This window comes from Fulvia fulva, chromosome 6 (assembly GCF_020509005.1).
Source record: "Fulvia fulva chromosome 6, complete sequence".
Lineage (NCBI taxonomy): Eukaryota > Fungi > Ascomycota > Dothideomycetes > Mycosphaerellales > Mycosphaerellaceae > Fulvia > Fulvia fulva.
Genome location: NC_063017.1, coordinates 2570677 through 2705670, shown reverse-complemented (window position 1 = coordinate 2705670; position 134994 = coordinate 2570677). Strand labels below are relative to the sequence as shown.

The following is a 134994-nucleotide window of genomic DNA, read 5'->3' as shown; positions in this document are numbered from 1 at the left end:
TTCCCTTGTTAGGGGTACGCTAGTGTTATAGGCCTGCCCTAATAACTACCCTATCTGCAACCCCCCTCGCTTCCGCCTCTTGTCTATCTACTCCTCCGTCTCGCTCGCGAGGCTAAACTGCTAGAGGTATCCCTACTATAGTATCTACCGAGAGATTCGGCGAATGTTACCTTTGTCCCTAATAATTGACTTATAGTCTCTCCTTCCCGCTTAGTGCCTCCAATTTCCCCTACCTCTCGCCTACTACGGGCATCGTAGTAGCATATGTTCTAGGTTTTGCGATAGGTAGCCACACTAGCAGGCTGGGCTATAGATGTCTAGTACGCGTCTCCTGAACAGGTAGGCCCTTAATCCAATGTGTTCGGACCTGATTTGGATCGCTATGCTTGCTTCGGCCCTTATTAGGTCCCTATATAGCTAGTAATTATGTCTCTAGAAGGCTCGGAGCGCTATCGGGCCTGTTGTCTTAGGGGGCTTCCTTTTCTAGTCCTGCTCCTATAGGTAGCTCGCTATCTGTTCCGCTAGGTTTTGGGTCTTAGCCTTGCTCCCGCCGGCCTAGCGAGTCCTACGCTCCTCCTCCTTTCGTGCTAGCCATTCGGTGCTTATCTATACGGCCGTAAAGGTAGTAAGGTCATCCTCTTTTTGGCTTGTCCTATATCCTACCCCTCTCCGGTAGCGGCTTTCTATCTTATTCTTTACCTCCTAGATCGTGGTTTGTACTAGGTAACCTATCGTCTTTGCCGCGTATTGAATTCTTATTCCCCGGATGTACTAGCCGATTAGTAGTATTCCTGTCTCTATTTCTACCGTGCTTATTAACGTTGTCTTATATACGCCTAGTACCCTACGTAGGTTGCCTACCTATGTCCTGTTTAGGGGTTACTCTATCCGTTTCGGGATCGGCTTGCCTACGCCTCCTGTTCCCTAAATCTGTACCCCGTATAACATAGCTAGTCTGACGATCGCCTTATATATTACTCTTGCCTTGTCGAATGTTGCTCCCTATATAGATGCCGTAAGCCTCTTTATCGAGGCTTTATTGACTTGCGCTCGACTCTAGGCTTTCTTAATCTATACATTCTAGCTTAGCTTCGGGTCGAGCTAGATCCCTAGTACTCGTAGCTCCGCTAATAGCTTAGTCTCGTAGCCTTAGATTCTTACCGCCGCCTTTATATTATAGTATGTTCTCGCTTTACTAAAGTGTATAAGTTGGTACTTTTTAGGGGCGAACTAGGCACTATGCTTCTTTGCCTACTCCTCGCATTTCTTGTGCCTATCTTTAAGGAGGCGACAGTTCTCTTCTGTCGAGTCTAACTAGGCTAGGATGTTTATATCGTCTACGAACCCCGATACTAAAGTTTGCGAAGAGGTGAGTAGCGGGATTAGATCCGACATAAATATTAGAAACAGGATAGGGGAGAGAGTAGATCCCTAAGGTATTCCAGTCTCTACCTTTACCGGGTCGGACGTGTACCTTCCTAGGACTAGGTATGTCGTCCGTTCCTAGAGAAAGGAGTAGACGAACGACGTTACCTACTAGGGGATGCCTTTCTGCTATAGGATATGTATTAGCCTTTAGTATAAGACGTTGTCGAAGGCCCCTACGATGTTAAGGGCAAGGAAGGAATCGTATTTAGTAAGCTAGCTACGAGATAAGGTGACAAGTCTTAACCGCGCTTTCCTACTTATCTAGTACTACCGTATAGCCTCGTTTCGAGAGGTTAGCCCGGAGCAAAAGCTTCCCTCTACGCCCTCCCTCCCTATTTGCTCCTTAAGCTAATATCCACCTCTATAGGCCTAAGCCCTTTAGTGCTCTCTATTGACCGACATACGTATCCGTCCTCTCGGGCTATACAGACAGTGTTAGCCGTCGCTACTAGTATACACCACGCCCTAGGTTTTGACGCCCTTCGCGTTACCGTAGCCTATCTCTAGAAAGCGGCCGTCTATGCCTCGCAGGTTTGCTCGGGGCACACACTACGCCGGGCAGCGTACTCCTTACGTTTCCACCTACTAACTAATATGAAGTTCCTTATTACCCTGCCCTCGATCCTCCCCGATCACAGAACTAATCCGCTTGCATTATACGTCTTTTCCCCGTCCTAATAGCCGTCTTTTCCTTACTTAGGCTATCGTCTTTTCCTCGTCGTAATCTACTATATCAGACTAGGTACGTTGTGTAGCGGGACAGGCAGTGCCTTAGGTAAAACCCTCGTTCCTATACCGGGTGTTTAATAGGCCCTTATAGGCTTCGTCGCGTGTCTACCTACCCACCGCATTGCCCGCTAGTAAACACTAGATTGTTTCGTAGTCCGCTCGACGCCGTTATATAGTCCGCTTAGTTGTTGTTCTATAGTCCGCTCGTCTAATGTTCGTCGCTTAGCCCGCTCGGTTTACGGTCTCCGGAGGTGAAAATTCTATACTTATACTAGAGGTGTCCTATCGAGCGTATAGGCCACGGTTCCGCGCCCTTCTTACACGTAGAAAGAAGAGGGACTCGCTCCCGATACGAGTATACGCTCGTCGGATAGTTTTTATACCCGTTTTGCTAGTAGTCCTCTGTTCGCCGCGGCTTCGCCTACGCTACGCGCCCGTCGCGCCTACGACGCTCTAGCGTGAGAATACTTGGCTCTCTCGTAGCTAGACGAGAGGTTCGTAGCCGACACTACGTATAGGTGATTCTCGTCGTCGACCAATAATATATATATAACGGAGGGGATCGACCAAGTAGTAGAGTAGCTAATAGAAGCTATATAAAGGGTAGCCTAGGCCTATATACCTAAGAAGAGATGGTCGCTATACTAGAAGCTATACTAGACACTAGAGTATATAGCCAAAGTCAAGGAGGCAAGGAGAGTAAGAAGGAGATAGGAGCAACGACGTACCTAAGTAAACTAGGAAGCCTATAACAACGCGTACAAAGCAAAGAAGGCGTAGATTAGAAGAGACAAGACGTAGGAGTAGAGGTCAACTATAGGGATGATTATAGAACACCCGGAACAAATCTAGAGACTAGTAGAATAGGCTAGGAAACTAGACGAGGAACGAAACTCCCCGCCCTAGTTTCCCTTAATATAGGACTAAGACGGGAAAACGTAAACTACTCCGATAGGGAAAGCGAAAGCATTCGTAGACTACTTCTTCGGGACTTAGGTAGAGGCAGACCTAAGTAACATCCTAGGAACACACATTCCTCCGCTAAGGGAGGCTAACTAGTAAGTGTCTACTATAGAGATCGGAAACATTATTAAGAAACTAAAGGGTAACAAAGCCCTAGGCCTAGATAAGATCCCTAACTATTACCTAAAAGCTAGTAGTAGCCTTATCACTCTAGTACTTACGCCAATCTTTACCTAGTGTATAAAGTAGGGGTATTACCTAAAGGCCTTTAGGCAATTACTAACTTACGTCCTAAGGAAACCCCAAAAGGAAGACTATACTAAGTTGAAGTCATATAGACCAATTGCGTTGCTAAATATACTAGGGAAGCTCCTAGAGAAGGTCGTAGCTATAAGGCTTACCGGAATAGTAGAAGAACATAACCTCCTCCCGGTAACGTAAATAGGGGGGAGATAAAAGAGATCTATCCTTGTAGTAGTCGAACTGATCATAGAGCAAATCAGACATATCTAGTACTATAGCAACAATAAGGTAGCCTTACTGCTTTTACTAGACATATTAGGGGCTTTCGATAACGTGTCCTACGTAAGGCTCCTATATATCCTTAGAATGAAAAGCATCCTAGCCTAGATAGTACACTTTATATAGTTATTCCTTAAGGACAGAACAACTCAGATCCTCCTAGGGTCCTTTAAAGCCCCGTAGACCCTAATTGCGAACACGGGCATCCTATAGGGCTCTATACTCTCCCTAATTCTGTTCCTCCTCTTTATAGCCGACCTAACCCTACTCCTAGAAATAGTAAACACCTTAGTATCGGGGTTCGTAGATAATACAAATATCCTAGCGTAGTCGGGGTCTATAGAGGAAAACTACGTACTCCTAGAGGAGAGACATAGATAATACGAAAAATAGGCAAGAGAGTATAGGGTAAAATTCGTACCGGACAAGTACTAACTTATCTATTTTAGTAAGGTAAAGACAAAACACAACTTAGTAGTACTAGTAAAAATCTAGGGGTTCGAGACCTATCCTATAAGGGAACTTAGAGTCCTTAGGATATAGCTAGACCCGAAACTTAGCTAGGGACTACAAGTGAAGAAGGCGTAAGCGAGAGCGGACACTAATAGACAATAAATCGAGAGACTTACTACGTCAACCTAGAGGGCGACCTTTATAAAGGTCTAGACTATATATAAGGCTATTGTCAAGCCCGTAATGCTATATAGAGTAGTAATTTAGGCAGCGGAAAAACATATCCCGAAGAGAATTAAGGATCCCCTTAATAGAGCGTAGGTAGCCTACCTAAAGAGAGTACTAGGGGTATATAAGTCAACCCCTTATAGGACAATAGAAATGGAATTAGGTACAGCCCCTATTAGGGAGTACCTTTAGGGCATAAGGTGTCAATACGTGGAGAAGACATTAGTATACCTAGCCTAGGGAACTATCTAAGTAGCTACTCAAAGGATAAGAACCTAGTAGGAGAGGAGGAGAAGACCTAACCGGCTATATATAATCCTATAGAAGGAAGTAGACCTAAAAACATTATAGGAAATCCTAGTAGCCCTTGAACAGAGAGAAGCTCTAAGGGAGCAAGCTAATATAGGGGACAAAGGGAAAAAGAAGCAAAGCTAAGTAGAAAGGATCGTAGGTCACCTATAGGAAACGCGTTAGAACCAAAAACCGGTAAGGCTAGGAGCCCTACTAGTGGCTAGGACCTTCGGGAGGTATAACTACCTTATCTATAAAGACCTGAAGAGGGCGGAGGCAAGTATAGCTATCTAGATTCGCTCTAAGTATATTAGGCTAAGAGCATACTTGTACTAAAGAAGAGTCCTAGGATATAATTCTAAACGTTGCCCCTATAGCTACCTATCCTAAAACCCGGAGCACATAGTGCTAAACTGTACTAAGTAGGTAAAAGGGAGAAGCTAGTAGAGGTCGAAGGCAAGAGATAGGCAATACTAGGCCATTATCCAGAACAGACAAGATATAAGGAGAGTGACAAGATAGATCCTTAACGAGGACTACCTAGAGCAATCCTCCCTAGTAGTAGAAACGGAAAGGTGGATAGAGAGGAGGGAGAGAGAGAGAAGAGCCGGGGAAACAGAAGGGAGAAAGGGAATCGAGAGGAGGACATTACTAGGGTTACGGGCAAGGTAGTTATAGGGTAATAACTATAATACTAGCGTACCCTAAAGGAAGGAGAACGAAAGGACAAGATAGGAAAGAACGAGGAGGGCAAAGACGAGGTTTTTATCCGTTAATTGGGTTTCCTACCTACACAAATAGACCTAAATAGCGAGAGACCTATATAGGCTATAGGACACTAAAACAGGCGAATAAATAATCTATCTATCTATATAGTAGTAGCTATCTAGGATCTAGGAGAGGTCGATCGTGCCTTAGAGTCCCCCTCTCTTCTAGGTACCTAGGTCCTTCGGGGTATTAAGGGCAATTACGTTACTCGCTATTAAGTCGATTACTTCGTCGGCTATAGGGTACGGCTATATAAGGCTTTCCTAGGAAGGGTAGTATATATTAAAGTCTCCTACTACGATATAGTACCCTTATCTCTTAAGCGTACTATCTAGGTATCTATAGACCCTAAGGTCGCGGCTAGACCTCGACGCTAGCGGTTATATATATAAGTTATATTTCTAGGTACTACCTACGTAGAGGGAGGTAATATCGCCCCCGCCTTCTTCGTCTATATAGTATACTACCTCCTAGTCGGATTTTAGTATATCCTTACTAATATAGAAGTATATACGGGGTCTGCCGTCGCCTCGTAGGTATATCGTCTAGCCTAGTAACTTGTAGGTCGTTAGTCTCTTATAGTACGGGTTAATCTATAGCTCCTAGATTACTAGGACGTAGTAGACGTACGGGTTCGCCTCGTATAGGAAATAGTTCTATACTATATCCTTACTATAGTTGACGTTGTACTAGATAATACTAAGCGTATCGAGGCTAGTTATCGGTATCGACAATTATTTCCTCTATAGCGTCCTATATCCTACTACCTTATACGTCCTAGTCTATACCTATCGGCTATATACTAAAGGGGAGCCGGGCCTAGTTAAATTCCCTCGCCGTAGCTAGTAGAGTACGTAGCCTCCCGTACGCCCTAGGTTACGTATCCTTTATATCGTTCTCGGCCCTAGGGCGCTTATACCCGACCGCCGCTAGCTAGTTCCGGTATAGGCTAGCCTAACGGTTACCGTAGGATCTTAGGGCGACGGTTCTATTTATAATTGCCTTGTTTTTCGCTAGCTTCCGCTACGAGGGAAAGCTAATCTAGATAAGGAGTAGTCGGGGGCGGGAAGGGTTTTCACCTATTCGGGTTTCCCTTTGTATATAATAATAGATATATACCTATATAGGCCGGATAGGGTCCTAGAATAGGGGAATAACAAATCTATCTATCTATATATATATATTGTATATTTAAGTACTACCTACGTAGAGGGAGGTAATATCTCCCCCGCCTTCTTCGTCTATATAGTATACTACCTCCTAGTCGGATTCTAGTATATCCTTTATATTATTCTCGGCCCTAGGGCGCTTATACCCGACCGCCGCTAGCTAGTTCCGGTATAGACTAGCCTTACGGTCGCCGTAGAATCTTAGGGCGACGGTTCTATTTGTAATTACCTTGTTTTTTGCTAGTTTCCGCTACGGGCATTCCGCGCTATACGATAGGTAGTACCCCGGACAGTTCGCGTACCGCCTCGTAGCTAATATATAGTCCCTAGATATATAGTCTTCTATATAGTTCGAGTAGGCCTACTTATTTATATACGTATAGGTTCGGTGTCTATACTATTAGTATTTAAAGCATTAGAGGACACGAAAGGATAAGGAGTACTTTTCTACTATCTTAAGGCTATATTACTAGATTAGGCCTTGTTCTATTACTAGATCCGCCGCTTTCGCGTCTTATAGCTATATAATTAGCGCCGAGGCCTTCTTACCTTCTAGCTATTTCCTATAGAGCTAAGTCGCCTTCTGGATTGGAGAGTTAAGAGTGACCGGGTTGTCCTCTTAGAGAGCGCGTAGGTGACCCTGGTTGGTTAGGTCAAACTCCTTAGGCATGTCGTGGACTAGGATCGTGAATTGTTTCGTTAAGACCTTCGCTAATGCCGCAACCTTAGATGCCCACTATGGCTGTGCCTCTAGGTGCCTTCTAGTAGTAGTAGAGCTAGTATAGATCTATAGAGTACCGTTAGACTATTAGTTCACTACGACTACCCCTAGTTAGTTAATTCGTTAGGCGAGCTCCTTATTCGATAGCTTCGTAACTTCGGCCTAGTCTTCCTTTACTATAATACGGATCGTAACTATATCGTACGTTAGGTAGGGGCCTAGTATCGATACCGCGACCGATACCTAGCTATAGGGGTGTTAATTCCGAGTGGCCTTACTAATCGCCTAAGACGTCGTCCTTATTTCTTATTGCCCTCGGTAATACGATAGTATAAGCGCCGTACGTAGCTAAGTAATCATTACCTATAGAGACCGGTATAGGAGCTAATCGTTAGTTTCTATACTTTTTACGTCCTCTATAAGTTGCTACTAGTTGTCTTAGGGGAGCTTCGCCTCTAGAGCCGTAGGCGCCGTTAGTACCGTAGCCTAGGCTACTATTACCTAGGAGTTACCTATTGTAGCTAGGCACCTCCGCGGCGTTTAGAGCTAAAGAAATAGGGTGAAGAGAACTTCAAGCTATCTAGATTAAATAAGGTAGAACTCCCTTAATTCTAGGGGTAGTAGCCTACTTTATAGATCGTTAGAATAGCCTTAATAAGAGCTTTCGAATATGTCGTGTTTTAGGGCTACTAGTAGTAGATAATAGATTAACCTATTAAATAGGTACGAGTTACGTAGTAATATATATATATAACCGCTAGCCTCGAGGTCTAGCCGCGACCTTAGGGTCTTTAGACACCTAGATAGTACGCTTAAGAGACAAGGCTACTATATCGTAGTAGGAGACTTTAATATATACTACCCTTTCTAGGAAAGCCTTATATAGCCGTACCCTATAGCCGACGAAGTAATCGACTTAATAGCGAGTAACGCGATTACTCTTAATACCCCGAAGGACCTAGGTACCTAGAAGAGAGGGGGACTCTAAGGTACGATCGACCTCTCTTAGATCTTAGATAGCTACTACTATATAGTAACCTACTATAGGATCGAACATAAACTCGAGGCGTCGTTAGACTATATACTAGTTAGGACCTCTATTACGATATAGATATAATATATACTAGCGAGAACCCCTTAGCTAAACTAGGGAAAGGCCTACTAGGCTAATATCTAGGTATACCTCGACGACTCCGAGAGGCTAGTCTAGATCGCGTAGTAGTAATACAATAGTAAAGACGAGATAGACGAGGTAGTCTAAGGGTTAATAGACGAAATAAGAAAAGCGACCTTACTTTAGAATCCGCTTACCTAACTAACAATATAGTCTAAACTATACTAGACGCCGAAGTACACTACGGTAGTAAGAGAAGTAACGAGAGCCCGCCGGGTATAGACAAGTAGCTATAGCGAGGAGGCCTAGAACGTATATAGGGAGGCATACTAATAGAAGAAAGCTATAATACGGAGGGAGAAAGTAGTCGGCTAGAGAGCTATAGTAGAAGAAAACGCCGACAAGCTAGCGAGGATATAGAAGCTAGTAAAATAGGCCCGATAGGACCCTATATAGGGCCCCTCCTTCTCTATCCTAGCGCTATAATCGCCTAGTAGCCTAGTTAGCGACCCCGAGGCTAAGGCGCGTCTACTAGCTAGTAAGTTCTTCCCGCCCCTAGTCGAGGCTAATCTAAGCGATATAAACAGCTCTACTCCCCTAGCCCCTAGTATCGCGGTCTAATAGGAGGTGTCCGAGGGAGAAGTTGCCGCTACGCTAAGGAAGTTACCGGCGAAGAAAGCCCCGGGGCCGGATAGGATCCTAAACGAGCTACTAAAGAAGTATAGAGATTAACTAGCCCTAGTAGTTATAGCGATCTTTAACGCCTGCCTATAGACCGGATACCACCCGATAGCTTTTAAACAATCGACGACAGTGGTCCTACGTAAGCCGTAGAAGGAAGACTATACGTAGGTGAAGTCGTACCGCCTAATTGCGCTCCTTAACACTCTTAGGAAGGCGCTTAAGAAGCTAGTTATAACGAGACTCTCCGAGGCGGTAGAGGAACACTCCCTACTCCTAGACACCTAGATAGGTACGCGCCTATAGCGATCGACGCTATCCGCGATAGAACTTATCACCTCTTAGGTAAAGGCTATCTAGTATAAGAATAGGGACAAGGTAGCTTCCTTACTTAGCCTAGACATATCGGGAGCCTTCGACTACGTGTCATACCCGCGGCTACTCTATATCCTAAGGTCGAAAGGACTCCCTAAGTGGCTTATTAACTTCGTATAGTCCTACCTCTAAAACCGTAGTACGTCGATCCTAGTCGGCTAGTATAGAAGCCTATTTTAAGCAGTCTATACTAGAATCCCGTAAGGCTTAACGCTAGTACCTATTCTATTCCTCTTCTTTATAGCGACGCTACTCCTAGCCCTAGAATCCTAGAACACCGCTACGAGCGGCTTCGTAGACGACATAAACATCCTAGCGTAGTCTTCCTCGACTAAGGAGAACTATAGGCTACTAGAAGAGAAGTACAAGATCTACGAGGACTAGGCTAGGAGGCACGGGGCTTAGTTTGCCCTAGAAAAGTACAATCTAATACACTTTACGCGCCGGTCACGGTTCTATAATATATAAGCTTCTATCTAGATATAGGGGTATACGACTAACCCGGTAAATTAGCTTAGGATCCTCGGACTATAGGTAGACCCGGCGCTACGGTAGAGGAAGTACGTATAGGCAATATTACGGAAAGCTAAACAGAATATAGTATTATACTAGAGGCTCACTACGTCTATATAGGGGGCGGACTTTCGGTAGTTACGACTTCTATATACGGCTATTATACTACTAGTCCTTACCTATAGTAGCTAAGTATAGTCCTTAGGTAAGAGGGCCTACCTATCGAAGGGACTCGTCGCGCCGCTAGCGAAGATCCAAAACCAATGCCTAAGGAAGGTTACCGGGGTATATAAGTCGACACTAACGAGGATACTTAAGCACGAGACCGCTATACCGCCGATCGACCTATATATCTAGGGACTACGGACCTCCTACTTAGGTAAGTCGGCATAGTACCTAGTATAGAAGGTCATCGCTAGTATAGTCGTAAGGGCCCGCGAATTAGTACTAGCGTATAAGGGCATTCGACCCGGAAACGAGCCGAACTACCGGGTAAGAGACGAATAGCTAGCAATATAATAGGAGGGTAAGAAATCGTTTATAGAGCAACTATAGAAGGAAAGGTAGAATAACTAGGTTGTAGGGCATAGTAGACGCTATTAGCTAGCGGGACAACCTAAGGAATAGTTAGCTATAAAATCCGCGGTTAAGCAACCCCCGAAGCTTATCTACTACCGCCTTACGAGGGCATAGAGTAGTATAGTAACCTAACTACGAAGTAAACATATCGGTCTCTAGGGGTACCTATTATAGAGGAAGGTTCTAGGATATACGAATACTAGCTGCCCCTATAGCTATCGCTCCTAGAACGTACGGTACGTACTCCTCGTCTATCCGAGGTGGTCGCTAGGAAGGGGGGAGTGGATAGTAAAGGCGAGGAACCGGACGATTAGGGCACTTCTTAATAACGCTAAGGACCTACGGCGTATTACGAACTAGATACTAGAGAAGGGCTAGCTAGAACAGTACCGCCTAGTAGGAGTAGTGTAGGAAGAGAGGATACGACGTAGCGCGACGAGACCGGCTAGGAGCGGGGGCTAACAGGGTAGTAATATAGACTACGTACGTTCAGAGGGAAAGCTAATCTAGATAAGGAGTAGTCGGGGGCGGGAAGGGTTTTCACCTATTCGGGTTTCCCTTTATATATAACAATAGATATATACCTATATAGGCCGGATAGGGTCCTAGAACAGGGGAATAATAAATCTATCTATCTATCTATATACTTCCTCGAACTTCTTCTTATTTAGCTCGTTAGCTTAATATAGCGCCGCCCTATCTAGGATAGCTTAGCGGTAATTAGCCTCGAGTTTATAAAGGGCGTCGGCAATTGCCTCTAGTTAGTTCTAGACGTAGTCGTAAAACTAAGTCGCGTTAAGTAACCGTAGTTAGTCGAGTAGGAGACGGTATATCCTAGTACGACCGCGGTCGTCTATATAGTTAATAGTCAAGTCCTTATAAGTATTGTCGGTTGACCTATTCTTATCGAGGTGGTCTATAATATCGCCCTCGTAGAGCAATACTACGAGGTTAAAAGTATCTATAATTTCGTGTTAGGTATCCTCTCCTTCCTCCTCTTCTAGAAGTCTATCGAGAACCGCGCGTTCCTTATTAGCGTACTTATTAAAGGGATCTAGTAGGACGGTGTCGTCGGACTAGGTATACTAATCGGATCGCGTAAAAAGTTCTAAGTTTTAAGTTAGTCGCGTACGGCGCTTAATACGTTAAGTATTCGCGCCGCCGCCGCCGCTAGGGCTACCGGTGCCCTATAGCCTAGCTATAATATAGTAATACGCCTTCTTAGCGTCTTGATCTAGGGAGAAAGAGAGAGTACTACGCTACTTTTACGCTAGTACGAGTCGGGGATTTTAATGAGTCGTAATAGCGCGATTTCTAGAGTCTTAAGCGGCGCTAAATATAGTAGCGTCCTTAATATAAGCTATTAAAGTTTTACGAGACTATAGTACGAGAGTATAAGGGTATAGTATTAACGAAGTCGATAGCTAAAGAGAGAAGAGAGTCTAAGAACGAGGCCTATACTTAAAGGCCGAGGTGTCGGGCGTCGGCATCGGGCCGAGCTTAGTCATCCGGGTTACGTGACCCGGGGTCACGTGATCAAATTCGAATCCTTTACTTACAGAGCGGCCGTGACACTACGTTAAGAGGTTATAGGATATACGATAAATACGCCGGTATATAGAGCGTAAGGATCTTATAGTCTAGATAGTAGTCCTTAAAACCCTAGTTTAAATAGCTCTTATAGCCGTCTAAAATAAGTAACCTATAGCTATCTATAGAACGCGCCTCTATATACGCGTTAAAGTACTCTAACTACTCGAGGCTAAACACGTTATTTATCTATCTATTCTCAGAGACCGTAAGCTTCTAATTCTATAGTATATCTACCTCTTCGTACTATACTAAAATATAGACGCGCCCTTTATAGATAATAAAGGGCGGGGTCGAGTAGCTAGTAGTATAGATGCTCTAAATAACTATAACCTACTCTCTATTACTAGGCTAAGTAGTTATAGGGCGAGAGCGTCGTTCTAAGCTAGTAACGACTTTTATAGAGCTAATTACGTCTATTTAAAAGCCTATCTTATTAAAGTTATAGATATCCTCGTTATATACGCTATACTTAGTAATCGTCTCTTATATTAGCTTAAACTAGGCGCTTATAATTTCTAGATCTTCCTAGAGTATTCTTTAACAGTCCTTTACTCGGTTAAAGGCCGTTTTAAGCTCGGTAGAGCGCGAAACAAATCTCTCTACCTAGTTCTTACCTACCGGATCCGCGTCGCGTTTATCGAGTAGCTTATCCGCTATATCTACTACCTCGCTAAGAGTAGGCGTAAATCCTCGCGAATTAAAGTCGAGGATATATTAAATAATCGTCTATTCTTCGGTAAACGTAGGTTTATACTAGATAGGGCGAGTATCGACGTAAGGAGTAATTCCGTATTACCGGCTAGTTCGCGTCGAATAAGATACGTAATATACTATAGCTACTTATAGGAGACTCAAAAATTAGCCCTAACGATAGGTAGAGAGGGTAAGAGTAATTCTACCTTCTATATTAGACGATTATATATTGTGTTATTGTTACGGGTAGCCCGCGACCCCCTACTATAGCTACGTCGGCCCGGCTAAACCGTAGACCTTCCGTATCGGGTTAGCGCGGCTTGGCTTTGCTTTATAACTTCGCCGCGCCTCGCGCTCCTCTTTCGTAGCTTCGTAGAACAATAACTATCTCGTTCGGACCCTATAATACGCGCGCCCTTATAGTTTATTCTACTACCCTATCTAGATCGCGGATCTAGGTAAGGGACGCGTAACAATAGGAATAGATAGAACCGTAGAACTCGAGAACGCGTAGAGTCGTATTAGAATATAGAACACGGTAAGGCGTATAGCGCGTAGATGCCTAGAGAACGTAACGTAGCGACATTATTAGTAGGTAGTTACGCGCTCGTAGATAGTTAGGATATAGGCACCGTTACGCCTCCCCCGAACCTAGATAATATAACTTTATAAATAGCGAACGGCGGTATACTACCGCTACCTAAGCCTAAGGGTAAAAGCAAGTAGCGTATATCTCTTTTCCCCGACCTCTCCTCTTTCCCTTAGAGTTAGACATAGGACGATAACCGGCGGGTTATAGTAGACACCGGTGTCGCGCTACAACAAGAGATTAATAAAGCTTACTAGAAGGCCTTCGAGCGAGAAGAAGGTAGTAAGATTGACTTTATAGAACTGTTCGAGTTCAAGCTCGAAGAGAACCTAGGCGGCGACCTAGACGAGGTGTATCTATTACTCGACGAGGTAGAACACATTCTCGTATCCGAATACTAGAATGTCACCCTAGACAACCTTACGACCCTTACATCTTAACACCCGAAGACTACCTACGACTTCGTGCTATAAGTAGTTAATACGGCGATTACTAAGGGCAGACAACTCGATGTAATAGAGCGAGCTAACGACCTCTAGAACACCTAGTATACTACGCTATACACCGAATACGACCGTATCTATAAGATACTACGAAGTGAAAAGCTTGTTATATAGAAAATAGTAGTAGATCTTAAGAGTAAGAAGGATTACGACCTAGCTAAGTTATAAGAGCTAGAGAAGAAATATAAGGAAGCTAATAACCTATATAAGTAGTTTAGCGAGATCTACGAGAAGGAGAAGAAGAAGGCACAAGATACTAAGGTGAAGAACTAGGCCCTATAACAAGAAGTCGATGACCTAAAGGCTCGGCTTAAGGTAGGAGACACTATATAGAACGGAGGCAGGGGCCGCTTAGGCCGCCGACCCTCTCGTTCCCGCCTACGCGAGACCTTACTCGAGTAGCTATTACGTAGGTATCGCGAAGCTACGAGTAGAGGTAGCGGTAGCGGTAGTAGTAATAACGATAGAGACGACTATAACCGTAGTAACAATAGCCGAGGACGTAATAACGACCGTCCGCGACTAGGACCTAACAATAGTCGTGACTCGAGAATACGTAACACCCGTACCTAGACACTACTAGTTGACCTTCTAGAACGTCTTTTTACTATTAACCGCACCCTTACTCGCGTCATAGAGATCGGCAAGGGTGTACCTAACCCTAAGCACTTTAAGAACGATAATAACCCTAGTTTCGACAGCTAGTATAGTAGTGTTCTCCTAAAGCTAACTATAGTAACCTTCCGTACTAAGGCAGATAGTCTACGCTTCGTATATAGGTAGACGCAAGGTGATCCTTAGCGAAGTATTAAGCCGAGGATCCCTATGCCTAGACAGTAGTCCTTTAACGAGTTTAAGACTAGAGAAGAGTTATTAGATTAGATAACACGCTAATATAGTATACGTAATAAAGGAACTAAGGCTATAGTTAATATTGCTACCTATAAGTAAGAACAAGGCGAAACCTTTATAGCCTTCTATATACGCTACTCGAAGTTACGCGCCTAGATGTTATAGACCGATAAGACCGAGCTTATACTATTCCGTAACTAACTGAACCGTAAGTACTTTATTAAGACCTTCGGCGACCGCGAAGTCGACCGCCGCCTAGATAGTATATAAGACGTTATCGAGGAGTATACCGTACTAGACGGGAGCTTCTACGAGACAGATCGACTATACCCGTAGAAGGAGCGTCCCCGTAGTAATAGTAACTCGAACGGTAATAGCGGCTAGAATAACTAGAATAACGGTAACGTAGTTACTAGTACCGCTACCGGTATAGTAGGTGCCTTAGTATAGCGCCTACTATAGTACGCTAGTACTAAGAAGAAGGAGGATCTACCGACATATCTATAGAACCTACCTACGCTTAACCGTAAGTAGCGCGAAGACCTTAAGAAGTAGGGTAAGTACTACCGCTACCGTATAGGTTCTTACGTATCGACTAACCCTAAATGCCTAATATATAGGTACGATAGCGACTATCGCCTACCGCGTCTATATAATACTACGCCGAATCCGAACGCGAACCTTAGTTCTCTAGCCGCCGATCCGTAGTAGGGAAATAGTACGACCGCTACCTAAGCGTAGTAGATAGCGGTTACCCGAACTTCCTAGGACAGAAAGAGTATAAGATTAAGAGACACGGAATGTAAGAGACGGTAATAGACTATAGTAAGGAGCTTAAGATATCGGTATACGTACTAGATAAACAATAGCTAGCTATATACCCTTATATATTGTTACCCGTAATAATATAATATAGAAAGACTCGAGGCCTTATAGATTCTGCTTCTACCTCTCTCTTTCTTGACTAGAAATTCACACGTAAATACATAATACCCCTGATCCCTTTAACGTAAAGCCGACGACTAACACTAGGAGATAGAACGGCTACTATACGGTAGATTATACACGCGGCCCTTATAGACGTAGTTATCGGCGATTATTACGAGTAAATGTTATACTACGTCACCGACCTCGAATATAACATCGTCTTTAGCCTACCGTAGCTTATAGCGTACAACCTAAACATCTTCTAGGAGATAGGCGAGGTGGCATTTAGATCGGATTACTGCTTTAGTCACTATCTATAGAATAAGATATCGATAATAGTATAATCTCTAAACTATCGCGAGAAGAAGAAGTAGGCACTAGTACGGTACGGACTAGAGCCCTTCACTAGAGAAGTAGCGAGCTTTATAGTAGGAGGGGCGGAGCTGAACGTCTTATTATATAACCTAGAAGACATAGACGATAAAGAAGTAGACTACTAGGGCGTTTCTTAACGCGCGTAGGGAATGTACGCGTACCGGCCTAGGGCTAAGTGCTTCTACATTATACCTACTAGGCGTAAGAGCGACGACGGAGAGCTTAAGCTAAGTGTAATAGCTACTAATGATCTAGACTAATTCTTGAACAAGCAGTTCAATCACAACCCGAAGGAGAAGTTGCCGCCGATATACTACGATATTACGGACGCTTTCTTAGCTAAGGATTATAAAGGACTCCTACCTTACCGACTAGGCGTAGATTATAAGATTAATATTAAGCCTAATAGTCTATAAGAGCCACTATACCGCAAGCCCTACGGCCTAGCTAAGAAGGAGAACGAGGCAGTTAAGAAATGGCTAGACGAGTAAACATCTAAAGGGAAGGTACGGAAAGTAGGGCAAAAGACGAGCTAGTCTCCTATACTAGTGCTAGTAGTACGTAAGCCTAGAGGTAGGCTACGTGTTTGTATCGACTATAGAGGATTAAATGCGATCACTATTAAGAACCGGTATCCGATTCCCTTAATATAAGATACGCTTAACCGTATATACGGCAAGAAGTACTTTACGAAGCTAGACATTATAGTAGCCTTTAACAAGTTACAGATAGCTAAAGGGCACGAGTAGTTAACGGCGTTTACGATACGATACGGCATCTACGAGTGTCTAGTGCTACTATTCGGCTTGTATAACGGACTAGTATCGTTCTAATTATATATTAATAAGGTCTTATAAGAACACCTAGACGACTTTGTATCGGCCTACCTAGATAACGTACTTATCTTCAGTGACACCTTAGAGGAGCACATTGAACACGTGCGGAAGGTTCTTACTAAGCTACGCGATGTAGGACTTATAGTAGACATCGACAAAAGCGAATTCTACTAATAGAAGGTAAGGTATCTTAGGCTAATTATAACCCCTAACGGTATCGAGATAGACCCTAAGAAACTCGAATGTATTTAGATATAGGAAGCTCCTAAGAACCTAAAGGATGTCTAGGCCTTCCTTAGATTTGCCAACTTCTATAGGCGGTTCATTAAAGCATTTTCGCGTATAGCTACTCCTCTTATAAACCTGACCAAGTCGGACGGACTAAGCAATCACAAGAACAGAAGGATTTAATAGTCACTAGATTGCTAACGAGCCTTTGACAATTTGAAAGCTACGTTTAGTAAAGCCGGTATACTCGTACATTATATACTAGGTAGGGAAACGGTAGTAGAGACAGATTCTTTAGATTTTATAAACGCCGGCGTGCTTTCGTAGTATAACGAGAAGGGTGTACTACATCCTATAGCCTTCTACTCGAAGAAGTTGAGTCTATAGGAGTGCAATTATGAAATCTATAATAAGGAACTATTAGCTATTATTAAGGCTTTTAAGGAAAAGAGACCCGAGCTTGCCTACGAAGTAGATAATAAGGACTTATAGCTAGTCAAGATTTATACCGACTATAAGAACCTAGAATACTTTATAAAGACAAAGTAGCTAAATCGGCGACAAGCGCGTTAGGCTAAGTTCTTATTATAGTTCAACTTTAAGATAATATACCGTCTAGGACTTTAAGGTACAAAGCTAGACAGCCTAACGAGACGTAGCTAGGACCTTCCGTAGGGAGTGAACGACCCTCGGAACTAGTATTAGTATTAGACATTGCTACCTCCTAAGCGATTCCTTAAGATCGCCTCACTATAGGTAATAGTAGAAGATACGCCGGAAGAAGAGGAACTAGTATAGCTAGACCCTAAAGCTAAAGAGTTCATGCCTATAGAACGAGATACGCCTACTAAACAACCGGCGACGCGTAGAAGTCAACGGGAAGCCGAACTCGAGTATCGAATGTCGACGGCGTACGTAACCGATAACGAGCTTAAGACCGCGATTAAGGACCTATAGAAAGACCGCACTCCTACACTACTATAGAGAGCGAAGATTCACCTAGTACACTACAAAGTAGATAGCGACCTGCTATATATTCGAAATTAATACGACGGCTAGAGCTTATAGGTACTAAATGACTAAGCCTTATAGACTAGGATAATTAAGATAAACTATAACGCTCTAGTAGTAGGCTATCTAGGACGAGCTCGTACTTATAAACTCGTAGCACGTAAATTCTACTAGCCTAGATTAGCGAGATCCGTACGTAGATATACCGCGAATTGCCGTACCTACCGTATAACAAAATCTCTATACTCCTAGCTACTAGGATTATTATAGCCACTTCCTGTTCTAGATCGGCCTTAGAAACATATTGTAGTCGACTTCGTTATCGGACTCCTAGACAGTACTCTTAACGGCATAGTCTATAACAACATTATGACCGTTACTAATAGGCTTACTAAGGAAGTCGAGCTGATCCCTATTAGCGTAATAACAGCATAGAATACGGCAAGGCTTTTCCTTAAACATATGTTCTATCGGCGCGGGTTTCCTAACACTATTATATTAGACCGTAGTAAGTAGTAGGTTACTACCTTCTAGAAGAAACACTATAAGATGCTCCGTACAAATCGTAAGCTAAGTTCTTCGTATCACCTAGAAACTAATAGACAGTCAGAACGTACTAACTAGGCGATAGAACAGTATCTTTATATATTTACTAATAAGGCACAGGATGACTAGGTAGAATAGCTGTGCCTTGCTTAGTTCGCGATCAATAATCACCTGTCCGAGACTACTAGTATGTCGCCGTTCTACGCTACCTTAGGCTATAACCCTAAGTTTATAGAGCGAGTTGACCTAAACGCTAGAAAGGAGGGAGGACTAACTACTCTCTAGCGACTAGATACGCGATTAGTAGAAACCTTTATACGTCGAATTTACGAGCTTTATAAGCACCTTTAAGAGAATATACGAATGTTATAAGCTCTCTAAGCAGAAGTAGCAAACCGCTACCGAAGCATTCCTCTAAACTATAAGGTAGGTGATTAGGTGTATCTTAGCACTAAGAACATCCGCACGACTCGACTATCTAAGAAGCTAGATAGGAAATATACCGGCCCTTACTAGATTACGGAAGTTATACCGGCTAGACTCTCTTATCGACTGAAACTATTAGACGCTCTAGTAGGACTTAATAACTGCTTCTATACCTCACTACTATAACGAGCCGACCACCCCGATTTCCTACTACTTAAAGGGTAGCATCTGGCGCCGCTACTACCGATAACTATCGAACCTAACACTACCGAGGCTAATATAGCAGCCGATATAGTAGTAGCACCTACGTATATATACGAGGTAGGAAAGATCCTTAATATATATACCCGTAAGCGGGTAGGCAAGGTGAAGAAGGGGCACAAGCGCAAGGTAGATATATAGTATAAGGTGAAATGGGCTAGATATTAGAACGAGGAGGATAGTAAGACCTAGTAACCTATAGAGGATATACTTAAACACGCGGCCGCCGCTATTATAGACTTTTACTATAACCGGCCGGAGTTGTCTACGCCTATAGGCTTCGTAGCTCTATCTAACTAGTCCCTACTAGCTACTAAGGTGCTCGGGCTTAACACGATCAGGGTCATTCCGAAAGACACCGTTACGAATAAGTCGCCTCGAGCCTTACCTCTAATAGAATCTACTCCGTATATGTTCGATACTCGAGTAGAGCCTATAGAGCCTATAATAATACCTAACTTTAGTTATAAGGATTATACGCGAGTGCTAGCCGAAGACAGACGTAGGTCTAGGGTAAGCTAGCTAACTAGGCAATATGTTTCTCGAAGGAAGCCGGTCGAGGATAGTCTTAATAGAGCGAATGCGATGTTATCGGATAACGATAGGGTACTAGAGGATAATTAGGCGTTCGCGCAATTATAGAGCTCGATAGGCAAGTAGCCTTATAAGGTAGATAACGCTTAGAGGACTAAGGCGTGTTTTAGGAGGGGGGATACTATTACGGGTAGCCCGCGACCCCCTACTCACTATAGCTACGTCGGCCCGGCTGAACCGCAGACCTTCCGTATCGGGTTAGCGCGGCTTGGCTTTGCTTTATAACTTCGCCGCGCCTCGCGCTCCTCTTTCGTAGCTTCGTAGAACAATAACTATCTCGTTCGGACCCTATAATATACGCGCCCTTATAGTTATTAAGATATAGTATAATAATTAAGAAGTTAGCCGTACTAAGATAAAATTCCTAGCTTACTAGTATTCCTAGCTTACTAGTGCTTTATATACTAGGGTATAGTTATTAAGATCTTATAGTCTATATCTACTAGTTATAGTACTAGTGATGACGCGGATGGCCGATAGGCGCCATTTGTCCTTAGGCGCTTCGCTAGAGGCTCCGCCCGAATGTCACGTGTGTTAGATTATGTAATTCGGTGGACCTCAATAGCGGTCCGCCTGATATTAGAGGTAGGTGGTATGGACATTCTTGAAAGGTGAAGGAATTGGTATCCCACGTGCTAGACGGCTAGTCGAAATCTGGATGCAAGCGGATGGTGCTCCATTTCGTGAAGCAAAGGTGTGTCGGAGGAAGAAAGAAGCTGAGAATGTGTTTGGCCGAGTCGTTATGGCGCTATCTCCTGTCCACCAGGATCGACACTGGCTAGCGCGCTGCTTCTCCACAGCCAATCGTGTGATGATCTGCGTGGTTGTCGGGCTGTTTTGAGGCCAGCCGTTGGCGCGGTGTCGACTTCCACGAATGAGAGAGACCAGAATCAACCACGTTCCCTTGGCCTTTCGACCTCCCTCTCGAATGCCAAACATCAACTTCTCCGAGCTACAATATCTGAGAACTGGGGCAAAGGTCTCTTCATCGGATGTAGAAGCTTCCCCCAGCGTGGCCGAATTGAAGAGCGCTTCTCTCGCCACACTCCCCATTCTCAAGCATCCACACCAATCGGACGCCCTGTGCTGTTGTGCACCAGTACTTGTTCTGGCAGCATGTGTATCACCGAACTCAAGGTAAGGTAGATAATTTTCCTTGTGGTCTTCTCTGTTCATTCGAAAGCCATGGCTCTCACTTGACAGGCGCGATGGCAACCACCTCATCACAACCAGAAAGGAGCTTCGATGCATGTGATCGGTTCTTCTCCGTCACAGATCTGGTGGAGTCTCGCATGGCTCGAGGATGTGGTGTGCATGTGCTTTACTTCCCAGACGGAAAGTCGATGGAGAACGAGTCTTCCTGCGTGTTTGCTCGGGACATGTGGCTAGACGAGAGCTTCCAACGTCGAGGTCTGACGGAGGTCATGTCTCGTGTTGAAATACAAAGTACGATGGAGTAAGATGGACCGGTGGCTGGACAAGATGTGTTTGACATAACTACCATGAAATGAACGAGACCCATGGGCACATCGGAAGGAAGTGACAGTTATCAAGATGACGGCTTCAATGTGCTTCGAGAGGATTGCAGGCGTGATCATCAAAATGTTTGCGACGGCAAGCTTGTGAGTGGTCGAGAGCAGAATTCGCTAAGTTTATGGTCCAGGAGCGAGGGCTTCACTTGGTCTGAGATCAATGGCGAGAGCAGTGGAGCTGGCTAACACAGGTCATACTACCTCACTCCATAATGAAATCTATCCAGCTGTAGCATAATACCACAACAACTTCCCTCAATTTCCCAACAACTCAGGTCAAAGTATCCACTATACTGGCTAAGACAAGCCGTTCAGTATCCCGACTTCCATTCTCGCCCCCTCACGGTGCTATTCGCTTGCCTCATTTGCACCACATCAAACCACAAGCACTCCTTCTTTGCTCACGAAATTCGTAGTCTATCGCAAAAGATGTTCGTGTTCGTTGTTCGCGTTGTCGCATTTCCGTTCAGTAAGCTGGAAGCGCTTACTGGCTTTTGCCGGCAGCATCGCGGAGACCGGAGGAAGAGCCGTGCTCGAAGAAGCGGGCGAAGAGGGGCTGGAGGAGCGACCGGAAGACGATCTGGGCGCCGCTGAAGATATGTTAGCACAGCCAAGGAACATGCTAGCGATCGATCTTACCCAGTCTGTGGGAGAGCCATCCAGAGGACAAGGATGAACTTGAAGACGTAGTAGAATGGGAACCAGTAGACGGCGTTGATGGCCGACTCAAGCACAGTCAGGAAGGCGTAGACGACCCAGTACTACCACAACTGTATCAGTATGATGTTGCCGCCAACTCTTTGTCCAAATTCCAAACTTACGGTGAGCCATTGTGTGTCATCGGACTTTCCGCTGCTGAACAGGGCCTCGAGGGAGTAGTAGGCTGGGATGGCGAAACCAGCAGTGTTCACCAGGAACTCGCCGGCAATGTTAAAGAAGACGAGGAAGAAGTAGAGTGCGCCGAGTCCGAGTACGACGTAGACTTTTGGGACGCTGGTCTGCGACTCGAAGTTGTTGAGGGCTGGGTACTTAGACAGCTCCCTGGTGTCATGATCAGCATGGCGTTCCTCGCTTCTGGGGATGCGCAATATATGGGTGGACTCACTTGTCGAGCTGCGAGAGGTGGTATTGGGCCCTGCGACCGTTATTAGCATTGTCGTGCGCCTACGGTGGGCGCTAGACCCTACTTCTCTTGGACAGAGCCCTGGGCGTTTCCGGAGGACATGGCGGCGGTTGTTGAGTGTTGAAGGCTCTCGAGCAGATTTGTTGATGGTCAAGATATTTGTTTAGGGAGGACCTATTGACAGTTGGCGAGGGAGATTGTGCGAACTGGCAAGAGGATGACGTTGCGTGTTGAGAACTTGGAGAGAGCTTGCTCGGAATGAACCGCTGGTAGGGATTATTCACGTTTGAAGATCGCGGCTTTGCTACCAGCAATCGCGATGTTGTTGTTGTGATTTGGGTGAGCGAGTATGATTGCTGGAACTTCCTATGCTACTTGAGAGACAGTCATATGAGGTACATCTGGTTGCGTATGCAATCACGCGCCTCGTTCGCATGTTGAGATGATCGAGGCCGGGTACCTCCTAGTTGGTGGCATGAGTACCCGGATCGGATAATTCTTCTTATCCCGGTCGCGCCTTCCTCAGCCAAGGGCCCGTTGCCCGTCAGCTGCAACGATCAAAACACAACATCAACAAAGACGAACATCAACGTCGCAATCTCTACCGTCGCTTCTCTTCTCCCACTCCGACCGGCCCTCGCGGTGACCTTCACATCTGATCGCATGCCTCGCGATTACTGACAATCGCTCCTTCCTCGACCTGTCCGCCCGAGTCGAGTAGCGACGCCTCCGAAAAGAACCACCAACGACTGGAATCCGAGCATTCCTTAGGCTATATGTTAGAGCCTTGGACAGGTAAAGCTGCCTCTTACAGCTACACACTGTACTGGATGTTCAGTCGATCGGCTGTTTCAACAAGAATTCTCGGACTGACACCAGCCACCGCGTAGACCTCGCCGCCACCGCAGAGTAACAACCGCTTGGAGACCACAACAACAAGTAAACAACAGCCGTCCGCAGTATTGCTATACATCACGACATATGTCGGCACGCAATAGCCAGCGGCCCGAATCTCGGGCATCGACGACGAGCGCGACGTCGCATACCAATGATCTGCTGCAGCAATCACAACAAGATGCGAAAGTCGCCTATATGAACCAGAATCCCGAAGCGGCATTGCTCCACTACCAGTCGAGTATACCACCACAGCCTATAGCACACTACGATGCGGTCCCTCAGCATCACCTTGGTCACCAACATGCGCAAAGCGTTGCGTTTCCCGTGCAAGCGCAGTACGGCGTTCACGACTCGCCCTACATGCAACAAGACATGACCTTCCCGCAACACATTCGCATGCGTTCCGTACCTGTGCAAGCGTCAATGGATCTACACGATGATAAGAGGAGAAAGGGCTCGGCCCAGACTGCCACCAACGACAAGGAGCTGCGGGAAATGCTTGCTAAGAGCGAGGGACGTTCGCTTCGTGAGGTTGCACAGGAAGTCATACAGAAGGAGAGGACTCCAATGGCAGAGAAGACCAAGCAGCTCTTTGCTATGCTTTGGTAAGTTGAGCATCATACGCGTGTGACCAAGCTGGCATCTAACAGTCGATCAGGCTTCGTGCAGTCTGCAAACCAGCAAAGACTTCAGTGCCGAGGAACCGAGTCTATTCGCAATACGCAACACGTTGTGGCACCGAGAGGGTCATTCCGCTCAACCCGGCGTCGTTTGGCAAACTTGTTCGTGTTATCTTTCCTGGCATCCAAACGCGGCGACTGGGAGTAAGAGGCGAGAGCAAATATCACTATGTCGACCTTGCTTTGGAGGAGGAACCACCGAACATGCCGGCCGCATGGCAAGCAGCTGGATTTCGGCATATTGAAAACCGCCAGCGATCGCAGTCTGTTACTACTCAGCAGATCGATTTCAACAACATCCCTCGGCTACAGGCTGACACGGCGGCGTTCCCAGCAGTGGATGGCGGCTTCGAAATGCAACAAACACATTCACCCACACCGCGAGGTCCAGCCTCGAAAGGACAATCGTTCATTTACCCAACTTCTCGAGGCATGCAACGAGGAAGTGCAGAGGCTCTGAGCTACACGCATACTCTGCGATTCCCATCTAGCAACATGCCGGCGTTCTCGGAAAACGAATCTGTGAATTTGCCATCTATACATCCATACCTTCCGTCTCGGACGGATATCGACACTGCCGAAGCACTCAGTGCACTATACCGAACACATTGTACATCACTAATTGACAGCATACGATTCTGCAAGGAGAAGCAGTTCTTTCGGCTGTACACGTCTTTCCACGGCACTTTGACAGTCCCTGTACAGAAACTGTTCACACATTCTAATCTGGCGCCTTGGATAGAGCAGTGCGATCTCGTCATGTACAGGACCATGGTGCGCTTCGTCAGCCGTCTGACACTTCAAGCTGCTCCAGTCGTGGTCATTAACATCCTGTCCAAGATCTCTGCGACACTTCACGACCACATCGCGAGGACTTTCGCCAATCAGCCACCACACGTTCTGGAAGCAAAACTCCGACCTGCCACCGTCTTCGCTGGGCTCCTGCATCGTCTTATTAGGGTGAATCAGTCGGCCCATGCGGCAGCGAATCTGCTCACTATCGACCAGAACAGAGAGCAGATGTGGCAGGAATGGGTAACGATGGTCAACCCCAAGCGGGTCATGGAGGCAGAGCTACCCAACTGTGGATTCGAAGAAGTGTACAAGATCATGACGACAGAGATGCGCAGCCTACTGGAACCTTTATCGTCGCCAGCTTACAACGACGACACCTCACTTTACAGCTTCGAGGCGGACAATGGTGGGTTTGCATCGTTTCTGCAAGGCCAGACTGCACCTTCATCTCGCAATGGATCTTCGCAGGTATCGACCGAGAATGTGTTGGATCGATGGTCGACTTTCTTATCCTCACTACCTGCGCGCTTCCCCCACGCGCCAGCACGAACACTTCTCCACTGCATATCCGCAGTTGGTACGTCGGCACTCCGGGATATTACGATCATGAGTGGTCTTTCGTACGGTCATTGGTGGGTGCTCAAGATCTTCGTCGACGAGATGGCGCTTTGGTTAGCTGAGATGGGTGGCTTCCTAGAGCCTACCGTCACTGCAGCACCTGCCAATGGTAATGCCATGTACCAATCTCCCGTCCTGGAGAACGGCACTGGAAGAAGTCATAGTGGCAGCCGCATGAGCAGCATGGGTCCTGCTAACAGTGGGATTGGTGGTCATGAGGATAATACCCAGTCGATGTTCATGCCCGATGGATCGCAACAGGCTTATGTGCCGCAACAGCAGCAGCCGCACGCGCACGGCCTTCCTTTTCAGCCGGTTAGGCAGACGTCAGGCCTGAGCAAGCAGCATCAACCGGAGCCAGATATTGATGATAGCGGCATCGGTATGTCGCTGATGGATGACGACCTTACGATGTCGAAATTTGGTGTTACTGGCCCACATGTGGCCATGGACGGCATGGGAACGAATGATATGGGAATGAACCCGCTCTAATCAGCCTTCGAGGGAGTATCGGAAGGCTACGAATTATTATGCAGCATGGTGTTGGTGTCTGAACTTTTATGGCGGAGTGGCTGGTGGAGATGGTTGTGGCAGTTTGTGTGTTCATATTTGCTCGCGCTGTTAGTCGCAGCTGCGAATGTAGGGAGGTGTCGGTCGGGTATGCTTACAACGCTAGCGTTATCTGGGCGGCGGGCACACAGCGCGGAAGTTATAGCGTCGGTCTGGGTTGGATGGGTTCGTGGTTGGATACCAGTGTTTTGCATGTACTGATGCGGTAGCTGTTCTACAATACATGAAGAATCCGTGCTACTGTCTTTGGCTTTTCAAGAGTTCTGCGGCAAGCTAGCTTGTGTCCTCCTAGCACACCACGTTTACCCTCTGTCACTCAGCTGCATACTTCAATCCTGTATCCTCGTCGATGATCCAGCTCCCAGGTAATTTCGAGCTTCAACCCCACACCCCAGCGTAGCCGTAGCTCCTTGTTCAGGTAGTCGATATCCCAATCCGAGGAGACTAGGCTCATCCCGCGGATAGCCTTGCGATTTGTAGCGCCGATCGCCTGTAGCCATCTCCTTGTCAGGCTACCCCAAAGCCAGAAGCGGCTTTCTCGCAAGTCGAGGTCAATCTTCTGCTCGTAGTAGAGCGGCAGGAGCTCGTGGCGAAGTGCTTTGCATGTCCGTGTGATGGCGGGCTTTTGCGGGATTTGAACTTTGTCGTCATCATCATACACCAAGTAATCTAGATATTCGCTACAAAGAGGCTCGATGTCGTCCAAGGCGAGCTTGCCAATCTTGGCCCACAGTTCGTCGGGCAGGTCGAGTAGGCGGAATGGCTGTAGAGGTCAGTGAGGTCGCTCTACCTCCGTCCAGGAATGAACTTACCTTCACCGGCACGATCTCAGCCATCTCACAGGGGTGTGGTATATCACGCAACACAGATGCTGGTGTCGGTATGAAGGTCGAGGATTGGAAAGCTTCACAAAAAGGAAGACATGTGAAACGTTGGCGAATGTCCGTGCGTCCCGTTGCGTAGCCGAGTATCCTTGTCGCCTTCTTCGCTGCTCTGAGCTGCCATCGCGAGCTTGAAAATTTTGCTGTACAATCTTGAAACCTGGCATGCTTTATCCGCCATCTCTACTCACGAACTTTGACGGCGACATGGCGGGCACAAATGCTGGCAGCAAAACTGAACGACTAATGCAGATCATTGAAGAAGCGCGCGGTACCGTCCTCAAGGCCTCGACCATTATCCAGATTGCCTCCAAAGCGGGATCTATTGTTACGGCTGTTGAGGATGACCCTGCTATTCGGCTTACACTCCTACAGCACTCAAGCGCAGTGTATCAGCAAGCAGCTGTTCTCAGCACCATCGCAGTGCTGTACTACAGCGTGTACACCAACGAGAATCATCGGCTAGGCAGACTCCTGGAGCTGATGATTAGTTTGGTTCGAGCGATCAGAAAATTACAAGAGGGCATCGAGTCGCACCTCGAAGGACATGCAAGCAGCACAGAGATACTGTCGGGGTGCAGAGCTTCAACGGCCAGCTGCAAAACGTACATCAGCGTGTCATGCAAGAGCGCGGTGAGGACGATGGTGACACATTGGTCTGCCAAGCCGGTACAGTCTCCCAAGGGATCATGGCTCAGACTAGTCATTCTACTGAGTCGGCGACGAACGAGCAAGTACCGGTCGAGCTCTACGTGAAACAACGTGGTCGCTCACAAGGGAGGAGAGATTCACCACAGCTCAGCGGCGGGACCAGGCTTCGCAAGGAAGATTTGCGGCAGATGACATACCACAGACTCGAGGGCAGCTTTCAGCGCTTGCGGACGATCCGCGAGGCACTCTTCCGCGATGTGGTAAAGGATGGCGACGACTTGACGCAGCTCCGTTTTGATGCCATCAATGCCGTGTGGCTATCACCATCCTTTGACTGCGTTGTGGACGGCCACCGCAACTCGGCACACTACCAGAGATTGCTTGATGTTTTGATTGATGTGCCAGAACCAAGCAAGCGGCACACGTACCACTGCACACCCCTTGATCTGGCTACAGCAATGTCGAAGCTGAGCATAGACGTCGGTATGATGTTCTTAGAAGATCCAAAGCACATCATTTGGCCACTTGGTGACGATACTGGCAATGCTCATTCTGTGGTTGTGTTGTGCAACAAAGAGGGTTATCGCTGGCGATATACTGCTGTGGAACTCCTTGCCGATGGGCAGCAGAGGCGAAGACAGCCGCCCACCTTCGAACAACTGCTAAGACCGGGACTGCGCAGCGTCCAGGCAGATTTTCAAGGCCTTGTCAACCGCTCCGTCAAGGGATGGAAGTCCTTCCCGTTCCTGAAGCTCCCAGCAGAAGTACGATTGCAGATTTACGATCGTTACTTAGAGGCGGGAGATCACTGTGATCGGATTTCTACTCATGTCGTCTCGGAACTACGCATGGAAGTTCCTGCCCCCCGCGGAAGATGCGCTTTCAACTCATCTGAGCTGCTGCGGCCTGAACAGTCATGGATGGCTTGGCCAGGGGCTGCGAACATCCAAGAGGTGTTCATTACTCTGCCACAAATGCGCGGCGTCTGCATCACGATATTTCCGAGTGGGTACAGGCTGTCAAGACTTCTCCATCTTTCGGGCAGCACGAAGCGTTATCAAGTCCAGATCAAAGCGTTCGAAGAGCTCGTGAGGATTATCATCGAAGATCACACCACACCTGGTATGAGCTTGCAAGATCTCGCAGCAGTGCTTGATTTTGGTAACAGCGTTTTTCACTTCTGAATAACGACTGCAACTTTAGGTCCATACCGTCGTTGGCGAAACAGCCAGATAGTAAGATATGTTCTGGTTCAGGGGCTCCTTGATAGGAGCAGCAGAATTCGACCACACGAACATCGAGTGCATCAGAGCGAGGATGAGTTCCGTGTTCCTCAAACATCAGTCCAGATAGCCACAGTCCACATCCTCTCAATCCTTCTCGCTCATGCCAAACTCTTCCATTATCGTCGTGACCCGTGCCTGCCTCTTTTCCGCCACAAGTCCCATCAGCGCCAAACCGATGTCCTTGATCTCATTGTAGCTGTGCAGCAGCGCAATATGGTCCTTGATAGTGGCGTTGGCTCCATCCATGGCTTGCTTCGATCTCTGTTCGTCAGTCCAATCCTCTGGCATCTCAAGTCCTGATGGCATTTTGGCTTCTTTGATCAATGCTTCCCGCTGTGACTGGAAATCTGCGAGCTTTGCCTCGAGGTTGGTGCGTTTGGTACCGAGAGCGACCAGACGTGGGTTGGTAGGTTTCTCAGGCTGGGAGCAGGCAAGCTCTTGACTCGGCTCTGTATTTGGCGGTGTTTCTTTCTTAATCTCTTCGGACCTGCGTTGAGATGGAGAGCTTGGGAGTGGGATGTCTGATGATGGAGGCTCCACTCTCGCCTCCAATGTCTGCTGTTGGCTTGGTAGTTCTTGTGAAGACATTACGCCGTTTGATGAGCGCGAGCACTTGGTTTGCACGATGTTGGATCGTGGTGTGATCTATCTTGGGATGAACAGACGCGTCGACGTGAAGTGAAGTCGCGATGTTTGTGGCATCTGGTAGATCGAGAGCTCCTTCCCACGTTGCCCTCGGAAATAACTTTCCGACACGCTTACCATTAACTGTCTCAGTCGCAGGCAGGGGCCATCCGTCCATCCTCTCTCCTACTGCACCATCACCGAACATTCTCCATATCCGGATACAGGCCATACGTGGCGTTCATACTAATGTACTCTGCTTGAAGCATATCTTCGCGCCCTTACAGCATTCGTAACGATATCCGATCGATCCGGATCGATTCCTGCGATGGCGACCTTTCGAACAAGACGTCTCCTCCTCGCCGCTCTCCTCGCCATTGCAACCACAGTCTACGCTCATGGCGGCCATGACAAGATTCCCAAGGGCGAAGTCATCTCCGTAGAGCCCATCGACACCACCCTCTGGACTCACATATTGATTCAATCCGTCGCATGGGGCATCATCTTTCCCACAGGCATGGTCCTCGGCCTCGTGCGTTCGCGATGGCACGTTCCCGCTCAGATTTTGGGAGCGGCGTTAGCAGTGGTTGGATACTTCATCGGACACCTGCATAAGGGACGGCAGTTTGGCCCGAATGCGCATGCCAAGTTTGCGAACTTGCTGATGTTCATTCTGGTGGCGCAGGCTGTTTTGGGGGTGTATTTGAAGATGCATATCGAAAGAGGATTCTTGGGTACGATAAGGAAGGGCTTGGTGAAAGCACACGGCGTGTTGGGTGGGATACTGCCAGTGGCGGCTTGGGTACAGATGCTGTTTGGTGGAATTGCTGCTCAAGGATTTTGTCAGGGAGATCATGTTGGGCAGTGTGCGGCACATTTCATCATGGGAAGCGCGTTTGTGGGATATGGGATTACGTTGACCTTATTGCTGCTGAACGGACAATCCTTCCTCGCGAGGACGGGCAGAAGTCAAGAGTTTTGGGACAGCTTGGTCATCGCACTTTGGGGTTGCGTGAACACCTTCACGGAACACAGGTGGGGCACGGCTTGGGTAAGAAATGATTTGCAGCATACCAGTATGGGCATCATTTGGTGGGCAGCTGGCCTCGTTGGAATCTGGCTTTCTCGCGATAGACAAGGACGGCCGAAGAGAAACCTCATTCCTGGTATTGTGATCTTCATGACTGGCTGGGGAATGAGCGGACACCCGCAGGAACTGATGCTGAGCACCGAAGTCCACAAATTCTTTGGTTACACCCTTATGGCCGCTGGCTTAACACGTATGATCGAGATCAGCTTTGTGCTACGTGACCGAACCACCCTCGTGGGCCCTGGAGGTGGCGACGTGGACGCTGAGATCAACAGTTTCCAATACCTGCCTCCATTCCTGCTCATAGCGTCAGGGTTCATGTTCATGGGCGCGACTGAGGAGCAGATTCAGGTTCTGGCTCAGAGTGGTGTGTCACATGTGGCGTACATTCTGGTTCTGTACAGCGTTGCATTCATAATATTTCTCTGTGAGTCTACCTCCCTTAATGCTGTCGTAAAGGCTGCTGACGCGTTTCTAGTTACCCTCATGCTCCTACACCTCTACTCTGCATATGCGGAATCAAACACAGCTGGCAAGAAGCCAATCAAGCTTGACGATGAGGAGCGGCCTCACATGAATGGCCATGCGAGGATACCCAACGCAGCAGATCGCCAGGCTCAGGATGCGGAGGAGTTTGAGCTTGAAGGTCTCATGAGTGACGATGACGAGCCAGATGCGCGCAAGACGAATGGGCACCTACCGCGTACATGATGCAGAGGCTATAGAGTATACTAAGCACGTGTGTATCTCCCTGTGCTTCTCGTTTTCCCAGCCATAAGCAATACTGGCTTTCACATGGCCCTGGCAGTCTTACATGCTAGTCGCAGACTCATAAGTTAGCATCCGCGACACGATGCTGAATAGCTTATGGAGGTTGAAGGCCGCCTTACCACGAGGCTGCCACGCTCCGCGGTTAGTATGGTCCGGAAGGCGATGCGTTGCATGATCTCCAGGCTAGCACACGTGGAGGCTCTTCCCAGGAATCATGCAACAGACTTCAACGGTATGTGAATCAATGGGTTGCCGACTTTGCTCTACAGAAGCTCACATCGCCAATGGCTCCTCCAATCGCAAATGGCTGATCTCACACTCCACACCATCTAGTTCACCACGACCTCTTCCATGTCATCCTCCTATCGATCAGACGACATGACGGTCAAGGTACGCTCTTGCACCGTTGACTTGGTTGGCATCATGTTTGCGGAGGTCTTTCTGATCGCAGCTTCCTCATATGAGCTCCAAGACGGGAACGAATGCGGCACGCCAAGGCACATCTCAAAACATCGACCGAACCTCCTCCCGCCATCGACAACTTTGTACACATTACTTTCACTCAGAACGGCGTTGGTGGAGTTCTCTTTACATCACGGGGCCAGCACAATGCTCACTTCCGCCTGAACGATACCCGCGTGACAAGCGCTCAGCGTCTGGCCTACCTTCCTTGCGATTCCTTCTGTACATCTGCCCATATATCGACACAAACAAGACGACAGCATAACACAGAGACAGTATGTAGCCCTCATCGACTTCCATCAGCGCCAGTGCGAGGGTGATGACCCTGCGACCCTTTAGCTGACCACCATACTCAGACCATCCAAATTCGACAGCGTTCGCGCCGAGCACCATCATCTGTCCCGATCAGCCCTCTCTATCTGCCACGTCCACCCAACGTAGCCTACGATGACCGATTCACCACACGACGGCTTGTTTGCAGATACTACAACCGTACAGTCAAAGGCACTACAGCCCCTGGGCAAGCAGAGACGCTTCGCCTACATCTCACTGCTTACGCGCTCGACGTACTTGGCCGGCGTCGTGCTGTTGGCACACACGCTGAGGAAGCAAGGCTCCCAGTATCCTCTCATTGTTCTGTATACCCCTTCACTGACACAATCAGCTATCGACGCCCTCGAGCTCGAAGCTAAGTACTCGGACATCGAGCTCAAACCCTGCGAGCTGCTCATACCGCCAGAGCACCACGAGCTAAACGTCGCGGTCGAACGCTTCACTGATACCTGGACGAAGCTCCGCGTCTTTGAACAGTTCCAAGATGGCTATGACGCGCTCTGCTACCTCGACGCCGACATGACAATTCACAAGAACATGGATGCTATCTTCGACAATGTTGAGGAGCTCCCGCAAGGCTGGATCGCTGCCGTTCACGACTGCGTCTGCAGCCCCGACAAGATGCCATGGACTCCAGAGGATCACAACCAAGAGAACTGTCCATTGACTCCACAATACCACTCCAAGGCTTTGACGCAGCCGATGATTGTCAAGACCACAGGCCGACCGACATATCAGCTGTTCAATAGCGGCATGTTCCTATTTCGTCCTCGGAAGCAGCTATGGCAGGACATACTTCAGTTTTTCAACACCACCGATCTGCTTGGCACCTTCAAGTTTCCAGATCAAGACTTTATGACACACTTCTTTCGTGGCCGTTGGATGTCTGTCGGTTGGCAGTACAACGCTGTCAAGACCATGGCTTACCGGCACGAGAACCTATGGCGCACAGATGAGATCGTGTGCCTCCACTACATTGTCGACAAGCCATGGGCAAAGCGGATTGGTACAGACGGAGTAGCAGGCTTCAAGGGTCTGGATGGTGACACACATCGAATGTGGTGGAGGGAGTATGAATCATGGGTAAGACCACACCACGGTTATCTGCGTACCCTTGGCTGATTCATCCCGTCTGTACAGTTCGCTGATCGTCAGGGTGACGGTCAAATGGAAGTCATCACAGTCATGAGCAAGCATGTTGCCCGACGCGAGAGCGAAGTCAGTGACGATGCACGCCCAGACATGGCAACTATCGGCCAGGAGGTTCACAGCGTGATTGATGTCGTCAGTGGCAAGGAGTTCATGCTAGAGGGGGAGAGACAAGTGGACGCTGCGCTCGACGCGGTAGCCGTCTCTCCCGTAATATTCTGGTGAACGGTAATGACGGTAACATACTACGGCCATGCTTTTGGGATGCTGTATCACAAATCACAACGATGGAAGATCTCTTGGGACGGTGGAGATAGATCACACCTAGATCGTAATGTGAAAGTTTGCTTTGAGATTCAGGCTGGATTCTGTCATTCCTTGGGCACGCATACCGCTCACGAGCTGAGGAGCTGACATGAAGCTTTTATGGACATGACATTTGGTATGATTGGTGCAGACAGGTGCTAGTAATCGCCACGCCACGCCCAATGAGAGCTCGAAGCACAGAGAGCTCATTGATACATGATGCCACGACCGCACCAAGTCGATGTGTTGGACTCAGCAGAGAGTTGTGTTGGGTAGCCTTGGGCCGTTGCGAATAGAGAACCCTTATCTGCACATATAAGTCTTGCGTATCTGACTGCCACCTCCACTAACCTCGTCCCTTCAAGAAAGCATCGTGTCCGGCCAACGTCAGGTCTGGTCGAATGTCATGGCAGTCGAAGTGAGTTCCTAGCGTTAACAGGGGAGCAAAGTGGATGATGAATTAGCACCTGGTCTTGCTCATCTCCTTCTGCAGACTGCATCTCTCTCTCATGGATCGATTGCCATTGTGTTATGGGAGGCCCAAACAGCCTTGGTGTTGTGCAGAAAGACAAGTGAGGAACGTCGGAGCGAAGCGACCAGGATTGATTGATTCTGTTGCCAAGCCAGGCCGGGGCGTGTCCAGAGGACTTCCACGGTGTTACACTAACTCCCGTCCTTGTTCGCACAACCTACGTGTCGACAGAACATCTCATGGCTCATGATCACTTCGTTCGGCACAGTATGTCGCTGATACGTTCTTCAGCATTACCGCGCCCACCTGCCGAGAGACGAGCAGTCAGAAAACCTGCCCTCTGATCATCTCACCATGTCACTACAGCATGCACAGCGGCCTGACAACGAGACTCAGCCTAGCCTGACGATCCCACACTTCGGCTATGTATGGTGCGCGGCTGGGGCGATCCTGTTGCATCACACAAGGCGTCGAAGGTCAAAGCCAGTGACGGGTCAACCGTGAAAGAGATGCTGCGAATGGAAGCTACGATGATACATTGTTGCAATGCGAAGCTACGTGTGACTTCTCATACCGCCTGGCGGGTACACGATCGAGCCCGCTGTCGAAGGCAGACATCTGTGGCGCCCTGCGCTTACCCAATTTCGAGTCGACTACCTTGTCCGCCATTTGCGAGGCGACCAATTCTCCTCCATCCTCCAGCATCTCGGCACGATATATGCTATCTCGCCCGTGCTCCGCCATGTCGAGGCTTTCCAGGCTAGCGATTTGGTCGCACAGCCTCTTCATTCGCTGCTTTGTGCTCTCGCGCATCTGGTGTACCTCGACCCTGAATTGCTGCCTTTGCGAAGCCTCGGCCAGCCAGCGCTGCATTTGACACGACACAACCACGTTCTCAGGATCAGTCGGGCGAAAATCGTCCGCATGGCTGCTTCGCTTCGACATGGCTGCTCCGATCGACCAGTTGGTGGTCTTTGTGGTTGAAGCTGTCATGATCATCGTCTTTGGCACGGTCTGGGTCAGCATTCTCTGCATACCCAATGCACGGAGCTCACTCACGTTCTCATTAGTTTGATGTCCGCCGCTGGCCATGAGAATCACAAGATCCATTTCTTCTCGTACAGCAGGACGACAACAGCTAAATAGTGTCTGCCATCATGCTTCTTATAGCTCGAAATGGCAGCTTAAAAAGCTTTCCGCAAGAGGTTTGCAAACGTCTGTGCAGTTGCGGTGTCTTCACGGGTACACATCACGATTTCAATGAAGTCGTTGCATAACCTGGCCGACAAAACATCGGCTGGAATCCCGAGATGCATCACGAATCAATCGAGTTCCTGCGGCTTGTGTTCCTTATGCACAATTGGGACCCAGTTGTGATACAGCGCGCAATCACGCAAGGCAGCTGCGCTGACCACTGGAAATGGCCGCCGCACAGCGAGCAATATCATGGGCCACGCACCTCCGTATCGTCGGCAGCAGATGACAGCTGTATAACGAGCTTCACTTTTAGGGGGGGCTGCCACTGTCGTTGCGCAGGGAACGTGGCGGACCATGTTCGTGGTGCTGATGGTGAGGTACGTTTAACCTCGAACGTGCAGAATGTCCGTTGCGCGGTGGCCAGCAGGGGACTTGAAAAGCATGCGGGTTGCCGTACATTGCAGGACCACTAAGATCTGGAAAATCCGCTTGCTCATCTAAGCAGACTGACGCTTCACTCGTGGTCGCCATCAGGCACCCATACATCGCGTGCCTTTTCCTGCCTTTGAGTAACCCACGAAGCCACGAACGGCTACCACAGCATGCAAGAGATTGTGATTCCACTCTGGCGATTATGATGGACATTCGGCTTTGATCAACCAATAATCTCATCCGTTGCCTGAGCCCGCCATCCTGGATTGGCTTACATGACAAGCTGACTGCTTGCGCTGCCACAGCCATGCAGCGACTCACGGAGGTCTACTGTCGTACAACCATGCAGGCTTCCCGCCATGTGGCCTCCACAATGTAGAGGCGGGATTACGCATCCGCAGTAGCTGGACTGCCACTGCGCATCACCCCAGGATTGGCCCCTGCCAATGTACCGCGACTTACGAAATGCACCATTTACGCGTGATGATTATACCGCGCTGGCGCGTCACCAGCGATCTCCAGAGCTCTTCGGCGTGCATGACAGGGGGAGCTTTCGCGCTCCTTGATGTCCAGCCAACGCGAGTTTTCATCGTAAACGGCGCTGAACACAGAACCACGAACATCTGGACAATCCAGGGCAGTGAATGGATGCCCTTATGACTGCTGTGGTACTTCCGACATGTGGGAGGTTTGCAAATCGATGGCCACACGACACGACAACACGCCACATTATGCTAACGATACCACGAGGCAGTTGCTACATCGCTAAGGCCTGTGCATCCATCCACGGATCATAAATATGCCGATACACCGTGGCATACATCTTCAAGCTCAGTCGTTCCTCTGGCCTCGACAATAGGTCTTACCTATGCCGGCGAGCACTACTTTGAAAACCTTGGACTTGCTTACCTTCCCACGGGTTTCTTTCGTCCCCTATGATTACGGCGCTCTGCGGCATTCGGCTCTATGCCGCGGCGTACCACCCGCCCAGAGACTTTATACGATAGTCAGGACCCGTTTCATTACCCCCCGAAGATGATCGAGGATGACCCGGAAGAGCCTCCAGCTGGAGCGGGTGGTCGTCCAAGGTATCGCTGGACAGCATACACGACTCTTTTGCTCATCATCCTTGTGATACACACCGATATCACGTTCAATGACATACCTCATGCGTTGAGGGACGAAAACGGTGATGGTCTGGGGTATGTCCCTGGCTCAACTGCAGCACGGTCACAAGGAGATTCTAACAGATTGACAGCAAGTCCACCTGTCGAGAGTACTGGCATAACATCTTCGGGTACAAGCCGAAAGTAGCACGGCTGCAAGACCCCGAAGGACGCAGGGCTCGACGCCAGCAGCAATTGCAAGCATGTCCACAAAGTCGGCGATTGAGCACAGAGTCCCGCAATGGCGTACGTGAAACCTGGGAAAGAATTGAGGCTGAGGCGGGCTACCCACACGGCTTTATAGCATGGCTCAGAGACATGCCGACAACATTTCTGCGGACTTCTGGCCAGCTCAACGACGCTGGGCGCGACAACGAGTGTACTTCACCGGATTTCCACGATGCCGAAAGCATTTGCGGAGTACTGGCTCATTGCGATTTCACCCAGGATCACGTTGCCGTTGCCGACCAAATCGAAACGCTGCTCCAACGAGGCGCGAACATCAACGAGCGTGGCCAGCTTGGCGAGACTCCTCTTCATCATGCTGTGAGATTTGGCAACATTTCCGCAGTCACCATGCTACTCGAATATGGCGCCGACACTTCAGCTGTCACCACCACCGGAGAAAGTATCTGGGACTTCGGGAATCGTGCTTGCCAGGAGCTCTTGGCTCGTGCGAGCCAGCTGGATGAGCACGCACTGCTGCGCTGTGCTCAGTGTTGGGTTCGGATTGCTTTTGCGAGGACTACTGTTCGCTTCAATCCTACTCGTGTCTACGAGGACAAGTCGACTTTCGTGGAACGCCGACCGCACCAAGTGGTGCCGTACTTGGAGCAGACAGCCCAAGGGGCCGACCTACTGCAGCCCCGTATAGTGCCTTCGCAGATCGTTGTACAGACAATAGCGCATGGCGAGCCCTGCTGGGAGGCCAACGCAGTATCCGCAGTGTGTACAGCCTTTTTGGACGACATTATGGAGCATCACAGGCAGTAGAGCGCTCAGAGACTGTGTACCTCAATCGTTCGAAATCCCAATGAAATCCAGAAGAATGATTTATCAAGTGAAGAAATGCTTAAAGGGTATCATATAATAAACATCACTAGCACTTCCGTGTCGCTTGCCAAACTCCGAGTCCTCGCCTATCAACCACTCGCTGTAATGTCGGCCAGACTCCATCATCGCCAAAGTCGAGGTCGTCTAGACCAATATGCCTCGTGTAATTCCAGAGTAGCACAAGATCAATATCTCCGTCAGTCTTCGCCGGGCCTGAGTATGCATCCAGGAATGTCGCGCTCAACGGTGCAACAAGCAATGTCGTGGTACTTGAGGAAGCGCATTGGGCATTCTGTTTCACCTGTCCCATCATTTCTGCCCCTGGCATGCCCATCAAGTCTGTGGTCGTTACGTCGTCATTCCTGCCATCGAGCAGCCACCTTGGCGGGCTGTAGGTCTTCCACCAGAAGACTTGGGCGACACTTTCTTGCTGCGCGACCCAGACCTGCGCCGGCACGGCTCCGCCTTGGTGGTAGATGCCAAATAGAATGCCTGCAAGGACGTTGAAGAAGATCCAGACTCCTGCCCAGACGCGAAGAGCCTGCTTTGGAACCTTGATACTGGAGAGTAGGAGGGGTACGGCTGGGAGCAGGAATCGTGCTTCTTGGTGCGGAAAGCAAGATAGGGCTGCGGTCCCGATGATTGCCGACCAGAACAGGATGTTGCGGTAAGAGGAGAAGAATACCAGAGGGAAAGCTGGTCCAATGAGTTGAGGGAGGTTGGCTACGAAGTGCTGCCAGAAAGGATGAAGGCCATGTTGTGCTAGGTTGGCCTTATCCGTGTTGTAAGCGAAGTTGTTCCACGGAGTGATGACTGCAGTCCGGTGTATGTCTCTGAGGTGTGGACGGTAGCCTTGGTAGAATTCGGTGTCCATGGTCACGGCAATTGTAAGCGTCAGAAGGCCTGCAATCAGCATGACTAGCACACGTAGTGGCTTCTTGTATAGTCCTGGCAGAAGCTGCAGCAAGGGAAGCAGCAGGAAGGCAGGAAATGTGATGCGATTGAAGACACCAAGAACAGCCAAAAATGCCAACACTGCGCATGCCATCGACTGCGTATCGAGGGTGTTGTCTCGGAGCCTCCCGATCAGGACCAGTGACCATAGCACTACCAGAGTCTCAATGCTGTTGGAGAATGTATGCGTCTGGTACGCCCAAGTCACATAGGACGATGCAACCAGCATAATCGCCCATCGGCGTTCCTTGACCGAATGCACTAGTTCATGGATGGCCCAGTCACCAAGGACAAAGCTCAGCAGGAACATCAGTATGCGGAGAGTATAGAAGGCCGTTGCAGGTGGCACAGAGCCATAGTCAAATCCTTCGTAGATCCATTTCAGAACAGTCAAAGGCCAGCCGTACACGAGCCAGAATGGAAAGATGCTTCGGATGGGATAGGATGATGTGAATTCCCAAGTCTTGTAGATGGGATATCCAAACACTTCGCCTATCACACATCATCAATTGCACGCTTCAACACATCGTTGGAGACGGAGCTAACATACCAGCAATGACTTCCGGCCCTTGGAAGTGTTCGTCAGGGTGTATGTAGCTAGGACTTAGCGCGAAGTACAGCCTAACAAGCACAAGCGCCAGGTAAAGCCTGCGCCACATGGTGCTGAGACTGTGCGTGCTTCAGAAGGCGCCAACATGGGTCGGAGTCGTATGCAGTCGGACATGCGCTGAGATGGCGGAGGCACTTTTCATTGTTGTGAAAGACGAAACAAATGTCCACGAGCAAGACAGGAGAGCACGCGTCGTCGTTTGACACGCGAGATTCGGCGCTAGGCCAGCAGGGGTAGCGGGACATGATCTCAGAGGACATTCTTTGTCCTACATGTACCTCCTATGCTGTTGTCGTCGTGCTGCTGCGTCTGAAAGGAAGGCGCTACCTAGTGACTGCACTCTGCAATGTAGCTTGTCAGTAATTGCCTCCATACGTGTACAGAAGCTACTCATCATCGCCGTAGTTTCTGCTTTGCAGCACGTGACGCTGTCACACCTGACCTGTCCCTCATTGTCGTCATCTTGGCGGCTGATTGTCTGTCTGCTGCTTCCCGCACTCCCGCCACAATACAAGCCACGTTACTCATTGACGTCTATTTGGTGAATGCGCAGCAAACAGTGTATTCAGGCAGCAAGGCGAGCAGATGTTCACTTGCTCGATGGAAGGGCGTGTTGTGATTGGTCAATCTGCTTGTGCGTCGTGGTCCGAGCGTGCTGCTGCCTTTCCGACGAGCTCACTAGCTTGAAGCGGCCTTCTTCTTAAGACTGTCCCACTCTCCGACTTCCAACAACTTCATCACGCACATCCACCACCGCCCGACCACCACAACAACCTCACACACCGCCGCAAATCCTCCACACAACAATAACTAACAACACAAATTACCAACAACCACTACCGACCGACACTATGTCTACCACCGAGAACACCGACGCACAGGTGGTCAAGCTCGTCTCTTCCGACAATGTCGAGATCATGACTGGTAAGCGCGCACACCACATCTACTGAGTCGCATCACATACTAACACATCTCGCAGAGCGCAAGATCGCAGAGCGCTCCATGCTCATCAAGAACATGATCGAGGACCTTGGTGCTCCAGGCGAGGAGCCAATCCCCATCATGAACGTAAGTCGCATCACCACATGCTCACATCACATGCGCGCACATACTGACTCACTTTTCAGGTATCCGAGGCCGTCCTCCGCAAGGTGCTCGAGTGGTGCACCCACCACAAGAACGACCCCGCGCCATCCCAGGACGACGACGCCGACTCCCGAAAGAAGACGACCGACATCGAGGACTGGGACCAGAAGTTTATGCAGGTCGACCAAGAGATGCTCTTCGAGATCATCCTCGCCGCGAACTACATGGACATTAAGGCCCTCCTCGATGTCGGCTGCAAGACCGTCGCAAACATGATCAAGGGCAAGTCGCCAGAGGAGATCCGCAAGACCTTCAACATCCAGAACGACTTCACCCCAGAAGAGGAGGACCAGATCCGCCGCGAGAACGAGTGGGCTGAGGACCGTTAAGCGGCTCTTCACTTCCGTCTCTCACGGACCTGCGATACTCTCGACATCACCCCCATTGCTACGATGCATTTAGCGGTTCACAAGGATGGCTTGGCTGCAAGGCGTTTGGCGAACATGGAGGGTGGGACATGCATTATGACTGGGCTTACGAAACGAGGCATGCTCACAGCGGCGCTGGACCCCACGGCGGAACCGGCGGCTGATGAAGCAAATGCTCAGCGCAAACGGCGCATCGGCTGTATCTAGACGGCTGAAATGATTTTCCTGAATCACTTGACTCTTTCCATGTCACTATCTCTGTGCTTTCCGTCGTGATCTCCCCAAATTGTCCCGTCGTTTCACAAGCGCTTGCTCATCGATGCAGTCATATCCCGCTGACCCGCATTTCGGCTTCCGTCCTGGGGTGAGCTAACCAGCTCCGATTACTCCCTATGACACCCACCATAAAGTTTGGATCTATGCTGGTATCTCCCACACGATTTCGCAATACATCCCTGAACGCGACACGCAAGCTTGCCAGGACAACGGGCTTTTGGCAGCATCAAGATCACGATCGTCGTGTCTGGGGAAAGGCTCCTTGTGAGAAAGGTGCTTACACTGACCTCCTTGCTCTACAGAAGAGGGTACACCATGCCCAGATCCTATCAAGTAGAAAAGCCATGCACCTTTATGACATGCACCTGTATCCCCTGCTCACACTCCTGCTACCCACACATGCTCCTCACGCAAATACGCCCACATCAATGTCAATACTGAGGCACTTCACTCGAACTAAGAGCACTCCTCTTCATCGGCGGCGGTGGTGGCGGCTTCTTCGCCCTGCTAGGCGGTGGTGGAGGTGGCGCTTTCTTCGTCTGACTGCCACCATCCTGCGACATGGTGCTCCAGCTTGGAGTCCTGTGGTGCTCATCAAAAGTAGATGATCCGTAATCGCTATGGTCATCCCCAAAGACATCAGGCGCTCCATCCTGGCCTCGCAATTTCGTGATTCGTAAGTTACTTCGTGCTCCAAGGAGTTGAGACGGTTCTGTGGGTACTCGAGACAATCGTGGCATTCCTGCTGGGCTTTCGCCGCGGTTCAGGGATGTGGGACCCTCGAATCCGGGAGTGGAGGTGCTGCGTGTGTTCTGGTTTGGTCGGACGGGGAGATCGAAGCCGGGAAGTTCTTTGCGTGGTGAGCTGGCTGCTGAGGGGACCCTGGAACCAATTCTGCGAGGAGGTTCAAGAGGCTCGTCTTCTTCGATTCTGCCAAAGCGGTCGTTGATGGAGCTTGCGCGGGAGCGGGTAGTGTTGCGTCTCGGAGCACCGCCGTTCACCGGCGATGCTGTGCTAGCTCTGCTGATGCCACCGACCATGGCTTGTCTGTCAGGATGTCAGTCATGAGGTCTTGTGCAGTTCATTGATAAACTCACGCTGGCCAGTCTCGCTTCAGCTGCATCAGAACCTCTCGGCATCGATCGTAGTAGGTCAACTCCGCTTCCAGGAAGCTCGTCAAGTCCTGCACAGACTCGACCTCAGCCTCCTTGATGTCGATCATCCTTCTGTAGACGTCCTCACTACTCTCCTCGTACTTCATCTTTTGGTTCCTGAGCTCCTCCTCCATCCTGAAGTCTTCCTTCTTGCTCTTCTGCATCTTAACCGAAGCTGTGTCATAGGCCAATCTCCTGCTATCCAACTGCTTCCGTGCTCTTTGAAACTCTTTCATCTGTACTAGAGATCGTTCCAGCGATTCCAGCCAGCTGCTGGTAGCATTGGCACAGTACGTCTCCTGCATGCGGGCAATACGCTCGTTGGCTCGTCCCAAGGAAGAGAGGCACTGGCCGAACTCGGAGTCTGGTTCGAAGTCGTCCCCGTGAGCGACCATTGTTGAGCCAAAATAGCCTATGGGCAGTTGCTGTTCCTTGTCTTGGTACTTCTCGCGCTTCGCGGTGTGCTGGACGTAGATATCGGCGGACTTCTTGAGCTTCTCCATTCCTGGGCAGACTTGTAAGTAGGTGTATGTGGCTACAGCCTGCATATTGCATACCATTGTGCCGCAGATCCATCTCCATCTCTAGCGATTTGAAGTCATCCGTGGTATCCGTCTTGACCTCGCCTCCCATACGCTCCTTGCCCCATTGCTTCATGCGATCGAACTTCTTGTTGATGTTCATGTTGGCGATGTCACTCTTGCTTGCAGTGCCTGAAGAATTTGTGCTAAGTCAATAATTGGGTGATCCTCTGCGACTTGGGTTGCGGGCAGCTCGAACTCGTGGCAGGCAAAGGTCAGGATCGGATAGCCTGTTTGCGGTGTCGTCCCTGATTTGTGTCGGGTGAGTGCTGCAAGGATAAAAAGGCAGGAGCGGAGGTAGACGGAAACTCTCAGACGATCTGACGGTGAAGTGCTCTGCGAATCTGAGGCTGGCAATTCGTGTACGTTCTAGTTGGCCGTAGTCGAGGAATGGACTCGGCCGCGTCAGCAAAGAAGAGAAGGGAGAAGGAGCTGGCAGAAACGACTGTGAAGTAGCAGAAACGTCACTGGGACACGTAGTCTCAGACAGAATGGAATTGTATGGATGTTTCAACTTGGAACGAGCGTCGTTGAACTTCTGGTGGGGAGCGGCTCGAGGGTCTGCCTGCAAATTGATCTCGGTTGAATGATGGAGCGCTCTACTGGTTCGCCTCTCCCGCGCTCGTTTTCATATGCACCACCAGAGACGCCATCTAAGCCACCGTGCTTGATACGGTGGTTGCACCGATGCGTGACAGGGGCGGGAATGTGGGATAATGCAGCAGAGCACGCCGAGCAGGAAAAAGGTAAGCACCTCACGTCACAGAACATCACAGTAGGTCCAACAGAAGATGAGCAAACGTTTTGAAACGGCCTTCAGCGTTCGAAGTTCTAACGGAGTATCGCAGCCTCGCAACCCCGAAGAGCAACGTCTTGCGAATGGCATAGGCTTCTATCGAGCCTTGTAGATTGCTTTCGTCGTCGTAGAGAGCAGTCATTACTGTTGATTAGGCGTCTTGAGGTTCTCAGCTTCAGTTGGACTCAGTGTGCATCACAAATGACAAGGATACATAATGGGTCAAAGGCTCGTATTGCATACCCTACGCAACTGCTGGAAATCCCATCCTGCTCTGCGATCTTCGAGATGCTTGAAACTGCGTAGCGTGTATGGCACATGAATTCGTCTTGGCTTTCTCTCTGAGGAACCCTGCAGAACGTGTAGCTATCTGTCTTTCGTACAGACCTGCTATGGCCCATGAAGCAGCTGCCATGACCACGCTGCGAAACCCTGAAGACCCCAACAACACCGTAATGCCCAAAGATGCATTTAGTCCTTGGTCTTCTGGGTACCACGTAGCAGACCCGTTCTCCGGGCAGCGATGAGACCGGCCTTTTGACCTTGTGCGGCGTAGCGGGAGATGGTCGAGGCCTTACCAATATGCTGGTGGTTACCACCACCGTGAGGCTAGAAAATATGTTAGCGTTCTGCCCGACATTCTCTGAAAATCTTCGGCATCTTACATGGTCGACTGGGTTCATGGCAACACCACGAGTCTTTGGCCACGAGTTACGCTTGACAGCGAACTTGTGCTTGGCGCGCGACGCCTTCATGAGAGGCTTGTCGGTACGACCTCCACCAGCGACGATACCAATCATACCACGGACGGAGCTCTTGACAACCTTCTTGGCGCCAGATGGGAGCTTGACACGGGTCTTGCCCTCGTCTGGGTTGTGGCCGATGACTGTGACATAATTGCCGCTGGTACGTCCAAGAGCACCTCTGTCACCAATCTTCTCCTCCACGTTGCTGACCACAGTACCTTCTGGAACGGAGCCGAGTGGGAGGACGTTGCCGATGGTGAGCGATGCGTTCTTGCCGGCGTAGATGAACTGGCCGGTGTACATGCCCTCGTTGGCGATGAAGGTCTCGGTGTGGAGCTTGTATCGGTATGGGTCACGAAAAACGACCTTTGCGAGTGGTGCGCCACGGCCGGCATCGTGGACAATGTCCTTCACGACACCGCGGATGTAACCATGTCGCTCGGCGTAATCGTATGTCCTGAACTTGGCGGGGGTCTTGTTGAGGCCTTGAATGCGCAGTTAGTATCCCATCAATGGCTCGAGGATTTTGGTGCTTGAAGCGTACGGGTGTTGGCTGTGAAGATAGAGCCACGGCCCTTCCTCTGGTTGCGGATGACACGACCCTAATACCGTCAGTTGACTGCCCCGGATACATTCGCATCAGTGTGTGTGTGTCGCATACCATCTTGTAGGCTGGGTGGTGTTATTGACAAGCAGTCTTGAAAGATCCAACATGAAGTTCGAGAGGAGGAAATCGATCTTGGAAGGTGCGAGTCTTGGCGGGGCTGTAAACAGCTTAGCGCGCGAGTCACGTGTTGGCGCAAGTCGAACTGCTCCTCCTTGCGCAAAACTGCACCTCGTTCTTCAACAGCCTGCATAACAACATCTACCACATCGCATTTGCTGCATACCATCGGATTACATCTTAGTATGATCCTGCGATTCTTTCGATACCCCTCTTGTCGCGCTGCCAAGTCCACTGCGCCATATAGCACGGCTGGTAAGTGAAATCTCAGTATCTTCTTCAGAAAGACTCAAGATATGTATGTTACGGGTGCCGCATGGATCTGAAAGGCTGGGAAGGCTGTTTCGCAAAATGCTTCATATCTGCGAGCGGTAGTTCATGCTCAAATTCCATGCTTTCGAATTTCTGGGCCACCTCGGGCGCAAAGACGATCACTGGAATTCATGCGAAGAAACGCCCACTGCTGGCCGATACTCGACCAAGCATCAAAAGATACCTCCAACGCATTGATGGGCTCTTGCTCATGCCCCTGTGGTCACGGACACAGCATGAGAACCCGTGCAATGGGAACCATGGTGCTCAGCGACAATATTTACTCGGATGCTACCATGGAGTACGATTGTGCGCGAAGTGTAGATGAAATCGTGGCTCAGAAAGACCACAACCCTCATTAAGCGGATCGGATCTAAGTACGAACGCACCTCTGCGGTATTCAGACCTTTGGGGTCTCGGGGTTGGCGACGTCAATGCGTGGGTACTCTTCAGCCCAAAAGGTACTCCAGAGGTATTGAGGGCAGCAGAGCTGGTATCATTGACGTTCAGCGAGGCACCGTGATAGTCTTGTTCTATTGTCTAGCAGTCTTGACGCATGAGCGCACGACGGATGCTGCCAATGCCTCATGTACCGGCATTGATGGCTAGACTGCCTTGCCGGGACGACCATGGCGACGAATAAGCTTGGAAGCACTTCAAACACAGTGACGAACTCGCTCCAGGCAGTCCAGCATCGTGCAGATCATGCTGCGACGGCCAAACAGCGCACGACACATCGAAGAGCACCCAGAGCATTGATCTGGACCTCACCTCACGTCACCTGGCCTGAAACACCTCGCAGAGCTGCCTTGGCCCTTTGTACAATAGCAATTGAAATAGTGAATAGCAAAATCTAGCTTGTCTGCATTCAAATTCGCTGCCGTTGCTGCCGCTTAGTCAGTCACATAACGTCAACCGCTCGACTTCGAACTTCGTGCATGCACCGACTTCCACCTCCGGCTTGGACTTCTTCCTACCCAACAAGAATAACAACGTCGCACCAAACATGGAGTCTGATAGTGACAGCTCCCTCTCTGATGCCCCTCCTGAGAAGGAACTCCAGAAATTGGCCCCAATCTTCATCCAGGTTCGTGATCTTCGGTATCGGGCATCGAGCTGCCTCCCAGACTGTCGTGGATTGTTGGCGACATGCGCTGCACCATGCGCCTCGCTCCACCGTCCAGCACAGTCCGAGATCCTATCATTGCTTCTCGAGTACGGCTGACCTCCTCCCTTCCATAGGCCAAGAAGGCGACAAAACTAAAGGCGCCCCCGCCAGTCGCATCACCTCCTCGAACCAAGCGAGCGCCATCACCACCCCATGAAGAGGTCCTAGCAGACAATCCCGACATTGCCGTGAGTCGCCGACCCATTGGACACGAAATGGCGCGCTTGTGACGCGTCTTTGTCGCAGAGAACACGTCCGCTAACTTTTTGGCCGGGTAGTTCATAGTAATGTTCAGATCGCGTTTCCAAGAGGCTTTCCCGGGAAAGACACCACACTTTGGTCCGCAGGATATCGAAAGAGGCGTTGTGGACAGTGTGCCGAGTCCAGAGATACAGAGCTTGTTGTGTGCACTGTTGGCATTGGTACTGAACAGAAAGAAGCCGGTCGAGTAAGTGAAGCCTGCATTGGAATAGAAAGAGACGTAGTGCTGAGGAGTGGCCAGGAAGGAGACATAAGAGGCACATCACTGATACCATTGCGTACTGTAGGCGAGGGCATCATGGACGCGCGCTCGAAGAAGCAGTCCTGTCGCACAAGTCCCAATGGCCGCTCAAGTGGAATGGCCAAAATCCGCTGCATGGAGGCAAGGACTTCAACAACATGACGCCAGCTGAGAGGGTACGTGCTGCCAGCCACGGCCAGCTCTGATATGATCATGGATGTGTACTGACAGCCGCACAGCTCAACCTCCTCCGCACTCTCATCATCTGGTCGCTCGGATCCTCTGAGGTCGTGGCAGGAATCATCAAGGACAAGTACAAGCAACAACGCCACAACGACGACGAGAATCAGCCACTCTCTGTGCAGCCATGGGGACAAGACGGTGACAAGAGACGGTACTTCTTGGTGCAAGGTCTTGACGACCACAGCTTCAGGATTTACCGAGAAGGAAGCCGACACACCAGGAATGCACATTGGTACAGCATGGCCGGCACGATTGATGAGGTCAAGACGATGGCGGTGAAGCTTGAGAACAAGGAATACGACGGCTCGCAAGCTGCACGCAGGCTCGCCGGCAAGATGTACGCCGCTGTGCCCGTGTTTGAAGCAACCGAGGAGGTAAGATTGATGTCCACGTTCTCATTCATAGAACCCCTGCTGACCTTTCGCTAGAAACGCAATCGCCGCGAATATCGTCAGCAACGTCGCGCTGCCTTCACTCGCCCCGAACCTGGCTTTGGCATCTACGAAGGTCGCACTCGTGGCAAGCGGATGCGCTATACTTATGACGAGGACGACGAGAGTGCGGGCGGCGACGACTCAGATGCAACCTCCACCCGCAGATCTACTCGCCACCAGTCTGCCCGCAGCACTCCATTCGAAGCCGGGCCACAATATACAGCCAGCGGTCGCCAGATCAGACAGCCACGAACTGGAGAATACGGAGAGAGCCTCCTTAGCAAGGAAGTGATGAGTGATGAGCTCGGTCCTGACTACGACGGCGGCGAACGTGCCGGAAGCGACGAATCAGATCCTGTGCATGGTGGCCGACCTACGAGAGCAGCACGAGGTTATGCTTATGTGGTGGACAATCCACGAAAGCGGAAGCACATTGACGGGTACAACAACATCGATGCGATGAGCGACGAGGAGGACGATGCCACTGGGGACGATTGGAACTCGGATGCGAATGCCTCTGGGGACGAGAACCTGCCGGATGCTGACGACGTGGACGATGCGCCAAGCGAGGATGAAGACGAAGACGATCTGGGAGAGCGACCTTCTGGAAGTCTCATTGTCAAGCTCAAGGTACCAACGCTTGGGGACCTGGCGTCGAAACAGCAGCTGAGAGATACGCCACCCACGAGCCCACCAACACCCGTTCAAGTCAAGTCCGAGAAAGACTCAATACATTCAGAGGACACCAAGGATGGCGCAGCAAAAGTCCAGTCTCCGGATACAGTACTGAACGGTGTGATGTCTACAGATATTCCGGAGGTTGCCGCCTCCGAACACGCCACTTCCTTGACGATCGCTCAAGCAGAGCACAAGGCACTGGCTGCACCTGTCCAGTATCCTACACCCGGAATCTCTCGCGACTACACCGGCCACAACGGAGCGGATATGAATGGGAATGCCCCAGCACCCGCCACGACTGAAGTGGGAGGTGCACCAACGTATTAGCCATACGTGCTTGTTTCAGCTTAGGGCCCAGATTTGCGCAGTTGTTTTTCTACATGATCGGCTTTAGCATGGGTGGCGGCGCAAGATACCTAGGTGGAGAAGACGCTGTCAGCGTTCACTTATGCAGGCGAACACAGAACTGCGGTTCTGACAGAGGAATGGTATGATGTGGTCAGTGATAATGCTAGCATCGCTATGCTAGGATAGATGTATTCAAAAGCATGAACGGCGGCGGACGTCGGGAAGATTCCCAGTCCAAGCGGACAAGCACTTGTCAGCCAAGGCCAGGTAGGGATGCAATGGCGGCTCACCCATTGACCTTGACCCTCACACCCTTACTCTCCTTCGGAAACACCCCGATGAAGTATTCTCGATCAACCCTTTACCTCGTCAGCACAAGTCTCAACCCACACAAAACTGCATCAACTCACGTAACATCCCGAATACCCGTCCCCACCAACTCCAATCCCTCTACTCCGCCCACCACCGCCGCAACAGCCAAATACATCTCACTCCACGCCAAATTCACACCCAAACAATTCCTCGGCCCCCTCTCAAACGGCACCATATACCTCAACACCTCCTTCCCCCTCTCACCCAGAAACCTCTCCGGCCTGAAGCCATCTTCCAGCATCTTGCAGATCCAGAGACCCATATCTGGCGTGTCGAGGGTGTTACAGCTTTTGCCGAAGGAGTACCCCGAGATCACATCTACACCTCATCAGCACACAGACCCTCTCTCAACACCACAGCCGTCCAGCTCACCCAGCGTCAAAGCACTCGTAGCCGCCATAACATTCATCACCTCTCCCGTCCCCTTGATCTCCAAGAACCTATCCCTCAACTTCTCCACATGCACCTTCACCCGTCCCTCCAACTCCTGTACCTTCTTCATACTGAAGAAAGGATTCATCGCCGCGCGTCAAACCTGATGCTCCCCATGATCGAGCGTGGCGAACGCAGCGCCATCAATATTCTCCCCACTCCCACTGAACCAATACCACAACTTCGACTTGTCTCTACGCTTGACACTGCTCCCTGCAAATTCCGCATACCAGTCCGGGTCAGAGATATGAATCTCATCAGGACCGACGCGGACGATGGGACCGTACACTTCATGGAGTCGTTCCTGTTCGAAGAACCATTCCCCTTGATAGGGGTAGAGGTCGAAGTAAGTCTGGTAGAAGTATGTGATGGCTGCGGTCTTGGGACCTGGGATGTGCGATATGGGGGAGAGGTAGAGAAGGTATAGGGATTTTGCTATGAGGTATGTGAAAGAGATGAGGAGGAGAGAGAGGATCGGGTGGGAGTAACGTGGGAGGAGGAGAGAGGATGTGGAGGTTGTTTCTAGCATGGTGGTGGATGGTGGCTCCGGCGGTCGTAGGGGAGAAGAAGAGACTTGAAGGCGCCATGTTGTGTAGATAGATTCTTCGTGCTGTGAGCTTGGCGATCTGCTGTGCACTCATGCACTCATGCGGTCGTGCAACTCGTGTTGTCAGACCTAACTTCAATGTAAGCATGTTCGCTAGTGATTCTTCAGCGAGGAACGGACCCACCGCATTCAGCTGTAGGGCTCGTTCAGATTCAGCTCCTGGCACTAGCTCTCGCTTTCGCGCATTGTACGACGCGAATAGCACCGTCACGAAGATCGCGCACGGTTTGGTCGATGACGTTGTTCGTTCGCACACCAGACTAATGGCGAGAATTCCTTGTCCTGGTCACTGTTGCGACGGACGAATGCCGAGCCCAGGATGGGACTTCGTGAAACAAGGCCGTTAAGAGCGTCTACTCACCATTAATAGAGTACACATGAGAAGAGACATCCAAAGCAATCAGACTCCATAACACTCCGTAACCCAAACTCAGAACAGCAAGGGTATCTGCGCCATCATGCAAAGCAAAGCATTCTCTTCCTCGGCAGTAGCCAACCGCATTTTCTCTTATTGCCTAGCATCTTATTCATGCTCTCCCACCGCGACGCTACCATCGGTTGAGATGGAAGACTGCTGGGACAGTGGATAGGTATCATCAGCGCCGTCGTGGTGGGGTGTACCCTTCCGACTCAACTCAAGCCTGCTCAATGGACGAGCCACACCACTCTATGCTGTTGCGACTTTCTCAACACCGGCATCGACGGGCGAGGTCTCGCCGCCGCGTCCAGAGTCGTTACGGTCAGGCTCTGGCTTGGAGGTCGTCTGCTCGAGCGCCTCTGCTGTCTTTTGTGGATCTTCTCTTGCCTTCTCTGCAACAAACTTTGCAATGTCCTCCGTGGCTGCCGCGACCTTGGCCGTCTGAGCGTCCTTCTCGGCCAGCTGGGTCTCAAGCTCCTTGATCTTCTTCTCGGCCGTATTGGCTGCTTGCTCAGCTTGCTCAAGCTCGCTTTGGGTGCCCTGAAGTGCTTTGGCAGCTTCGGTGGCCTTCTCGTGTTCTGCGCGGAGCTGTGCAAGGTCCTTCTCGGTGGCATTGAGCTTGGCGGAGAGTTCCGAATTTCCGGCTTGAGCGGATTTGTGTTCGGCGTCGAGCTTCTGGAGACGCTGTTCGATGTCGTTCTTCTCCTACGATGAAATTAGTGGAAGGTCACGCAAATAGGCATTGCAAAGGCATACCTGCTGTGCAACACGGAGAGCTTCCTCTGCCTTGGCGGTCTTGCTCTGCTCTTGCTCGTGCTGCTTCTTCAATTCGTCCAGCTGCGAGCCAGACTGTGCTTGGCCGCGCTTCAGGTTCTCGCCTTCTTGTTCAACCACCTTGAGCTTGGCAGAAGCTTCGGCGGCAAAACTCCTCAATTGCTCCAGCTCAGTTTCGTGCTCCGCCTTCAGCTTCTTCTCAGCGGCCGCTGACTCGGTACCTCGCTTCTGCAGTTGCTCAATCTCAGCCTTCAGTGACTTGATCTGGTTGGAGTGCTCTGACTCGAGAGACTTGTTCTTGTCGTTGCCATCCTTGAGGGTCTGCTTGATGGCAGCAAGCTCTTCGAAGGTCCTGTTATGAGAGACGGAGAGCGTCGCATGCTGTTCGCGTGCCTGCTCGAGTTCATGCTTGGACTGTGCGAGCTGCTTTTCGGAGACTGTTTGAAGCTCGTCGTGCTGCTTCTGGAGAGCCTGAAGCTTCTGCTCAGCCTGGTGAAGTTCGTTCGACGTTGCCTCAGCCGAGGACGAGACCTTCTTAAGTCTCTCAACCTCGGACTGCAGCTCGGAGACCTTGCGCTGAGCACTCTCAAGCTCGCCGCGAAGCTGGGTGTTCTTCTCTTCCGAGTCCTTCTGCAATGCTTGGTGAGCCGCCTCGAGCTTCTTCAGCTTCTCGTGCGATTCATTCAGCTCCTTCTGCACGGCTTGGAACTTGGTGGAAGCCTCTTGACGCTCGTTGTCGGTAGACTGTTGAAGCTGAGTGAGCTTCTGCTGCGAGTCGGCAAGGTCCTTCTTGACGGCAGCGATGGCGGTCTCGTTGCTCTTCTGGGTCTCCTGCAGTTCGGTCTGGACAGTGCCATGTGCGGATTGTAGACTCTTCTGCTGCTCCTCAGCCTGGGCCAGAGACTTCTTGTACTTCTCAATCTCGTCGCGCAGATCTTGCTCAAGCTGCTGGCGCGATTGTGTGGCCTGGCCCAACTCCTGCTTCAGTTGCTCGACCTGCTTGGCAAGGGAGTCGTGGTTGCTCTGGAGTCCAGCCAGCTTCTCCTCGCGCTGCTTCAGCTCATTGCGTGCCTGGTCGCGCTCTTGGGTAAGGCTCTTGCTAACACGGTCGACGGCCTCCCGCTGCTGGTGGTAGTCTGCATCCTTGCTCTTCAGCTGGCTGTCGAGGTTGGCGATGGCCTCTTCCTTCTGCTGCTGGGCGGCGTCGAGCTGGGACTGCAGGTTCTCGGCCCTCTCCTTAAGAATGCTAATTTCCTGCTTGGCGTCGGCGCTCTCCTGCTTGGAGGCGGCAAGCTGCTTGTTCACGTCCTCCAACTCTTGGGTCTTGGTGTCGACGGCCTCCTGACGTGCCTGGAGCTCCTTCTCAGCTGCGGCCAGGCGCTGCTTAGGCGCAGAGTCGGAGCTTAGGAGATTCCCCATGTCGCAACAGAAACAACTTATGTCAAACACGCAGGGGTGGGTAGGTGGTCGGAGTTGTATGAGACACTCTTAGGACGAGTGCTTCAGGATGAGGTGGAGGGAAAGGGCGGCGGAGGATGGTGTGGTGTGGTGTGGTGTGGTGTGGTGTGGTGCGGTAGATATGTGCGGTAAGAAGGGCGGTTAGAAGCAAGTACGTTCTAGCAGTGTTGTGTACTGCGTAAGCTCGCTGGCTAGTTCTAGCGTGGCATACAAACATTGGAGCGCCTGATCCGGTCCATCGCCGGCTTGCTCGCCTTAAGGTTGTGCGCTTGCCTGGAAATTTACGTTGTGATGCCCCCTGCAAGTGCGTGCATTGATCGTTGCGCGCGCCGCCGACGATGAGCAACACTCAGATGAAGGCAGCTTCCACCTCTCCAGCAACTTGCCTTCCGCCGTACCTGCCGCGTCTGCTACTCATTCACCTGCCTGTGCCCGCATCCTGGCATGAGGCGTTCCAACCAGCCTACCAGGTTGCTGAGATCGCCGCATAGCATCATCCGCATCGAGTCATGCCCTCAGAGGAGCTGGGGACGGCAATGCCGTCGATGTCATCCCGCCTGTCGCGCGGTCATGGGCAGTAACGTCCATCTTCGATCGGAACGCTGCAGTACGAATGTCTGCGATGGCACTGATGGACGACGACAAGCAGCGGAACGGGAAGTTGATGTGAGGTCCGGAGTGTCAAGGTTGGCGTCGACGCGAACCACACAATGCGACTCTCACGTCCCTTGCTTCAGCCGCCCGCTCCACACTTGAAACGCGACAACTCACGAACACTTGATGTGCAGGGTCTTTGTGATGCACGCAGACAGTATTCCGTTCACGCACTCACAGTAAGTACGACGCAAATCAGCAGGCCCCATCGACTACACAACAGTCACCACGACAAAGAACACCACTTTCAATACCATTCGAGGTCGTACGAGACTACGACATCAGCAAGGACCGAGCAGTCGGCTCCCGCAAATTTGCCATTGCACGCATACCACGGCGCTACTGGCAGCAAGAAGATGGCGCTGGCTCGGACCTACCGATGTGCAAGCGGAAGGATGAAGACGAAGGTGGCGGATATGTTGACAACCATCCTGTCGATGAGCTCGAACGAGGCTGTACTTCAGTCGAGGCCCCAGGACCAAGCTTGAACAAGGCATCAGAGGCTGGACCCGACAAGAGGACGAAGTCGGAGGTTCGAGATTGTCAGTGGTGGATCAAGCAGGTAGTAAAGGCTCTGGTGGATGAAGGCATACTTGGAGCACTCTTTGATGGATCAAGAGAGGAAACAGCAAAACTTATAGGAGACGCGATGGCCGCACTACCGGTGCACTAAGCTAAGTCACACTTCAGATGCTTTGGTCCTGGGTATTTGGATCAACCGCTGATGCACAGCAATCACTTGCAGGTTTCAGGTTCAAGACAATGCCCATTTCCTGGTCTCAATGACGTGGAGCCGATGACATGATGTCCACCGGATCTTTGTTCTTGTTCAGACCACGTTGCGGTGCGATCAATAGACCTTGTTCCACATGTGCCCGAACACACCGAGTCGTCCACCACTGGCAATCAGACATGTCGACCTTTTTGCCTCTAGAGGTACCCTGTATTACCACACGTCAACACGACTACTGGCTCGCTTCAGGATGCACATACCGATGTAGCGCTATTCAAACTCTTGGTTGGCGGCGCAACAGCGGCCAAGAACTGTTCCAGACCGTCCATAGCTCGGAAAGGCTGTTGGCCATTCTTCAGGTCGCCGATCGCCCCTTTCACACGTTGGCCTCCGGAAGGTGTGTCTACAACGAAGCCGGCAGTGACCAGTCCGATTTCGATCGCTGGCAATGGGCGAGTGCCAGTCTTGGCCATGTCATAGCCGCGAACAAGCTCGAACTGGAAGCCATCCTTGAGAGAGCCAATGACATGGATATACTTCCCTCTTTTGCACGATCTGTCACCACTTTCGGGAATGAAGATGGCCCAATGTGCTTTGAACATTGCACTTTCCCACACGAACAGGCAAATGGGGTGATATTGCGTGGCTTCAGCCGCAACTTTGGTGGGGGGGGGGGGCACCAATCACAACATCACTACCTTGTGGCTGCTCTGGTGTATTGTTGCTTGTGGTAACGGATGATGTTGCCTTCTTCTCGGACCTGCTGAAGAGACCCAAGGTTTCTATGTGAATTTCTTTGATGTTCTCGAAAGGATGATGTTGTAAGTACAGGTATGCTTCTTATCGGATGGCGGTGGTATCGGCTGATGGAGAGTTAAGAATGCCATTACGACAGGTCAGGTCCTCCGATGTGATTGATTATATCGACGACTTCAGCTCTCACCACAGACTGTGGCTCGATCCGGCTTAGGGCGGTCTCGGCTGCTTACCGCACCTTGCAAGGGTTGTCTCATGTCTATTATTCGCAGACGCGCGCCATCACAACATGTGCACTGCCCATCGCCCAAGTTTGTCTCTCATCAAGTCATTGTTCACTAAGAAAGGTCTTTGCAGATACCTGGCTGTTCAGCTCGTCAAAGATACAAAATCACTCCCCATGCGCCTGACCGTACGGCGTGCAGCTCATGGCCGGCATAACTTTTGACCATGCAGATCTGCCTATTGGTGACGTCTATCTTCCCGGACACTTCCCACATGGTCTACCCAGCCCAGCTGAGGTCAGGGTGAAAGCCGCTCAGGATGGTATTGATACCAGGAATACTTTCAGACCGGATCCAGTTCTATATCCCGAGCTTGGACTGATCATCAAATGGGGTCGCGACATCACCATAGCGGAGGGACAGTGTCTCTGGTTCATGAGCAAGCATCTTCGGGGCGTAGTCCCGGTTCCTGAGCTCTACGGTTGGACTGTTGATAGCGATCAGACATTTCTCTACATGCAGCTTGTTAACGCCGACACTCTGCAAGGCCGTTGGAATGACATGAGCGAGGATGACAAACTCGATATCTGCGCACAGCTGCGAGATATGATGGCTGCATGGCGCCGGATACAGTGTCCTGGTCCGACTAGCAACGACAGCAGGCCCAGAACTATTCTAAGTACAGTCATGTCATGGCTGAGATTCTGGAGGCCAGCACCAGCCATCAGGCTTGGCCAGATATGCGGCCAAGCGCTACGCGACATACTCTTTTACAATGCAGGCCAGTATCCAGCAGGGCCGTTCGACAATGTACACAGTTTTCACGACTGGCTCGCAAAGCTTGCTTGCGCCAACGATGCAAGAAAAGACGTAGAAGAGCTGTCCGGGCTCGAGGACAGTGTTGCTGTCACCTTCACGCATGGCGACCTGGATCATAGCAACATCCTCATCTCAAAAAAGCCAGACGGCCCTCCAAAGATTGTGGCAATCATTGACTGGCATCAATCCGGCTGGTACCCTGAGCCATGGGAGTGGCTCAAGGCGCAGATGGTAGCTGGACACAGCTCACAATGGACAAAGGAGTATTTGCCGAGAACTCTTCGTCCAGCTCGGTACGAGTATCACTATTCCTGGGAGTACATCAAGATGGCTACCATATGAAGCCCAATGCATTGAAGCACCGCTGGACGCTTTTGAAGACGTGCAAAAGCGGTGCTTCTGGCATTATGATTGGCAGACTATGTTGGATTCTTCCTCTTAGTATGATCCTTCTAGCAGTCATCAGACTGGTACGATCAAGCTATTCACAAGTCGCCGTGACGACTTCGACAAACATATTCACTTCGTCACGTGGCATTCAATGTGAATGCCATTGTGTAATGAAGAACACAAAGCGCAAGATGTGAATGTGCGGCCTTTGCTTTGTTTACACTACCACGCAATAACACTCGGGGTATATACTCGACGACTGCTGCGCTTGCTTGGAGTTGTTGACACCACACTTTCTCAAGCAACATCACGCATCGCCACTTTTACCGCGTAGCTCTTGAGCAAGTACTCCAGACAACCACGAAACCAAACCGATTGCCCGTCATGTCCTTCGGAACGGGCCATAACATAGAGGACTACCAGTCGATGCTGGACGAGCACAAGCAGGAGCAGGAGCAAGAGGAGGCAAGAGGGGACTACGGGGGTCTCTTCGATGGCTTCGGATTTCGGGAAAAGACGCTGGCTAGGCCATCCCTAAGCATGGCTCGAGCAAATCGACAGAACCGCAGCGCCGATGAGCTGCCTGACGCAGATGTGACTATGCGTGCGAACCCTAGAAGCATAAGCAAGCCAATCCAGACTCCTCTGCCGACATCAGCCACGGCGTCGAACCTACACAGACAAGCTGTCTCGATAGGTGATATGCTTCCTCAACAGAGTCGATTGGCGCCGAAGTCTTTGCTGGCCAATTCTGCAACCTCTATGGACATCATGGAGGAATTGGCGTGCGATTTCTCGACGTCGGGCCTCAGCCGCTCAACGACAGCTACGAATGTGCCTCACTCAGCCGGTCGTATACCGACGAAGCCAACACCCAAGCAGCCACAGCTACAGAATCCCTATTATGCCCTTCACGTGGGCCTCGAGCAAGCCATGGTCCAGATGCATGAAGCCATCGCGGCTGCAAGTGCATTGTTCGACAAGATGCTGTACGAGGACGGGAGCATTCTCGCGAAACTCTCGCAGCACGCGAAGACTAACCCCAAACATCGCCTCAATCAAATTTGTCAGGGCTTAGGACACATTGCCTCGCTACTGGGCAATGGTCGTCCCGGATGGCGTCTAACAGACATGACTGACGACTTCTTTCAGGCGACGCTCCCGGTCATCCAAAAGGTAGAGGCAGCCCTGTGGCGGCTAATCCACATGCCCTGCTTCTATTGGCTGCGCGAGAAGGCGTACGAAGAGGCATCAACCATCACGCATAGACTTCGCCGTGTGCAAGAGCAACGCAGAGATCTTCTCCAAGAGATGGAGGACGATCTCTTCGAACAGGAGATCGTGGAGGCGTTGGAGGAGGAGCATGGTGACCGTGATGGTGATCTCGGTATGGATGGTGCTATGGGCTGGGGCAGTCAAACTGCACCGGCCCCGGCGCCATCGCACGGCATAGGCTACCATCATGCCACAGTAGAGGAGGACGATGAGATGGATGTGGATCTTTTGTGATAGCCTTGTAGAATGATACTCTGTAGAACTATCCTTGCTTGCCTCCCTTCACCTCAGCTGATTATCCGGAAACGGTAGGTCAAGATGCCGATCAACGTAGTGCCCAGCACTGGGAGGAATGGGTGCCTGGTGACAATGAACCTTTCAGTAGAGACAACCAAATGACATCTGATGCTTACATTCACGCGCCAAAGAATTTGGTTGGGCACAAAATTGTGCAGACCGGGCGATAGATCGCAGTCCACAGCTGGTGACCTCCAATGGATTGTGAGCTCAGGCCAGGAGCATCCTACATTACCCTTCTTCCGCCCTACTTCTTGCTATCGCAAGCAATATCCGTAGACTGCGTCGGCGGGTCAACATAATAGTCGTGGTACCAGTAGACCTGTCCTTCTGGCTTGAGACTCAAATTAGGCAGAGCCTCAACAGTCTGGTCCGTCTTGAGGACTGTGTATTGTGTCTTGTAGCTGCAACATTGGAGTTAACGAAAATGTATAGACGGAATGCCTGCGCGAGGTTGACTCACTACTGCTGCGAGCAATTCCCAGGCGGCTCTGGGAACGTCATCTCGATACGACCTTGCGACTCATAGACTGTTGCGGTGTTGTTGTTGGAGACGACGAAGGTGGTGTTGGGGAAGTGCTGGTCGCGATTAGAGATAAGACTCTGAGAGGATCGGACTTGGGGGTATTTACTCACCACAATGTCACGTCCGTTGGCGAGGAAGCCTTCCTTGCATTTCTGAATGCCATTGGCGCCAACGCAGTGGATCGTGAGAGTCGTCTGCATGCCGTCCGCTGGGAAGTAGTCGGTGTAGCCAGTGGTTACATCACGAGCTTCGGCTGCGTTCACGAGGCTGAGAGTGGCATTAGCATCCGCTTCGCGCGAATTGCATGATGGCCGTACGCTTCCAAGAACGGCTTGAACTCTTTAGGGAGATCTGGACGTGGTGCCCAATCGCTGAAGTTGATGGCAGTGCATAGCTGTGCTCCTAGGACCAGGAGAGTGGTTGCTGTGGCTTTGAACATAGCGACGGGTTGGCTGGGAGTCAGCGTTGGAGAGAAAGATTTCGAGGCTCTTGTGGTAGTAAGTGCTTCTTCATGCTAGTCCTCGAAGTGTCGATGCCGAGACCGGTATAAAATGTGCTGTTGGCGGTTGTGAAGCTCCAAGAGTATGCGTAGCGGTGTTGAGCTCTATACACCAGCCCTTTCGTAGGCGTAAGATACACGTCACGCTTGCCGTACGTACAACTACCCGAAGTCTGCGACGTGATTTTGACTACGAGTTCGCCAACAGGCACAGCGCGGCTAGCACGTGACACCAAACTTGATTCACGTGCCACCAAAACTTGAATTTCCCTCGAATGAGGCATGCGGCATGCGCGGAGCCTTGGCTGCACCCATGTCTTTGTACGGCCAGATTGTTCTTTAGCGCAACACGCCTGACCAGCCTCGCAGTCGACTTGGACTAGGACTTCAAAGCTCATCACAGGCTCTCTTGCACGACAAAGACGTACATCATCCAATGCAACCGTTGCGATCCATAGCAGCAATGACGGAAGATGAGATCGCATCGCAAGGCGTGAAACACAATACAATAGAAACCACGACGCCAGAACGAATTCGATATCCACAAAGCTTCCGCATGAGCTGCGAGATGTCATTTGGAAGCAGATATTCCTAGCTGAACCATTCAAGTTCTGGATATGCGGGTGAGGGTAGAAGGTGGAAGGAAGGAAGGTTACCTCCTACGTGTAAGTTGACGGAATCTTGGCAGGGGCCATCAAGCGAAGCGGTGCTTGGTCCGCGACGACATGGATGTTTCCATCCTTCCTCTCTCCTGTACGCTGCGCCAGTACCACACACTTCTCCTCTGCACCAACATGCACACCAGGATGTTGGCTGTGCCTCTTTACAAATTACGCGGCATGTCATACCGTATTGTCACTCGCACTCTCCTTCATCTCGCCTATGCTCTCGATCCGGACGACATGGAGCAGCTGGCCAATCACTGTGCCCGTCAGCGCAACGTGCTCTCTGCATCTCTGCTGCGTCCGCCAGTAAGCGGCGGCACACCCACTAGGGCACCGTCTCTCTTCACAACTTACAACTTCACATGGGCCACGGTCCACGGCACCCTCGCGCGCTCGCCATGCGCGGCAGGATGCTATTGCCTCCGGACGACTGATTGCTTGAAGGATCAATCTCATGGATGATGGCCATTCGAGCCTGAAATCTGCGTACCAGACGCGTATCGAGTCCACCAGCGGCGCCTCCTCTCCTCCAATCGAGGCGCAGTGCTATTGGAGGTCAAGTGTGATGGCTAGGTCCGCCGGAATGGCATTATGCATTGCTCAAGGCCGTTCTTGTTCTGGTTGTAGAACTACTCTCACCGTCCCACCGCAGGCTGCAAGTACCTACCACGAAGCAGCGCCGGACTCGCGCCGGGAACATGGCGTTCCAGCCGCTGTCCGTCGGTGACATCCTCATGTTGTCCCAGACAGCATGGAAGATAGGACGAGCTTTCACCCACGGCAAGAAGAGTGCGCCTTCCGAGTTCGCCGAGATTGAAAGAGAAGCAAATGGCCTGAGCGACGCCTTGAAGCTGGTCGCCGAAACATTGCACTCAGATGGAAGCATACTGTCGCAAGCGGACAACGATACCAAGTCTGCAATCAGTGCGATCCTGGAGAGTGCACACAGGACCCTTGACGACCTGGACAGCTTCGTGGATCGATATCAGGTCATCAAAAAGAAAGAGACCAATGCAGGCTTCGTTGTTGAGCGAAGCTGGAGCGATGTCGTTCTGGCCAACTACAACAAGTTCAAGTGGACGACAGAAGGAGGCGACGTTACGGAACTGAGGAACATGCTACAGATGCACACCAGTTCAATCAACCTCACGATGCAAGCATTGCAGAGCAGGTCTCTGGCCAGACTAGAGAAGACCGTGGTGCCAATGGCTGGTATGCCATTCTTACGAAGAATGTCCCATGTCCGAAATTGCGCTAACATGTAGCTAGAGAACATCGCCAGTATCCACGACCGGGCTCACGGCGACCTTGGCGAGGAGATAGATGACCTGCATCGTATCATAATGTCCATTGCTACCAGCATTCCACGTCTTCAGGCAACGGACAGAGCGATCGAGTCAGGAAGCATACGCGACAGTACGAGCACAGTTTCGACCGTCGAGCAGATCACTGCAAGCTACGGCGAGCGACGAATGCTCGAGCCTCCTCCACCACGTTCTTCAAGCTACCAATTACCCCCACGCGACGTCAAACGTTCCCCACGGGGTTCTCCTGCGCAACTTGCCGTCAACGGATCCAACGGCGAGAAGTCAAGTCGCGAGGACTCTGCTTATTATAGTGTTTCCTCTGACCGACAACCCTCCGATAAGGATAAATGCATGGATTGGGACTTCGAAACCGGATCGCCGGTTGATGCTCGCGACAGCATAGGCGGGCACATCGAGGGAACCGCGGGCCAATCGCCCAACGATAGCGCATACGCGTCTAGCTCGCGCCGCGCTTCGTATCGGCGCGAGTCGACGACCCTTCCAAGCTTGTTCAGAGCGGTTGACGAGCAGTATGATGCCGTCGCTGGCAGTAGCAGGGACGAACAGAATGTGGACGTGTCACCGAGAAGCGAACAAAGGTCCTGGAGATCATCTGCAGACACCGACCTGCTAGGGGCCCCCGCCATCCCAGACAAGAGCGACAAACGACCGAGTCCGCCCGCGACACCGTCTTCGATATTCTCCAGAGTTTCACGAAGCAAGAGCAATATCATCATCAATGATCGTCCTCGGACCGCAAAGTCTATAGCACCTTCGACCAGGGTGTGGTCTGCCCAGGTTCAGTCGCCAAACTATACCGAAGGGAACAGGTTCGAAAGACAGCTGTTCCGCAACGCGGCTATACTGTGCGATGTGCGTGGTCACAGAGTTGAGTACGCCCGCGAGAACCCTGACGAGCCGGATCCACGATACAATGTCGACATGGTCGACGCCTGTAAGGGAGGTCGCATCTGCGTGATCCGCAAACGGGAGAATCGGGAACATGGTGGTACGAGAGTAACAACCTCAATATGGTGTCTATCGGACGACGGCGAGATGAGGATTCAGCACAAGCTATCAGATCTGCAAGAGACTGTCCCATACTGTTCGTACTTCGAGCCCGAAAAGGTGTCCTTGCAGCCAGCAGAAGGTCCCATCGAGCTCAAGTGCCACGGCGACCAATGGGGCGACATGTTGACGGAGGAAATCAAGACGAACTGGGTCAACTACTACTTTGCGTCCGAAAACGACGCTGTGGCCTTCCAGTCGGCTGTGTTTGGCCGCTTACTGATCGGCAGCTATCGAACGACGAAGACGACCGTCATCCACGAAGGCCTGAAGGGCGCCTTCGCCTTCGAAGAACAGTTCGCCAACATCGAAATGCTGCGGCTATGGGAAGACGACGGCGTAGCTACAGCCGGTGCTGCAGGCGGCGTTCTGGCTCTCATGCATATCAGCTCGAACTTTGGCGAAGGCTGGGCACGATGGTGGATCAACAGCAGCAAGCAACAAGTCAAGGTGAAAGACGATGGTCTGAAGTACGCCAAGGTGAAGGGTATTGACATCACAGTTGTCAGACCTGGCGCTGCTGCCGCTGCCGAGAGATTGAGGAGTCCGTCTTCTGCTGCTAGTGAGATTGTGCCCTCGAGGCGGAACTCTGAGAAGAATTCGCCTGTTAAGCAAGTCAATGGTGTTAAGATCGAGTTTAAGACTGAGGAGGAGAGGGCGAAGTTTGTGAGTGCGGCAAAGAAGGCGCAGATGAATACTATACCGCTGCCGGATCTGTGAAAGCATAGAACATCAACTCTTGGCGGCACCAGCGGCTGTGATTCTGACCCATGGGAGCCTACAACGTATGCGAGCGCCGAGAATCCATCATCACCTCAACATTCGAGGAAAGACTTAGCGCTGGTGAACCACTCATCGTCTCCAGGCGAGAGTGAGGCAAGCGTTCCGACGCTTCTTCAACGCGCTGTACTCCAGGGTTCTGCGCGCGAAAGTGCCTGATGGAGGCTACGGGACCGTCTGACTATGGTTACTTCACGCCAGATCCAAATGAGAAGCACCACGGCATCACCATTGAAGCCTCACCCTTGGCTCACTGTAGCCGTGAAGCCTGCGTCACATACAGCAATGCGGCTATATATTGGCCTTGTTCTGTTCTGTTGTCGTCTCAACTACAACGACAACGACCACACCACACCGCCCCTGGCGCCGCCGCCCCTGCCCCCTCCGCCGCCGCCGACGAGGCCGAGAAAAATACCACACAAAATTGTGTCCATATAGCCTTCTTACAACCACGCAAGAGGACAAGACGGGACAAAAGTCTACCCACAAAACGCGCAATTTTGTGCCAATCCAGCGCTTAGCACCACGCAACAGAGCAAGACGGGACAGCAATTGACTCACAACGCACAATTTTGTGCTCATCCAGGCCTATCACAGCGCAACAGAAGAAAGAGAAGGGACAGCACAAATTTGTGTCCATCCAGGGCTTATCGCCACGCAACCATGAAGCTCACCAACAGATCCGCTCCCAGTGACAGACGTGGAAAGCTGCACACAAAAGAGATGGAATGGTGTGTTCTCAAGCACTACCGTACTCACACGATGTACATCCTGGACGACCAGCAAGGTGATGCGCCAGTGGCCGACCTCGACCTAGCAGCCCATTATGCACGTTGCGCAGACTTTGCAGAGTTCTTCCAGATCTACTCAGTCTACGAAGTTCGCTCCATCTCATTTCCACCGGACAGTACTCAGGAGCAATTCACCGAATTCATAGACGAGATACTCGGCAACAAGGGCTCGGACGACCACGTCATCTTCGTGTACTTTGGCAAAGCGTACGGCGAGGACGAGAATTACATGTGGTGAATACTCTATCCCATTGGATCGATATTATTGACTGAGCACTGACTAGGATCTACAGGCAGTTTCGCGGTGCTCCAGACCATCCCATCAACGCCCATGACTTCATTCATCAAGTCAACCATACCGACATCGACGTTCTGTTCATCCTCGACTGCTTCATACAGACCCGGCCCACCAAGCCATGGAGTCGCGACCACGCCATGACCGAGATATTCGCCATGAATACCGGCATGCACAACGAAGATGGCGAGAGGATCAGGCACCGCGGAGACTATGCCGTCAGTATCATCGAGTACGTCGGAAAGTACTTCAATCGACTCCAGGAGAGAGGCCCACCCAAGAAGGATCGGGCCATGCGATCAATCCCAGAGATTCTGATGAAGGACAAGGAGATGTATGACAACACCATTCGACTCTGGTTCGCGCATCCTAAGCCGAGCAACACGCCATCGGAGGACGACCCCATTTGGCGATTCAAGTGTGATCCGGTCAAGATCAGTCGTGGTGAGAAGTTCAAGTTCTATGGCCTTCACATCCAGCCGAACCCGCTCAGGGTTGAGTTGGCTAGCGTGTCGGTCACAGCGGATGATGAGGCTGCAGGAGAGGATGGGGCAGCGCCTGCTGGGCAGGGAGCTTGCAGTGAGGATGGAGATCAGGAAGATGACGAGGACGATGAAGACGAGGACGAAGGCGTCTTCGTGCAGTAGTGGATCGGAGTGGTATATGCAAATCTCACCGGGCTCGAGGGGACCGGATGGATTGTAGAAGGAGTCAACTGTTACCTTAGCGGAATCCACGACACTGGTATGCCTACGACTCTCTTGCTTCGGGCACATGTGCCATGTATTCCACACAAAATTGTGTGCGGCCGCGTCGTAGACACGTTGCCATCACGATCAGCTTGAACGCATCACACCGATACAGCCATGGACGTGATTGTCATCAACGGAACCTGCCGCGAGCTCAGCTTGGCTGGGAGAGAGACGAGATCATGGGCTTCTCAGCGTGAGTGCCGGCATTTGCGAACCTATAACTTCTCTCCATGCAGACATGTCTGCTTTGTGACTCCATACAAAATTGTGCGCATCGTGGTGGCGGAAACCTCGCAATTGCCATCAGAATCGAAGTTCTCGTCAACGGTGATACTCCAGACATGGGACGGTACCTGGGTGCTATGCGACGCAGCTTCACTTCACTTCCGTGTGATCAGGAGCGTGCCTTCCTTACATGCATCATTGCAGGACGGGGGTAGCATCTGGATACAAGAAGGCTTGATCAGACCTCACACCTCGCCCAACTAACAACCCAACACCGGCTCACTCCGCGTTACCACATCGCTATATCACACGCTACAGACACTGGATATCACACCAACGAATACATCCAACACGACAAAGCATACGACACTACCATCGCCACGATGCCCGTCAAGGGGCAGCTATCTAAGATGCCGAGGAAGGCAAGCGCCTACATACTGGACGCCTGTCCGGAGGATGAAGACGACGGCTTCAAGGTGATGTCCATCCACTACCAGAAGCAGAGGATCATGCGCCTACTCCATGAAAGACACATCGATTGCGAAGTGTGTGCTGTCAGCTTCGCACCCAATGCTCAGGCAGGAGACGTGCTCAAGTACTTCACGCAACAGTTCGCCACTAAGACTAGGAACGAACTCACCATCCTCTACTACCACGGAAATGCTGGATCGAATGGCAAAAGTTACACTTGGTATGAGCCGCGATTGCATGTGATGTGACACCGCTGACATTCTACAGGAGGTTCGAGAAGTACCCAGATCAAGACATCAATGCTTACGAGTTGATACTGTTCTTTGTCAACTCCGGTCTCGACGTCTTTATCATCTGAGACTGCTGGATCCCTGACCGCTTCCGAGACAAGTGGAGGCCACGTTCGAACAATGTCGAGATCCTTGCTCGCGGCGAACCAATGCAGCTCTCCAATGGAACGATCATAGAGCATGATGAATCCGACTTCACTAGAAACCTTGCCATCGAAGTGAGCCACTTCGTCAAGAAAATCGACGTCCCAGGACCAAGGGGCTTCCAGAACTACCATGTCCCTCTTTCCATCAGCCACATCCTGCAGCGTAACAAGAAGCTGTGTTCAAATCCTCGTCGTCTCGTTCTCAAGCGAACGCGAGCTGGCAGCAAGCTGGAGATATGCAGGCATGTTCTAAACCCCGACGATATCCGCCAGCACGGGAAGGCAAGATGGTTCAGTAAGTCCATTCAGGGAGCCAATCCACAGGTTGAAGCGACTTCAGAGCCGACAGCAGAGGAAGCAGGAGTGGGAGACGACGAAGCAGAAGATTCACTCTTCGTAGAACAAGCAGAAGACGATGACGAAGGCTATGCGGAGGGACCATCGCAGACACCGACGTCAGAACATACCTGTCCCAGCGACACACCAAGCGCCCCTCAGGCGAATGAAGACGGCGCCACGACATCGGCATCGCAAGGCTTCGAGTCTCCAGGTCGCTTGCCATCTCCACCAGCCAGCCTGTTTGGGGATTGAAAACAACCATCAGCCCTCATGGGTTCAGCATGAGGCGACCAGCGATGAACATACCCAGAAGACGTCGAAGGACTGTTACAATACACACGACGAACATCCAAAGGAAATCTACAACTCTGCGTCGCTTGAAGGGGAGTTGTACCATATCAGGTTGACAAAGGCGAGTGCGTGAGGAGCACGCCCGAGAGGGTGTGTGCACAGCGTGGCCTGTCGCGATATACGTGAGACAATGCACGCTTCATCATGCGAGGACGCGGGAAAAGTCTCTGGCAGGTCCTCAATGACTTACGGATTGCTCATACCAAATGCGACATATTTGAGTAGCCCCTGCTCGAAGGTGTTAGTTCGGCTGCTAAGACTGATGCTTGCACAACGCCACGAAGTCGTGTGCTAGACTGGAGCATGGAAGGGCCGGCAATACTGCTCGTTGCTGCCTCAGAAACTCGAACAGGACCCGTACAAGATTGTCGATTGCTTAACGATCTGTTGCGAAGCGCTTGCCTCGCGAGTACTGCTGCAATCCTCCCCGTTCATGCTTGCCGCGGTACCCTCGAGCAAATCCTCATTGTAAGTATTACGACGAAGCGCTTGGTACATATCCATCATGGTATCGAATCAAGAAATTTGGAATGTATCATGTGAGTGTATGAAGTCTATCATCTATCTCATCTATAGCGGAAGCGCGTACGCAGACCGCAGTCTCAAAGCCCATACTCCCTAGCATCAACCATGTCGGGTATCATAACTCTGTAAAGACTGTAGTCTAGACAGTCTCGCTGCCAGAATATCGGTGACCAGTCTCCTTCTCCTTCTCATCGAATTCCTTCTTCTCAAGGCCAGCCTCATCATCACTGGCGTTGAAACCATACTCTCTCGCTTTCGAATCAATCTCCTCATCGCTCAGGAATGGTAGCTCCTTGCTAGCCTGGACGTAGCTCATATTCTCCATGAATCCCTTTGCGAAGATCAGATCGACCTCTTCCAGTGAGCGATTGGCCGTCTCGATGTAGAAGAAGTAGATGATTGGGAAGAAGCAGGCGTTGATAGCCGCGAAGAAAACGTATGTCCCGAATCCTGAGGTGCCGAGGTTTGAGATCATGACTGGAGTTATCATGACGATGACGAAGTTGAAGAGCCAGTTTGTTGACGTGCTCACAGCGTTCGCCTTCGCTCTGGTCTTGATCGGATTGACCTCAGCGGGATATAGCCAAGGTAGCGGTAGCCAGGTCGCTCCAAAGAATGCGATGAAAAGGAAGAAGCCGACCACGGCGCCGTTCGCAGCTGAAGGTGTGCCAGGGATCAAGCAGGCGAAGGCCAGCACCATGGAGAGACATTGACCGACGGTGCCGATCAGGAAGAGCTTTCGGCGTCCGACGCGTTCGATAACGAACCATGACGTTGTGGCGAAGATGGCGTACACTATCATATTGACACCGGAGAGAATAAGGGACATAGTACGGCTCTGGCCGACACTGTCTTCAAACAAAATCGGTAAGTAGTAGATGACTGCATTGCAGCCGCCGACTTGTTGGAACAATTGCGATGAAGCACCAAGCATCATGCGTCGGAAATGTTGAGTCTTGCCGCCGGTGAAGAGGGCGCTGTACGGCGTGTTGCCCCCGATATGGCCCGAAGCGCGGATGCTATCGTTGATGAGGCCAAGCTGAAGCTTGACCTCGTCATCCTCGCGGTGAAGAGCACGTAGTGCTGCAATGACGGTCTCTGCTTCCTCGTGGCGGTCTCTCGTAAGCAGCCACCTCGGCGATTCTGGCAACCAGACCATGAATACGGAGAGGAAGAGGCCAAAGACGATTTGGAAAGCGATAGGAAAGCGCCAGGTCAGGTCGTCGGGGCCGTACGAACAGCCGAAGTCAATCCAGTATGCGATCACCGTTCCGATGGCGACGGTACCGCCTTCAATGCAGATGAGCAGACCGCGGTTAGCGCTGTGCGAGCACTCTGCTTGATATGTTGGAATAGTAGATGTGTTGATACCGTTGCCAATACCAGTAATCGTTCGTCCGATGATGAACTGGGCAGTGGCACCACCATATACCGAAGTAGCTGGAATCGCCGTGATCTGGATTATCACACCAATGATCATAATGATACCACCGGCAATGATGGCTCGCCTGCGACCAATCCTGTCACCGTATGCCAGCTGGAAGAGTGCGCCGACCAGACAGCCAATCTCGTAGATTGCAGTCACAAAGCCTTGCCATGTAGAGTCATCCTTTGTCTCAGGGAACGCCGCGTTGAACTGCGGTGCGGAAATGATACCAGACATGACACCCTGGTCGTATCCGAAAAGCAGGAATCCGTTGGTCGCAACGACGGAGATCACTAGTTGAAGGGTTTTGCCCGTCAGTCCCATGAAGTGTGGAATGCCATGGGCATTGTCCTTGGACGGTGCCTGGAAATGCCCAGCCATGATGGTAGATTATGGCCTTCCAGAGGCTGATGGTGGTGTCCTTGATGGTAGTCGTCCAGCAAGAAGTGACAACGACGCTCAGCACCGCTGATCACTTGGAGTATGAGGAGAGAAAGTGGAACGTGGAGAGGTATACGGAGGGGAAATTCAGGAGGAGGAGATAAGGGTTCTTTTTGAAGGTGGACCATCGCTCGGAGCCTTTTCTCAAAGAGTTTTGCTGTTATCAATACCAACATCCTCCACTTCACGATGTTTCGGTCAACACCCACCTGGTCAGCACATTGAGATCCACTTGCTTGGGTCAATGCTTCCACTTCTCGGCGCAAGACGAAGCTTCGGAGTAGAAGGCTGCACATTGCAGGGCCTTTGCAGAAGCATAGCACACCGGTTCTGCGCCGAAACACGACCGTCGCGGTGAAGAGCGGTTCAGGTGTTGCTGTCACATTGAGGCTACGTCAGTATACTCCACAGCCTGCCGACCCTGCGGGCGACATCCTCGTCTTTGTGGATTGAACATGCGGACAGTGGAACTCTTGGCGTGCCATAGCGGCCGTTCGGTGCCATGACGCCGCAGGTTGGGTTCGAGCTGCGGGTCTTCCTCCAGCTTGGCTCGCTTCTGGCGACTCCTGTGACTGATAAAGTGGATTGTTGCACGATGTCGTCGAGTATCCGCGGACGTCATAGCCTGGAGGAATCGAAAAGTGGATGAGGTCGAATCGCGAATTTCGGCTAAAGTCTTTGGGGTAATCCGCCAGGATCTTTGCAAGGGTTGAAAGATCGCCGACGTCACTTTTTCACGTGCTTGCTGCGCTTGGTATTGCTTGAGTTCGCTTCATCTCCATGTACCGAGCAAGGACCGAAGTCGAAAAAGCATGCTGGCGGCCAGGAACGGCCAAGATCGTTGCGATACGGCGTGCTTGCCATGTCTTGGTCGGAAGGCCCGACAGCCCACAAAATTCGTGTGATAGGGATTTCTCATTCGTTGATCTTTTCAGGACCGTACAATGGCAGACCGTCTGCAGCCGCGCCTACTACATGCGTCGATCGACAAGTTGTGCCGTATGATGAGGGCACACTGCCGCCAAGCGCTTAGCTACAACCACGATCGTTACTACCACTCTTCTCCTGCTTGCCGCCGAAAGCCATCCTGCTGAGACTGTCAACAATACCGCGCACGCCAGTCTTACCAGCAGCTACTGAGCTTGGTGTGCTTGAGTATGACGGCGGCACGTCCATGCCTGCAACGACGATCGTCAGCAATCATGTCTGAGACATGCAGAGAGCTTGTGCAAAGCTTTGGGTCAACTTACATGGGTTACTGGTGAAGAAGTTCCTGGGCCTCAACAGCACTGTCATTGGCTCTGCTGGCATGACAGGGTAGTCCTCTGGGGTTGGAAAGTGCGTCAAGCCAAATGTGTGCCATAGCACCACGTCTGTGTTGTCAAGACTTCCGTCGGGATCTGCTTCGATCCATGCTGGAATGCCTTGAGACGGTTCGCCAGACGTCTGGGGCACGTGGCGACCTGCAGGGTGGATTTGATCGTCGGAGTCTGAGTAGGCGTTAGTGATGATACTTGCCCAAGCCGGGTAGATGGTAACTTGCACTTGGTAACATGGACTGCATGGCGTGCGAACCCGGCACGTTTCCAGACCAGACCGCCGTCCTTGGGCAGAAGGGACGGCACTTCCCTGCTCACTAGCTTGTACGATACGGGCTTTTTGCTGTACGGATTGAGCTTATTTGTGTTAGCCATCTCCCAGGTGCGACTGGTCGAGCCATCATAATCGCTGATGCCGGTCTTCATGGTATCGAGTTTGGTCTTCTTGGCGTAGAAAGCGTTGCCATATGGATTCTCCGGACTGCCCACTTCGCCGTCCCCTCGCACTGCATCAACTTGGAAGACCGTGTTTTCGGAACCATCGATGTTCGGATCGACACGTAGGCAAAAGAGATGCTGGTGATTGTGTGCATTGACGCCCGGATACACCTCCGTTCCCCATGGAGCCGCATCTTCCCCAGGTGCCAGTGCGTATGTGTTCAGGATCCCCGTAAGCTTAATCTCAAGCTGAATCGTGCCGTCCTGCAGGAAGATCCAGTACACGCAGTACTCGTAGTTGGCTGCGGTAAAGATGTGGCTGATGACGAGCTTACGAGCACGAGTCACTGTCGTAGAGTCGTCTCGGAAGTCAGTGTGCTTGAACAAGATACCAGCATCTTCCTCGTGGATACAGATGGGGTTCTTGATAGTCTGATTCTCGCCAGCACAATTCACAAAGTCAGCGTCCATGTAGTGAATCGCTCCTTTGCAATCACAGCCGAGGGACAAAGAGTTCGTCATATAGCCTCCGCCATACTCGCCAAGATCGAAGGCGTGCTTGCGTTGATGTGGGTGTTCCGGGTTCCCGTATGGCACAACCATCTCTGCCAGTGACATTCGCCAGAAGACTGGTCGAACGTTGCCCTTGTCGTTGAAGGTGATATTTGACAAGACGATGCCTTCACGATAGTTGAAGCCGACGTGGACGTTCCAATTCTGCCACTTCAATGTCCTGCCGTCGACCGTGAAAGAGACACCTTCTGGTTGTGTGATGTTGATGGGCTTGAGATCTTTCCTGAACCCCGTCTCTTTCGCAATTGCCTCTGCGTGGTAGTTAATCGGCGGTGCTTTGTTCAACGGTCGTCGGACCTTCGGTACGTCAATGTGGACGATTTCGCGCTTGTCTGAGTTGTAGATGGGGCAGAAGTCCAGGGGGTATGTATACTGGCTGTCATCCACATGAGGTCGGTAGTACATCAACGCCTGCTGCAATCGAACACCGGATCCAAATCGTTCGTCATATCCAATCGTCCAAGGATCGCAATACACCTTGTACATGTCCTCAGGTGGTATGCCCAGTATCCCGCATTGTTCAATCACTTTTGGGTCCTTCCTGACCACGCTCTCGACGATTTTCAGATCTTCCATTGTGATCAGTGGCTGGACACCCTCCGTGAGCTCCCACTTGATGATTCTGCCCTCATTCAGGTCCACCAAGCCGTCGAAGACCTTGCTGCCACTCCCGATGGCTACTACATCTGCGACACGATGCGGCCGTGGCACAGTCTCTGGCGAGGCCAGCCATTTCTGCATATCCGCCTTCCGCGGCTCCCATAATGTCACAGCATTGAAGTGGACCTGTGGGTATTCTCTCTTGACAACAGCAACAGCTTTCGCGATCTCGTCGGTGGACAATGGATCGAGCGGATGAGCGTGGACGGTCTGCCCGGTAAGGTGCGAGGTCATCTGCTGCAGGCGTTCGAGCAGCATGGTGAGTCGTCTGCTTGGCCAAGATTGAAACCAAGAAACGATACGGAGTCAGATCAGCAAGACGAGGAGTAGAAGAGATACAGTCGCCTTTCAGCATACGACTTTTACCTCTTTGTCACACCAAATCGATTCGCATACCCCGCCAGCGCGCGAGACGTGCATCCATTGAAGGCTTGTAAGTTGTAGCTGCGATGGAGCTGTACGATAGCTTATCAGCAGGGGGAGCACATTTTGCCCGCTTCGGGGTCGTGGAGGAGGCATTGCATGCTCGTCTTGGGCGCGACAGACGCGTGGAAGCTGCACATTCTACAGACAGCACGAGGCTGATGGTGTCGATGAAGGATGGTGAGGTGAGAGCGACGCGCTTGTGATGAGGAAAGGACGCGAGACTCTTTGAGCACGTTACCCTAGTCACACTCTGTTACGTAACTCATACTTCACATGCCTCGTGCCTCGTGCTTCCATGTTGGTAGAAGGGAGTTGGAATGCATCTGAGACAGTGAGTCTATGCTGTACTATATGTTCGTAAGGAAACTATCAACAATGCAAAACTGTCGCAACTCTGCAGTCATAATCACAAAGAACCCGCAGCATGAACGTCAGATCACAAAACAAACTCCTCCCATGCTCTCATCCATCCTATCCCGATTCTCGTCTCTCTTTACCTCTAGATGAACCTGAACCTCTTCGCAAGAAAAAGACAAGTGATACCGAAGCAAAAATCGACCCCGACGATTCCAAACCACCAAGCCAACGTCTCCTGCCCTGCGCCTGGAACTTTGACATTCATACCGAAGAGACCAGCGATCAAATTCATCGGGACCAGGACAGTCGCAAGGACCGTAATCTTGCCCAGCAGCTCGTTAGCTTGGGAACCCTGCTCGGTGTGTTGAAGCGTGATCTGAGCGAGGTAATTGCTGTGGCTCCGACTCAGCATCTTTTCGAAGTGACCAAGGTTGGACATCATGGTGACAATATGATCCTGAACGTCACTGAGGTAGAGTCCCACATCGCCACGGGGCGCGACCGAGTACGATTCGTTGCACTTCTTGGCGAAGCTCTTGATCACATCTGCTTTGCCGCCGAGCAGTCGAGAGAGAGCCATAATCCGCTTTCGACACTCGCTGATCTGCTTGAGCATGGTTCGAGAGTCTTCAAAGCGTGCGGTGAAGACTGAGTCCTCGATCGTGTCGGTTTCGGTCTCAAGCTCGCGGAGAACAGGGCCGAAGGAATCGACAATCTCATCTATCAAGGCGTAACAGACCCAGTCGGCAGAGAGGTTCACGTAATCGCGAAGTCGTCCAATACGCTTTCGAACAGTCGATGCGTGGTTGTTCTGGCAGAAAGAGAAAGTCAAAAGACCTTCGCGGAATACCACAGCGTAGACGTTGATTGGCTCCAAGTAGTCATCGCTCTCCTTGTCCAGCGCATAGAAGCTACGGAAGCAAAGGAAGTAGTAGCTTTTGAACAGCTCAACCTTCTCGCGGGTCTCTTGGGTGGTGATGTCCTCTCGCGTCAAAGGGTGGACACGGAAAGCCGAGCATATGACCTGAATCTCTTCTTCGGATGGGTTGAGCATATCAAGCCACCAGACGCCGCCTTCAGGACCAAGCTCAAAGATGTCACGAAATGTCTCGCCAGGCATGAGCAGACCGCCAAGTTCAGGCGCATGAATGGTCTCGTCAATCTCCGAGGAGAAGAATGTCCACCTGTTGACCTGCTCACCGTTGCTGGCCACACGATGCATCATTTCGTCCGACGAATCGCTCGAGTTGACCTTCTCCTCATTGTCAAGCTTATCCCCAGTGATGCCGTTGATGACGCGCTTTTCGATATTCGCAAAGTAATCGTTCAGGTGGCCGTTCTTGCTCAAGTCAAGAAATTCCTTCTTCTGTTGCTCATTGTGCTTGGCAGCTTGCGGCATGAAGGGATGCGCGGCAGGTGTCTTTGCATGCGTGGTAGCAACGAATTCCTCTAAATCCTCAAAGTCGATCGTGTACGTGTTGGGCGGCTCCTCTGGTGGAAAACACACATCGTCCTCAACGGAGCTGCGAATAGAGGCCACGTCTGACCGCATGTTGGCCGCAATGACCGAGCCTCCTCCAAGGCGCTCTGCATCTTCACCAAACGTTGGTCGCCGGCGTGATGCGGTTGCGTTCGAGTTGGTGCGATGGATGGATCCCGGTCCAATGGATGGCGCCTTGCTGTTGACGGTGCCGGATCTGCCACGCTTCGCTGGCGCAAAGGCATCAACTGAGTTTGGAGGGGATGTTGAACGGTCTGACTGCGCGGCTTGAGACCGGATAGAATCTCCATCGCCTTCATCTCGGCTGCCGTGCATAGCACGACGGAACGTCGCGCGGCGTGGAGCAATTGGGCTGTTGGGACTCAATGCGTTGGTATCGCGCCTCTCTCTGTGCCAATCTTCATCAGCGGAGCGCAGCCTGTCCGAGCGTGCCGACCTCTTGCTTCGCACACTCTGGTTGTCGTCAATTGCATTTTCGAAGTCGCGAATGGTCGGTCCTTGCGAACTTCCTTGGACAGTGATCTGAGGTCGAACAGGACGATCGACGTCAACGATGCTTGCAAGTGTCCCTCGGCGTTGCTGCTGGAACTCAGCTGCAGGTGGCAGGCTCTCGGACTGGAAGCGGTGGTCGTCCAAATCTGGCTCAGGGGTGCTGTACCTGGTTTGGAAGTCTGCCTCGGAACGGTTGGTGTATGCCATCGCGCCGGTGTTGTTGGACAAGTCCAATTGGCTTTTGTTGTTTCTTACGTCGCGAAGCTAGAGGCCAGCTCTTCTATCCCTCAATGTTGGCGTCTATTTCCTCTTTGTATCCTGCTCGGCGCACAGGCAGGTTCGAACGCCTGACAATTAACCCATCGGATGTGGATGTCCGCCTCCTTCGATCGTTGTTCCAGTCGCTTTGTATTGTGCTATGTCGTCAGTTCGGGCCCAATTATGGGGGTTGCTTGATGTCGCCTCCGCAGACCCAGAAAGGCCCGAGCAGAGGTCGGATGTGGGAGAATTGGAAAGCTTGAGCCCCCGCCAACTTGGTGGTGTTGATAGTGTAATCGCGACGTTCGCGACGATGGTTCTGTGGACGTGGGTTGCACGAGGCGGTAAATGCCTCAGTGGTGGCTGCCAGCTTCAGCGGCAGAAACGAGTAGTTGGGGACGTCGGAGAGTCAAAAGTGACACATGTGGGAAGCGATAGGCAGTGTTGTGTGGTGGTGGTCGAAGATGGTTAACAGACCGAAGTCGTTGGTGTGGCCGGAAGGGAGGAAGGGAGGATGGTTACGATTTTTCGTTGTTCCTTTTGCATGAAAAGTTGCCCGCACGGAGCCATCTTGCACAGCGGCCCAATCACAGACGGCCCGTGGGCCCAACCACGTCGCGGCGAGTGAATAGTCATAGTCATAACACTTGACATGCTTTCCATGCTCTGGTTCACGGGTCTCGATCCAGACCAGACACTCGTGAAACGCGTTGCTCGGCAGATCTAATTGCGCCCTCGAGACGAAATCGCAGATGCAGCAACCCAGTCGAGCCAGCCGTCACCAAACGTCTTTGCACACGTGACACATGCATGCGAATGCGATCGGGCATCGGCCATCGGCCACACCCGCAGCTAAGCTCTGACCTAAAGCGGTTCCTCGCGGACATTCCCCGGCGTCCGGGGTTTGAGCCGCTGCTGTAGCCTGTAGGTGCAGCTGCATAGCTGTCCACACACGCATAACAATACTGTACCTCTCTGTTGCATACCCACAGTCGACGACACACAATGGACCAACTCCTCGAACAGGCGCGATCCATCTACGAGGGCGAAATCGTACGTACACCCCACCACTCATGACTTGCAGCCATCATCTGACAGCTGGCCTCGCAGGACTTCGAAGGCCAGAGACTCGCCGAATACATAACCTACGGCTTCCTCTCTGTAGTAGGAGTGATTGCCTTCTTCGCCGGCTTCATCACCCAGGATATCTACCAAACTCTCTACATCGGTCTCGGTGGCACAGCACTTACCTTCCTGATTGTGGTCCCGCAATGGCCTTTCTTCAACAAGCACCCTCAGCCATGGCTGCCTCCGCGAACAACGGCAGGAGCATTACAGGGCATCAATATTGAGGTGGATGGGAAGAAAGTGAGCTAGAGGGACAATATTGCGAGTGCGAGGAGTTTCTGGCGTAAAAATGGAATCAAGGGATATCATGTTGGTAAAGCCTTGAGGCTTGATACTGAGCTAGAGTCTATGCTAGCTACCTTCTCATGAGCATCTGGAAGAGATGCTGTATGACGAGATATGTCCTTCTCTGTCGTGCCGGACGCGGCTCTGGTCGTTCCGTCGTCTGAATCGTGTAAAGCGCCTTGAGCGCCATGCAAATGCCTGCACTCAGTAAAAGTACCATGACCGTTTTCGAAAGGTCTCGTGCGTAATTCTGTGTGTGAAGGAGCGTCAGTGATGTGTCCGACATGTGTCATACTTCTGAGTTGTGCAGCGAAAGCTCGACGATCAGATTGGCATATCGTGTGCTTTCGGTTTGTACCTTCACCGCGCTCTGTTGTACGTACCATTTTCACCACCTCCGTCTTCGCAATAACCGTACTCTTCTAGCGGCCATACTTCTGGAACTCCCAGTCACGGTTGTCGAGCGGGCACACCTGACGAGTCTTGAGCCAACGCGAGATGCAGTGGAAGTGGAAAGCGTGCTACGTGCCGTGTCAGCCTTTCCTATCACGTGTGCCCTTCCTCCTTTCACTCACATTGCAGATTCCCCAAGCAACTGTGCACTCCTCACTGGTGGCCGAAGCTTGGTTGGCCTGGCAGTCGATGCAGAGGTCCATGATGTGGTTGCGGCAGATGGCGCAGTTGTCGACGACAATGTCCCATGCCCAGAGCGCGACTGCGTTCCACTGGTTATCCTGTCAGTATGACTTCAAAACCCCCCTTATGCGCCACTGTTCTCCTACCTTCTTGACCTCGAATCTCTTCTTGCCGTCGGTATCGCCTCCACTCGTGCCCACCTTCTTTGGCTTTGGTGCTGCGTCGGTCATCTCTACGTCGGCCATGTTGTTCGTGTCTGTGGTGTTCGATATGTGGTGATGGGCGGGTTCGATGTGGTAAGGAAGGAAGTTGTGTGCTCGTCGAGATATTCATGCGGGGATGTGGAATGTGTTCGTAGAGTTGCACAGTGATTGACTGCTCTTTAGGTAGAACTAGGCTGCGGCTAAGCAAGCTAAACCTTGTCTCCGATAAGCGATATGCTAAAACGCACTTGCCTCTCTTTGCCATTCACGAAACATCCATCGTGTCTTCATTCACTTCGCGACGCGATCACCAACTACCAAATGTGTTTGTTGACTGCTCTGAAATATGACATTGTGAAAACATGGACGAGGTGCCCGTCGTTATGCCGACCACACCTCCTCAACGCCTTCCCGGCCGCGAGATGCACAGTTTGGGATACCTCGAAGGCTGTAGCGATCTGGTGACTCAGCACGAACCCTCAGTCGCCAGCCCTCCCCTCTGAAATCCAGCTGAGCTTCGGGAGGATGTCTCCCGCTAAACCCGCAGATCGACACAGCAGGTATCCTTCCACGACTACCCTCTCAGGTGTACGCCAAACTTCTTAGGACCAGCCATGGAGATCGCTAAGGACAAAAGTTATGCAAGAGATATCAAATGTTCACATCACCATGATTTATAACCTTGGCCTGCACCGTGAACGCCATGCTATGCTAGGTAGATCAGTACCAACTTCAGGAAATCAATCGCCGACAGCACGCTTTTCGGATCTCCTGGTCTTGGTCACTCACAAGTATGCCTGATAGTATCTTCCATAAGTTCAGCGAAAATCTCTAGTCGCACTCCGAGACATCGCCTCGAGCTGTGCCCAGCGACACCGTGAGTGGGAAGATGTCCAAGAGCTCTATCATTCGCCATGTTGAGGCCATAACACGAGGATGCATCGATGCGCTCAACAATCGCGACCTGGACATCTCCTCGCCTGCCTGGCGTTATGTGGCCGACGATGTGACGATTCGGTCTACGAACCTTGTAGCGCAAACTCCGGATGGCGACATTGGGCTTCAGCGGCATTTGGACAGCATTGCCAACACAGTGGCAATTCGTCCTGACTACAGGATGTACATTTCGGAACTGCATACCGACGTCAGCACGCGTGAAAAGCATGCCACCGTATTTGCCAGTCTAGAAACACATGGCAATCCTCCCGGAGTCATACTTCAAGGAGTGGTCATCTTTCGATTTTCCGAGACTGGCGGGAAATGGATTTGTGCAAGGATTGAAAGTGCCAGAGGAATCTCAAGCTTGGCTCCGGTCGAATATCAGGCACAAGCCAAGTCAACTGCACAGCCGAACCCCTGGCATGTGTGGCCTCATTTCCACCAGCACTACCGACACACGATCTAGCTACAGCTGTTGTGTTTTCCAGCTTCGGACCCTGGCCGCGTGTGGTTACATGAAGACCATGCGATTCAGCGTGGCTGGAGCTGGATCGACAGACCATAAAGGTTGCGCTCCCTGCCTTTCGCTTTGTATCTGGCGATCACTCTCGCGACCATGGGACTCATCCCACAAACACTTTGCCTCTTAGCGAACTTGGCTCAGCAAGCTATTTCCATCTGCTTCTACGCTGACGGCGTAACCGTTGCTGAAAGTGATACCGCTTGCGACCCGTCAGCCGAAGTATCAACTTGCTGCGGCCTACTGCCTCGACAATGGCCTATGTCATACCTAATGGAAAGTCAGCCGGGGATCCTGCACCGATAGCAACTGGAGTCAGCCCTGCAATCTTGTCTGTTCCGATCACAGTTCAAGCGGAGGTATGCCCCTGGTGCCCTGCTCCGTCAACGGTGGCCGCTTCACATGCGATTTGCCATACATTGGTCAGGATAATACAGGCAATTGCGCGCATAACTTCACCGTTCGCGGCGCATGCCAGGTCGTGCTAAAGCCGAGCCAGGTTGGTGGGCTCGGTTTGGCTGGAACCCTCGTGGTCCGGGTGGACGAAGCTTTATCGACGCCTGCAGGCGCGTCTTGCGCTTCGCAACAGACGGCGACAGGCACCTGATCTTCGCTTTTCCACTGTACGTCGAGGTGCCTCGATAGGAAGATCATGATGTGCTGACTATCCCTTTGGTGACTACTTCGACAACGCCCACCATAGATACTTCAAACGGAAGCGATGCGGCATCAAGCAATTCGGGATCATCTACGGATACTGCTGCTATCGCTGGTGGAACTATAGGGGGGATTGCCGGCGCCACGCTGTTAGCGGTAGCTACCATCGTATCGTGGATGAAGAGAAGAATGCGAGCACAGGACAGTCCAGTTGGTGCAGCGGAGAAGCCAGTACCAGTTGAACTGCCTCTGTCCGAAGCGACGCAGTCAATGACGGAAATGCCAGGCTCCAAGATCCCAAATGGTCCATCTATCTCGGAGCTAGATACTCGACGGGAGCGGTCAGAGCTCGGATAGGAAAGGTCTCAATGATGCATCGAGTACAGAGTCTGCTGATATGAGCGTTGGCGTTCCACGGGATGCCTAGCACATGCCCGATCTGGCACAAGACCACCAAGCACCTTATTCACCATCATACTTCATGTCATACGTGAACACATCACGCTTGACGACAGAAGCCGGCAACTAATATTTCTCCAACTGTTCCACCTCAACTTGACATCACCGCACGCAAGATAACCATGTCGGCTGCGAAGGACGCCAAGGCAGAGCGTGCGGCTGCAGCCACTGCAGCAGTCTTCTCCGTGGCCGAGCTACTGGAACACATCATCTTGGATGTAGTTCAAGACACTACGCCTCATCATGCATTGGGCCTAGGCGCGACTCTATCACAGCTGACACAGGTCTCACACGACTTCCGCAGCATCATCTACGACTCTCCGAAGCTCGCACGCCTGGCCACAAAAACGTTGCGCATCTCTGGACCCGTCTCGACTTACGACAGACTCGCCTGGTTGTTCGTCGAAAAGCTTGGGCTGCAGCTGACAGGACCCATGCGCTACTGGCCACGCAAGGAGCATTACCGGCTTACCCCACGGCCAGCGAGGTACTCGTGGCTACTTTGTAAGACGCACGAGCGCACAGCAAGAATGCGAAGCTTTCGAGGAGGCGCCGGCAATGCTTCAGCGTCGTGGCGTGACATCAAGCTCACATCAGGAGCATTCGAGATTTGCATCGACATCCCAGACGTGGCTTGCAACTACAGTCCACGGAGCGGCAGGCTCTTGGAGGAAGAGGGCACTAAGAACGTAGAGCTCGAGTTCGACACCGAGGCCACGTTGGGCGTGGCATTCGACAAGTACTGCGAGATCGTGGACAGGAGCATGGAGGATCGAGAGATTGCTAGTGGTTTGAGGTGATAGTGCGATCGAGATCACGAGAAGACCCAACGACGAGGCGCGGGACCCATCTGGATTGAGCCTATGGCGCCGGAGACGAAGATTATGGGTTGGCATGAGGGCACGGTAGTGATCCGCGGTTGACATGGACCTGATCACCAGGTTTATAGCTCAGGTATGGCTAGCGGCGCTGTAGATAACCATCTCGCTTCTCGAGTATCTGTATTCTTTGTCCAGTCGGCTATACTGCGTGCACGTGCAAGTCTGATCTACCGTTCCTTGCCATTCACCTTCGCTACAGTCGCGTGGTCCTTGCTAGCTCGTGCGCAAGAGCCCTGTCTGTGCTTTCGGTCATTCTCTCAACCGCATTTCTGTTGATTCCATTCCATTTCAACCTCATCAGATCACCATAGAGCTCCACTCCTATCGCACATCATGGCCAGCTATGAGATCAGCAAGTCGTCGTCGCCAATGCCATCGCCATCAGCTGCAGCACAAGTTTTCGCTATCTCAGAATTCCTCGAGCACATCCTCACAACACTTGCCTATCGGCTCTCGGACCATCTAGTTACTCATTACCACATCAAGGATGACTTGGAGCCAATGACCACGCTCGCCCGCTGCCAGGCCGTCAGCCGTGGCTTCCATGCGACAGTACGTGGCTCGGCAAGGATCCAGCGACTTGTCGAAACTGCATCACCACGAAAATGCATGGATTAGGGCGAGACTGCACTCCAATGGCTGTTCGAGCACCACCTGCAGATGAAGTTCTGGACTACCTACCAGGTCTGGGATTGGTCTCAGCGCACATGGCGGCTGCCTTTGGCAAATTACGAACTCGGCGTCAAGACCTCGGATGTTCCACTAGCCATGATCCCGCGGTCAGCGATGCCAGGTGCATCAGGTATTCTCACGCAGGGAGGCTTCTTCGACAAATTTTCGAAGGTCTATGGCGATCCAGTGGCAACCTGGCGTCGTACGAAGTTGCAGATCCCAAGTCGTTCGATGGAGTTCAGACACAGCGAGACACAAGGGGCGCCAAAGCTCAAGGGACATGTGGTCAGCTTTCAGGGCCACCAGACACTCGGCGAGGTGTTTGACAAGTATTGCGAGATTCTGAAGGAGATTGTGGAGGGCCACGTGGCACACATCGAAGAACAGGGAGGAATGGTTGAGTCGAAGTGATACAATGTAGTGAGGACAGGCCTACAGTCACCAGCACAACGTCAGGGTATGTGCTAGAATGGACAGCAGGCTGGCTCGACGGCAACGGGACTCGTTCGAGAACTCAGTGTGACGGCCAAATTGAAAACCTAGTTCAAAGCCTGTGTAGCTGTTTGAGAGCTAGCTGAAGCTGGAACTTGGTTATCATTCAATCCATAGAGGGTGTGAACGCACCAAAACATCTGTGCTGGAAGACTGCTTCGCGTATCATGATTCACAGTACTACTACTATGGTATGAGTCAGCCTTGAATGTATGTTGCCCCATATCTGAAGGACATGTGTTGAATAGATGTCACTTTCCACGCGTGACGCAAGCGTGCGCCAAGAAATTCACATGCGCGGATTTGATGGCATACGACTCTTTTTCGAGGCCGGGTATCCCCGCTTCCAAAACTCGCATGATTATCCACGAGATTATTCATTCTTTCCTTCTAACAATAAGCTGCCACAGTCCTCATTTCTGGATTCCGTTCAACAACCTCGTTACAACTCTTCAGACCTCTCATCCGCTGCCACACACAATGTCGGAACACGGCAGCGCAGCAACGCGAGTTTTCGCCATCCCGGAGCTACTCCAGCAGATACTCATCGCACTAGCTGATCAAGTCTCGCAAACTTCTCAAGACGAGCATGAGATGGATGAGTCCTACCACTCTTTCGAGCCAGCCACAACTATCGCCCGCTGTCGCATGGTCAATCGTGACTTCAACGGAACCATAGGCGGATCAAACAAGATCCTCGAGCTCGTGGCGTACATCTCACCGAAGTGGGATGGCGTTTGGTCTGACAGGGCACTGGGCTGGCTGCTGCAGCGGCAGCTCAACTTGGACTTCTCTACTGATGACCGCAACGAGAACTTTGTGCGTTGGGGCATTGTGGAGCCAGGTTGGAAATCGCCTATCCAGGAGTACTTCGTTGATGTTGTACCAGACGAAGGTTATGGCAAGGATATGTTTCATGCCGACGAATTCATGGGTCATGCTCTTGCCGCGTACAAGGGAGCTTTCGACGAGTTCCTCCAGCGCAAGAGTACTGTCGAGTCGACCTGGCGAGATGTCAGGCCAAAGCATCCGTCCATTGAAACCAGAGTATATGTGCACTTTTGTTGCCGCGACTTGTTTAGAGACATCGAGCTCGTGGCTCAGGATACGCTGGGCGATGTGTTCGACCAATATGGCATCTTCCTGACAGATACGCTGGCGCTATGGAACAAGTAGACCAAGCAGAGAAGACTCAAATGAGAGGCGTTATCAGCAGGGACAAAACGTACACACCATACGACCGCCCGAAGAAGCGAGAACTGCAACATGACGGACAAGACGTGCGAAATGGAGCACTCACACAGAAGAGAATGAATGCAGGACGTGAGGATCGATCCCCAAGCAAGAGCCGACAGCGGTTTGACGTTATTGAGCACGCTTTATCGCCGATGCGAAGCCGAAATATGAAGCCATGAGGTGAACTAGTACGCGAGCAGTAAAATCCATAATGGCTGAGCTCTCGAAAAGCTAGCACTTCATAGCAGGTTTTGCAGAGTGATAGATATTGCAAGTACGATACATTCTGACCGAGACATAATCAGCAAGACTAGTGCACATCTTGTCTGATCGTACAGCCAAGGAGTGTTCACGCATTCTGTACTGTTCCTCTTCGCAGCAAAGGGCTTTGCCGTACCAATAGTACACACTCTCTGCTATGCCGCCATCGGTAACTGTCATTATCTTCTTTAGCCCATGAGCACAAAATGGTGCCACGCCATGTGGCTGAGCTGACTCTGCTGCTTCGAAGTAGTTGGCAGGAGGAAAGCCAAGCATTTACATGTTTTCACCTGCAGCATGCGAAAAATCCGGCGCATCCCTGCTAGCTCCAATAGCCTCCCACTTCCGTGCTTTGTTCCTGCCTCTTGATCATCGACTTTATTCCGACTCTGACCTACCCTCCCAGGCTGACTGGCATTGATACCCGGCCACACAGAATGGGTAAGCCCAACATGCTCGCGCCAACCCCTGAGTCTGTAGCTTTGGCCGCACAAGTTTTCGCCATCCCGGAGCTGATGGAACATAATCTTCTCACCCTGGCCAAGATAGTGTCCAATGACCCGCGTTACAGAGGCTTCCCAATCTACGGGATTGACGCCGACTACCGGCTCGAACCAGCTACCACATTCGCACGATGTCACATGGTCAATCGAGACTTCCATGTCACTATCTGCGGTTCGAGCAAGCTCCTCCGAGTCACAGAGTGCGCATCCGACCACGACGGCCGTGACTCCTACACCAATGCTCTTGGCTGGCTCTTCCAACAGCAGCTGAAACTCAAGTTCCGTGATCTCAAGGAGCACGAAGTCTCGCACGACCCAACGTCAAGGCTTGGTCCCAATATGCCAAGGTACAAGATCCGGTCGATAGGAAACCGAGACGTGAAGACATGGCACAACTTGAGAGATTTCGGCAGCAGAAGGGCCATGAGGAGGCGAGTTGGCGTTGTGTCAAGCTGAGCCGCGAGTTGATGAGGCTCCCCATCTCCAGCGGCTGGGAGACGCTTGATCGCGGGTTACCAGCAGTGAACGGGGTCGTCATGAGCAAGTGCACGATCGGAAAGGTGTTTGATGAATGGAGAAAACACGCGGACAAGATGCTAGGACGCTTGAGGTGATTCGGGAAGCGGCCAGGGGACGGCTTATGTTGAGCATGGCGTGGGAAGCGCACAAGACGACTCGCAGGCAGGGCACTGCATTGAGTATGCTCGAAGATGATGTGCAGAAGATTGTTGCTTGCTCTCCTGTCAAGGTCGGCAGACAGTCTAGCAGGTCATGTTCATAGTGAATCCCGCTTGGTTCATTCACTTCTGCGCCATCCCTGCTAGCGCTGTAAGCCAGTCGTGCGTCCATGCCCGCTCCCCCATTATTCTACCTTCTCCAACACCGCTTGCTTCCTCCTCCAGCACCGAACGCGAATCAACTGCGACGACACATATTGGCTACACCCAGCACCAACAACGTCTCGCCACCGTCTGCGCTCACACGTGTCTTCGCCATTCCAGAACTTCTTGAACAGGTCCTCCTCGATCTAGCGGTGCAATCGAGTCACTACATCTGCGGTCTCGAACCCGCCACCACAATGGCGCGCTGCCAGTCAGTCAACCGAACTTTCCACGCCGCCGTCCGCCAATCTTTGAAGATCCAGCGACTAGTCCAAAACGTCCCCGAACCAAACACTCGCCAACCGCTTGGGCCCCTCGCGCTGAGGCCCCTCGATCAAAGACTGGAGTGGCTTTTCGGAAAGCTCAGCCTCACCCTCACAAACTACTGCCGCTATCGGGGCAAGGACTGTCACTACAGACTGCTGGCCGGGTATCGACCGCCGTTCTATAGTCGCACCCCAAGATTCGTACGATTTCGGCAACGTCACAACGCACCTGAAGCCAGCTGGCGTCGGGTGAAGTGTCACTACCAGCAGTCCATTTGCTATGGCGCCATCGAATTTGGGTTTATAGCGAAGGTGTATGGGACAATTGAGTATGGGCCAGGAAGTACACTAGACACAGTTTTCGATAGTCTCTGTGCTATTCTCGACAAAGCAAAGCGATACAACGGGGTGTATGGAGAAGATGGCGACTTAGCGGAAGGCGCTGAGATGAGGTGGATCCTGGCACGAGAATCGATGTATGCGTTGTCCGTGGCGTGGAAGAGTCTTCGAGGTAGAGTCGTATAGAGACGAGCCTCCGTGCGAAGATCAAGATACCGGTGACGGGGATGTTTGTGTTCGCAGGAGTGGTTCCTTAGGTACCGAGTCGTGGACCAGCTAGGGTGTTAGTTGAAGCATAGCGCAACTGCCAGCAGAGGTCTGACAGTCGTGACACCATGCAAGGATCATCTTCACCGTCCCTCTTCACATGCTCTCGTCTGCGCCATCCCTGCTAGCCTCGCGTCGAAGCACGTGTGCTTCTTCGCCAGTCTATCCTTCTCTTCAACCCCATTCTCTGGTTCTCCCCTCGACAGACGACTCCACCGCCAACATCCAAGATGACATCGGCAAACACCACCGCACGCTCGCCTGTGCGCGCAGCTGCGCGGGTCTTCGCTATTCCGGAGCTGCTTGAGCACATCCTCATCGTCTTGGCTCATGAGATGATCAAGACAAGCTGCGGCGGCTATTCCCACCTCGGACCGACCGCAACACTCTCCCGTTATCAGGCTGTGAACCACACCTTCCACAGCACCGTCACCGGGTCTCCGAAGCTCCAGCGCCTCATGTACATGGGGAGAACTGATGCTAAGGTGTTCCCGCCACTGTACTGGTTCTTCAAGCACCATCTCCAGCTGCAGTGCGTCTCCTTGATCGAGCTACCGAAGGAGTCCGCCCCGCGTTACACGGTCGAGGTCCATCTCCATGACTGGAAGAGCCCACAAAGCGACAATCAATTCACCCGGCTACATCAGTTCGAGCGCACGATGGGCCACGAGGAGGCTACATGGCGGCGCGTGAAGTTGCGTCGTCGAGCGGCAAAGATCATCCTCGCAAGCGTAGAGCTGGGGGGAAATACCAACGGGGTCGAGGAGTTGGAGCCTGGGAATGGTGGCATCGGGGCCAGATTCGAGCTTTCTATGGGATCAAGATGTACACTGCTCTACTCGAGCACAATGTACTTGTGCAAATGCTCCGGCACAGCATTGACCAAACCCTTACTCTCCAACCACTTCCTCGAGAACAACCCATCAGCATATCTGTAAGCGCCATCGCAAAGGATCGTGACAATCGTATGTCCTGGACCAAGCTTCTCGGCAAGATGCCTGGCAGCTGCAACATTCAGGCATGATGATGCGCCAAGGTATAGACCTTCCTCGTCCAAGCATCTGTAGACCATTTCAATGCTCTTCTCATCCGCAATGTGCAGTGCGCCGTCAAGCAGGTCGATGTCTGGCTTCAAGTTGTCCGTGATGCGACCTTGACCAATGCCTTCTGTGATTGACGAGCCTTTGCGCTCGACCATCTTGCCGCCGGAGGAGAGGTAGGTGTAGATGACGGAGCCAGGAGGATCAGCGACGTAGCACTTCACCTTTCCATTTGATACTTCCTTGAGGTACCTTGTGCAGCCTGCAATCGTTCCTGCCGTACCTGAAGCGCAAGTAAAAGCGTCGACGTTGCCTTGCGTTTGCGCCCAGATTTCAGGACCTGTAGTCTCGATATGTGCCTGTCGGTTGGCAGTGTTGTCGAATTGGTTGGTCCACACAGCATTGTGCAAAGTCTCAGCATGACGCTTCGCTTGCCAGTTGTAGTTGTCTGGGTTTTCGAAGGCCACAGCTGGGACGGGGTATACCTCTGCGCCAAGCAGTCTCAGCAGATCAATCTTGCCCTGCGATTGCGTATCTGGCATGTAGATGACCAGCTTGTAGCCCTTGCTTCTGCAGACGTGTGCGAGACCAATGCCGGTGTTTCCCGCCGTCCCTTCAACCACAGTCCCGCCGGGCTTGATCAAGCCCTTCTTCTCGGCATCCTGGACGAGGTAGAGTGCTGCTCGGTCCTTGACGGATCCACCTGGGTTCTGGAACTCTGCCTTGGCGAGAATGTCGCAGGCCGTCTCTTCGGAGAGCTTCTTCATGCGGATGAGAGGGGTGTTGCCGATTGCTGCGATGCTAGCGATCAGTCAATGCCCTATACCGTGCATGCAAACAGCTTGCAAGACTCACCCGAGATGAAGCCATTCTGTGCTATGCGCTGCGCACTGCTGATCGCAATGCCTCGTGGGTTCATCGCTTCGACATTGCCCGCTAGCGCCGATGCCTGACGGATGGAAGTGAATGCTGCAGGCTTGGTGACGGCCCGCAGAGCTGTCCTTGCGAACATTTTGGCCGTGACAGTGACGCAAGTGAATGGCGTACATGTAGATCAGTGGGTGCCAGGTGGAAGAGCTCCATCATCCATCGGCGCCATCGCGGTCGACTTTCCGCGTTGTTTGTTGACAGCTGCAGCCCGCAGCCCGCAGCCCCTTCAGCAACGGGCACTCTGGCTCGTCCACTGCAATGCACTGCCCACGACATCACGACCCCACAACGACACCATGCCGGGACGAGTCGCCAGCGGTCGCACTGCTCGCCGGACGACATGGGCGAAAAGCTTGCGATCTGCCCGCAACACTTCGCCAGTGCCCGCAGTCCCAGACGAGGGCGAAGACACAACACTGAGACACGCGATATGTGGCGTGTTTGCAGACGCGCAGAAGGCGACGGCGGGACACCGGAAGGCGATCATCACGTTACGGAGGATGCAGGAAGCGTGTTGCTATGAGCCGACGAGCACCAAGAAGCGCAAACAGAGTGACGAGTTGGAAGAGGAGCACTTCAACCGCGAGGTCGTGCGCATCGTGTTGCGCATCTTGCCCGTGAGGAAGGCTGAGCCTGTTGGTGACCGAGCTGTACGATTCTTGGCCGCCTTTCTCAATGTCGCAAGCGGGAAGGATAACGAGATCTACGAGGCGAGCGGCGAGGTCGAGGAGGACACCCTGCCCGAGACGCCGACGAGCAGGCTCACCACACAGATCTTGAGCGAGCTGTTGCGCGTCATCCAGGCCAAGGACAAGACGATCCGATTCCGCGCCACACAGATCATGAGCCACGTCATCAACAGTCTGGACACCTTGGACGACAGTCTGTTTCACAAATTGCGGTTTGCGCTGTTGAGGAGGATACACGACAAAGAGGCGCCAGTGCGATTGCAGGCCGTGTGTGGCTTGGGACGGTTGGCAGCGGAGGTCGAAGATGACGAAGAGCAAGACTCCGACTCGGACGACGATGTTCGAGGAGGTGTTCTGAACAAACTGCTGCAGGTTCTGCAAAACGACCCATCTGCAGAAGTCCGGAGGAATCTGCTCTTGAACCTCCCTCTCACGAAGGAACTTCTCCCATATCTGCTTGAACGCGCACGAGATGCAGATGCCACAACACGACGAGCACTATACGGACGCCTGCTGCCAGCACTCGGCGACTTCCGACATCTAAGCATGACACATCGTGAGAAGCTGCTAAGATGGGGTCTGCGAGATCGCGATGAGAACGTGCGAAAGGCGACCGCTCAACTGTTCTCACAACGATGGATCGAAGACTGTGCTGCTTTGCCCGCTGCTCAGGTAGAGGAAGGGGCAGAGGCAGACAAGCAGAAGGAGGCAGTGCCTTCTCTAGATGCACTTCTCGAACTGCTTGAGCGCATCGACCTCGTGAATAGTGGTCGCGAGGGCGGCATAGCACTCATTGCCATGCACGAGTTCTGGAGTGGTAGACCGGACTATCTCGACTACGTCTCGTTCCCAGACGCCTTTTGGGAAGATCTCTCGCCAGAACTCGCCTTCGTCGCACGCACTTTCACCCACTTTTGCCGTTCAGCTACGAAGGAGGACTACAGCCGACCCAAGTCGCTTGAGGTGTTAGTCGACGAGAAGCTGCCTGAGGTGACCAAATTTGGTTTCTTGCTCCAGCGCGAGATTCAGAGGCTAATTGAGGCTACGATGCTGTCCCATGAAGCCGGCGAAGATGATCCGGATGCACGACAAGATGTCGACTACCGCGAGTTTGTCGTCGAGCAAATGCTTCACATGGCTCGCACATTCGACTACAGCGATGAGGTTGGTCGGCAGAAGATGTTCGACCTGACGAGACGCGCGCTTGGTCAGCCAGATCTGCCTGAAGAGGTCACAAGACTGCTCGTGGAAGTGCTGCGTCTCGTCTGTGGCGAGAATGCAAAGGGCGAGCGAGAATTTTGTGGCGTTGTGCTTGAGGCCATCGCAGAAGTCCATGATACTATCATGGGTGATGACGAGGCCGAGGACGACAGCAGCACAGTCGACAGCTTCCACTCCGCCACCGAGCAATTCGATGGCCAAGTTGATCATGATACAATCGTGGTCGCGCAGAAGAAGTTCAAGAAGAAGGCGCAAAAGCCTGGCGATACCGACCCCGAGGCTGCCGCTGAGAAGGCCATCAAGGAGATTATGGTCAACATGAAGTGTCTACACATTGCATTGTGCATGCTCCAGAACGTGCAATGCGACTTGGAGGAGAATGTTCATCTAGTCACGATGCTGAACAACTTGGTCGTGCCAGCCGTCAGGAGCCAGGAAGCGCCCATAAGAGAGCGTGGTCTGTTGTGCCTCGGGTTGTGCTGCCTGCTTGGGAAGAATCTGGCGCAGGAGAACCTAACACTCTTCCTACACTGCTTCGCGAAAGGACATCCCGAGCTGCAAGCAATTGCCCTGCAGATCATCACCGATATCCTCATCACTCACCCAACACTGCTCTCCGATGGTGCCTCTGCCGATGGCGATAGTTCAGAACCGCAGAATGAGTACCTGCGACCACTGATCAAGGCGTTCAAGAGCTCCCTGAAGTCAGATCATCCAGAAGTCCAAGCGACGGGCGCAACAGCGCTAGCAAAGGCCATGCTTTCGCGACTGATCACTGACACTGACCTGCTCAAGGCTCTTGTCGTCGCATACTTCGACCCCGATATTCAGAGCAATCCTCAACTCAGACAGACATTGACTTACTTCCTGCCTGTGTACTGCCACTCTCGTGCAGAGAACGCTTTGCGCATGGTAGAAGTGGTTGTCCCTGTGATGCAGAGACTTGGTCAGCTGAAAGATCTGGAGGAGGCAGACGTCGAGGAAGAGACCACCGGCGAGGCGATGGTGAAGATGGCTAAAATTGGCGAAATGCTGCTCGACTGGACAGACCCACGCCGTGTCTTTGGATTCGCCGAGGCCACTGACTCTGTCGAGAAGGCGCACGGTGCCAACGAGATCCACTTCGTGCTCGCTGAGAACATCTTAGACCGTCTCGTTACCGCTGGAAAGATCGCGAAGGACGAGAAGAAAGTCTTCTTCAGCATGTTGAACAAGCTACATCTGCCTCCGACCGGCGCCGATGCCGAGAGGGTCAAGAGCATTCTCGAGCTCGCTGCTGAGGCTGTCGAGACAAAGGTCGCGCCTACAGCCACGGACAAGAACGTCCTCACCAAGCTTCAGAACAACCTCATCAAAATGATGCACGATGTCATGACAGACGAGCGTGGCGGAGGTGGGGCTGAGGAGACTGTCCTCGACACTACGGAGGCCGCGGATGTCGACGATGAGAGTGTTGTGGAAGGTGATGGCAATACTACTGTTCATGTGCGGCCTGGTGCCGCTGATGAGGACGATATTGATGAGAGTATCAGCCAGCTTCAAGCAGAGTTGAAGGATGCTACGCTGGGTGCTACGACTACGGGGTTCGTGCCAGATGCTGAGGGTACGAGGATTGGGTTGGGAGATGGTGGGGATACGGAGATGATGGATGCTGACGACTAGGAACTGATGAGCAGGCGTTTGGCGAATGTTGATGATACTCCTTACGCTCGGGAAGCTTGGAAGGATTTCTTGTCTCGTAGTCAGTCTATCTTGCACAAAGTTATACACATTATGCGGTATGTCGATCATCTATTAGCTGCACTTCGAGCTAACGACGTCTGTCTTGACCACCACGGATGCCTTGCATCCTGGAGAGGCAGCAAATATCCTTCCAAACGCCTGCAGCACCCCTGCCCTTCACATGCGTCTCGCTCCTTCGCCACGCGATGACATAGCGGGCAACGGCGACTCCACCGCCAAGGATGTTGGCAACGTCTAAGCCGACCTCATCCATCGATCGTCCCTGGACGGTTTTTACTTGAGGCATCTGTATAGCTGGCCATGTAGGACAGGTGTACATTTGAACGTCGTCAAGAACGGAAAACGCTTGATATTGCACAAAGAGTTTCGAAATGCGATATGACATCCACAAATACCAACTCCAGTGGTTCGACGCCGTCAGACACAACACTTGAACTCCTCTCCACAGTCCAGGCCCATTGGCCTTCACCTCGGAGCCATCTCCCGTGCATCCATAAGTACCGTCAACAACCGCCTCTACAACGAAGAAGACCCGACCAATCCCACCAGACCACTACTATCAGAATACATCGACCCTCACTTCACCGCAACACCCATGGCGCCTTGGCCGGCCGCGCCTTTAGATATTCACGCCTACTCTGCGTACATCAGGACTGTATCGCTGGCGAACCCGGATTACGCTATCAAGGTCATGGATGTGAGTGGTCATGTTGATGAGAAAGGGGGGGGGGGAGGACGGCGGAGGTGTTTATGAATATGGAAGTGAGTGGGACGACTGAGGATTCGGGGGTTAGGAGGCAGACTGTGGGGGGCCTTGAGGTTTAGGAGGGGGTGGGAGGATGGAAGGTGGAGGCGTTTTACGTATGAGGGGATGGATGGGGTTGAGGGGACGGAGATGGGGATTTGAGCTAGTGCATGCACATGTTTTCTGACAGCGATCTGCTTGCACGAGCCTAGACTCATTTCATGCGTGGAATCCAACGAGCCTCCAACAAAAGTCAGCCAAGGCAGACAAAAGACACGCTCCTTTGTCCATTGCTCCAGACAACCGGTACTAGGCTTCATTGACCTCGACGGTGTACGCAACTCGAAGCCCGCCCTCGACTTCAACAAACTCGATAACTCTTCGTCGAACCAACACTAGCCTTTCCAACTGTATTTCACTTACGACCTGGGCTCGAAGCGTAAGGTTGTTCTTTACGGCTTGAACGCAGGATGGGTGTAGCCATGGATCCGTGCATCCTTGTGTTGACTCAGCTTCCAGTGCTCCTCTCGAGATCGCTTGACAAAGTCGTGATACTGCTGGAAGACTTCGCCAAGAGTTGCATCACGGTCGAAGGTGAGGCGCACTTTGTAGTGGAGCCCTGTGAGAGTACTTATCAGCTTTCATACTTGAGACAGGGGCATCTTTGTGGAGGCATCTTTGTGGAGGTACTTACGCTTCGAACTACCATCATACCGCGCAGAGACATTGTCGAAGCTGATAGTAAGCTTGTCGCCGTTGACGGCCTGGATGTTGCGCCAAGTGGCTTTCTCGCCGGCCATGTTTGACTTGAGGAATGTGTTCAGCATGCGTGTTGGGCCTTGGAGGGAGTTGGTGTTGAGGTAGAACTTGGGGATAGTGATCGCCAGTGTCCCAGGCATTGGGTCCACGCGGATCTTGTCCTCCTCGTCCTCCTCCTCGTCGTCATCGTCCTCTGGGCTGTTGGCAGTGTAATATGCAGCAAGTACTGGAGGATAGAGTGGCGCAGTATGTGTGCCACCACTGGAAATGCCACCACTGAGTATGCCGGTAGATCCTGCATCAGCGTCAATCCTGTATTGAGGGTTCTTCTTTTCGATGAGGTGCTGGAAGAGCCAGAAGACTGGACAGCGAGCATGCTTTGCCTCGACCTTAGGGCCGGGACTGAAGGTGAGGTCGAGGCGTGGGGCGGTACTGTAGTTGATCGCGGCGATGGTGTTGTATTCGTTCTCGACACCAACAAGCTGGCATATTTGCATAAACTTGCCACGATCGGCGACCACTTCTTGGTTCTCGTGCTGCCAGCTGCGAATGCTGCGTGCCAGCTTCGTGGTCTTCATGGCCTGGAAGAAGTCGCTGCTCACGCGAGGCAAGCCGGTGAGAGTTTGGATGGGTTCGAGACGTGGTGTGCTCGATGCATTGGCGCCATCGACGGCGGCGTCGGCTACCATGAGGAGGATGTTCTCCATCAGCTCAGGCATGCTGAAGACTTTGGCGCACGGTCGGTCCATGTCTGCGTTGTGGTCAGTAAGCAGCGGAGTAAGGCGGCTTGCGACGATGTTGCATACCAGTCTTGATGACAGGGCGATTTCCTGATATTTCGTCGGCGTTGGCCACTTGCATCGCCTCTGGGCAGTACCCATCATCGAAGAACTGCTCCTCGGCGTCGGAGGGAGGGTCCCACTCGTCGTCGGTGTCGTGATCCATCGCGTGTGCTGGACGGCGATGTGTCGCGCGAGAAGAGTTGAGAGTGTGGGTTGGTGTAGAAAGAAAGCGTCAGTGGGAATTTCGTGGACCAGCTGACCGGACAAGGCCCTGACGTAATTCCGAAATGCATATGCTGCAGTGAGTGACACTCGGCAAGAGCCGCGATTCTCCGCTACACCATCAAAGGCCACTCCGCAACACATAGTCACCTTGACCCCCTCTTTCTTTCAACTGCTCGTAGAGTACCGCCTCTACGATGGACAGTGACAGTGATAACGACTGGGACCCCCCTTCCGATACGGAGGAAGATTGGAGTGATGCCGTCTTCGGTGACGAATCAACTAAGAAGCCGAGCACACATGGAGACTCGGGCGACGTGCCACTCATCATGACCAGTATAAGACTCATCATACCATCTTCTGCGATCACGCTAATGAACCAACAGTCACCACCCCAGCACCCACACCGAAACCCAAGCCCCGTCCCGCCGCCCTTCGCGTCTTCGCCATCCCTGAGCTGCTCGAGAATATCCTCCTCCACATCGAACCCGGTGAGATGCCACCAGATGATGCTCACCCGATAGCAGGAAAACGCAGGAATTGGGAACCTCAGAAATACATGCTTGTGCTCCAGCGTCTTTGCACCCTGCGCCGCGTCAGCGATGACTTCGACCAGACCATCACAGGCTCGCCCAAGCTACGGCGTCGCATGGAGACATGGAAATCCACATGGCAGGGCCGTGGAGGCGAGATTTTCTGGCTCATGGAGAAGTTGGTCGGGTTGGAGAGTTTCGACGTTCGACAGCCTGGTGGCCGATATGAGCTCGGTGTCAGAGTTCCTAAGCTAGATGTGCTAGGAACTGGTGCCGATTCAACCATCATGAGGCTTGATCGGTTCTGCAGGGATCAAGGAGCACGCTCGAAGGCGAAGTGGCGCGCCACACGGGCAGGGAATGGAGGCAAGCTGGAGGTGATGATCTCGAGGGTCTTTGATAGGTCTGTTCCTCGCATCTCCACCGTGATTTTCGTGGAGAGTGCCACTCTTGGAAATGTCTTCGAATGGTACCAGGATGTGCTCCTTGGTCAGACTGATAACATCAAGATGCACGCGCGAGAGTATTACCAGCGCTTGCTGTTGAGAGCCAGAGAAATGGGACAAGAGGACGAAGAGACTGGAACTGAAGGTGAGCCCGAAGGTTCATAGGGACATTCTATCTGTGTCTTTGGACGAGTCTTAAGACGTTGAAGAGCAATCTTCAGCAAAGCTTCGGCTATATCATGGACGCCAGGAGCACTCACCATTCTTGCTCCAGCAATACCTCACGAAACAGCTATGTGGTTAGCTAGACGGTTGACAGTCAAGAGCTAAAGTCGGACCGACCCCATTCACCGAGCACCAGAGCCTCTGCAGGGAGAAAGAAGAGCCAGTTACTGTAAGCATCGAAGACCTCACTCAGTGTGACGGTAGGCTTCAATCTGATAAGTTTGGCCTTAGATTTGTCGGCCAGTTTAGTTCCAGTCTCTTGGCCTTTCGAGTACGACCGGAACTGTGGTACGCTGAGACCTGGTGAGTCGAGTACAACACAGCCACGGTGCTTAGAGGCTCGAAGTTGTCGCCATGAAGCCGGATCCTCTTTGCCCGATTTGGCGAATTTCAACTCTATCTTGCGTGCTAGCTCGAGTGACCTTTGAGGAGAGCTCGAGGAATTGTTAATGGAGTATAGCAGTATACGAAAGTCGTTGCCCCGAGTCTGTAGATGGAACTTATACCCGTGTTTCCAGCCAGGTAGCAGCTGGTAGAAAAGCCACAACCGCGGAGCGACATGGCGATAGAGTTTGGAGCTGTTGATATAGTCCGTGAACACTTGAGCAAGCTCGGGGCTTGGACATCCAGCCGATGGCTCGATCGAAAGCACCGCTGACCCGTCGTACTGCGCTGATCGACTGTAGAGGCTCCAGCCGGGGCTCGTTGTTGCGGACAGCGTCCGCAATGCTGGCAGCCGTATGTTCTTGGAGTATCATTCCTGCCAGTTCCAAGATGTCAAACACCTTCTGGGCCGCGTTGTGTCTAGGGGCTGTTCGGGTTGTCGCTGTAGAAGCTGCATCTGATGGGATGATATGGGTATTGTTGCTTGGCCTTCGCAGAGACTGAAGTGAAAGTGAAAGGGAAAGGAGCTGACGCCAAGAGGTGTGCTGCCGATGGCGTCGTTGTCCCGCTCGCCGCAGACCCTTGTCGGAGGGGCCCACTGTCCACATTCAAAACACTCACCACCTGCACTGTTGCTGCCGTCTCTGCCACACCCGCCCTCATATCTTACAACCACGCCCCGAACATTCACCTCACCGTGTTGCCTGGCCACAAAACGCCCACGTAAAGTAAGACGAAGCACGCCCTTGGCGCTCACTTAGGCAGCCACTATCCTCGCCTGCGACGAACATAGCCACAGGACAAAAGATCGCTGACGGCCATTGCTTAGGTTGCGACTGTTGCGAACATCTGTCTCCACCCCACAACACCACAGACATGGTACCACCCTCCGCCCAGACATCATGAGGAGCTCCAATATGCTGACTCGAACTCGACAGGCACAATCAGGGTATGTTTACCACTCCCATCGCCCACGATCATGAATATCCGTTCCCGCTGGCGATCAGCAAAAGCATTGGCGAGAATGTGGCCACTAACAAAGCTCCCACACAGAGTCTCGGTCGCACCCGAGTGCATCCAGGCGTTCAACGACCTCAAGCTCGGCAAGTCGACCAAGTGGATCATCTACAAGATCTCCGACGACTGGAAAGAGATTGTCGTTGAGGAGACCTCCACCGACCCAGACTACAGCAAGTTCCGCGAGAAGCTGACCAACGCCAAGAGCAAGAACAAGAGGGGTGAGGAGGGCATTGGTGGCAGATACGCCGTCTTCGATGTCGAGTACGATGCGGACGGCGGTGAGGGCAAGCGCAGCAAGATCACCTTCATCTCTTGGGTGCCAGATGATGCGTCGCAATACGTGAGTGATTGGATACATGGTGGATTGAGTCTGACGTCCACTGACAATGACTACAGCCACGCATGATGTACTCTTCCTCCAAGGATGCACTCAAGCGCGCACTGAACGGTATTGCCGCTGATATCCAAGCCAACGACGCCGATGACATCGAGCACGACAGCGTCGTCCAGAGGGTCTCCAAGGGTCGTTAAACGCGACATAGTACCACCCACAGCGACACTCCACGCAGATCGCGTGTTCTGAAGATGAAGGCGGCACCAATACAGAGGCACAGAACTGGGCCGAAGACAGCGTGAACGGAAGCATGGACATGTGTGCTTTGGATCAGAACGACCAGCATTGCGCCAAACCACATGCAGATACCGAGTAGACGACCAACTTATGAACGATTAATTGTTTCCTCTGGTAATCCACTAACGAATAGCCGCTATCGTGGTCCCTGGCCTGCAGCAAGCGAACTGACTTTGGACTGAAACAACAGCCCGCACATGAAGCTCAGATTACACAGCAGGATGGTATGCGATTAGCTCACGACCGCGCGAACGTGCATTACGCTGCACTCTCGTGCGCTTTGTGAAAGAAATTTGGCCTATGCGCAGCTGGTAATCAATTTCACCTGGCGCCCTCGGACAAGCTATATCGCTGACATTCTCATAGGACCAACGTTTCGGTATGACATTTTTGCACTGATACTTTCCACGCGTGCGTCTTTTATCTTTCACTGCACGAATTTGCTGTCGCGCCGAACTGGCAGAGCTCTCATTGCAACATTGTCCTAGCTTCTTATTTTTTTTCTCGTGTTGTCGCTCGCTACTGGCCATGCATGAGCTGCACTTTGCCTGCCAATCTAACCAAGCAGAGTGATTCTGGATCGCATCGCCTCACTGAGCTTTTTCACTCATTTCCACAGGGCTTGCTACCAGAACAGCAGCATCAATACATACAATAACTGCTGTCTCAGGCCTGACATCGCATACATCGGCAAAGTGCCAAATATAACAGCACCATACACTTCTCGCCGAGGATAGTGTCGACATCATGTCATTTGACTACCCTTTCAGCGGCATACCGGTACTTGATCGGGTCAAGAGGTATGAGGAGCAGTTTGATAAGACAATACACGCGCTTCAGGGCGCTGTGGTGTCCGAGGCACCCACAAGAGCGGCCAGCCTGTCATATTCGGACAATACGACAACCTCATAGCACGCCGATCGAAGCGCTTCGCCGTCGCGACCGCCGCACCGGCTGCGTAAAGTCACAGGAGTTCTCAAACTCAACACAACAGCGCTATATCTTGATCGTGACGATTCGACGGATCAGCAACCGTCACATGTCAACCAAGACCAGTATGCGACACATTCCACCGAGGATCACCCAGACTACGCGGAGGGCGTCACTCTCCCCAAGAGAAGGTTTTCAGTCTTCAAAAAGAGAAAGTCGACCATTAGCGAGAGCATAAAGAAAGACTCGATTGGTGACTCGCCCAAGTCGTCGACAGACTTGAGTAGTCCTCTGGAGAAAGAAATCGATGCGAAGAAGCCACGCTTCAGATGGCTGAAGCGAATGGCCAGCAATTGTCCTCGCAACAGGCTTCGCAAATTGCCGCCATCGAAATCGAAAGCTTCGCTGGAAGAGAACAACAAGGAGAACAGAAGAGGTGACCGGGGTACGCGCAAAAGGCTTGGAGTCATCGGTGTTCGCTTCAAGAAGTGGAAGCAGAGTCTTGGCGCTGCTGTGGCGCGAGAGAATGAAGGCGCTCAAAAAAGTTTCCGTGTCATAACCAGCCCAGATGGTTCTTTAAAGTCGGTGAAAGAAGTTGTTATTGACGACGATGTGATTTTCAACCTTAGCGCAGAGCGCGATGCGAGGGCCAGAGCGTTGGCACAGAAGTGGCTAGACGCAAGGGCAGCAAAGTCGGCAACACAGGACGAGACGGATGGACATACCGAGCGGGGCTTTATCGATACCAGACGAGGCGACGTTGAAGATGCACAACCCGTGTTGACGGCCGTGGAGAAGGTCCAGCTTGAAGCCGAGATACAGCGCGCTGGAGTTCATGCGGAGCGCAAATCACGATTCCACGAGCATCTTACCGATAGTGACGAGGATGACTATGACTATGACATTCACGACTGTAGCGCTCTGAATGGCCCTTATACTAGCAGAATCACCGAGGGCTCAGACCAACTATCGTGAGAAACTTGCTGTGGTCCATCCTGACTATTCGACCGAGGACACGAGCTATGTTGGACAGCAAGATCAAGATGAGATTGACAATATCGATCGACGAAGAAGCGATGACTGGGCTGGTATTCGTGAGAGGGCTGCGAGCAATTTGCAGGAGACAATTGAATTGCAGACGACGAGAGGTATGCCAGATCGCTGCCAACTTAAACGAACCCGCACCATCAATCATGGTCAGCGCCCACACCTGTTGTCGCCGATTCCCGAGGTAGCATCTCCAATTCCGGACCAGGATCGCAGCACTTCAGCCATCAGTGATCGCGCCAGTGCTAGCGAGTCTCCCGGGTCGAGAAGAGATCAACCCAGCCCGGTCATCAGCGACAGTGCCAGCGCCAGCGACTACGTCTCGTGCCTGAGCTCCAGTTCCACCTCCACAACAGAGCAATCTACCATACAAGAAGAAACCGAGGTCGAAATCGGGATCGCGAGAAGCCAGTCCTTCACCAGACTTCTCGAGCCGAACATCAAAAGCGTCAAGATCACACGCGCCAAGGATAAGGGCCGTGAAGAACGAGTCGACACACCAATGACAACACCAAATGGTGCGCCAATCCTCCCAGACTTCCAGAAAGATCACATCCCATGGTGGGAAGCAGGACCTGCGGAGCCGAAGGTTGTGATGCCGAAGTTCGCGTGTGGGCCGAGTGTTGCGAGGAATACGCCTTCACCTCCCAAGCGTAAAGAGTCGAGAGTGAACTCGACGCCCTCGCCGACAGGTGAGATGAGTAGGCCAAGGGCTCCGACTCCAGAGACAGGCGTGCTGTTTCGGGGTGTGATGACTGCGAGGCCGGCTGGGCCGAGACTTATGAGGTCGAAGGAAAAGAGGCAGAGTATTGGGAGCCCGGGGATTGCGGCGAATCTGGAGTGTAAGTTTCAGTATGAGGATGAGAATACGACGGGGTCCGGGCCGTCGAGAAAGAGAGCGAAGAGTGTGTCGGAGCAGGCGGTTGGGGTGCACTTACCTGTGCAAGAGCCGGTTGATATACCGCATGAAGAGCTTCTGAGGATTGTGGGTGAAGGACAGGGTCTGTGAAAGGGTGAGTATGTTATCGTCCGCAGCGACGCTCGAGGGAGGGATTTGTACTGACCAAGTCTGTAGGACTTCGAGGAGTGGAATCTCTGCAAAGCTGACTCGACTGTTGCGGATAGACTCTGTATCTGACCATAGTTTATCGAAATGTCCTCGTCTAATCTTGCGTCGCTCGAGGACGCGCTTTAGCTTAGTGAGCTGCGCCTTGCTTTGTCGCATCTCTTCGTCCATTTCTGACAGTACGCGCTGGCGCTCGGTGTCGGGTACGAAGTCGAACATGGCGGGTGGCGAACAGGTGCGTGGTGAGTTAGCTGTGTGGCAAGATACGACAAGAACGCAAAGCTCTGCCCTAAAAAATATGAACTCGAAGAGACAAGTACAATTGGTGAATAGCTATTGACCAGATCGATCACGTTATCACGATTGTGGTTGCTATGCAAACGCGCGCTGTGCACTGCCCAACTCGCGTCTGCTTCATTCACTACTTCGTCACGGGATCAGAAGATCTTCAAGCATACTGTGTGTAGAAGTGCGGACGCAGTTGTGACTAAAGCATCTTTCAGCAACCGCCCAAAACATATCCCGACCTCCCTCTCTCCTACCACACCATCACCATCCACCACGACCCGCCTACCACCACGACACAGCAACCCTCCAGCTCCTTTACAGTAGAGCGATCTCCCAGACACTACCTTCCAAACCCACCCTCTCACCCATCACAGCCACTCCACCATGTCCGTCAACAAGGGAAAAGGAAAAGGAAAAGGAAAAGAAAAGGCCAAGCCAACCAACCCCCTAGTCCCCAGCGAACCCGGCTACGTCCAGGACTCAAAAGGCGACTGGCACCAATTCGCCCACCCCTCCAACAATTTCTCCCGTGAACAGTTCCCTACCCTCACCACGAAGCACATCGCCGCCAAAAAGCCCGAGTCCATGTTCCGCTACATCTGGCGTCGTTACATCACCGACGAGGCTCAATACAGCCAAGGTACATGGGACGATGAGGATCTTGCGTTGCAAAATGCGCTGTATAAGGTGTGTATATTGATGCCGGGGGTAAGAGAGGAGGTGGGAGGGCTGTGCTGATGTGTAAAAGCGCCACCAAGGTCTGAAGAAGGCTGAACGCGACTATAAGAAGTACGAGAAGAAGATGCTCAAGAATAAGCACATCCACTACATCCCGGAATCAGAACGTCCCAGTCGCCACGACTACTCCGACGAAGAAGACGGCGGTGACGGATATCGTGCTCCCCAGGATCCGCAAGATGCAGGAGAAGGTCCTTCGAATCGCGGTGAATCTGTACCGCCTCCGTACCCTCTCGAGGAGGCTGGGTAAGTCTCAACGTCAATATTGACGCGTTACGAGCTTGGGCTGACTTGTTGACAGGTTTACAGGGGAGAAGGTGACCCCGGAGATTACGGAGGTCCAGGAGACACAGGAGGAGAGGGCCAAGAAGAATCGCCGGCACGCGACCCTCCACGCCTTGGAAGCTGCTTCGGGTGGTCTAGACACAGGTGGCCACCGCGAGCGCGACGAGGAGACGGAGCGGCGTGAGGTGCGGGATGATGCGCCGGTGATTCCGCGTGGGTGGTAGAAAGGATCGGTACGGTCATCGTGTTTGAGGTTCTTCTTCTGTCCCCATGGTTTTAGATGTGTTTCCGCGTTTTGATAATAATGTTGGTGTTTTCTTGTTAGGAGAGATCGATGTGGTAATGGCGGGAGGAGAAATGTTAGCGAGTATATTGCATAGTCGTCATGTTCTTTTGAGGTTTCGTCTATGCCTGTACTCTATTGATCCTCATCAAGCTCGCAAATGGCGTGTCTTCAGGACTCTCGCTGCCTTTCTATGGCTCATAGACTGTCCTTGCGGCATGCGACCCTCATGCCAACGACCACCAAATTATCGCATGATGACTACGGAAGTCCGTCGCGTGGACCCATGCTGATCGCAGACTGGATATTACGTGCAACGCCGTTCGTGAGGCCTTATATCAAGATTTAGGAAGAAGCTTTCGCACACTATGCGATAGTCTTCTCCTTGCACTCGATGCCGTACTCCAACAGCTTGAGGCGAATCGGGTCGGCATACTTGGGCGTGACTGGTGCGAGAATACCCTTGTCACTGATGGTCTTGTCAAGTACCAAGAGCACTGCAACAGCACATGGCACACCCACAAGTCGTGCCATGGCGCTGTAGCCGCCACTGCCGACTGGCTCACCATACTCAGTGAGTGTGGATGTGCGAGTCTCCTTGCTGCCATCCTTCCACTCAATCTCAAACTTGTGCTGGAGCATGAGAAGGTCACGCTCGCCCTCGAAGTACTGTTGCTTCTTCTCAAGAGTGGCGCAGACGACGTCCAGAGGTGTACCGCGTGGCTCGATCTTGTCGTCGCTGAAGAAGCCGTACCATCGCAGACCTGCGAGAATGCGCTCCTTGTCCTCGGTGCTCCTGAACTTGGCCTTGGAGCTGACTGCCCATGTGAGGTCGTTCTCCTTTGCACTCTGAGATCCCACAATCTTGGCAAAGGCGTCCTTCCACGCAATTGGCTCCTTGAGGTAATCTTGCTGCTCCTCGCTGAGGAGTCCGAGCTCATGGAAGACCTGGACAAGAGCTGGGTTGCCCTGGTATCGGAGAGTGCCGCGGATAAGAGTCTGTGCTTCTGGAATGTTGTAGCGCTGACGGAATGGAGTGCTGTCTCTGTTGGGGTAGGCTTCGAATGCGAAGCCAGGGTAGATGAAGTATGGCTTGGCGGTGCTCATGAGCTGAGGACCCTCCACGCCGTCGACCTTGCCGTCCTTGTAAAACTTGGCGTTGTTGCGGGCTGCCAAAAGGACACCACGAGGCGACCAAGAGAACTTGTAACCGAGTGGGTTGTCCGAGTTCTCTGGTGCTGGAAGGCCACCGCAGTACGAAAGGAACGAGATGATCTTGCCACCGGCCTTGTGGACCTCGTCGATGGTCTTTACGGCGTACAAGTGGTCAACACCTGGGTCAACACCGATCTCGTTGAAGACAGTGATGCCGGCGTCCTTGGCCTTCTGGTCGAGTGCCATCATGGCATCGGAGACGTAGGAAGTGGTGACGACGTCCTTCTTCTGGTTGATAGCCGCCTCGATGACGGTGGCGTGGAAGGTGTATGGGATGAGGGAGATGACAAGGTCGACCTTGGCAATCTGCTCCTCCAATGCTTTGGCGTCAGAGACATCGAGAGAGATGGCATTGGCGTACTTCAATGGCTCAGCGAGCTGCTGGGCAGACTTGAGAGTTCTGCAGGCTGTATAAAGTGTTAGCTCGTCAATGGTAAGAGCGGCATTGCCAATGCCACTCTGTTAGGTCTATCACTGACCAACAGTCACGAGCACGCCAGCCTTGTCAAGCTCAACGGCGGTTGGCTGCGTGACGAAGCCAGATCCGAGAAGGAGCACCTTCCTGTGGCGTATGATCAGCACTACGTCAATGCCTCTCTGAACGGACATCACTTACTTGGCCTTGCTGTTTGAAAGTTCGGTAGTCATGATGGTAGTTGTATATGAGTTGTCTATGGTTGATGCGGCTTGGTCCGGTGACGAGTTTTATGTGTAGTCGCCGCTTAGTCACGGCGTTCGACAGCGATACAGTCTTGATGCCTTTCCCTTGCCCCACCCAGAGTTTTCACCGATGTCGCCAGGGTCACCTTCCTCGTGGGCCGTGGCTCATGCTGCGGGGTTCAAGTCCGCGAGCAGGGATTGCAGCAGCCACAATCATGAGATGGCGCCACCACTGCCATCACGTCTCGCAGATCATCATCATCATCATCCTCCGCCTTGCCGCGGGAGTGAGCTGCTTCCGTGTCGTCTAGTCTCGCACGTGTCTCGTCGACCATCACGATTCACGAGAGCTCCCGTGGCTCCCAAAGGTCAGAACACTTGTCACTTGTCGTGAGCTCAACGCGGCATCCCCAGAAGCCCATTTGGCTATTTGCCGTTGGCCGAGGCGAATCTTGTCTTGCACTACGCGCCATCGCGTAGGCTGTGGCTGCTTTGGGTCGTGAGGAGGTAATACTAATTGCACTGGCTGCGCTGTCTCGCGCTGTTTCTTCCAGACCTGCTGGCAGTACTGGTTGAAGCGATTTCGTGTATATACTACAGTCATGGCAGTGTCAGCTGTACAGCGCAAGAAGGTGCTCAGAGTGCTTGTTATATCCTTGATCTTGGACCTGGTGAGCATCAGCTTTGTCTTCTCTGCGTCTTCTACACTGACACGCGATGTCCCCTAGGTATCCTTTACCTTCATCTTGCCTCTGTTCCCGAAACTCCTCGAGTTCTACCGCAATGTCGAAACCCAGTCCGATTCGACCCTCCTCGCGAACGTCATCCACGGCTTGAACGCCTACAAGAACAGCTTCGAGAAGCCCATCAATGATCGTTATGACATCGTCCTGCTAGGAGGAGCATTGGGCTCCCTGTTCTCATTATGTCAAGCGATAGCCTCGCCGATCATCGGGACTCTCTCGGATAGATATGGACGAAGGACAGCACTTCTCTGGTCAATGACCGGAAACATCGCCTCAGTCGCACTATGGTGTGCAGCAACAGACTTCCGCACTTTCCTGGCAAGCAGAATCGTTGGTGGTCTGAGCGAGGGCAATGTGCAGCTGGCTCTCGCCATCGCGACAGACATCAGTACCGACCAGGACCGCGGTAAGACAATGGCCTTGGTCGGAGCTTGCTTCTCGGTGGCCTTCACCTTCGGCCCAGCTTTGGGCGCATGGCTGTCGACCATCACTACCGTATCTGCCAATCCATTCGCAACAGCAGCTGGCGTCAGCTTGGCTCTGATCGTAACGGAGACCATTTACATCTACTACGCGCTGCCCGAGACACACCCAACGAACCAGACTCCGATCACAGAGCCTGGCACGTCGTACGCAGATGCAGTCAAGGAGGGCACTGGCAAGAGGGAGAGGACGAACAGTCATACCCTGCTCAACTTGACGCACTTTAGCTTCATTCTCTTCTTCAGCGGCATGGAGTTTTCGCTACCTTTCATGACCTACGACCTCTTTGCATACGGCAGTAAGGACTCTGGAAAGCTTCTTGGTTTCATTGGCCTGGTCGCGAGTGTCCTCCAAGGAGGTGTTACCAGACGTATGCATCCACTGCGAGTCGTTCAGCTTGGTGTTGCAAGTGCGGCAGTAGCGTTCTTCTTGCTCTCGCGACTTCAGACACAGGGTGCCCTGTATGGCGCAGCAACGTTGCTGGCTATCACAAGCAGCACTGTCGTGACCGGTCTGAACAGCTTGAGCAGTTTCGAGGCCAGCGCAGATCGGAGAGGAGAAAAGCTAGGACACCACAGAGGTTTCGGTCAGGTAGGACGAGCACTCGGACCCCTTATCTTCTGCTCGCTATACTGGTGGGCTGGTAGGGAGACAGCATACATCATTGGAGGTAGTGGCATGGTGGCGGTAACTGGTCTGGTCTTTGGAGGACTGAAGCCACCGAAGGGTCTGGAGATGAAGAAGCCAGCCAAAGCTGTGAAGGCAAACGGGACCGCAGTCAAGGCCCAGTAGATATTGGAGTGTATACGAATGTGTCAGTCGAGATGGAATCTACTTTAGCTTCACGTGTGGACGCGGGGAAGACGCGTTGAATCTCCAAGTTTCATCCTTTAAACTTCCCACCTTCGTCTTGTGTCCTTGCACAATCCTCCTCACACAACCAAGAGCTCACAGCAATGCCGACACCGGTCGAACTGGCACTGTCCAGCCTGTTACCCACCATAGCCTACCTCCCGCCCGACCTCATCGCCCTCGCCAGCTCCTTGCTATCACAATCACGCGCTAAAGCCGCGTCCCTCAAGCCAGAGGAAGAGATCGGCAGAACATACGCGTGTGCGCACATTGCATGCAACAGATCAGCGAAGCGTCTGGACCTCGAAGTTGGGAAGCCTGCACCACCTGTCAAGCCTCGTGTATACGACAAGCTATACAAATATCTGGACAGTGCCTTGACGACTACACGCCAGCAGAATGCGCCTCGTACACCGCAGACGAATAGAGTGAAAGATGTGCCGACCAGTGGTGGGAAGAGTACCGGGAAGAGCAGCTATGTCACGGCGAAGGATACGCTTACGAAGACACCATTGAACGACGCGATTAGAATGCCTAGAGTAGGCTCGAAGCGGAAACACGATGAAGCCGAACGAGACGACGATGTACCGGATCTCGCTATGCCACTGGTCCGCGCAATCTGCAAGGTAGGGGGCATATCAAGTGCAGTGCCTCATATCATGGTTGGAGCGGCGGCTGCAGTACGTGAGATAGCCTCTCGCGCTAACAAGAGCAAGAGCGATCCTCCGAGCAAGAGACGGCGGAAAACACCGCAGTCTGCGAAGTCCACGACAAGTCAGAAAGCAGAGGAAACAAAGGCGGCGAGTGGTGTAGCGCCTTCCAGGTGGCCGGCGTTGCTGGTTGCATTGTATTGCTTTACTGCGGCCAAGATGAGGGCCCTCAGTCCAGAAGATGCAGAGCATGAAGCGTTACGGAGAACAGCTATTGATGCTGCGAAGACGTGCTGCAAGGACAAGGGCGACACGATTCCAGACGAAGTCACGACTGGCCTCAATAAGCTGGACTCGAATGTTCGCTTCTATGCACTCGAAGCTGAGGATTGCGGATGGCTGGAGATGGACTGGTATCACAATGTCCCCGAAGGTCAAGCAGGCGATCAGGACGAATTTGAAGTGCCGGAGAGCGACGCCGACGAGAATGACGAAGACGACGCGATCACGCCCAGGAAGAAACCGTACAAGACTCCTCTGAGACGGAAAGAAAAGCATGGTGGGAAACTTGCTGTTGATGACGAGGATGAGGTGGGACCTTCTGGATTACTGCCTGGGCTGGCGACTATGTTTCAGTCTTCGATCGACTGGCTTAGCGACGAGAGAAGAGCGGACTTTGCGCTGTGGAAGAGAGGCATTGTGAAGGAAATTACTGCTATCGAGGCTAAAGGCTGATCGTTTGGTGCTCAAGTGGTAAACAAATACACCAGACAGCACAGCAGAACATCATGTTGGTCCAACGGCGCAAAAACATCAGGAAAGAGAGTTTCAAGTATCTTGGAGTTGCGCATCGTGTCGACTTCTTCGAGATCACGCCTTCGACTTGGAAGAGTCGTTCGGCGGCTTGTTCTTGACAGCCTGGTTCCACCGCTTCCTGGCTGACTGGATGTAATTGTCGTTCCATGGGCTACGTGCCTTTGTTTGGCTATGAGGCTCATACCCCGGAGCTTGCGATGCTTGCACTCTTGCTTCGGTAGCCAGCTTCAATTCGTGGCGCCAGAATGCCTGGCCAGGTGGACTCAACTTTGCACGATAGACCTGGTATAGCTCTGGCAGCTTGGCTACATCGCCTCCACAGTACGCCAGCATATCCGGATGAAGAGGTCGCTCGTTGAAGACTTCGTAACTACCGCCCTTCGCCGGATGGTACAGAGCAAGTCCCTTATTCTTGATAGCTTGCCATCTGGTTCTTTCCACTGCCGGCATGCTGAGATCCCGGTCGATGCACCTGGCCAGCCCGTGGACAAACTCCCTCCCGCCAGTCCGAGTTGCGACCTCCATGAGCTGTATATCCTCGATCCCTGCAAGCTTGACCCCGTAGTGGCTGAAAAGTGCATCGGAATCATTGCGGACGTCGAAGAAGACTTTTGGGACATCGTCCGCTTCCAGTATGTGTTGCAGTGTCAGACCGTCGCTGTTATCCGTGCAGAATGCTGCTTGGCCGAGGGTGTGGATGTCTAGGATCTAGACCTGGCTTAGTGGAGCGATGTGAAGCAGCAGTAATGAGAGCGATCCGTGACGGCTGAGTTTGACGCCTTCGAGGTCGATGAAGAGAGATGGTGTTCCAGTCGGCAGCTGTTGGATGTCGTCGATGAGAGCTTCGATGCCTTCGCAGGTGGAGATCATGGTCGCTTGAGAGTCCATGGTTTGGGTGATGGGTGAAGACGACGAAGAAGTCATGCGAACAGTTTATTTGATTCAGGAAGAAGAATCGGCACCTCAGCGACAAATTTGTCGCCAGCTTTTATTCTTGGCGGACACAAAGCATCCGGAACACATGGTGGATTCGAGATATTAGACCCCAAAGCAAACCATTCGCAAACACGCAGAACGAGACAGCATCATCTGGAACATACTTGGGCGATATGAGACAAGACGCCACGCTCCATGTGACTCGCTTGGAAAGATAAGTGCATTCTCTGGCGGCGATCACGATGCAGCTGCGGAGACGAAAACATCAAGCATCGTTCATTCGTGAGGTATCTGGATTAAAATGTCGCACGAAGTTTTGGTACAAGGTTAGCGCTTAAGGAACTTCGTAGCACTCACCAGTTCATCACGACATGGCCGAGTCACTCTGGGCTATCGACGATCGACTACTGACGCTACCTCGACCAAATCAATCCTCTGCAGTATCAGCATGTCCCGCGCTTTCTCCCGCTCCTGATCCATCGTCCTCGCCCAAGTCAGGTCTTGGTCCGATCAGGTCTTATAGTACGGTCGATGATTGTACTTGTACTTCTCGTATATTTCCGGCAGAAACCTCACGCTGTCAACGCAATGCCGCACTAACTCCGTCTTGAGTGGTCGCTGGACGAAGACCGCAGCTTCGCCACCCTCGGTCTGGTCGTAGAGCTTGCGCAGGTCGTCGTCAGCAACCACCATGGCGCGCCGCTCGGAGATCTCGATCTCCTTCACATTTTGAACGCAGCCTACCAATGCGATAGGGCCCGGCGCAGGCCGCGGTCCACGGCGTTTGGTCTTTGGCCCAGGTGCTGTTGGCCGTTTGTCTGGCCTGGCGAGCTCCTGCACCTGCAGGTCCTTAGTAAGTGCAAGACTTACGTCGTACTGCTGCTCGAGTGCAACTTTGCCTTCGGCGACGTCGAAAGCCATCTTCGGTATGGTTGTCGATTCCAGGATTCCTTTCAGTGTTGTGCCAGTGTCGTTGGCAGTGCTGAATGCGGCAGCGCCTAGCGTGAGGATGTCGACAAGGTAGACAGTGTCTATATCGGCGTCATGGATGAAGAGTGGCAGGATGAAGATGGAGTCCTGGCCGTTTAGCTCGACGGGTTTAAGGTCGATACACAGAGGTGCTGGCTTCCAGCGGTAGTATTCCAGTGGATGGATATCCAGACCATCGATCGTGTCCAGAAGAGCTCGAAGATCACCGGATGTCGCGATGAGCTTCTGTTCGGGTCCGTTGGAAGCCATTGTGAGTGAAGACTGTATCGGGCCATGGTACAAGCAGGTCAGCAGACGGACTGTTGCCGACCATTTATCCTATCAGGAAACAAAGCGTCTACGACATATGTTGCGTTCAGAATACTGTTGTCTTCGAGACAGCTCGCATAATGCCCAGAGACATCGCGACAGAAGCAGCAGCATCTGGATCGCATTGCAGTCTATCAAAGAAACGCACTTCGCGAAAGGACAGCAAAGAAGGATGGAGCACACTGTGGCAAGAGCCTCGGCACAGTGCAGAGACTAAGCAAAATGCACATCATATGTGGTCGTTCATTCGTGAAGTATCTGGGACTAATACGTCGCGCGGAGTCTCTGTACAAGATACTCGCCACTGTTGCATTGTCAGTATGGCCCCCTCCCTAATCAATGAAGGGACTTTCCAATTTACTGCCGGATACTTCCTCGGATTCTCAGCGGTAACAGTGTTCGGTATCGCATCAATGAGGCTGTCGTGATTGGGATGACAGAAGTATGGGATAGAATATCTGGCTGGGTGAACATCTGACTTGGTTGGTGGCTCCACGACACGATGCTTTGTGCTCTTGATAGTGTCGTTCGACCATCGCGCAAGCAGGTCTCCAGCGTTAACAACGATCGTGCCTTCGATTGGGGTCGCATCGACAAAGGTGCCTTTGGGACTCAGCACTTGCAGACCACCAGCCATATCCTGGAATAAGAACGTAACGCTGCCATAGTCGGTGTGTGCGCCAGCTCGGACCTGGTTTTGGTTCTTCTTGAACACATCCGATCGCACCTCAGGATAATGCAGGAGCCTCAAAGTGTTATCGCCAGCATCGCAGTAGCTGTGGAACCAGTTCTCGTCGATGTCAAGCCCGATAGCGATAGCTCGCATTACCTTGAAGTGCAAGTCCTTGCACAGGTCGAAGAACTCCATCATACGGTCTCTGAAGAGTTGTCCTTCGTCATCGGACGGCCATTGGTTTGGAAGTCCCGGCTCGCCCTCCTTGCCAATCTCAATCGATTCCTTGAGATCTGCACCTTCCTGTGCTCGCACTTGATCCACTTCAGCAGCGCTCACATCAGTCACCTTCTCGCGGCCCGGTTGCGAGTAACCACGATTGGCTTCAGGTGTTGTCCACGAAAGTTGATCCTTTTGAGCGCGAGGTCGCTCGAAGAACTTGGCAGACTCTGCGAATGTCTGTTCGACTGTGGCCTTCGGTATTCCGTGGTTCCTCAGGTATATGAAGCCTGCATTCTGGAAACCGGCAAGTATTGCTTGTGCTGTTGCCTTTCGAGTCGCTTGATCATCTGTTAAAAACGCCGAAAAGTCGATAAGAGGAATTTCGAGGTTGTCCTCTGAGACTGCTGTGGTCACGGCTGCTGGCTTCATGATGCTGGTGGCGGATATCATTATGATGGCGAAATTGCTAGAGTCATGAAGTCCTGGCTTCTTTATGGTTCGAACGATCCCGCACATGCCTGCATGAAAGTAGCGTGGCCGCCATGCCGGCCGCTAGCCAGACCATGGATGGGGTCTTGGCTGGAACTCCATGTGGAGAAAGAGCATGGGTTGTTGTGAGTTGCGATAAGAGGACAGTCTCCTCATCGTCCCATGCATGGTCAACGGTCACAGTGCGTTATCTCTGCATTACGACGCCTATCTGCTCCGCGAGACAACATTACCCCATCCTTCTACGAGATCCTGGGTGTCCACTTTCGCAGTCACTGATGTGGATACTGCACTGCTAGCTCTCGATAACCCTCGCTGGCGCAGTACGAACACAGGCGACTGCCACTATGCTACTGAAGGTATCCCAATAGTAGATGGATGCTTTGTCTAAGACCGGCTGTCAAACGAAGATGGGGTCGATTGGCGCTGCAAACGAGACTCTATCAACGGCAGTGACTGGCATAGCATGTGCAAGACTGCTGATGATGGGGTATACCATGTGTAACGCTGTCTATTGAGTCCAGTCAGCACTCTTGCAAGCAGCATCATACGACACTTGCGCTGGGGAGATGGCGTACCAAGCAGAATTGCAGCTCAACCACACAACGGCCATGGCGACAGATGATGCCGAGATAGGCAATGGCAAGCCATATGCACATATCGACGATACTGGAAGTAGCAACAACCCAGCGACTTCCATTCGGGAGGGCTATGTTGGTCAACAGTCCTTGCCGAAGAGACTGTGGTATAGCATACGCTCTGAGTTGACAGAAACTCGAGGCGTTGCCAGAGTACCCCCTGAAGAGAAGCAGGCAGTAAGGATGCCTTACACCTGTTTAATGCCCCAAATCTGACAACTCTAGCCATATCTCTCGCGATACATCCAGATGATCTCGCTCTGGACCAGCGCCAATCTCACCGCAAATCATGTCGCTCTCGGTCTGCTCGGCCCAAGCGTATACGGTCTCTTCTTCCTCGACTCTGCTTTGTGCGCAGTCTTCGGCGTAATGGTCGGCTCAGCATGTACTGGCTACATCGCAACATTCGGACCTCAATCTGGCTGTCGCAGCATGATCATTGCCAGATACTCCATGGGCTGGTAGCCAAGTCGGATCTGCGCTTTGTTGAACCTGGTGATAATGTTTGGCTATGGCATGATCGATACCGTCGTCGGTGGGCAGATGCTCTCGGCCGTTGCTGATGGGCATTTGTCTGTTGCGGTCGGCGTCATCATCGTAGCGGTCATCTCCTGGGCCATCGCCGTCATCGGCATCAAAGCAATACACCCCTACGAAAAGTACGGCTGGTGCACGATGGGCGACTACATTCTGAGGTACATTTTCCATAATCGGTATCGTGACATGCTGTGCCAACGGTTGGTGTTTCATCATATTCGTATCAGGATCAATACCTAGATCAAATAGCCAGTTGTAGTTGTTCATAGTCGTATAAGGCATATTAAATGAACTCGCAGTATCTGGCATGAAGATATCATCGAACGGACCGGACTGGAAGCCTTGCTCGTAGGACGTTGATGGCGGTGGATTGTCCCAGAAGAAGCTGTCGTCGACCAGGTTGTCGAACGTCAGTGCTACATGTACGAAACGTCCTTAGCTCCGTGGGCTTTCACTCGCATCCTCCGAGAGACATACCTGAGAACTCAGTGTCCGCAGGGCCCGTTTGTGCCGAGTCCTGGGCAAGGGGGACAAGTCCAGACGGGGATATCGCCTGGTCTGAAGAGCTGCCAGGTGGTGAAGGAGGATAAGTGAGAGCCTGATCTGCTCTTGCTGCGGTGGCGGTGTTCCGTTGCTTCGCGGGACGCTGCAAATCGGATCTGTGTCAACTGCAATTGCGCAGGTGCTACTAGCAACGCAATAGCAGTGTGTCCGTTGCAGTATCTCCCAATGAGACACGCACCTTGTTGACAACTCTGCCTTCCGCGTCCTTGTACAGCCGCTTTCTTGTCATCAGCGACTTGCCCTGAGCGTCAGCCTGGCGATGGCGGCTGAGATGCCTCTCTATACCCCAATCAGCCAAGTGACAATACGTCCACGCCATGATGAGTCTCCATGCAGTATCATCTGTCCAAGGTGATGCAGCAACACATCAAGTTGTAAGACCGTGTCGAGCCACGACCCCAAGTGGCCTTGCCACACCCCATGGTCAATGTGCTTACCTAACAAATCAGGACTCTTGAAGACAGTCCGACATCGTTCACAAGTATGCTCAGTATCCGAGTGATTCAACACGTGACGCTGGAGGTGCTCCTGCCGGCTGAAAGACCTCCCACAGTCCCGAGCCTGGCACTCAAATCGAGCTACTTGCGGCATCGTAGTAGCTATTGATTACTCGTGTCAGTAGCAGAGGCAGTGTGTATGGCGTCAAGTCCTGTCCTGTCAGGAATGGGGAGAAATTTGATCGATGGTGGGATTTGAAGTCGTTATACAGTAGCTGACATGCTCATGGGATCGACAGAGGGAGACAAGGGTCACCCCAGAGCTACCTTGTTATGAATCAGGTGACCTGAGTACTATATTAGTCGGGACTTAGCACACACACCCTATATTAACAATATCTATAGCTACTATAGATACATCTTATATAATTTAGAAGGTATCTAATTACCCTTATCGTTCTATAGTTTAGTAAGCTTATAACGTACTTTACTACCGAGCGGGCTATACTACCGAGCGGGCCACTTTTGCTAAGAACTATACCACTTCCACTTTAATTGCGACGGTATCTTAACACGACGACATCCTACAAAATCGTTACTAGGAGGACAATTCCTCTTCAGATTCTTCGCTATCTAGCGAGTCTACTTAATAGGTGCGTACGTTATACTCCGACTCGCTATATTGCTTATAGCGTCGTAGCTTTAGTACTAGCCGAACACTATCTAGCGACTCTCTACTCACTTCCTACCTTCTAGTATTCTCTAGAGGTATTAATTACGACGCCTTATCAAAGGTTAGAGACCCTCTAGACTAAATATACTTACGCTTTCGTACTTTCCGCTATATAAGGGCCTCGTTAGACTTACGTAGCTCACTAATCTCGCTTTATATAAGAGCTATCTAATACGCTATCTCTCTACTCCCTCTCTATTACCCTATTAAACGACCTTCCTCTTTCTACTACGCCTTTCTAAACCCGTAACGACGCCCTAAGACGTAATAATACCTATTATAAACCCTATCTCGTCGAAGTTATAGGTGTCCTAGTTAAGGATGCTATACTTCTCCTTTATATTACGTATAAGTAAGAACTACTTCTCGATAACGTCTAGATCTTCTATTAGGGCTCGCTAACGATTGTATCTACGTGTTATATAAACCTTTAGCTTACGATACCGCCTAATAAACCTGTCTGTCTAATTAAGACTAGCGGGCTAAAGACCCTTCTCTTATAGTAATAAATCGGCTATTACTTATATACTAGCCTTTAATAGCGGGAAACCTCTAAGATCCAGCTCGAGTATATACTTAAGTATCATACTCTCTTCTAGCTCTATAAGCTTCTTCAAATTAGGCTCGTAGTCACCCCGAGGAGGTCGTCTATTCAATCGATACCCTAGTATAGTTAGAGACGCGTCGGATACCTTTATAGTAAGTCGATTTGTAATTGTCGCGTCGCGTTTCGTAGCCTAGATAGCTAAGGTCAGTTTAGCCTCGTTTAAAGACAATATACGCTATAATAGTAGTTATATAGCTATATCTATCGAAGTGGTATAGTTCTTAGTAAAAGTGGCCCGCTCGGTAGTATAGCCCGCTTGGTAGTAAAGTATATTATACTTGTTAATTACCCCTATAATAGGTTATAAGCCCGAGTACTTCTCTACCTATTTGACCTAAAGCCTAAATTATTATTAGAGCCTCTATTAAGGATTAGCTTACTTTACTAGCGACCCTATATCGCGATCCGAGCGTATATATAGGTAATAGCTATTACGGTAGCTCCGTAAGTAAAGGGTTTGGATCAGGTCACGTGACTTGAGATCACGTGACACCAATGACTAAGCCCGGCCCGAGCGCGACCTCGGCTTCCCTTAAGAAGCCCTCTCTCTCTTAGAACTACCTTCTCTCTTTAGCTATCGACTTTGTTAATAAACTACTACTATACTTACCTACTATAGCCTTGTAATAATAGCCTATTATCAAAACTTAAGGCTATATACGCTAAGAACTAGGTAACTAATTAGTTATCTATAGCCTCTTTATAAGTAATACTCGTCTATTCTAGATAGATATATATAATATATACTCTACTTCTAAAACACTCTATATAAGCCCGTATAATAACTTCCTATACTTCTAGCGTAATAGTTATAAGCCCGGCTAGCGCTTACTAATATTTGCTACGATAAGGAAGCCCTAAAGTAGATTTTATATTGTTAAAATACTATTATAACCGGTATAGTAGTACCCCTAGGCCTAGTAAACCCGCGTAGAACTTTTACTAGCCTCTCTATCCGTAGTTATAGCTACTACCGAAAACGGAGTAACTAGTACCCTACTATAGAATACCGTAGTTCTAAAGAGCTATAATTAATAGGATAAGTTTAACCGTTAGCTAGAGCTCTACGTAGAGTCTTTAAATATCTAGAAGTATATAGACCCTTACTAACTAAGTAACGAGCTAATAGAGCCTACTTACTTAATGTTTAAGGAAATCTAATAAGCGTATACGGTAGGAGACATTATAGCGAGAGACCTTATTAAGCTATAGTAAATAGATATAGACTAAAGGTAACGGATATATAATATCTTTACTACTACGTAATTAAAGCTTATTACCTATCCTATCCGAATAACGACCGAGTTAGAATAAGAGCTTATATATAGCCGGACTATCCTTAGAGCGGGATACTAGGCTCTTAAGGATAAGTATAGCCTAGACGATATACTACGTAAGCGGTAGCTTATACTTAAGCTATCTAGGCTATAAAAGGCTAGCGTACGTAGAATTGATAACTAGTACTTAGGCTAGTTAGTTTTAAAGACTAAGATACTTAAATACTTCTACGCCGAGTATAACGACCTTAGTAGGTACTTCCTACTTACTATTTAGTAGAAGTAGGCTCTAGCCTACAGTACTTCTCTATATAACGAGTAGAAGAGTAATAAAATATTACTATAAAAGCTGACTAAGCGTTACCTCGAATAGATACGCTATACCGTACTACTAATAACTAACGGTTAATTAGTCTTCGTAATATTTTCCGGAGAACCCTTAGTAGAGGAGGAAACGGTACCTATAGTATAGGGTACTAGTTAAAAGGAAGATAATAATAACCGTAGTAATAGCCGCGGTAGTAAGGGCCGTAGTAGTAGCTATAGCGATAAGAACAAAAATAAGGATAACAATAATAGGCTAAGCGGTTACTAGATCATTACCGGCGAGCCTAAGGACACCTATTATAAGGGCCTGTTCTTATATAATATAGATAGATAGATATTTTATTAAGCTGTTATAGTACCCTTTGGCCTATATAGCTATACTATCTTGTTTTTGTATATATAGAGGGGAAACCGTATTAGTAAAAATCCCTCCTCCTTCCCGCCTATCTTTTCCCCCTCGTTCTCGTCTTAGATTTCCCTTATTAAGGGTACGCTAGTGCTATAGGCCTGCCCTAATAACTACCCTATCTATAACCCCTCTAACTTCCGCCTCTTATCTATCTACTCCTCCGTCTCGCTAGCTAGGCTAAACTACTAGAGGTATCCCTACTATAATATCTTCCGAGAGATTTAGCGAATGTTACCTTTGTCCCTAATAATTGACTTATAGTCTCTCCTCTCCGCTTAGTACCTCTAATTTACCCTACTACTCGCTTACTACGGGTATTGTAGTAGTATATATTTGTTAGGAACCGCTGTACGTTATCCCAACCGGGCTTGGATCTTTGCAATGATGTCTCTGACTCGTTGAGAAGGTAGTGGTCCCAAACAGTATATGGTGTATACTTGAAATGAGTTGAGCACGAGGCTCCTATCTACTTGCAAAAGAGCGTCGTCTATATAGTGCCGTGTCTTGGCGTAACTGATCAAACTGATCAGACTGATCACTGAGCATACTGATCAGACTGATCACTGAGTCATACTGATCAGACTGAGCGCTCAGTTGCCAAGGTCTCTGAGCTGATCAGTTTCGGATTCTCCCACTAGTGTCTAGGCATCGATTGGTTGGCTGGAGCTTCCCCAAACCGATCCGTAACACCATCCCCCTTCTAGCTTAGTTCCGTCCCGGAACTTCTCACATAAGCCCGCTGTTCTTCATCGTTTGCCTGGGCATCGCAATGTCTCCTCCTTCCATTTCTTCCAAAAGTTCCCTCCGTCGACAAGCCCTTGCTGTCGACATACAACGATCCGGTATCGAGATGGCCCCCTGCCATCACTGTCGGTCCGCTCGAGTCGCTGCCACCGAGCAGCGCCCAAAATGTGTCGTTTCGCCCCGGTCGGGAAAATGCTCGGAGTGTGTGAGGAAGGGTTACTCTGACCGCGACGTGACCTTACCCGCACCCGAGCGGACGAAGCTTCGCGACGTCCGTGACGGCCTCCAGCGAGACCTCGAGCGTGCGGAGGAGAAGGAGGTGGAGCTTCTCCATCAGCAGGCCGAGCTCGCTCAGCGCATTATTCGCCAAAAGGCGAAGAAGATCCGTCTTCGCAAACAGCTTCGCCTCGCGTCCGGCAAGGCCGACGACGCCGTAGCGAAGGAGCTCGAAGATCTCGAGGCGGCGGAGGAGGAAGAAGTGGAGGAGTCTGCTGGGGTGGAGACCGCGTCGTCGTACAAGGAATTCGATCCTTGGCAGATGTCGGTCCAGGATTGGAACCAGCTGTGCGATCCTTCTTTTCCTTGGGTCGTGCCTCCTCTGGCCTCATCGTCGTAAGTTATTGTTCCAGTAGTCTTTTATCCGTTGCTGTTGTTGACTTCTGTGTCCTAGGTCATCAAATCAAGAAGCCGCTGTTTGATGCCTTTGTCGTCAGGTCGTTTCTGCTAGGCAGATTTCGAGAAGAAATCCTCGCATTCCTGGTACGTCTTTGTCGCTGTCGCCCGATCCATCGCATTGAACTCGCGGCTGACAACATTCTTCTTTGGACAGTCTCTAGCATAGTGGCCTTTCTTTCCACATGCATAGCAAGTTAGATCTCTTGTTAACTGCTTGCTTCGTCCGCGCCTTTCCGTGGCGTCGAGTTCCATTGGATCTCCATAATCAGGGTCGTGACTTCTGGCCTTGAAGCCCCCTCTTCCGCCTCTCGCGGGTCTCTGGAATCCAGGCTGTACGAATCGGTCGTACTTCAATTCCTGGAGTCTCTCGTCGATTTCCTTTGCAGCCTTGACCATCGCGGCCAAGCTGGTGAGACTGGAGTTTCGAGATAATTCGGCTTTGACGTTGTCCTTCAAGCCTAGGTAGAACTGGGAACGAAACGCTGCGTCGTTCCACTCGAGGTCGGCGGCATATCCTTGGAACTCAGAGGCGTATACGGCGACTGAGGTGTTTTGTCGGAGTTGTCGGATATGTCGGTCGGCATGAACCTCCTCGTTAGGTATCCCGTAGAGATCATTCAGTTTGATCTCGAACTCATCGTAGTCGGCAAATATCTTCCGGGTTTCTGTCTTCGGGTTGTCTCCTTCGTCCTGGTTGTTGAGCCAGTCTTTGAGGTATGGTCTGAATCCCCGGGCTGCCCTGCCCCTTAGGAAGGATGCGGCGTACAAGACCTTAGAGGCCTCGCCATTAAACTGTTGGGCGTTGAAGTAGAGGTACAGCTGAACCTGCAGCTGAAAAGCCTCCAGCTTCCCTTGTGTCCCATCGAACGTCTCCGGTGGTGACACCTTAGGTGCCTTGGTGAACTCGTGCATGCTGTTCGAGCTTGCAGAGGGTGTTGATCGTTTTCCGCTTCCAGTAATCGACATTTCGCTCATTCGTTCCGTGATGCCAGTTGACTGTGGCTGTTGTCGTGACGGACTCCGGGTAGCGTCTCTCCCAGACATATACAAAGGGCCCTGGTGGTGGTGCTCAAAGTTGTTAGGAACCGCTGTACGTTATCCCAACCGGGCTTGGATCTTTGCAATGATGTCTCTGACTCGTTGAGAAGGTAGTGGTCCCAAACAGTATATGGTGTATACTTGAAATGAGTTGAGCACGAGGCTCCTATCTACTTGCAAAAGAGCGTCGTCTATATAGTGCCGTGTCTTGGCGTAACTGATCAAACTGATCAGACTGATCACTGAGCATACTGATCAGACTGATCACTGAGTCATACTGATCAGACTGAGCGCTCAGTTGCCAAGGTCTCTGAGCTGATCAGTTTCGGATTCTCCCACTAGTGTCTAGGCATCGATTGGTTGGCTGGAGCTTCCCCAAACCGATCCGTAACAATATTCTAGGTTTTACGATAGGTAGCTATACTAGTAGGCTAGGCTTTAGATGTCTAGTACGCGTCTCCTAAATAGGTAGGCCCTAAATCTAATATATTCGGACCTAATTTAGATCGCTATACTTACTTCGGCCCTTATTAGATCCCTATATAGCTAGTAGTTATGTCTCTAGAGGGCTCGGAGTACTATCGGGCCTATTGTCTTAGGGGGCTTCCTTTTCTAGTCCTACTCCTATAGGTAGCTCGCTATCTATTCCGCTAGGCTTTAGGTCTTAGCCTTGCTCCCGCCGGCCTAGCGAGTCCTACGCTCCTCCTCTTTTCGTACTAGCTACTCGGTACTTGTCTATACGGCCGTAAAGGTAGTAAGGTCATCCTCTTTTTAGCTTATCCGATATCCGGCCCCTCTCCGGTAGCGGCTTTCTATCTTATTCTTTACCTCCTAGATCGTAGTTTGTACTAGGTAATCTATCGTCTTTACCGCGTATTAAATTCTTATTCCCCGGATATATTAGCCGATTAGTAGTGTTCCCGTCTCTATTTCTACCGTACTTATTAACGTTGTCTTATATACCCCTAGTATCCTACGTAGGTTACCTACCTATATCCTATTTTGTTACGGGTAGCCCGTGACCCCTTACTATAGCTACGTCGGCCCGGCTGAACCGCGGACCTTCCGTATTAGGTTAGCGCGGCTTAGCTTTACTTTATAACTTCGCCGCGCCTCGCGCTCCTCTTTCGTAGCTTCGTAGAATAATAACTATCTCGTTCGGACCCTATAGTACGCGCGCCCTTATAGTTTGTTCTACTACCCTACCTAGATCGCGGATCTAGGTAAGGGACGCGTAACAATAGGAACAGACAGAACCGTAGAACTCGAGAACGCGTAGAGTCGCATTAGAATATAGAACACGGTAAGGCGTATAGCGCGTAGATACCTAGAGAACGTAACGCGGCGACATTATTAGTAGGTAGTCGCGCGCTCGTAGACAGTCAGGATATAGGCACCGTTACGCCTCCCCCGAACCTAGACAATATAACTTTATAAATAGCGAACCGCGGTATACTACCGCTACCTAAGCCTAAGGGTAAGAGTAAGTAGCGTATATCTCTTTTCCCCGACCTCTCCTCTTTTCCTTAGAGTTAGACATAGGACGACAACCGGCGGGTTATAGTAGACACCGGTGTCGCGCTATAATAAGAGATTGATAAAGCTTACTAGAAGGCCTTTAAGCGAGAAGAAGGTAGTAAGATTAACTTTATAGAACTGTTCGAGTTTAAGCTTAAAGAGAACCTAGGCGGCGACCTAGACGAGGTATATCTATTACTCGACGAGGCAGAACACATTCTCGTATCCGAATACTAGAATGTCACCCTAGACAACCTTACGACCCTTATATCCTAACACCCGAAGACTACCTACGACTTCGTGCTATAAGTAGTTAATACGGCGATTACTAAGGGTAGATAACTCGATGTAATAGAGCGAGCTAACGACCTCTAGAACACCTAGTATACTACGCCGTATACCAAATACGACCGTATCTATAAGATGCTACGAAGTGAAGAGCTTGTTATATAGAAAATAGTAGCAGATCTTAAGAGTAAGAAGGATTACGACCTAGCTAAGTTATAAGAGCTAGAGAAGAAATATAAGGAAGCTAATAACCTATATAAGCAGTTTAGCGAGATCTACGAGAAGGAGAAGAAGAAGGCACAAGATGCTAAGGCGAAGAACTAGGCCCTATAACAAGAAGTCGATAACCTAAAGGCTCGGCTTAAGGTAGGAGACACTATATAGAACGGAGGTAGGGGCCGCTTAGGCCGCCGACCCTCTCGTTCCCGCCTACGCGAGACCTTACTCGAGTAGCTATTACGTAGGTATCGCGAAGCTACTAGTAGAGGTAGCGGTGGCGGTAGTAGTAATAACGATAGAGACTATAATAACCGTAATAACGACCGTCCGCGACTAGGACCTAATAACAATAGTCGTAACTCGAGAATACGTAATACTATACGTAATACCCGTACCTAGACACTACTAGTTGACCTTCTAGAACGTCTCTTTACTATTGACCGTACCCTTACTCGCGGTATAGAGATCGGTAAGGGTGTGCCTAACCCTAAGCACTTTAAGAACGATAAAGACCCTAATTCCGATAGCTAGTATAGTAGTATTCTCCTAAAGCTGACTATAGTAACCTTCCGTACTAAGGCAGATAGTCTACGCTTCGTATATAGGTAGACGTAAGGTGATCCTTAGCAAAGTATTAAGCCGAGGATCCCTATACCTAGATAGCAGTCCTTTAATAAGTTCAAGACTAGAGAAGAGTTATTAGATTAGATAATACGCTAATATAGTATACGTAATAAAGGAACTAAGGCTATAGTTAATATTACTACCTATAAGTAAGAACAAGGCAAAACCTTTATAGCCTTCTATACCCGCTACTCGAAGTTACGCGCCTAGATGTTATAGACCGATAAGACCGAGCTTATACTATTCCGTAACCGACTAAACCGTAAGTACTTTATTAAGACCTTCGGCGACCGCGAAGTCGACCGCCGCCTAGATAGTATATAAGACGTTATCGAGGAGTATACTATACTAGACGAGAGCTTCTATAAGACAGATCGACTATACCTATAGAAGGAGCGCCCCCGTAGTAATAGTAACTCGAACGGTAATAGCGGCTAGAATAACTAGAATAACGGTAACGTAGTTAGTAGTACCGCTACCGGTATAGTAGGTGCCTTAGTATAGCGCCTACTATAGTACGCTAGTACTAAGAAGAAGGAGGATCTGCCGACATATTTATAGAACCTACCTACGCTTGACCGTAAGTAGCGCGAAGACCTTAAGAAGTAGGGTAAGTACTACCGCTACCGTATAGGTTCTTACGTATCGACTAACCCTAAATGCCTAATATATAGGTATAATAGCGACTATCGCCTACCGCGTCTACGTAATACTACGCCGAATCCGAACGTAAACTTTAGTTCCCTAGCTACCGATCCGTAGTAGGGAAATGGTACGACCGCTACCTAAGCGTAGTAGATAGCGGTTACCCGAACTCCCTAGGACAGAAAGAGTATAAGATTAAGAGATACGGAATGCAAGAGACGGTAATAGACTATAGTAAGGAGCTTAAGATATCGGTATACGCACTAGATAAACAATAGCTAGCTATATACCCTTATATATTGTTACCCGTAATAATATAATATAGAAAGACTCGAGGCCTTATAGATTCTACTTCTACCTCTCTCTTTCTTAACTAAAAATTTATACGCAAATATATAATACCCCTAATCCCTTTGACGTAAAGCCGACGACTAACACTAGGAGATAGAACGGCCACTACGCGGTAGATTATATACGGGGCCCTTATAGATGTAGTTATTAGCGATTATTATAAGCAAATGTTATACTACGTTACCGATCTCGAATACGACATCGTCTTTAGCCTACCGTAGCTTATAGCGCACAACCTAAACATCTTCTAGGAGACAGGCGAGGTGGTATTCAGATCGGATTACTGCTTTAGTTACTATCTATAGAATAAGACATCGACAATAGTATAATCCCTAAACTACCGCGAGAAGAAGAAGTAGGTACTAGTACGGTACGGACTAGAGCCCTTTACTAGAGAAGTAGCGAGCTTTATAGTAGGAGGGGTAGAGCTAAACGTCTTATTATATAACCTAGAAGATATAGACGATGAAGAAGTGGACTACTAGGGCGTTTCTTAACGCGCGTAGGGGATGTACGCGTACCGGCCTAGGGCTAAGTACTTCTACATTATGCCTACTAGGCGTAAGAGGGACGGCGGAGAGCTTAAGCTAAGTATAATAGCTACTAATGATCTAGACTAATTCTTAAACAAGCAGTTTAATTATAACCCGAAGGAGAAGTTACCGCCGATATACTACGATATTACGGACGCTTTCTTAGCTAAGGATTATAAAGGACTCCTACCTTACCGACTAGGCGTAGATCATGAGATTTATATTAAGCCTTATAGTCTATAAGAGCTACTATACCGCAAGCCCTACGGCCTAGCTAAGAAGGAGAACGAGGTAGTTAAGAAATAGCTAGACGAGTAAACATCTAAAGGGAAGGTACGGAAAGTAGGGTAAAAGACGAGCTAGTCTCCTATACTAGTACTAGTAGTACGTAAGCCTAGAGGTAGGCTACGTGTTTATATCGACTATAGAGGATTAAATGCGATTACTATTAAGAACCGGTATCCGATTCCCTTAATATAAGAGACGCTTAACCGTATATACGGTGAGAAGTACTTTATAAAGCTAGACATTATAGTAGCCTTTAATAAGTTACGGATAGCTAAAGGGTACGAGTAGTTAACGGCGTTTGCGACACGATACGGTATCTACGAGTGTCTAGTGTTGCTATTCGGCTTATATAACGGACTAGTATTGTTCTAATTATATATTAACAAGGTCTTATAAGAACACCTATACGGCTTTATATCGGCCTACCTAGATGACGTACTTATCTTTAGTGACACCTTAGAGGAGCACATTAAACACGTGCGGAAGGTTCTTACTAAGCTACGCGATATAGGAATTATAGTAGACATCGATAAAAGCGAATTCTACTAACAGAAGGTGAAGTATCTTAGGCTAATTATAACCCCTAACGGCATCGAGATAGACCCCGAGAAACTCGAATATATTTAGATATAGGAAGCTCCTAAGAACCTAAAGGATGTCTAGGCCTTCCTTAGATTTACTAACTTCTATAGGCGGTTTATCGAAGTATTTTCGCGTATAGCTACTCCTCTTACAAACCTGACCAAGTCGGACGGACTAAGTAATTATAAGAATAGAAGGATTCAATAGTCACTAGATTGCTAACGAGCCTTTAACAATTTAAAAGCTACGTTTAGTAAAGCCGGCATGCTCGTACATTACGTACTAGGTAGGGAAATAGTAGTAGAGACAGATTCTTTAGATTTTGTAAACGCCGGCGTACTTTTATAGTATAACGAGAATAGTGTGCTACATCCTATAGCCTTCTACTCGAAGAAGATAAGTCTATAGGAGTACAATTATGAAATCTATAATAAGGAACTATTAGCTATTATTAAGGCTTTTAAGGAATAGAGACCCGAGCTCGCCTACGAGGTAGATAATAAGGACTTATAGCTAGTTAAGATTTATACCGACTATAAGAACCTAGAATACTTTTTAAAGATAAAGTAGCTAAATCGGCGATAAGCGCGTTAGGCTAAGTTCTTGTTATAGTTTAACTTCAAGATAATATACCGTCTAGGACTTCAAGGTATAAAGCTAGACAGCCTAACGAGACGTAGCTAGGACCTTCCGTAAGGGGAAGACGACCCTCGGAACTAGTATTAGCATTAGACATTACTACCTCCTAAGCGTTTCCTTAAGATCGCCTTACTATAGACAATAGTAGAAGATGCGCCGGAAGAAGAGGAACTAGTATAGCTAAACCCTAAAGCTAAAGAGTTCATGCCTATAGAACGAGATGCGCCTACTAAATAACCGGCGACGCGTAAAAGTTAGCGGGAAGCCGAACTCGACTATCGAATGTCGACGGCGTACGTAACTAATAACGAGCTTAAGACCGTAATTAAGGACCTATAGAAAGACCGTACTCCTACACTACTATAGAGAGCGAAGATTCACCTAGTATACTATAAAGTAGATAGCGACCTACTATATATTCGAAATCAATACGACGGCTAGAGCTTATAGGTACTAAATGACTAAGCCTTATAGACTAGGATAATTAAGATAAACTATAACGCTCTAGTAGTAGGCTATCTAGGACGAGCTCGTACTTATAAACTCGTAGTACGTAAATTCTACTAGCCTAGATTAGCGAGATCCGTACGTAGATATACCGTAAATTGCCGTACCTACCGTATAACAAAATCTCTATACTCCTAGCCACTAGGATTATTATAGCCACTTCCTATTCTAGATCGGCCTTAGAAGTACATTATAGTCGACTTCGTTATTAGACTCCTAGACAGCACTCTTAACGGCATAGTCTATAACAACATTATGACCGTTACTAATAGGCTTACTAAGGAAGTCGAGCTGATCCCTATTAGCGCGATAATAGTATAGAATGCGGCAAGGCTTTTCCTTAAACATATGTTCTGTCGGCGCGGGTTTCCTAACACTATTATATTAGACCGTAGTAAGTAGTAGGTTACTACCTTCTAGAAGAAACTCTATAAGATGCTCCGTATAAATCGTAAGCTAAGTTCTTCGTATTACCTAGAAACTGATAGACAGTCAGAACGTACTAACTAGGCGATAGAATAGTATCTTCGTATATTTACTAATAAGGCATAGGATAACTAGGTAGAATAGCTATGCCTTACTTAGTTCGCGATTAACAATTACCTATCTAAGACTACTAGTATGTCGCCGTTCTACGCTACCTTAGGCTACAACCCTAAGTTTATAGAGCGAGTTGACCTAAACGCTAGAAAGGAGGGAGGACTGACTACTATCTAGCGACTAGATACGCGATTAGTAGAAACCTTTATACGTCGAATTTACGAGCTTTATAAGCACCTTTAAGAGAATATACGAATGTCATAAGCTCTCTAAGTAGAAGTAGTAAACCGCTACCGAAGTATTACTCTAGACTATAAGGTAGGTGATTAGGTATATCTTAGTACTAAGAACATCCGTACGACTCGACTATCTAAGAAGCTAGATAGAAGATATGCCGGCCCTTACTAGATTACGGAAGTTATACCGGCTAGACTCTCTTATCGACTAAAACTATTAGACGCTCTAGTAGGACTTAATAACTACTTCTATACCTCACTACTATAACGAGCCGACCACTCCGATTTCCTACTACTTAAAGGGTAGTATCTAGCGCCGCGACTACTGATAACTATCGAACCTAACACTACCGAGGCTAATGTAGTAGCCGATATAGTAGTAGCACCTACGTATATATACGAGGTAGAAAAGATGCTTAATATATAGACCCGTAAGCGGGTAGGTAAGGTAAAGAAGGGGCATAAGCGTAAGGTAGATATATAGTATAAGGTGAAATAGGCTAGATATTAGAACGAGGAGGATAGTAAGACCTAGTAACCTATAGAGGACATCCTTAAATACGTAGCCGCCGCTATTATAGACTTTTACTATAACCGGCCGGAGTTGTCTACGCCTATAGGCTTCGTAGCTCTATCTAACTAGTCCCTACTAGCTACTAAGGTGCTCGGGCTTAATATAATTAGGGTCATTCTAAAAGACACCCGAGTAGAGCCTATAGAGCCTATAATAATACCTAACTTTGGTCATAAGGATTATACGCGAGCGCTGGCCGAAGACAGACTTAGGTCTAGGTCAAGCTAGCTAACTAGGCAATATGTTTCTCGAAGGAAGCCGGTCGAGGATAGTCTTAATAGAGCAAATACGATATTATCGGATAACGATAGGGCACTAGAGGATAATTAGGCGTTCGCGCGATTATAGAGCTCGATAGGCAAGTGGCCTTATAAGGTGTATAACGCTTAGAGGACTAAGGCGTGTTTTAGGAGGGGGGGTACTATCACGGGTAGCCCGTGACCCCTTACTATAGCTACGTCGGCCCGGCTAAACCGCGGACCTTCCGTATTAGGTTAGCGCGGCTTAGCTTTGCTTTATAACTTCGCCGCGCCTCGCGCTCCTCTTTCGTAGCTTCGTAGAATAATAACTATCTCGTTCGGACCCTATAGTACGCGCGCCCTTATATATTTAGGGGTTACTCTATCCGTTTTAGGATCGGCTTACCTACGCCTCCTATCCCCTAGATCTATACCCCGTATAGTATAGCTAGTTTGACGATCGCCTTATATATTACCCTTACCTTATCGAATATTACTCCCTATATAGACGCCGTAAGCCTCTTTATCGAGGCTTCGTTAGCTTACGCTCGACTCTAGGCTTTCTTAATCTATACGTTCTAGCTTAGCTTCGGGTCGAGCTAGATCCCTAGTACTCGTAGCTCCGCTAATAGGTTAGTCTTATATCCTTAGATTCTTACCGCGGCCTTTATATTATAGTACGTTCTCGCTTTACTAAAGTATATAAGCTAGTACTTTTTAGGGGCGAACCGGGTACTATACTTCTTTACCTACTCCTCGTATTTCTTATACCTATCTTTAAGGAGGCGATAGTTCTCCTCCGTCGAGTCTAACTAGGCTAGAATGTTTATATCGTCTATAAATCCTAATACTAAGGTTTATAGAGAGGTAAGTAGGGGGATTAGATTAGACATAACTATTAGGAATAGAATAGGGGAGAGAGTAGATCCCTAAGGTATTCTAGCCTCTACCTTTACCGAGTCGGACGTATACCTCTCTAGGACTAGGTACGTCGTCCGTTCCTAGAGAAAGGAGTAGACGAACTTCGTTACCTACCGGGGGATACCTTTCTATTATAGGATATATATTAGCCTTTAGTATAAGACGTTATCGAAGGCTCCTACGATGTCGAGGGATAGTAAGGACGCCGCTCGATTCCTACCGTAGTACTAGAGAGTCTAAATTTGCTCCGTAATTAGCTCTATTACTATTAGTATCGATCCGCCTTACGAGAGTATAGAGTAGTATAGTAACCTAACTACGAAGCAAACATATCGGCCTCTAGGGGTACCTATTATAGAGGAAGGTTCTAGAATATACGAATACTAGCTACCCCTACGGCTGTTACTCCTAGAATATACGGTACGTACTCCTCGTCTATCCGAGGTAGTCGCTAGGAAGTGTTACGGTTCACTACTACCGTAACGTCGCGCGCCTTAGCGCTTCCTTATATATCTCGCGCGCTTCGCGCTTCTCTTTCGTAGCCTTACTAAACAACGCTTATTTTACGGTAACCCTATACTATCGTCTTATAGATCACTACCCGTAATAGTTTATTCGGTCTTATAAGCGGCCTATCTAGTCAGGCTAGTAGTTACAATCAAATCGTACTAATAATAACTATAGTCGCGTAAATAAGCGTATTAGTTAAGTTAATAGATCACCTCTCTCCTTCGTATAAAACGCGTTAAGGTAGGTCAAGTTCACTATAGTTACTAACCGTCGAGTCGCGCGTATAGGCGTACTAATAACAACTATAGTCGCGTAAACAAGCGCATTAGTTAAGTCAATAGATCACCTCTCTCCTTCGCGTAAAACGCGCGGCTCCCTACTCTTATAGGGCCCTTATATACCTACTAAGAGAGTAGTCTTATCTACTACGTAATAGTATAATATAGCTACACCCGGTAGTACTACTAACGGGGTGCTCTTACCTAAGTAACCTCTTTATCTAGATCTTAGTAAGTATAAGCGTTAGTCGCTTATACGCGCTAAGCTTTTCCTAATAGTATCTACTAAAACGTAGATACTCGATAACCTAGATATCGATACCGCCCTAGGTACCTTCCCTTCCGACGACGACTCGAACGTATTCGCCGCCGAATAATAAGAGATCGAGAAGAATCTACTACCTAAAGAATAGTAGTTTGCCTTAACCTCCGACCCTATTAACTTTATACAATTCCTTAACGAAGAATAGATCTTAGAAGAAGGAGGAATCAAGGTGTATAAGATCATAGAGTCAAGAGATAATATATCTATATAAGATAGTAAAACTAATAATATACGCTAACCTAAGGAGTAGGCAATCGCCTTAGAGTATACTACTATTAAGAGCCTAGCCGAGTTCGCGACTCGTACTATAGTATACCCGGAGATTATGTTTCACCTCGTTCGCTAGATATAGTCAGCCTTTATCACACTTTTTAACTAGGTCGAGTCCCTAAAGAAGGCTAATAAGGTTATATAGCGTAAGTACGCCGATATAAAGAAGGAACGTAATATCGTATCCGAGAGTCTTAGTCAACTCGAAAAGGATAAGGATGTTAAGGGCCTCTTTATAGATAGATAGATAGATTTGTCATTCCCCTATTCTAGGACCCTATCCGGCCTATATAGGTATATATCTATTATTATGTACAAAGGGAAACCCGAATAGGTGAAAACCCTTCCCGCCCCCGACTACTCCTTGTCTAGTTTAGCTTTCCCTCTAAACGTACGTAGTCTATGTCACTACCCCGTTAGCCCCCGCTCCTAGCCGGTCTCGTCGCGCTACGTCGTGTCCTCTCTTCCTATACTGTTCCTACTAGGCGGTACTATTCTAGCCAGCCCTTCTCTAGTATCTAGTTCGCAATACGCCGTAGGTCCTTAGCGTTGTTAAGAAGTGCCCTAATCGTCCGGTTCCTCGCCTTTACTATCTACTCCCCCCTTCCTAGCGACTACCTCGGATAGACGAGGAGTACGTACCGTACGTTCTAGGAGCGATAGCCGTAGGGGTAGCTAGTATTCGTGTATCCTAGAACCTTCCTCTATAATAGGTACCCCTAGAGGCCGATGTGTTCGCTTCGTAGTTGGGTTACTATACTACTCTATACCCTCGTAAGGCGGTAGTAGATAAGCTTCGGGGGGTACATGACCGCGGATTTTGTAGCTAACTATTCCTTAGGTTGTCCCGCTAGCTAAGGGCGTCCACTATGCCCTATAACCTAGTTGTTCCACCTCTCTTTCTATAGTTGCTCTATAAACGATTTCTTACCTTCCTATTATATTACTAGCTATTCGTCCCTTACCCGGTAGTTCGGCTCGTTTCCGGGTCGAATGCCCCTATACGCTAGTACTAATTCGCGGGCCCTTACGACTACACTAGCGATGACCTTCTATACTAGGTACTATGCCGACTTGCCTAAGTAGGAGGTCCGTAGTCCCTAGATGTATAGGTCGATCGGCGGTATAGCGGTCTCGTGCTTAAGTATCCTCGTTAGTATCGACTTATATACCCCGGTAACCTTCCTTAGGCATTAGTTTTAGATCTTCGCTAGCGGCGCGACGAGTCCCTTCGATAGGTAGGCCCTCTCGCCTAAGGACCACACTTGGCTACTATAGGTAAGGACTGGCCGTATAATAGCCGTATATAGAAGTCGTGACTACCGGAAGTCCGCCCCCTATATAGACGTAGTAAGCCTCTAGTATAATGCTATATTCTGTTTAGCTTTCCGTAATATTACCTATACGTACTTCCTCTACCGTAGCGCCGGGTCCACCTATAGTCCGAGGATCCTAAGCTAATTTGCCGGGTTAGTCGTATGCCCCTATATCTAGATAGAAGCTTATATATTGTGGAACTGTGGCCGGCGCGTAAAGTGTATCAGATTGTACTTTTCTAGGGCAAACCGAGCCCCGTGCCTCCTAGCCTAGTCCTCGTAGATCTTGTGCTTCTCTTCTAGTAGCCTATAGTTCTCCTTAGTCGAGGAAGACTACGCTAGGATGTTTATGTCGTCTACGAAGCCGCTCGTAGCGGTGTTCTAGGATTCTAGGGCTAGGAGTAGCGTCGCTATAAAGAAGAGGAACAGAATAGGTACTAGCGTTAAGCCTTACGGGATTCTAGTATAGACTACTTGAAATAGGCTTCTATACTAGCCGACTAGGATCGACGTACTACGGTTTTAGAGGTAGGACCGTACGAAGTTAACAAGCCACTTAGGGAGTCCTTTCGACCTTAGGATATAGAGTAGCCGCGGGTATAACACGTAGTCGAAGGCTCCCGATATGTCTAGGCTAAGTAAGGAAGCCACCTTGTCCCTATTCTTATACTAGATAGCCTTTACCTAAGAGGTAATAAGTTCTATCGCGGATAGCGTCGATCGCTATAGGCGCGTACCTATCTAGGTGTCCGGGAGTAGGGAGTGTTCCTCTACCGCCTCGGAGAGTCTCGTTATAACTAGCTTCTTAAGCGCCTTCCTAAGAGTGTTAAGGAGCGTAATTAGGCGGTACGACTTTACCTACGTATAGTCTTCCTTCTACGGCTTACGTAGGACCACTATCGTCGATTGTTTAAAAGCTATCGGGTAGTACCCGGTCTATAGGCAGGCGTTAAAGATCGCTATAACTACTAGGGCTAGTTGATCTCTATACTTCTTTAGTAGCTCGTTTAGGATCCTATCCGGCCCCGGGGCTTTCTTCGCCGGTAACTTCCTTAGTATAGCGGCAACTTCTCCCTCGGACACCTCCTGTTAGACCGCGATACTAGGGGCTAGGGGAGTAGAGCTGTTTATGTCGCTTAGATCAGCCTCGACTAGGGGCGGGAAGAACTTGCTAGCTAGTAGACGCGCCTTGGCCTCGGGGTCGCTAACCGGGCTACTAGGCGATTATAGCGCTAGGATAGAGAAGGAGGGGCCCTATATAGGGTCCTATCGGGCCTATTTCGCTAGCTTCTACATCCTCTCTAGCTTGCCGGCGATTTCTTCTACTATAGCCCTCTAGCCGACTACTTTCTCCCTTCGTATTATAGCTTTCTTCTATTAGTATACCTCCCTATATACGTTCTAGGCCTCCTCGCTATAGCTGCTCGTCTATACCCGGCGGGCTCTCCTTGCTTCTCTTACTACCGTAGTGCACTCCGGCGTCTAGTATAGTTTAGACTATGTCGTTAGTTAGGTAAGCGGAACGTGAAGTAAGGTCGCTTTTCTTATTTCGTCTATTAACCCCTAGACTACTTCGTCTATCTCGTCTTTACTGTTATATTGCTACTACGCGATCTGGACTAGCCTCTTAGAGTCATCGAGGTACGCCTAGATATTGGCCTAGTAGGCCTTTCCCTAGTTTAGCTTAGGGGTTCCCGCTAGTATACGTTATATCTATGTCGTAATAGAGGTCCTAACTAGTATATAGTCTAACGACGCCTCGAGTTCATGTTCGATCCTATAGTAGGTTACCGTATAGTAGTGGCTATCTAAGATCTAGGAGAGGTCGATCGTGCCTTAGAGTCCCCCTCTCTTCTAGGTGCCTAGGTCCTTCGGGGTATTAAGGGCAATTGCGTTACTCGCTATCAAGTCGAGTACTTCGTCGGCTATAGGGTACGGCTATATAAGGCTTTCCTAGGAAGGGTAGTATATATTAAAGTCTCCTACTACGATGTGGCACCCTTGTCTCTTAAGCGCACTGTCTAGGTGTCTATAGACCCCTAGGTCGCGGCTAGACCTCGAGGCTAGCGGTTGTATATATAGGTTATATATCTAGGTGCTACCTACGTAGAGGGAGGTAATATCGCCCCCGCCTTCTTCGTCTACGTAGTATACTACCTCCTAGTCGGATTCTAGTATGTCCTTGCTAACATAGAAGCACGTGCGGGGTCTGCCGTCGCCTCGTAGGTATGTCGTATAGCCTAGTAACTTATAGGTCGTTAGTCTCTTATAGTACGGGTTAATCTATAGCTCCTAGATTGTAAGGACGTAGTGGACGCGCGGGTCCGCCTCGTATAGGAAATGGTTCTAGACTATATCCTTACGATAGTTGACGTTATACTAGATGATGCTAAGCGTGTCGAGGCTAGTTATCGGCATCGACAATCATTTCCTCTATATCGTCCTTTGTCCTACTACCCTATACGTCCTAGTCTACGCCTATCGGCTATATACTAAAGGGGAGCCGGGCCTAGTTAGATTCCCTCGCCGTAGCTAGTAGAGCACGTAGCCTCCCGTACGCCCTAGGTTACGTATCCTTTATATCGTTCTCGGCCCTAGGGCGCTTATACCCGACCGCCGCTAGTTAGTTCCGGTATAGGCTAGCCTTACGGTCGCCGTAGAATCTTAGGGCGACGGTTCTGTTTGTGATTGCCTTGTTTTTCGCTAGTTTCCGCTATAGGCATTCCGTACTATACGATAGGTAGTACCCCGGACAGTTCGCGTACCGTCTCGTAGTCGATATATAGTCCCTAGACATATAGTCTCCTATATAGTTCGAGTAGGCCTACTTGTTTATACACGTATAGGTTTGGTGTCTATACTGTTAGCATTTGAAGCATTAGAGGACACGAAAGGATAAGGAGTGCTTTTCTACTGTCTTAAGGCTATATTACTAGACTAGGCCTTGTTCTATCGCTAGATCCGCCGCTTTCGCGTCTTATAGCTATACTATTAGCGTCGAGGCCTTCTTGCCTTCTGGCCATTTCCTATAGAGCCAAGTCGCCTTCTAGATTAGAGAGTTAAGAGTGACCGGGTTGTCCTCTTAGAGAGCGCGTAGGTGACCCTAGTTGGTTAGGTCAAACTCCTTAGGTATATCGTAGACTAGGATCGTAAATTGTTTCGTTAAGACCTTCGCTAATACCGCAACCTTAGATACCTACTATAGCTATACCTCTAGGTGCCTCCTAGTAGTAGTAGAGCTAGTATAGATCTATAGAGTGCCGTTAGACTGTTAGTTCACTACGACTACCCCTAGTTAGTTAATTCGTTAGGCGAGCTCCTTGTTCGATAGCTTCGTAACTTCGGCCTAGTCTTCCTTTACTATAATACGGATCGTAACTACATCGTACGTTCGGCGGGGGCCTAGTATCGATGCCGCGACCGATACCTAGCTATAGGGGTGTTGATTCCGGGTGGCCTTACTAATCGCCTAGGACGTCGTCCTTATTTCTTATTGCCCTCGGTAATACGACAGTATAAGCGCCGTGCGTAGCTAAGTGATCATTACCTATAGAGACCGGTAAGGGAGCTGATCGTTAGTTTCTATACTTTTTACGTCCTCTATAAGTTGCTACTAGTTGTCTTAGGGGGGCTTCGCCTATAGGGCCGTAGGCGCCGTTAGTACCGTAGCCTAGGCTACTATTACCTAGGAGTTACCTAATGTAGCTAGGCACCTCCGCGGCGTTTAGAGCTAAAGAAACAGGGTGAAGAGAGCTTTAAGCTGTCCAGATTAAATAAGGTAGAACTCCCTTAGTCCTAGGGGTAGTGGCCTACTTTATATATCGTTAGAATAGCCTTAATAAGAGCTTTCGAATATGTCTTGTTTTAGCGTAGAGATCGATAAGCCGACGCGTCGAGTAGTAATTGGCCCTAAGTAGGCAATATAACCCTTTAGGGCCTCTTTATATTCTACTTTAACAAATACTAGAAGTATAAGAGTTAGACATAAGACCTTAAGGAAGCTAATTAGCGCCTCCGATAGGATAACGATACGCTCTTCGGATAGGTCGAGGAGTCGTAGGTAGGTATATTACCTAAGGATATCAAAGCCCTATCTAAGCGTAATTAGGCTCTAAATAAGGAGGTAGTAGAGCTAAAGGCTTAGCTAGTAGCTAAGGACCCGAACGGTACTAGCGATACTAGCGGTACTAACGGTAATAATAATAATAACCGTAGTCGTTAGGTCCGCGTCTACTCCCCTCGTCGTAACGGTGTTTTACGATTACCTACGCCTCCTACTTAGTAGGACCGTATAGGTAGAGGCACCTAACGAGGAGGTAGTAGAGGTAGTAGCGATAACGACGGAGACAACTCTAATAACGATAAGGGTAGAGATAATAGTCGACTACGCCGTTACCTACGCCGTAACTCCTTACGACAAGAACGCTAGGGCATACCTAGTAGTACTTCTAGGGTGACTAGTAATACCGCCGTTAGCTAGTTCACTACTATCGAACCCTCCGTCAATATTATATATACTAACAAGTTAGTTAAGGACCTAGAAAGTAAGTTCGATAATAAGAATATAAACCTTAACCGTTAGCTCGATTACCTAGAGATCAAGCTGTCCGTAATATAGTTCTAGACTATCGAGGACGGACTACGCTATATCCGTAACTACCTCGACGGGTACCCGTACTAGCTATACAATCCGCGAGTACCCTCTA

At 50.6% G+C, this 134994-nt stretch overlaps 46 protein-coding genes across 46 annotated transcripts; 26 read left to right on the top strand and 20 right to left on the bottom strand.

Annotated features, from left to right (window-relative positions):
- Positions 1-21984: 21984 nt before the first annotated feature.
- Positions 21985-22725, bottom strand: CLAFUR5_07118 (uncharacterized protein; the record flags this gene model as incomplete). Its single annotated transcript, XM_047906266.1, has 5 exons — positions 21985-22090; positions 22140-22261; positions 22322-22541; positions 22606-22635; positions 22688-22725. 5 exons carry the CDS (start codon positions 22723-22725, stop codon positions 21985-21987), a joined length of 516 nt encoding a protein of 171 aa, XP_047762961.1.
- Positions 22726-23604: 879 nt separating this feature from the next.
- Positions 23605-26105, top strand: CLAFUR5_07117 (Transcriptional regulator RFX1; the record flags this gene model as incomplete). Its single annotated transcript, XM_047906265.1, has 2 exons — positions 23605-24125; positions 24179-26105. The coding sequence occupies 2 exons, from the start codon at positions 23605-23607 to the stop codon at positions 26103-26105; spliced, it is 2448 nt and encodes an 815-aa protein (XP_047762958.1).
- Positions 26106-26499: 394 nt separating this feature from the next.
- CLAFUR5_07116 (uncharacterized protein) lies at positions 26500-27019 on the bottom strand (the record flags this gene model as incomplete). The annotated part of the gene is made up of 2 exons (XM_047906264.1): positions 26500-26946; positions 26996-27019. 2 exons carry the CDS (start codon positions 27017-27019, stop codon positions 26500-26502), a joined length of 471 nt encoding a protein of 156 aa, XP_047762959.1.
- A 210-nt stretch (positions 27020-27229) lies between these two features.
- CLAFUR5_07115 (uncharacterized protein) lies at positions 27230-28899 on the top strand (the record flags this gene model as incomplete). The annotated part of the gene is made up of 2 exons (XM_047906263.1): positions 27230-27559; positions 27622-28899. 2 exons carry the CDS (start codon positions 27230-27232, stop codon positions 28897-28899), a joined length of 1608 nt encoding a protein of 535 aa, XP_047762956.1.
- Positions 28900-29085: 186 nt separating this feature from the next.
- CLAFUR5_07114 (uncharacterized protein) lies at positions 29086-29589 on the bottom strand (the record flags this gene model as incomplete). Its single annotated transcript, XM_047906262.1, has 1 exon — positions 29086-29589. One exon carries the CDS (start codon positions 29587-29589, stop codon positions 29086-29088), a length of 504 nt encoding a protein of 167 aa, XP_047762957.1.
- A 364-nt stretch (positions 29590-29953) lies between these two features.
- CLAFUR5_07113 (uncharacterized protein) lies at positions 29954-31426 on the top strand (the record flags this gene model as incomplete). The annotated part of the gene is made up of 2 exons (XM_047906261.1): positions 29954-31142; positions 31194-31426. 2 exons carry the CDS (start codon positions 29954-29956, stop codon positions 31424-31426), a joined length of 1422 nt encoding a protein of 473 aa, XP_047762954.1.
- Positions 31427-32395: 969 nt separating this feature from the next.
- CLAFUR5_07112 (Galactinol synthase 6) lies at positions 32396-33655 on the top strand (the record flags this gene model as incomplete). The annotated part of the gene is made up of 2 exons (XM_047906260.1): positions 32396-33364; positions 33422-33655. The coding sequence occupies 2 exons, from the start codon at positions 32396-32398 to the stop codon at positions 33653-33655; spliced, it is 1203 nt and encodes a 400-aa protein (XP_047762955.1).
- A 3148-nt stretch (positions 33656-36803) lies between these two features.
- On the top strand, positions 36804-37996 carry CLAFUR5_07111 (uncharacterized protein; the record flags this gene model as incomplete). The annotated part of the gene is made up of 2 exons (XM_047906259.1): positions 36804-37039; positions 37096-37996. The coding sequence occupies 2 exons, from the start codon at positions 36804-36806 to the stop codon at positions 37994-37996; spliced, it is 1137 nt and encodes a 378-aa protein (XP_047762952.1).
- A 106-nt stretch (positions 37997-38102) lies between these two features.
- Positions 38103-39669, bottom strand: CLAFUR5_07110 (GPI mannosyltransferase 4; the record flags this gene model as incomplete). Its single annotated transcript, XM_047906258.1, has 2 exons — positions 38103-39502; positions 39561-39669. 2 exons carry the CDS (start codon positions 39667-39669, stop codon positions 38103-38105), a joined length of 1509 nt encoding a protein of 502 aa, XP_047762953.1.
- Positions 39670-40471: 802 nt separating this feature from the next.
- Positions 40472-41095, top strand: CLAFUR5_07109 (E3 ubiquitin ligase complex SCF subunit sconC; the record flags this gene model as incomplete). The annotated part of the gene is made up of 3 exons (XM_047906257.1): positions 40472-40544; positions 40600-40688; positions 40748-41095. 3 exons carry the CDS (start codon positions 40472-40474, stop codon positions 41093-41095), a joined length of 510 nt encoding a protein of 169 aa, XP_047763094.1.
- Positions 41096-41841: 746 nt separating this feature from the next.
- Positions 41842-43248, bottom strand: CLAFUR5_07108 (uncharacterized protein; the record flags this gene model as incomplete). Its single annotated transcript, XM_047906256.1, has 3 exons — positions 41842-42457; positions 42508-43069; positions 43122-43248. The coding sequence occupies 3 exons, from the start codon at positions 43246-43248 to the stop codon at positions 41842-41844; spliced, it is 1305 nt and encodes a 434-aa protein (XP_047763511.1).
- A 1164-nt stretch (positions 43249-44412) lies between these two features.
- On the bottom strand, positions 44413-45351 carry CLAFUR5_07107 (60S ribosomal protein L2; the record flags this gene model as incomplete). Its single annotated transcript, XM_047906255.1, has 4 exons — positions 44413-44550; positions 44607-45172; positions 45232-45289; positions 45349-45351. The coding sequence occupies 4 exons, from the start codon at positions 45349-45351 to the stop codon at positions 44413-44415; spliced, it is 765 nt and encodes a 254-aa protein (XP_047762836.1).
- Positions 45352-46729: 1378 nt separating this feature from the next.
- On the top strand, positions 46730-49075 carry CLAFUR5_07106 (uncharacterized protein; the record flags this gene model as incomplete). Its single annotated transcript, XM_047906254.1, has 6 exons — positions 46730-46810; positions 46966-47079; positions 47170-47339; positions 47440-47569; positions 47633-48010; positions 48065-49075. The coding sequence occupies 6 exons, from the start codon at positions 46730-46732 to the stop codon at positions 49073-49075; spliced, it is 1884 nt and encodes a 627-aa protein (XP_047763090.1).
- A 307-nt stretch (positions 49076-49382) lies between these two features.
- On the bottom strand, positions 49383-49988 carry CLAFUR5_07105 (Cytochrome P450 monooxygenase BOT3; the record flags this gene model as incomplete). The annotated part of the gene is made up of 3 exons (XM_047906253.1): positions 49383-49455; positions 49507-49786; positions 49841-49988. The coding sequence occupies 3 exons, from the start codon at positions 49986-49988 to the stop codon at positions 49383-49385; spliced, it is 501 nt and encodes a 166-aa protein (XP_047763093.1).
- Positions 49989-51174: 1186 nt separating this feature from the next.
- CLAFUR5_07104 (uncharacterized protein) lies at positions 51175-53118 on the bottom strand (the record flags this gene model as incomplete). Its single annotated transcript, XM_047906252.1, has 2 exons — positions 51175-51630; positions 51682-53118. The coding sequence occupies 2 exons, from the start codon at positions 53116-53118 to the stop codon at positions 51175-51177; spliced, it is 1893 nt and encodes a 630-aa protein (XP_047763092.1).
- A 749-nt stretch (positions 53119-53867) lies between these two features.
- Positions 53868-54484, top strand: CLAFUR5_07103 (uncharacterized protein; the record flags this gene model as incomplete). The annotated part of the gene is made up of 2 exons (XM_047906251.1): positions 53868-53990; positions 54014-54484. The coding sequence occupies 2 exons, from the start codon at positions 53868-53870 to the stop codon at positions 54482-54484; spliced, it is 594 nt and encodes a 197-aa protein (XP_047763087.1).
- Positions 54485-54590: 106 nt separating this feature from the next.
- CLAFUR5_07102 (uncharacterized protein) lies at positions 54591-55146 on the bottom strand (the record flags this gene model as incomplete). The annotated part of the gene is made up of 2 exons (XM_047906250.1): positions 54591-54752; positions 54805-55146. 2 exons carry the CDS (start codon positions 55144-55146, stop codon positions 54591-54593), a joined length of 504 nt encoding a protein of 167 aa, XP_047763086.1.
- Positions 55147-55728: 582 nt separating this feature from the next.
- CLAFUR5_07101 (uncharacterized protein) lies at positions 55729-56685 on the top strand (the record flags this gene model as incomplete). Its single annotated transcript, XM_047906249.1, has 1 exon — positions 55729-56685. The coding sequence occupies one exon, from the start codon at positions 55729-55731 to the stop codon at positions 56683-56685; it is 957 nt and encodes a 318-aa protein (XP_047763089.1).
- Positions 56686-57117: 432 nt separating this feature from the next.
- On the top strand, positions 57118-58242 carry CLAFUR5_07100 (uncharacterized protein; the record flags this gene model as incomplete). Its single annotated transcript, XM_047906248.1, has 1 exon — positions 57118-58242. One exon carries the CDS (start codon positions 57118-57120, stop codon positions 58240-58242), a length of 1125 nt encoding a protein of 374 aa, XP_047763088.1.
- A 310-nt stretch (positions 58243-58552) lies between these two features.
- Positions 58553-59270, bottom strand: CLAFUR5_07099 (uncharacterized protein; the record flags this gene model as incomplete). The annotated part of the gene is made up of 4 exons (XM_047906247.1): positions 58553-58709; positions 58769-58884; positions 58942-59098; positions 59149-59270. The coding sequence occupies 4 exons, from the start codon at positions 59268-59270 to the stop codon at positions 58553-58555; spliced, it is 552 nt and encodes a 183-aa protein (XP_047763120.1).
- A 1423-nt stretch (positions 59271-60693) lies between these two features.
- CLAFUR5_07098 (uncharacterized protein) lies at positions 60694-63090 on the top strand (the record flags this gene model as incomplete). Its single annotated transcript, XM_047906246.1, has 2 exons — positions 60694-61207; positions 61265-63090. The coding sequence occupies 2 exons, from the start codon at positions 60694-60696 to the stop codon at positions 63088-63090; spliced, it is 2340 nt and encodes a 779-aa protein (XP_047763119.1).
- Positions 63091-63813: 723 nt separating this feature from the next.
- CLAFUR5_07097 (uncharacterized protein) lies at positions 63814-66042 on the top strand (the record flags this gene model as incomplete). Its single annotated transcript, XM_047906245.1, has 4 exons — positions 63814-64175; positions 64235-64680; positions 65532-65904; positions 65952-66042. 4 exons carry the CDS (start codon positions 63814-63816, stop codon positions 66040-66042), a joined length of 1272 nt encoding a protein of 423 aa, XP_047763124.1.
- Positions 66043-66123: 81 nt separating this feature from the next.
- CLAFUR5_20229 (uncharacterized protein) lies at positions 66124-66711 on the top strand (the record flags this gene model as incomplete). Its single annotated transcript, XM_059463065.1, has 1 exon — positions 66124-66711. The coding sequence occupies one exon, from the start codon at positions 66124-66126 to the stop codon at positions 66709-66711; it is 588 nt and encodes a 195-aa protein (XP_059319033.1).
- A 763-nt stretch (positions 66712-67474) lies between these two features.
- Positions 67475-69142, bottom strand: CLAFUR5_07096 (Sugar transporter STL1; the record flags this gene model as incomplete). Its single annotated transcript, XM_047906244.1, has 1 exon — positions 67475-69142. The coding sequence occupies one exon, from the start codon at positions 69140-69142 to the stop codon at positions 67475-67477; it is 1668 nt and encodes a 555-aa protein (XP_047763123.1).
- Positions 69143-70231: 1089 nt separating this feature from the next.
- Positions 70232-72450, bottom strand: CLAFUR5_07095 (Copper amine oxidase 1; the record flags this gene model as incomplete). The annotated part of the gene is made up of 3 exons (XM_047906243.1): positions 70232-70380; positions 70453-70692; positions 70746-72450. The coding sequence occupies 3 exons, from the start codon at positions 72448-72450 to the stop codon at positions 70232-70234; spliced, it is 2094 nt and encodes a 697-aa protein (XP_047763122.1).
- Positions 72451-73117: 667 nt separating this feature from the next.
- Positions 73118-75175, bottom strand: CLAFUR5_07094 (Putative metal ion transporter; the record flags this gene model as incomplete). The annotated part of the gene is made up of 1 exon (XM_047906242.1): positions 73118-75175. One exon carries the CDS (start codon positions 75173-75175, stop codon positions 73118-73120), a length of 2058 nt encoding a protein of 685 aa, XP_047763121.1.
- A 1056-nt stretch (positions 75176-76231) lies between these two features.
- Positions 76232-76603, top strand: CLAFUR5_07093 (putative signal peptidase complex subunit 1; the record flags this gene model as incomplete). Its single annotated transcript, XM_047906241.1, has 2 exons — positions 76232-76279; positions 76337-76603. 2 exons carry the CDS (start codon positions 76232-76234, stop codon positions 76601-76603), a joined length of 315 nt encoding a protein of 104 aa, XP_047763128.1.
- A 458-nt stretch (positions 76604-77061) lies between these two features.
- Positions 77062-77520, bottom strand: CLAFUR5_07092 (E3 ubiquitin-protein ligase RBX1; the record flags this gene model as incomplete). The annotated part of the gene is made up of 3 exons (XM_047906240.1): positions 77062-77160; positions 77215-77364; positions 77422-77520. 3 exons carry the CDS (start codon positions 77518-77520, stop codon positions 77062-77064), a joined length of 348 nt encoding a protein of 115 aa, XP_047763127.1.
- A 2655-nt stretch (positions 77521-80175) lies between these two features.
- Positions 80176-80853, top strand: CLAFUR5_07091 (uncharacterized protein; the record flags this gene model as incomplete). The annotated part of the gene is made up of 1 exon (XM_047906239.1): positions 80176-80853. One exon carries the CDS (start codon positions 80176-80178, stop codon positions 80851-80853), a length of 678 nt encoding a protein of 225 aa, XP_047763126.1.
- Positions 80854-81267: 414 nt separating this feature from the next.
- CLAFUR5_07090 (uncharacterized protein) lies at positions 81268-82017 on the top strand (the record flags this gene model as incomplete). The annotated part of the gene is made up of 2 exons (XM_047906238.1): positions 81268-81486; positions 81553-82017. The coding sequence occupies 2 exons, from the start codon at positions 81268-81270 to the stop codon at positions 82015-82017; spliced, it is 684 nt and encodes a 227-aa protein (XP_047763125.1).
- Positions 82018-82578: 561 nt separating this feature from the next.
- On the top strand, positions 82579-83274 carry CLAFUR5_07089 (uncharacterized protein; the record flags this gene model as incomplete). The annotated part of the gene is made up of 1 exon (XM_047906237.1): positions 82579-83274. The coding sequence occupies one exon, from the start codon at positions 82579-82581 to the stop codon at positions 83272-83274; it is 696 nt and encodes a 231-aa protein (XP_047763635.1).
- A 758-nt stretch (positions 83275-84032) lies between these two features.
- CLAFUR5_07088 (uncharacterized protein) lies at positions 84033-84554 on the top strand (the record flags this gene model as incomplete). Its single annotated transcript, XM_047906236.1, has 1 exon — positions 84033-84554. The coding sequence occupies one exon, from the start codon at positions 84033-84035 to the stop codon at positions 84552-84554; it is 522 nt and encodes a 173-aa protein (XP_047763636.1).
- Positions 84555-84945: 391 nt separating this feature from the next.
- CLAFUR5_07087 (uncharacterized protein) lies at positions 84946-85770 on the top strand (the record flags this gene model as incomplete). Its single annotated transcript, XM_047906235.1, has 1 exon — positions 84946-85770. The coding sequence occupies one exon, from the start codon at positions 84946-84948 to the stop codon at positions 85768-85770; it is 825 nt and encodes a 274-aa protein (XP_047763630.1).
- Positions 85771-86686: 916 nt separating this feature from the next.
- Positions 86687-87903, bottom strand: CLAFUR5_07086 (Cysteine synthase 1; the record flags this gene model as incomplete). The annotated part of the gene is made up of 2 exons (XM_047906234.1): positions 86687-87684; positions 87747-87903. 2 exons carry the CDS (start codon positions 87901-87903, stop codon positions 86687-86689), a joined length of 1155 nt encoding a protein of 384 aa, XP_047763631.1.
- Positions 87904-88117: 214 nt separating this feature from the next.
- On the top strand, positions 88118-91393 carry CLAFUR5_07085 (Condensin complex subunit 3; the record flags this gene model as incomplete). The annotated part of the gene is made up of 1 exon (XM_047906233.1): positions 88118-91393. One exon carries the CDS (start codon positions 88118-88120, stop codon positions 91391-91393), a length of 3276 nt encoding a protein of 1091 aa, XP_047763632.1.
- A 1278-nt stretch (positions 91394-92671) lies between these two features.
- On the bottom strand, positions 92672-93923 carry CLAFUR5_07084 (uncharacterized protein; the record flags this gene model as incomplete). The annotated part of the gene is made up of 3 exons (XM_047906232.1): positions 92672-92838; positions 92914-93729; positions 93785-93923. The coding sequence occupies 3 exons, from the start codon at positions 93921-93923 to the stop codon at positions 92672-92674; spliced, it is 1122 nt and encodes a 373-aa protein (XP_047763633.1).
- Positions 93924-94992: 1069 nt separating this feature from the next.
- On the top strand, positions 94993-97121 carry CLAFUR5_07083 (Cofilin; the record flags this gene model as incomplete). The annotated part of the gene is made up of 4 exons (XM_047906231.1): positions 94993-94996; positions 95793-95802; positions 96624-96930; positions 96987-97121. The coding sequence occupies 4 exons, from the start codon at positions 94993-94995 to the stop codon at positions 97119-97121; spliced, it is 456 nt and encodes a 151-aa protein (XP_047763626.1).
- Positions 97122-97968: 847 nt separating this feature from the next.
- CLAFUR5_07082 (uncharacterized protein) lies at positions 97969-100207 on the top strand (the record flags this gene model as incomplete). The annotated part of the gene is made up of 3 exons (XM_047906230.1): positions 97969-98070; positions 98134-99028; positions 99093-100207. The coding sequence occupies 3 exons, from the start codon at positions 97969-97971 to the stop codon at positions 100205-100207; spliced, it is 2112 nt and encodes a 703-aa protein (XP_047763627.1).
- Positions 100208-100936: 729 nt separating this feature from the next.
- Positions 100937-101799, top strand: CLAFUR5_07081 (uncharacterized protein; the record flags this gene model as incomplete). The annotated part of the gene is made up of 3 exons (XM_047906229.1): positions 100937-101239; positions 101301-101536; positions 101592-101799. The coding sequence occupies 3 exons, from the start codon at positions 100937-100939 to the stop codon at positions 101797-101799; spliced, it is 747 nt and encodes a 248-aa protein (XP_047763628.1).
- A 425-nt stretch (positions 101800-102224) lies between these two features.
- CLAFUR5_07080 (Saccharopine dehydrogenase [NADP(+), L-glutamate-forming]) lies at positions 102225-103721 on the bottom strand (the record flags this gene model as incomplete). Its single annotated transcript, XM_047906228.1, has 3 exons — positions 102225-103480; positions 103553-103635; positions 103690-103721. 3 exons carry the CDS (start codon positions 103719-103721, stop codon positions 102225-102227), a joined length of 1371 nt encoding a protein of 456 aa, XP_047763629.1.
- A 614-nt stretch (positions 103722-104335) lies between these two features.
- CLAFUR5_07079 (Major facilitator superfamily domain-containing protein 10) lies at positions 104336-105754 on the top strand (the record flags this gene model as incomplete). The annotated part of the gene is made up of 2 exons (XM_047906227.1): positions 104336-104404; positions 104462-105754. The coding sequence occupies 2 exons, from the start codon at positions 104336-104338 to the stop codon at positions 105752-105754; spliced, it is 1362 nt and encodes a 453-aa protein (XP_047763001.1).
- A 164-nt stretch (positions 105755-105918) lies between these two features.
- CLAFUR5_07078 (uncharacterized protein) lies at positions 105919-107199 on the top strand (the record flags this gene model as incomplete). Its single annotated transcript, XM_047906226.1, has 1 exon — positions 105919-107199. One exon carries the CDS (start codon positions 105919-105921, stop codon positions 107197-107199), a length of 1281 nt encoding a protein of 426 aa, XP_047763000.1.
- A 135-nt stretch (positions 107200-107334) lies between these two features.
- On the bottom strand, positions 107335-108168 carry CLAFUR5_07077 (uncharacterized protein; the record flags this gene model as incomplete). Its single annotated transcript, XM_047906225.1, has 2 exons — positions 107335-107988; positions 108058-108168. 2 exons carry the CDS (start codon positions 108166-108168, stop codon positions 107335-107337), a joined length of 765 nt encoding a protein of 254 aa, XP_047762998.1.
- A 558-nt stretch (positions 108169-108726) lies between these two features.
- On the bottom strand, positions 108727-109455 carry CLAFUR5_07076 (uncharacterized protein; the record flags this gene model as incomplete). Its single annotated transcript, XM_047906224.1, has 1 exon — positions 108727-109455. One exon carries the CDS (start codon positions 109453-109455, stop codon positions 108727-108729), a length of 729 nt encoding a protein of 242 aa, XP_047762996.1.
- Positions 109456-109779: 324 nt separating this feature from the next.
- Positions 109780-110839, bottom strand: CLAFUR5_07075 (2-oxoglutarate-Fe(II) type oxidoreductase ppzD; the record flags this gene model as incomplete). Its single annotated transcript, XM_047906223.1, has 2 exons — positions 109780-109820; positions 109870-110839. 2 exons carry the CDS (start codon positions 110837-110839, stop codon positions 109780-109782), a joined length of 1011 nt encoding a protein of 336 aa, XP_047762999.1.
- Positions 110840-111510: 671 nt separating this feature from the next.
- Positions 111511-112002, top strand: CLAFUR5_07074 (Purine-cytosine permease FCY2; the record flags this gene model as incomplete). Its single annotated transcript, XM_047906222.1, has 2 exons — positions 111511-111714; positions 111763-112002. The coding sequence occupies 2 exons, from the start codon at positions 111511-111513 to the stop codon at positions 112000-112002; spliced, it is 444 nt and encodes a 147-aa protein (XP_047763385.1).
- Between the last annotated feature and the right edge of the window lie 22992 nt (positions 112003-134994).